Raw genomic sequence first — 138,325 nt, 5'->3', positions numbered from 1 at the left:
CTCCTTCCCCCATGCCTGTTTGGGCTCCCCCAACTCAGAGCCCCTAGTGGGCCCAGCACGTGGGCCAGGCCGGGCTGGTCCCAGGGGATGTTTGTGACCGAGCAGAGCTCCAGATGCTGCGCATTCCTGGTAGGGTCAGACCTGCCCCGCGGCACTCAGGGAATTAGCTTCTCTGAAGAGCCTCAGATCTTTCCGGAGCTGCCCTCTCTTCCTGCCCAGCCCAGGGGGCTGCCCGGTTCGGGAGCGCTCCGCAGCTCTCTGCTCTCCCGGGTGAGGCTGAAAAGCTGGGCGGATTCCCTGTTGGAGAGGTACTTCTGCTCCAGGAGGGGCTGCAGGGGGACGGGAAATCGCACCCCTACATCTAACAAGGTCTCCAAGTCCAGCACAGGGGGCATCTGGGAACAGGGTTTCTGCCGGCCCAACCTTGGGGCCGCATTTGGCGGGAACCGGACCTGCCTCCACCTGCAGCCCTGTGTGTGTGTGTGTGTGGGGGGGGGTGATGGAAAGAGCCGGCAGAGGGGCTTCCCGGGGTGGGGGCAGGGGGCGAGAGGCCGGGGGAGGGGGCTCCCGGGAGCGCCCTGACCCCGCCGGCTGTTGGGAGGCGGAGGGGATGGGGGTTGGGGGAGAAGAGGGGAGCCTGGCAGCCAATGGGAGGGAGGATCTCGTTTCAAAAGGGTTAACCCACAGCCAATGGGAGCCTGGGGGAGCGGATCCTGCTCACTCCATTCAAGAATCCCAAGTATTCAAGATGGACGGCAGGGAGTGTGGAAGGAGAAAGGGGGCGAGGGGGGAAGAGCGAGCTGGGCAGAGGCGAGGGCGCCGCGGCCGGCCGGCCTCGGGACTCGGCCCGGGCGGCGGGGCGGGCGCGGGGGCCCGGAGCCGGACCCGGGAAAGGGGCAGGCGGGGTGCGGGAGGGCGTGCGAGAGGGGGAGCGAGGCCAGGGAGGGAAGCCGGGAGGGAGGGAAGGGCAGAGAAAGAGCCCGGGAAGAAGGAGGTGGCAGGCAGAGGAACGTAACGAAGAGCAATGTGTAGGTATCGGGAGCTCCCAGAAGGGTAACGCCACCGATTTTCGGTTTTCTTCTCTCTCGGGCGGGGAGGGGGTGGTCTGGGCTCTTTCTCTCGTCTTCTCGTTCCCCCCTTCATTCTCCCCCACTCGTGGGCATCTCTTCTGGGGCTCCTTTCGAAACCACTGCAACTGGGAAGCACTGGGCATGTCTCGCCGGGGTGGCTTCACTGTCATTTTCCAGCGGGGGGTGTGGTGGGGAAGGGGCGGGGGGCCCGGCTGGGCAGGGCTGAGGCTGGGCCATCTGTCCGTGCCCGGGCGTGTGTGGGAGGGTGTGGGGGTGCGGGGCACGGGGGCCCTGGCGGGGTGTGCGGGGAGGGAGACGCAGAGGCTGGAGGGCTGGAGCCGGGCAGGGAGTTATGCATCCTGAGAAGTTGTGGGGTGAGCCAAGGGGCTGTGTGTGGGTGGGAGGCCCGCTCTTGAGCTCAGAGTGTGCGGTATTAAGGGGTGCAGGGTTGCGGGGGAGCTGTGTGCTCACACTCCAGAGCTTGCCGTTTGGGTAAGTGTGGAGTAAGGGCTGAGCTGTGTGGCAAGTATGGCTGGGAGTTTGTGTGCGCGCGTGTGTGGTCCAGCCTGGAGGTGTGTGTGTGCGGGGGGAGGGGGGCACAGTTGGGTGTTGAGGGAGAGAGCCCCTCACCCTCCACTTTCCCCCTGCCCCTCTCATCCCATTCACAGAACATGGCTTTCAGGACCCTCCTGGTCTCCTCCGCCTGTCGCCATGGCTGCGGGGAGGGGGTGGGAGGAGACAGTTGGGGCCAGCCCCTGCCCCTGCTGCTCCGGCTAACCCTCCACCTGCCCTTTCTCTCCCTTCCACAGGCTGGGCCCCATCCCCTGCTGCTCTGGGGGGCAGGGGCCGGAAGATGGTGGCCAATGAGGAGGGGGAGTGGAGAGAACTTGAGCCGGGGCCTCCCCTCCCCCATTTCCTCCTCGGTCTCTACACCCGCCTCTGGAAGGAGCTGGGGGATGGCTCCTGGGCCCGAGGTGGGGGAGGGGCCCTGCTGGCTGGTGAATCGCAGGGCCCGCTCTGGAAGGAGTTGGGTGTGAGAGCTGAGGGGATCTTGGCCCTAGCCCCCTCTCCCTGCTCTGCCCAAGGAGAGATCTGGGCACTCCTTGGTGAATAATCTTCCAGCAGCCTCCCTGAAGCAGGCTGGGCAGTCCTGTCTCTACTCCTCTGCTCCCTCTTGGCCTGATCCAGTTTGCCCAACACAGCGGCCTGGTGACTGACCCTAGCGGGGCCTTGGTTTCCGTCATTGCAACTGTGCAAACTGTGGGACGGGGCCCCGTGTCTGCAGATCACAGGAGCAAACTCTCCTGCTTCCTGGGGGGGTGGGAGGAAGCTGGAGGGGAAGCCCAGAGGAAGAGCTCCTAACTGGAATCCTGCCCTCCGGGCCTCCTGCTGGCTGTGGAGTGGGGAGGAGGGCATCTCCCAGAGACAGCTCCATCCCATGCAGGCCTTCACTGATTGGTATGCCTGAGGAATCAGCCCCCCAGCCTCTGCCCGATTGGGGGGGGGCACACTGTTTACCAGGTCAGAACTGGAGTTAGGCTTCTGAGACCAGCGCTTTAGCCAGGAACGGGCCCCGCTGGAGCTCTGAACCTTTGGCTTTGGGTTTTGATCAGTCTCGGGATTGTCTATCCAATGTTTAAGTCCCCTTGAATGGGATAGGATGGTGAAGTTGTGAGTGAGCTTGAAGACTCTAAGGGGAGTCCCTGGATAAAATCAGGAATGGCTCAGATTCTGATCTCACCGCCCATGAAAGCCCATCCCCAACCCTCACTGCAAGAGAGGGAATCGCCCTCACGATTTTGTTTGATGTTGAATCCATATGGTGGATTTGATGATCTCAGAGGGGAGAGGCAGGGGTGGGGATTCTCCTGCAGCTTCCACCCCTAGACTTGAAAGCTTCACTGTGTGGCTGGGACCTGTGACTCTACTCTTCCACACTCTGGTCCTGGAGGTCCATCTGAGGTTGTCCCCTTGAGGCCTAGAACTCCTGTTTATCTGAACTAAGAGGAGGGAGAGCCTTCAAGTAGGGAAGAACAGAGGGTGCTGTGCTCCTGCTCAGCAAGCTCCTCGGGAAGAGAAGCTGACAGATCAAGTGCAGTGGAACACAGTTCCACGTGAGTGTCCCCCAGACTTTTGTGGTTGCTATCAGTCCCTTCCAGTTGAGTACCAAGGTCTCCCCTTTAGCTGCCTCCATGGACCCTGTCTCCCTCCCCGACCACCCAAAACCTTAAGAAAAAGGCAGTCTCTGTTGGGAAGGGTGTGAGGAAGGAGGCCAAAGGAGGAGGGGAACAAGAAATAGAGGGTTAGCACTGAGACGGAGGAAAGGGGTCTCGAAGATGAGAAGGGGCAGAGGGAGGCCAAGAGAGCTGAGTGGGCCGGGGCCTGGGAGAAGGGGCGAGGAGGCAGCGCCGGCATGCCTCTGCTGCGGGCCGGAGCTCTTTTCACATTGTGCTACTGTCTGCACCTACCACTAGCAGTGCAATGTTAAAAGGGCATTGGCCGCGTAGTGCTACCCAGCGCCGGCTGCCTCCTCAGCATCAAGACTTCCTCTCCCCTCTGGGCGCCAATCAGCTATCCTCCTGGTAAGAATCTGGGAAGCCTCTTGGTAGTCATACTAACAGCTCACATGTACGGAAGCACTTCCACGTGCTAGACACTTCATCCTCGATGAAACCGAATAACTTCTTGGCAAGTAACACCCCCATTTTACAGATGAAAAAACTGAGAGCCAGACAGATCTAAGCACTGTGGCCACGGCTACACAGCTCTTGGATTGCAGAGCCTAGATATAACCCTGTCCTAAGTCTGCCAGCTCACCCATTTTTTTTGTAGACCTATCTGGAGAGGTTTGAGTAGGTTCTGTCCCCTGGGAGGTTGCCTGCGCGGAGGGTTGGAAGGTTTTGATGCCACCTGCTGGTTGTATGAGGGTATCTTCCAAAGCCTTTAAGGACCTTTAAGGACAAAAGTGGTGGCTTGTCTCAGAAGGAAGAGTTCCCAGGCTCAACCTGGGATTGGAGGGTGGGTGGAGAAGGCTGGGAGTATCACCGATAGGACCAGAGTAGACCTCCATGAGAAAAAGTGGATGCACAGCCACGGAGAGGGGCTAACCTGGAAGGACTGCTCACCAGGGACAAGGACCGTGTGCCCCTGGCATTCCGCACCTGCAGCCTTGAGGGCATAAAAGGGAGACCTTATTTCTGCCTGCAGTTCCCAGCACGACCCCGCTGGGAAATACACCGTATTTGATAATGTTGCTTCTCCAGGGTACACCTGTCTGGGCATCCCAGGTTTGGACAGCACTGCCCATGGCCTGACCTTAGAGATTAAATAGAGGCCACAGAACGGTTCCTTCCAGGGAGATTACAAAGAACTTGAGAGTAGTCACTACACCACTTACTTCTCTGTTTCCCACAGTGCCCAGTTAATGAACATTTGTGAAAATAAACAGAAGGGGGGGCAGATTTGGGGAGCTTTAAGGTAGCTAATTTGTGCCTGATTTTCAGGGTTAGTGCTTGGGGCTTGAGAAGGGAAGCCTTCCTGGGCTTTGGTGCAGTAAGTGGGACTGCGAGCATTTCTGGGTCCCTTGCGGGAGCCTGAGAGCAGCGTCTCTAGGTAACACCGGATGCGCAGAGACTGAACAATGGGACAGATTCCTCTGAGGCCTCTGAGACGGAGGGGCTGGACATCATTCCTCCGTGGCTTGAATTTGCCTTCTTGCATCTCTGGGTCTTCTACTTCTCTCCTGCCTTTTTGCCCAGACAGCCTCTCCGTGCTGACGTTGACCGTATCATTTGACAGTCCAGGTAGCTTATGTCCCTTCCTTTCTTCGGTGTATTAACATTTCTCTTTGAGCCTCTTTCTCTGGGCACAAATCAGCCATTTGATGAAGTCACTCCACTCTTGTTCAAAAAACAAGAATTTTTCAGTGTTTTCCCAATGCCCTTGGGATGAAATCTAGATCCCTAAATGGTCTGTCTTTCCTGTGTCCTCTCTCTCACCCACTGGCATTTCCACTCCAGTGCTGGGAAACTTCTATTCCCTCCTCAAATTGAGCTCAAACCACTTGACACACACAATTCTGTCTGCAACAGTCCCCCTCACCACTTCCCCCTGTGCCCACCCCAGGGCTGCTCCTCCACGGGCCATCAGTCATCACTTCTGTGACGTCTTCCCTGACTCCTCAAATCTAGGCTCAGCCTCTCCTAGGAGCTCCCGAGCCTGCTGCCCAGAGCCCTTGTCCCCTGTTCCTGGAATTGCCTGGTTATTGTCTGTCCTCCCTAGCAGGAAGGACTGAACGTCCCCCAAAGTCAGGCCGCGGCTGCCTTGCTCTCCATTGCATCCCCAGTGCTGAACACAATGCCTGCTGGGTCATGGGTGCTCTACAAAGATCTGCAGTATCAATGAATGAATCTGGATAACAAGCTAGCTTACCAAAAAAAAAAAAAAAAAAAGGTATTTTTATGATGTGTACAGTTCTCCCTGCAGTTGTCAGTCACCCAACAAACAACAATGGGGATTTCACATCACTGCCAAAAATTGCACATGGGTCACACGGTTGCACTGATGGGATTTTTGAGCCGTTTCGTTCCACTTCGTCTCCACTGTGCTGGGGCAGCACCTTGGTTGATCGATTTTCCTTTTAGCCTTAAGTGTGGCCATGAGCTGACCGAAACATTTCAAAACCAGGCTGAAAGGCCGTAGGACCCAAGAACACCCTTGTTCAGGGATGAGACCCTTCCAGGTGCCCAAGCCTGGATCTAGGCCAAAAACAGATTCATTGTCGAGGGCTCTGGAAGAGGAGCTGACTTGGATGAGCCTTCTGGAACACGGCTCACAAAAGCTCCCTCTTCACTAAGCAAACCTCACCTGAAGACCCAACCCCTGGTTAAAGCACAAGTGGGGTGTTTATCACAGACAAAGCAGCTGCTGCCCTCTAGTGGCGTGAAGGGACAGGCCCCTGAGGGGGGGTGGGGGGGTGGTGACAGGATAGTGTATGTGGTAGGTACCCGGGAAGGAGAGTCAAGAGGACAGAGTGCCTCACAGTTGCTTTTCCCCTTTTTATTAAAAATAGACCCAAACACTTTATGTATCATACAAAAGTTTCGTTCGCTGGTGGCAGCCACGAGGAAGCCTGACCCTGTGGCGCTGATGTCCCACCTCCCCTCCAAGGGACTGGGTCCCAGGGAGCAGTGGCTGGGCCTCAGAGAATGCCCGGAAAGCCTGCTTGCTCTGGAAACAGCCGGCTGGGGTGGGGGCTGTTCCAGAAGCAGCTTTCCCCACCCCACCCACTGGCGAAGGTTAGATACTCGAAAGTGCCTCTTTAGTGCCAAGATGAACTAACAAGTGGAGTGAAATGGAAACCCCTGTGATTTTATTTCCCAGGGCTTGGGATCTGGGATTTTTTTTTTTTCCTTCCACCCCCCGAATCCTTTCTCCTACAAATGGGGGCGGGAAACTTCACCCTCAGAGACTGGTACCTTGCGGTGTCTGAGGCCAAAATTTCACTCCAACTCAAGTCCCCTCTCATCTGCTGTCCTGTGGCCTGGGACCTACCAGCCCCATGCCTACGGCTTGTCCTCCATTCACTCAAAAAAGAGGTTAGGGCAGAAACGGATCCTTCCGTGGTCCTCTGCCTGACCTACACTTGGCTATCACCTCCATTTTCAGGACCTTAGGGCCAGAAGGACCCGCAACCATCCCCTTTTCTCAGTTCTGTCTCTCCCTGACTGCTGCCCATTCCTGAGCCTTGAACACCCCTGGGGTACCCCAGACCCCCATTCCAAAGGGGCCTGGGGTGATGAGGTGGAGGGGAGGGGTGGTGGGAGCCGGGTTCCCCCCAGGGGTGGGGCAGTACTCATGCTGGTATGGACTGCTTGGCAGGGCCAGGGGACAGGTGTGGGGAGGGTGGGCATGCGGAGGAAGGGCACAGCCTGCCTGAGCCCCTCAGTCCCAGCCGTTGTCCTTCACCATGTGTGACATTTCAATGATGTACTTCCCCTCCTTGTACTTCTGGCTCGTCTCAAAAGCCTGCTCCTGGTGGAGGGGAAGCAGTGAATGTAGGACAAAACAGATCCCCTCCTGGAGCTCCTCCTAAGCAGGGGTCATGTTCCCCTACTCCCTGCCCCCTGCCCTCTGCCCCCAATGGCCCCTGCCTGCCTAATCTGACCCAGTAACGGACTCCCTCTTGCCTCTTTGGACCATGCAAAAAACCTGCAGTGGTCACTGGGGCGCGGAGGGCCATGGCGACCGTCCACTTGAGAGGGTGGCCCCCTGTCCAGGTACTTACGTATTTCCAGCCCAGGGTGGTTTTGCAGCTCTCACAGAAAATGTCAGCTACCGAGTGGAGCCCCGTGAGCAGGAGGCGCTGTTCCGCTGGTCCGCAACCCACGTTGACCCTGTCTCAGGAAACACGAAGGAACCCAGCACCAGTGGAGTCGTTCTGCCAGTTCAGCCCCCAAACAGCCCGAAGGAACTTCCACCTGGAGAGTGCTGAGCCCGCCCCATTGGAAGCCCCTGCCGTCCACACTCCACCCCGGTGTGACTAGGGCCTGCGCCTTCTCTCTCCCGGGTGGTGGTCCCAGTTCTGCCCAGACTCTCCACAAGAGAACTGTGCACTGAGTTTCTGGACCACTTGGCAGAAGGAGAGGCCAAATCCAAAGGTGCAAGGCCACCTGCTGATGGCTCAACCCCTTTCTCCACACTGGACAATTACTCCGACACACACACATACACACAAAGAGAGAGGTAGACTCACACGGAGTTAAACAGGTAGGCTCGGCCATGGCTCCCTTGGAAAGACTGTGGAGACAGGACAGACAGTGACTGCTGGGTTGCCCTCGGCCCCTCTGCCTGAGCCCCCCCACCAAGGGGCGGGGAGGAGGAGGAGGAGGGCGGATGGGCTTTGTGGGACGAGCCTGGTAGGGGAGAAAAGAGAGAAGTGGTGGTCCCCCACCTGGCGTACCTTGGAGATAAGCTCATCATGTTTGGCCAGGTGTGCACGGCAGTGGACGCAGCTGTAAGTACGGTGGCAACGGGGCAGGTAGCTGCGGAACGTCTTGGTGGGGAGGCAGGCGGGGCCCGGGCCAGGGTCGCAGCTGGGCATGACGGGCTGCAGGACGATGCCCTGGCGGGCCGGAGGGGCTGGCGCTGTGCAGCCCCCGCACAGTCGGTCGCAGGTGAAGCAGCGGAGCAGGTTGGCTAGAGCCGTGTTTCAGGGCGGGAGAAATGTGGGGGGGCTGCCCGGCCAGGGCCCCCCCAGACGTGAACCAGATAGAAATGGAAGTCACCTGGGAAGAGGAGAGAGTGCATTCAGGACAGCCGTGACCTGGTGAAGAGCCCCTCCCCGGGGTTGGGGGTGGATGGGGAAGATGGGCTCCGCTCTCCCCTGCCTCAACTTCCCCCATCACCAGGGACCCTCAGCGCGCCAGTCGCACCGTCTCCCTGTGCCCCGGATTCCCGGCTGCACTGGCAGCGTTCCAGGCCCATGGTGCCACAGCCGGGGAGGTGGTGTCTCTCCCTCCTGGGGCGGGAGGAGCCCGCTGGTATCAACGCTGCCATGGGAGCAACGTCATCTGCAAGTGTCCTCTCCTGGGGTTCAGCCCTTTTGTGCGGGTCTGCATCCCACGTGTGCTGCTAGGCTCGGGTTCAGAGCCTTTTACAAGTTGGGGAAGCCTGGCAGCTTTTCTCTTCTGCGGCCTCCATTTGCAATGCAATTGGTCCTTCATACATTCTTGGGGTGGGGGGAGGCCGGCCGACAGGCACACACACCCTGCTCAGCCCTGTCCTGGGGCCGGGGTCCTGCACTCTGGGAACTAGAACTTCATGGATGTCTCCTTTGGTACCAAAGACCTCAGACGTGGCCGCTCGCCAGCCCTGCACTTGGGTCCACTCCCTCCAGCTCAGAAACAGCGACTGGCTCTTTTCTCAGCCTCTGAGCCCCCTTGGTCTCTACTGTTGCCTGAGGCTCAATTAAAGACTTGGCCATCCAGCTCTAGGAGAGAAAATATCTTTCCTTCAGGCAAATCTAACCGCTGGAAGCAACAGGAAATGGGGATCAAGTCAGGGAGGGCCGCCTTCCTGGGCTGTGTGGTGTGGTGTGGGAGCAACGTCCGCTGCAGAAGTGGGGGGACTCCTATTTTCAAAACCTATGCTTCGGGGGTACAAGGTGGAGAACGTTTCCACCTTCTCTCTGGGGTAGGGACAAACAGCAGTGACTCTGTGGGTGACATTAGATGAAATTGCTGGGTTCTGATTAGGAATGTTGGAGATTTCAGTATCTGCCAGGACTCAGCCCCAAAGTGGCTGACGGTGCTAGACGTAGCGGGTAAGAAGGGAGGGGTCCTCTGTTGGCTCTGATAAGTAGAGGATAAGAAGGGAGGGGTCCTCTGTTGGCTCTGATAAGCGGGTGAGGTTCTGTCTTCTCCTCCATGGGGCCTTCAGGCCTGCTGTGGGTGATTTAGCTCAAGTCCGGTTCCAAGGTACCAGCTGGGTTCTCTGGCAAGGCAAGGCCGCTAAGCAGAGCAGAGGTGGTGTGGCTGTGAGTAGCCAGGGCAAGCAGGCTCTCGACCTGTCCTCTGTGGTGGCCACTGGCGCCCCAGCCGTTGCAGTGTTTCCTGGGGCCGCCAGGCAGTCTCTCCACAGAAGCCCGGACAGAGCCCATCTTCAGTTTGAGGTCCTCTAGCCCTGGCTGGGCCCCGGAAAGACACCTTGAGCTGAGTTCAGGGTGACATTGGGTTCTGGCCGCAGGAGACCGGCCCTCCTCACCAGCGTCCACCGTTCAGCGCCCACTTCCCAGCTCTGCCTCCAACTTTGCCTGTGAGTTCCCTTCTGCTGAGCTCCCGGTGGTGCACCTGCCAGGGGCCCCGGCCAGCCGGGGGCGGGGGCGGGGGCGGGGGCTGGGGGGGGTGGGCAGGCTGGGTCCCTGCTCTCTGGCCCCTTCCCCGGCCTCCGGCACGCCTCCCTCCCTCCCTCTCCCCTGTTTCCCCGGCAGGCCAAGGAGAGGCTGCACAGAAGGCCAGAGAATCACTCACAGGAGGGGGAGCAGGGGTCATTGCTTCCCCGGCTCCGATCACAGGCAGAATCAAGTTGGGCAAATGACGGAAAAAACAAAGGCAAGCTGAGTGCCGGGGAGAGGATGTTCCCCCAAGTGAGACGGGGCTGGACCGTGGGAGGTGGGGGAGAGGGAGCGCTGGGGGTGGGGGGGCGTGCTGAGCAACCAGCGCTGACAGCAGAGGCGCCCAGGCGGAGGCTCGAGGAACCAGGTGCGAATCCTGTGCCTGGGGGGGGGGCACGACACCTGCTCACAATGGATTTTCTCATCTGCTCCGAGGTTTCGCGCCCCCCCACCCCGGGCTGGCGTTCTCGGCATGGTATGGTCCAAATAATTAGCAGCGCAGCCAGCTCCCCGGGCGGGCTTCGGGGGGTCTGCACCAGCAGCAAAACAATAAACAGTGAGGCCTGATGCAGCGCCAAAGTTGCCGGGAAATAAGTGCGGGAACCGTCAGAGCTCGGAGAGGGATGGAGGAGCTGAGAGAGGAGCAGAGGCAGCGGGGAGGGGGAAGGGAGGACAAAGGGTGGATGAATAATGCTTTTGCAATGGGGAGAAAGCAACACGCAGCAGGAGGGGGAAATTTGCAAAGGGGAAAAAAATTCATTTGGAGAAGGGCTGCCCCCTCACCTTGAGGTCTGCTCCAGAGATCTCCGTCTATCTCTCTCTCTCTCTCTCTCTCTCTCTCAATCTCTCTGCTCACTCTTCTCTCTTCTCTCTCCGCTCCTTCAATTGGGAAGGAGATGGGGGCGGGGGAGGGTAGTTAGGGGCTCGAGACTGGGGCTGCCAAGCTGGCCAGCTGCTGGGGGGCCAGAGGTTGTCTCTCGTCTGGACCTCGGTCTGTGGGTGAATGTAGCTGTGTGTTGTGGAACTGCATCATAACACTGTGAGTCATCCATCCCCCCACCCCCTCACCTCCCACGTCAGAGCAGGGCTGGGAGACACAGGAGGCGGGTTGGGAGGAAGGGAGGGGGCAGGCATCGAGGGATGGGTCTAGGGGAGGGAGGCGGGGTGGGAGTGGAGGGATGCTAGAGGAGAGGCTGGTGGCTGAGGAGGAAAGCAGTGTGGCCAAGGAGACAGAAGGAACCTGGGGGAAGGGCAGGGCTGGGCAAGGATGGAGTACGGCTGGCAGGCTGGAGGAAAGGAGGTGGCCAGGCAGTGACAGTGAGAGATGGATGCAGAGAATCAGGCGTGTGCACACACATTCAAGATGGTACAGTTCCCGTCTCAGCTCGGATGCCAGCCCTGACGCAGTTGGTTGAGCGACTGCCTTCGGCTCGGGTCATGATCCTGGAGTCCCGGAATCGAGTCCCACATCGGGCTCCCTGCTCGGCGGGGAGTCTGCTTCTCCCTCTGACCCTCCCCCCTCTCATGCTCTCTCTCTCCCTAATAAATAAAAAACAAAAAACAGAAAGACATATTAATTGCTACGCTGTGCCCCCCAAGCTTGAACCGGGCACTTCCAAGCCTCAAAGCGTCAGCTTAATGCCCCTGAAGGAGCCATAGATGGGCTATGACGTCTCACAAGCAGGAACCTCTTCTCAGCTACCTCCAAGTTACTTGTGCTTTGAGAACAGAGACACCCACATTACATAAGGTTCTCTACCGGGCTGTAAACTTTCTGAGAAAGGTCCTCTGGGAAACTCCTCTCTGCATCCCAGGACTGCAATGCCTAGCGCAGAACCTTGCCTATAGAAGAGGATCCCCAAACAGCAGTTGAGTTGCATCTTCAGACGTGGTCCAAGTGTCTGGCTTTGGTCTCAAAGAGACCTGAGTTTGAATGCCAGCTCTGTCAGTATACTCACCAGGAGCCCCTGGGGAAGTTACTGATCCTCTTTGCACTGCCAGCTTTCCTCCCCTGCTAAGTGAAGCTCATGATATTTACCTCATGGAGATGTGAAGTAAAGTGAGGTAACATGTAAACACCAGAAAAGTGCCTGGCACATGATCAGCACTTAGTAAATGGTAGTTATTTCAAAACAGTGTTCTCAACTTCATACGCTTAAACCCAGAGAGGATTTACTATTAAATTCTGACATCTCAAGAGACACATACCAAATTGATATCTTATGAAGAACTTCCATCTTTCGGTGCTATTTTTCTATCAGCTTCCAATTATATTTCTTTCTTTTTTTTTTTTAAAGGTTTTATTTATTTATTTGACAGAGAGATAACGAGAGAGGGAACACAAGCAGGGGGAGTGGGAGAGGGAGAAGCAGGCTTCCCGCGGAGCAGGGAGCCCGATGCGGGGCTTGATCCCAGGACCCTGGGATCATGACCCGAGCTGAAGGCAGACGCTTAACGACTGAGCCACCCGGGCGCCTCCAATTATATTTCATTTGACTCAGATTCTGTTTCTCATGGAGTGCCGTCCTGTGCATATCTCTGACGTATGTGGACGTGGAACCTGTCCTCTTAAGATAAAAGCCCCAATTTCTAACAGAGGCTACCATCTAGAAAATGAAGTGTGACAAAGATTGGTACTCAGGACAGCTCTGGGTCATTTTGTCTTTTCACATATAAGGCAGGGAAGAGTAGGGTAATGGGAGGCTTTGCTAGCTGGGTCTGAAAAAATACAAGGAGGGGCACCTGGGTGGCTCAGTCGGTTAAGCCTCTGCCTTTGGATCAGGTCATGATCCCAGGGTCCTTAGATCAAGCCCCGAATCCTGCTCTTTGCTAAGCAGGGAGCCTGCTTCTCCCTCTCCCACTGCCTGCTGCTCCCCGTGCTTGTGCTCTCTCTCTCAAATAAATAAATAAAATCTTAAAAAAAAATACCAGGAATTATGAATATTTAATCAGGAAGAGTCTGGGGTTTAAGATAAATTCTGAAAACAGTGCAAGTGCCTTGAGTGGTATCACCAGCAGTTTGGAAATGAGAGGGAGAATTGGGTAAAGAAAGAAGTGTTTCTGTCTGGGAAGTGGATGAGAGAGAAAAGGTAAGTTGGGGGGAGGAATTTGAGGAACCATTCTTGAGGAAAACAATGAGAAGTGGGAAAAAGGTACGTGAGTAGTTCTTAGGGCAAGGACTGAAACTTTAGAAGCAATAAGGGGATACCAATTAATTAACTCAGGAAGAAAATGATCAAGGGTTTAGCTGGAGAGGAGAATGAAAAAGACGTGAGGACAGGATTCTTTGGGGGTGGGGGTGGAGATGGCAGGAACGCTTGGTGAGAGATGACAAGGGAGAAAAGCGAGTGTAGGCAAGCGTGGATGCTGTAAATGTTGTGCCCTCACTCTGTTTAAGAAGTGAATTGGAGGGGCGCCTGGGTGACTCAGTCATTAAGCGTCTGCCTTGGGCTCAGGTCATGGTCCCCAGGTCCTGGGATCGAGCCCCACATCGGGCTCCCTGCTCAGCGGGAAGCCTGCTTCTCCCTCTCCCTCTACTGTTCCCCCTGCTTGTGTTCCCTCTCTCGCTGTCAAATAAATAAATAAAATCTTAAAAAAAAAAAAAAGTGAATTGGAGGGGGCGCCTGGCTGGCTCAGTAGGAGGAACATGCGACTCTTGATCTCAGGGTCGTGAGTCAGAGCCCCACACTGGGGTAGAGATTACTTAAAAAGAAGAAGAAGAAGGAGGAGGGAGGAGGAGGAGGAGGAGGAGGGGGAGGGGGAGGGGGAGAAGGAGAAGGAGGAGGAGGAGAAGAAGAAGAAGAAGAAGAAGAAGAAGAAGAAGAAGAAGAAGAAGAAGAAGAAGAAGAGGAAGAAGAAGAAGTGAAATGGAGATAGTCTAAAGGTGGGGAGAGGTTTCTTTTCCCTAAATTCAGCTTGAGATGGCTATACAAATAAGCCAAATAAAGATGACCTTCAGATAATCGGGAGAAATTGCCTCAAGGGAGAGAGTGTGGAGGTGAAGAAACAGATCTGGGAAACAGACTGTAGGGAAAGAGGGAAGGCTGAGCTCATTCAGGGAGAGAATTTGCAAATAGAAGCCTGGAACTGAATTTTTGAAGAATGGTGAAAGGTTACAGGATACCTGAAAGTTCACTGGAGAACTAATGCATGCGTGGTGAATGAATGAATTAAAGCAAACCATTAAGGAATAAACCGTGGAAAGTGAGGATGGCACTGTGGACGGAATGAGTGCTAAGGTAGGGCCGGTGTGAAAGAGGCAACCCAGAAAATAATAGTCCCAGGTTTCTTGATCCAGAGTAACCATGGGAGCTGGACTGAAGGAAGTTACTCATCTGAAAAGTGGGGGGTGACAATTCTGGTATGTGCTTCACAGGATTCCTGTGAGGATTAAATGAATTTACACCTGTAAAGCTCACAGAACAGTACCTGACATCTAACACTATGTGTTTGCTACTATAATAACTGGACTCAGACTCCCAAATCCTGGGTTTGAGTCCTAACTTGGGCAAGTCCCTTCACCTCCCTTAGTCTCCTTCCTCATCTGAAATTGGAGATAATAAAACTGACTTTACAGGTTGGCTGTGAAAGAAGACACTGGAAAGGGCTGTGAAAAATTTAAACTATTGTACAAATGGATGGCATTATTAGAGCTCCCCCTCCTCAACCTTCAATAAAAGCTTAAAAGCGAATATCAGATGCTATGTTACAGACATTGTGCTTAGTACTTTACAGTATCATCCCATTCAATCTTTAAAACTTTAAGAGGTTGGGTACTATTATTATCCCTGTTTACAGACAAGAAACTGGGTCTCAGAGTTTAAGCCTGATTTGCCCAAAGTCACAGAGCGCGAAAGTGGCAAAGCAGAGCGCAAGATTCCAAAGCCCAAGCTCCTGAGGATTATCGATGTGGCCCAAACTGTTGCCTGCAGGATAAATAATTGGCCTTGTAGAACTGTCAGGAATTCAGGGAAGGAAACCGAGTAACCAACAGAAATCCCCTCTCAGTAGGAGAGACATTGTTGGGTAATGACTGGAAGAAATTCTTGGATATTTATTCTTTTATTAAAACAAAAAGTTTAATGCCCTCTGGGTGCCAAGCGCTGTGTCAGGGAAGGGATGACAGCCCAGGTTGGCCTCTGACAGGCTGTTTTCCTCCACTTTCTTTACTCCCAGGTTTCCTCGTGTTCCACGTAGGGTTTTGCTAATTTCCCCACCTCCTGGCTTGTGATCCAGGCAAGCAGACGGTCGCGGGACCCAGATGGAGAGCCTAGCCGCCCCCTCCTCCCCTTCCCGCCGCCCTTCTCTTTCCCCCGCTACAGGTGAGCGGGAACTCTGGGGCGAGAGCCCGCAACAGCCGCGCCTCGGCAACCATAGGCTCCTCGGCGGATCCCCGCCTCGCGCGGGGCGTAACCGCCACTCCTACCTCTTGCTCTCCAGCTTCGCGAACAATGACCGCCGCCGCCCCGCCCACCTTTGGCGTCACGATCAAAACAGTCCTCTAACTACAACTCCCAGAAGGCCGAGCGGCTGCGCGAGCCCAGCAGCCGGAGGCCGTTCTGGCAAAACTACACATCCCGAGGGGCATCGCGCGCCCGCAGCTTCTCCAGTGCGCAAGTGCAGAACCGCCTTTGTTTCCGGCGTGGATCTGGGCGAGTGTGGCGTGCAGTTGGGTTTAGCTGGTGCCGGGGCTCCTCGGTTTACCGTTTTGGCTTTGTGGCTGCGCAGGTGTGATAATAAGCTCAGGAATGCAACCGTCGCCCCCTTAGGGCCAGGACAGATTTCGGCATCTGGGGGTCCCCGGACAGAAACCGGACTTAACAGCTGCGGTTCGCGATCGGAAATCATTCTTCACTTTTTCTCGACGTTTTCTAGTCTACGAAGTAATTTTTTTCCCTTCAGCAGTCCCCAGAACAACACTTTGTGAGAGGAAGCGTAAGTGCCTCCAGTTGAGAGCGGAGGAAAAGGTCCAGGGAGATAAGGTGATTTGTCTAATGACAGTACTAGCAGTTGCTGAGCGGGGCGTTAATGCTCTTTTCTAAGTCCAAACCCAGTATTCTCTGCTTTGCATCCAGGTTGCAGACGCCCTTTCTTGTTGACTAAGAGAGTTGGGGAGTGGGCATTTGTTGCCTTCTCTGGAGGTGATATAATCAAGTCTTAAGGTCAATGTGTAGATAAAATTTTCTTTTGTCTGAATCATTTATTCACTCGGTGTATTTTTGAGGTGCCTTCGGGTTGTCAAGCCCTATTCTCTTCTAGATTCTAGAGATACTGCAGCAAACCAAACTGCCCAACCCTTACATTCCAGTGGGGGTAGACAGACAATAAACAAATATTTAGCGAGACAGGTGGTGATCACAGTTAAGGAGAAAAATAAAGCAAGGTAAGGGGAAATATCCATGGGAGGATTTTGAACAGCGTCCTAACTTCCGTTTAGATCTGATAATTAATTTGTGTTCTAGGCACAGCAGCTACACAGAAAAGATGGGAGAGGAGGCCAATGATGACAAGAAGCCAACAACTAAATTTGAACTAGAGCGAGAAACAGAACTTCGCTTTGAGGTGGAGGCATCTCAGTCAGTTCAGTTGGAGCTGCTGGCTGGCATGGCAGAAATCTTTGGCACAGAGCTGACCCGAAACAAGAAATTCACCTTTGATGCTGGTGCCAAGGTGGCTGTTTTCACTTGGCATGGCTGTTCTTTACAGCTGAGTGGCCGCACCGAGGTGGCTTATGTCTCCAAGGACACACCTATGTTGCTTTATCTCAACACTCACACAGCCTTGGAACAGATGAGGAGGCAGGCGGAGAAGGAAGAAGAGCGAGGCCCCCGGGTGATGGTAGTGGGCCCCACTGATGTGGGCAAGTCCACAGTGTGCCGTCTACTGCTCAACTACGCAGTGCGTTTGGGCCGCCGTCCCACTTACGTGGAGCTGGATGTGGGCCAGGGCTCTGTTTCCATCCCTGGTACGATGGGGGCCCTCTACATTGAGCGGCCAGCGGATGTTGAAGAGGGATTCTCTATCCAAGCCCCTCTGGTATATCATTTTGGCTCCACCACTCCTGGCACCAACATCAAGCTTTATAATAAGGTCAGAGCCAGAGCCAAGGTGGGATGGAGGGAAGGGCTGCTATCAGGGTAGGAAGCTTTGCAAAAGTGTGCTAATTAAAACCGTCTATGACCATTTCTTTGCTCCCTCTGAGCTGGTATTACTGCCACGTGATTTCGGAAAAGACATTTTCAAATATAAGTCAACGTCAGATTGTTAAACGTTTGTGTGGCCCTGTTCTGAAGTAACTTACTAAATTTCTACTTAGGATATGAAACTGTAGAAGAAGCAACATAAAAATGGAAATCCATGTTACGAGTTAAAACCACAGTCATTAAGAATGTCATTTTTTTCTTGTACCTAATAGCCACTTACTCTATGTAGCTATGAGTTTGTTCTTTTTCTGTTTCTTTTCCTCACCTTGATGCTCTCTTCTGCAGATTACATCTCGTTTAGCGGACGTGTTCAATCAAAGGTGTGAAGTGAACCGAAGGGCCTCTGTGAGTGGCTGTGTCATTAATACCTGTGGCTGGGTCAAGGGCTCTGGGTACCAGGCCCTGGTGCACGCAGCCTCAGCCTTTGAGGTAGATGTGGTTGTGGTTCTGGATCAAGAACGACTGTACAATGAACTAAAACGGGACCTGCCTCACTTTGTCCGCACTGTGCTGCTCCCCAAATCGGGGGGTGTGGTTGAACGCTCCAAAGACTTCCGGCGGGAATGTAGGGATGAGCGTATCCGTGAGTATTTCTATGGATTCCGGGGCTGTTTCTATCCCCATGCCTTCAATGTCAAATTTTCAGATGTGAAAATCTACAAAGTTGGCGCACCCACCATTCCAGACTCCTGTTTGCCTTTGGGCATGTCTCAGGAGGACAATCAGCTTAAGCTAGTACCTGTCACACCTGGCCGAGATATGGTGCATCACCTCCTGAGTGTTAGCACTGCTGAGGGCACAGAGGAAAACCTTTCTGAGACCAGTGTGGCTGGCTTCATTGTGGTGACCAGTGTGGACCTGGAACATCAGGTGTTTACTGTTCTCTCTCCAGCCCCCCGCCCACTGCCTAAGAACTTCCTTCTCATCATGGATATCCGGTTCATGGATCTTAAGTAGGGATTGGCAAGAAGCCTTGCTGCCTGGGGCATTAGAGATCTTGTGGCCATCACCAAAGGCAGATAGGCTAAGGTATGAGACTCTGTTGAGGCCATGCAGATGAGTAAATAGTGAACTAGTAGATAGCGTATTTCTACCTCTTAAAACAGGTGGTGGAAACCCAACTCTTCTGATCTTGAACCATAAGGACAACCATGAGAACATAATTGGTTTTTTGGGATCACCAAAGGTACCACTTTGAATTCTCTGAGGTCCCAGAGAATCCCATTTCTTCCACTATGCTACTTGGTGGACTGATTTTTAGGAGGAATTTTTTTTATTATCACTGCTTTATATTCTGTATGTAGCACTTACTATCTCATTTATCCAGGATGAAAGATTGAATCAGAAGGCCTGTTTCTAATAAAATTCAAACTTGGAAAATTTTAATAAATATTTTTGCCATATCACAGAAGTTGGTATAATTTTTTTAAATTTTGTTTTTTCCCCCTAAGCAAGATGGAAACATTATTGGAATGAGTTATTGCTAAATGCTTAGAGGAGAGGAAAGCCAAGAGCCCACCTGTGAGCCAAGCAGGTGAATTTTTGTAATGGCTCTCCTCTCCTTTCCTCGTAGGTAAATAGATGCTAAATCTGTTATCAATGCCAGGTTTACTCTGAGGAGCTACAGGGGCTGGTGATAAGCTTGGATTGAGATTTCTGGTCTAATCATTTTCCAGACATAGCCCATTTGCTCTCAGTTGCAGCAATTTTTCTGTTGTCCGTCTGATTGGAACTGGGCCCTAGGTCAGTGTAAATCGAGCTTTCAGGTGGTAACAAACTGGGAAAGCCCCATTCTCTGATTTCTTGCAAATGATTTGTGTTCCTAGTTTAGACTGGCTTATTGAATACTATCTAAAGCCCTTCATCCATTCATTCTTTTCACAAATATTTATTGAGCGTCTATTTGCCAGGAACAATTCCAGATGGGGCACAAGTTAGACAAAGTCTTACAGAGCTTTCATAGAATAAACAAACAAAAAAGGCAAGTGCTATGCAGAGTTACAATTGGGTGGTCTGAGACAGAGTGACTAGGAAAATGCTTTAGATTGGGTGGTCAGGAAAGGCCTCCCCTGAACACATTTCACATTAAGACCTGAATGGCTGTGTGAAATTGGGACATCTTCCTGCTGGAGGGAACAGTGCAAAACCCTAAGAAGGGGGAAAAAAACCCCCAAAACGATGTATTTGATGAACGGAAAGGCTGGTGTGGTGCATCAAGGGGCGATTGGTAAAAATTGAGGCTGGAGGGGGCAGCAGAGACCAGATAATGTAGGGCTCTTGTAATCTATAAGAGCAGTGGCAGAGGATGGGAGAGGGGTGGTGGTGTCTTAGTTCCTTGATGCTGCTATATAACAAAATGCCACAGACTGCGTAACTTATAAACATCAGAGATTTCTCACAGTTCTGGAAGCAGGAAATTCCAACGTCAAGGCACCAGCACGGTCATGTTCTGATGATGGCTGTCTTTGGGGTTGCAGACTGCCTACCTCTAGCTATGTCCTCACACAGAAGGGCCAAGGATGCACTGTGGAGCCTCTTTTATAAAGGCACTAATCCCATTCATGAAGGTTTTACATTCATGATCTAATCTCAAAGGCCCCACCTCCTAACACCATCATCTTTGGGGCTTAGGATTTCAACATAATTAATTTGGGGGGACATATTCCAGACCAAAGCAGGTGGTTAAACAGCAGGTGGACTGATTTTTAGGAGGAATTTTTTTTTATTATCACTGCTTTATATTCTGTATGTAGCACTTACTATCTCATTTATCCAGGATGAAAGATTGAATCTTTGGGAAGGCAGAGGAATGGCTCTGATTTTGAAAAGATGCTGTGTGGAGAATGGATTATAGAGGGAGGAGTAGGAGCAAGGATATGTGAGGAGACTTGCGGTAGTTTCAATGTGAGAATTGATGGGGGGGTGGGATTAGACCAGCCGAGGTGCAGTAGGAGAGTAGATTGCCTTGGGATCTTTTGGAAGTAAGATGGGACTTGCTGATGGGAGTGGTGAGAAAAAGAAAATAGAATCAAAGTTGATTCCTGTATTTGTTACCTGAGCAACTAGATTGGATAGATTGGGGAAATCAGGGGATGAGGGAATATCAAGGGTTCTACTTTAGCAATATTAAGTTTCAGTCTACTAGTCATATGGAGATGCTGTGTGGACACATGGAAACAAGAAGCTAGAAGGTTTGGGGAAGTTAGGGCTGAAGGTTCATGGGAGCTGTTGGCTTACAGAAGGCTTTTTAAGGCAGTAGTACTGGATGAAGTCAGTTAGGGGCTCTGTAAATGGAAATCAGGAGACAGAGATGGACTTTCAGGGCACTCCAAACATAAGAGGTGAAGTGAAGTGTAATGGGAGTTAGCAAAGGAGACTGGACTATGGATCTGGAAGCATGGATGTCAGTATTGACCTTAGAGGTGTAGTTTTGGAATGGTAGGGATAAAAGTTCTATTGAAACACATATATTATTGAAGAAGCAGAGATAACCTCTACAGACAAGAAGCTTTGCTAAGAAAGGGAGGGGCTGGATGTAGGGTCAAGGGAGGGTTTGTTGTTATTTTTTTTTTAGATAGGATGCCTCAGCATATCAACAGACTAGAGAGAGAATTTAATGATGGGGAGGAGAATCTTCTTGACATCATTCTATTTTTTTCTGTATTTTTCCCAAACACAGCGTCCACAACGTTGGGTGTAGAGATTACTTAAAAATAAAATCTTAAGGGATGCCTGGGTGGCTCAGTCGGTTAAGCATCTGCCTTCAGCTCAGGTAATGATCCCAGGGTCCTGGGATCGAGCCCCTGCATCAGGATCTCTGCTCAGCAGGGAGCCTGCTTCTCCCTCTGCCTGCAACTCCCTCTGCTTGTGCTCTCTCTGACAAATAAATAAAATCTTTAAAAAAATTAAAAAAAAAACAACCTTGGGATAGTGATTATGCCATCCTTAGTGCTCATCTAGCTAAAAGGTTGGCATCCAGTAGTCCAGTGTCTTAGGAGAGCTTTAGTGTGTGTGGTTGGTTGGTGAAAGATCAAATTTTTATTTTCATTTGGCAGTGTCTAGTCAAAAGACAAGACAATTTACAGGTTCTTAGACGGCTGAAAGTAGGAAAAGAAAGATGCCTAACTTGTAAAGTTGGGGAAATGGAAGTCTTAAAATCCAAGAAAAATAAACAGTAGAAAAATGAAATTTGATTTCTTCCTAAGGAAACAAATTAACCGGATAGAAAAGTCTCTATAATACTGTATCTCCAATAATAACTTTACCTTTCATATGAGCTAAAGTGTTTTAAAGATTTTTTTTTAATACACACTGGTCATTAAAAGAGAACTCTCTAGTGTGTTGCAATAAATGGTGGCTTGAAGTCCTTAACAAGAATGAACGAGACCCTGATACATATGCCATGTCAGAGGAGGTAGACTAGACCCCAGAAAACTGAAGGTAGACCTTTTCCCCTTTACCTTGCTGCCTAGTACTAAAGTATTAGACCACAGTTAAACCAAGAACATTTGACACCAAACCCGAGGACAGACCGCAGGAATTAGAATCACACTTTACAGGTGAGCAACTTTGGCTTCAGAGAAGTGGCTGCTGGAACACTTTTTTGAAAGACTGTTATGTAATAGCCAGAGCTCCTTTCAAAAGAGAAATGGCCTTGAGCTAAATGAGGAGAGAACACCTGACCTTGCTCTTGGGTTCACAGCTGCGTAGGGCTAATTAGGGCAAAAGTATGGCTCTCGAATCTGTAGAGACAGCCAGCAGCTCGCCAGGGACGGCCAGATTCCAGCCTGAGTTCCCGGCCTGGGGCGAAGTTAGGAAAGCGGGCGCCCATCCCTTGTGCTGCTGTGAGAAACTAAGGGAACGAAGCCAAGAGCCCGCTCGCGCTCTGGGGGGCTGCCACCGCCTCAGGGGGCGCTCACTCCCTGCGCTTCCTTCCACCGACGGCACTAGCTGTGCGGACTGCAAGTCTCTCGCCGATGTCCTTCCTCTTCCTCCCGGGCCTTTGGCAGGAGCTTCGCCCCACACGACCCTACCAGTCCTGGCGCCCCCTCCATGCGGGAGCTACAGCCAGACCGTTCCATTAGCCCGCGATTCCGCCGCTAACACGTAGCTCGCTCCACCGAGGACGCCTCCATTAAGATCGCTTTAAATAAAGTTATCGCCATCGGAAAAATAAAAAAAGGCGGTGGGAGGGTGGGAGCTATTCAGTCGCCAAGCGGTTGGCCAATGCACGAAGGGGCTGATCCGGGAGGACGGCGGGGCCGACCGATGATTGGTTGTGCTGGAAGCCTGTCTGGACCGTACCACACTTAGTCGGAGGGGGTCTGGAGAATGAGGATGGCTCCTCGCTTTTGAGTATTTCCAGCACTCACATATAACTATTTTTACTTCCGAGGATTTCTTCTTGAATACTGTTGGAATTGAAAATAGGACGCAGGAAAACGAAAGACTCGCCCAGCCACTTCCCCATTTCTGACTCCTGCGCAGTACGCCAGTCCTCCTGTCCCAGTCGTCTGCGGAACCCGACGGCCGTGCGCGCGCGCGCTCGTTCTCTAGCGTGCGTACGGCGCTGTGCTTCTGCAGCCAATCAGGCCGCGAGGTCGCCGCGGTCGCCGGGTTCGCGCGCACGCCCTAGAGCGGAGTGGGGGTGGGGGCTATGGGTGAATGGGAGAGTGAGCGGAGGCGGGCGCGGCGTCGCGAGCCGCATGAATGAGAGAAACGGGCCCCGCGCGAGACGTCGCGCGCGCCCGGGACAGGGAGCCAATGGGAACGCTGGGAGGGCTCGAGACCCGGCGCTGAGGGCAACGGCCGCGCGCCGGCTCGAAGACGAGCGTCGCCGGGCGGGGGCGCGCGTAGCAGGGCGGGCGTGGAGCGTGCGGGGGCCGCGCGCGGCCTCTCAGAGGCCGGACGGCACTGCCAGGAGGCGGCGGCGACAGCGACGGCGGCGGTGACGGGAACCGCGCCGGGGGTGAGTACCGGGGACACCGGCCCCTGCGGAACCGGAAGTGCCGGGCCAGTGAGGTGGGAGGGGAGAGTGACCTCTAGGGAAGGGGGACCGAGGAGGGGGGGGGAGGTGGCTTGAGGCCCCATTCCTACCCCCGGGCCGGGTCATCCAACTGCGGCGGGACCCGTGGGCCCCGGAAACGGACGACGAGTAGAGGCCGGGGATCCGCGGCCGCCGGGGCACTGAACGGGTTAGTGCCCGGTCGCCCGGTCCTGGCTCGGGACCTCCGCGCCTGGCGCTCGGCCGCCGCCCCTTCCGCCCCCGGCCCTGCGCCCCGGGGCTCTGCCGTCTCCCGCAGCCTCAGTGGGCCCTACCGCCGCGTATTCCGTCTTCTCGGTCTCAGCCAGCTCTGCCCCAAATGGTGATTCTCCCTACCCCAGCTCCGGGGTGGGGACGGGGTGCTGTTCCCCTTCTACCTCCCCGCATTTCAGGTCCCTTGCTCCCTTCTGCTGATACTTACTTTGGCTCAAGCCTCATCCTGTTACCTGTTCTCTCCCATCCATCCGCTTCCTCCCTACCCCCACCAGTTGGGAGCTCCGTGCTTTTAGTACTTTGTACTTTTTGCCACTGGAGCTGGAATGCGTTTGCCAATATTTTACCTATATAGGGATCTCTTTGTGGGACAGGGAGGTGGAAAGTGTTTTACCCACTTAGCCGAATGAAAACACGCTAATGAGAAGTAAGAAAGTGACTTAAAAGTTATGGAAAGAGGTGTAGGATCGTTTATGTGTTATACCCTAGACCATTTTTTGCGTTGGATTTTTCACTTCCTGGTTAATGCCACCTTGTCTAAGTTGATCTTCTCTCACATCGCTACCCTTTTATCCCAGTATCCCTTGTACTCGATCAGATCTCTTCAGAATGCTCAGTATCACTCATTTTTAATAACCCACCTAATGGTTATAAGAATTGTATTGCCATGTACTTGGCTACTTCCGTATGTAATAACACCCTTATTAAACTTCTGCTTGATTCCAACCAACATCTTGACATGTGGGTTATTCCTGATACCTTGATTACTTTGTGTTCAAATTTACTATATTGCAGTGTTACACTACTTTATTTCAACAAATGATAACTTGTGTTATTGGTGGTACTGCTGATCTCCATTCACCCCTTTGAGGTACCTACTTGTATTAAATATTTATACAATATGATCTGTAGTTTATTTTCTATGTACATATTTCCATTCCATAGTTACTTTGTGCCTGAGTATGTCACACACATTCTTGTACACCTTTCTCATGCTGGTACAGATCCAGACTGCTGGTTGTGATGAACCACACTCACCCTGCAGTCTCATCCCTACTGCCCACAGCACATTCTTCTGCAAAGACTTGGTGCGTCTTTATTATACCCAATAAATTGTTCCGTTTTTGTCATCTCCCTTCTAATGTATGTTCCCTAAACATTTCAAAGGTTGATCACTTTTGTTTCCCTGTATCGTACTCCGCAAATTGTATTGCCTTTTATGACCCTGCATTACTATGGCAATATTATCCCATGTGACTTTTCTCCTGTCAGAAAATATAATCTGAAATAATACATGGTGTCTAAATGATATTACTTACTCTAGATAAAATTGTAGCAGTGTAGCTTTCCATCTTCTCTACTGTTTGGGGTTTTGAGGGGAAAGGTTTTTTTGATTTTTTTTTAATTTTTTATTTTTTTTAAGATTTTATTTGACAGAGAGAGACACAGCGAGAGAGGAAACACAAGCAGGGGGAGTGGAAGAGGGAGAAGCAGGCTTCCTGCTGAGCAGGGAGCCTGATGCGGGGCCCTATCCCAGGACCATGGGATCATGACCTAAGCCGAAGGCAGATGCCCAACGACTGAGCCACCCAGGCGCCCGGAAAGTTTACTTTAATAGTACTGCCCACAAACCAAGAATTTGCTTCTTGTTCACAAAGTTACTTAGGCCTAAATTGAGAAGGTTGGGCTTTGATTCCTATAGAAACTGTTAAATAATCATAAAATCAGGGGCTAGAGGGGGTTTATCTTTTTTTAGGTCTTTAACAATTTCTTGTACTCTCTGAATGTTCACTCTATTCTAATATTGCTCTTTGGCCCTCTAATACTCTGTTTTTTTAAGGAGAGAGACAGTGCATCTTGAAGGAAGGTGTCTTTGCCTTCCATGCCACAGGTAAGAGAGGAAGTGGTGAATTCCAGGGCACATTTGTATTTCACTGTCTGAATCTTCTGACGTATGAATTTCTGCCACCGGTATTAAGGGAAATACTGAACTGCTTGGGTCAAATAAACTTTTATTTTTAATTTTAACAAGTAAAATTTTTGGTCTGCAGATTCCAAGATGCAGTCACTGGGCAAGTAGTGTAGTGGATGAGAAAGTGGTAGAAAGGCTTTGTGTTGGCAAAGGGGCATGTGAACTCTGGTTCTTAACCTGACTGCTCAAGTGATTAAGTAGAATGGCCTCAGGCATTCTCTAGCCTTCAATTTTATTGAGTGGGGTAAGGGACTGTGTCACCAGATAATGTGAGTTAAGTGCTTTGAGATCACAGATGAAAAGCATCCTATAAAATCCAAAGTGTTACTTGGCTACTACTGTCAACAGAAATAATTGTTACTCTTAATCATATGGGGAATGTGGGGCTCAGTTGACTTCTGATAGGCCAATGTAGGAATAAACTGTTGAATTGGGAAGAAAAGGACCAGCCTCTGTGGTTGACTCAGTTTCTCAGAGCAGCTCACCTTTTAGTTCAAGGACAGTCTTCACCCAGGTCCTTTCATGGCTTATTCCAGAAGACCAAAAACTCAGCTTTTGCCTCTTCAGGGTTATAACTAAAAAGCGTAGAGAGATAAGAGACAGAGACATACATGGAAGGGAAATGAGACATACTGTCCTAATTTTGAGGTTACTTTTTTCTTTTTTCATTGTTGCAATAAATACTCACTTTGTCCAAAGAGAATCTCTTTTCTAGGACTGCCCTTCACTGCTGTGCCCTTGTTTGTTTTTAGATTTTGATATTCTTGATATTTGTAACTGCCCATTTGTGTCAGGTGAGATGCACCCCTTATAAGAGCTAATGCTTTGATGACTTCAGGCCAGGTGAAACCATGTTCTCTTTCCAGTATGAACAGCACTTAGAAGAGTGAAGGATTCTGAATCCTTTCCCACATGCACATAAGTGAAGTGTATGCCATAAAAAGGCACTTTTTAAACAGAGTAGCCTGTGGGGTGTCAGCCTTGATGTTCTTAAGAAATTTGCTGAAAGAATTTATCTGGTGAAGATATTTGTGTTTTTTTTTTTTTGTTTCCCAGGTGAGGCACTGTAACCCAGTTGAATTCTGCATCTAGAAAGCCCAAGACTGAAGAAGATCAAAGACATTGACTAACCTGGAAACAGGGACTTCTTTGGAACTTTGCTTTCATCCACAGTACTGTTTTAGAACTATCATTGAGTGGAATTGATTTCTTCATCTTATTTTGTTAATTGGGAAGAACATGGCTTCAGGGATTTTACGTTTCCCTTTAGTTTTGCATGAACTCGATAGGAAACGGAGCCCTTAAAGGGCTTGGGAATAACAAGAAGAGATTGAAGACAGACAAGCTTGCTCGTGCTCTCTCTCTCTGTTTTCCCTCCCCCTTGGAAGAAAAGGATTTACAACTCAACCTTGTAACAGCTGCGGCCCAGCTTTAGCCATCAAGAGAAAATAAATAAAATTAAACCACCATTGCCAGACTACAAGCCCTGAAGTCAAGGTGTGGGAGTGGTGGCATTGAGAAAACTGCCTAAAAGGGACCAGGACTGCAGTAAAAAAAGCTTCTCTTTAAAACTGGAAGGGGCCTCAGGTTCCCTTTTGGATTAAAATAGAAACACCGGGCACACCTCTTTTAGGTGCAGCTCACATCTGGTGGAGTGTGGTAGTCGTGGAGGTGCTAGAGTGTCTCCTCAGAAGAATTTTTCCTTGCCCGAAGTGGTCTTCCCTACCCTGATATTCTCCCCTGCTTGTCCTTTGAAGACTTGCCTCCATCCATGAGCTATTCCCTGACCTGTCTGACGGCCCATGTTCTCCACCTGCAACCATTTGTATGTGTACAGCCTGTTTGTCTCCAGTTTTTAAACTGTACAACCTGTGTTTCTTAATCTCTCCCTCTTGCCTTGTTCTGGGGAGTGGTTATTCATCATTTGGAATCACCTTTCCCCCTCCCATGTGTTTTCCTTCATTTGAGATCTTTTGACCTTTGGTTTTCTTTGGGAGGGGGAAGGGTGATAATTTTAGATTTCTGTTTCCCTGGTTTCCTTCTGTACTCTTTTTCTCCGTTGTTCCCCTCATCCCATTTTCTTGTCTGTTCTGCCGCTGTGTGGGCCTGGGCTATGCGGCAGGGCAGACCTCCCATCAGAGCTCCAACATGCCCGCAGAGTCTGGAAAGAGATTCAAGCCCAGCAAGTATGTTCCGGTCTCAGCAGCCGCCGTCTTCTTAGTGGGAGCTACGACCCTCTTCTTTGCCTTTACGTGAGTTTTCTCCCAGTGGTGGTTTTTGGGGGGCTCCATGGGAGGTGAGGGGGTTATTTGTCACATGAGTTTTGCTAGTTACTCGCCATGTGCCTGGGTGTCTTAATGTCTGATAGAGGCAACAACACATCTCAGAGACATGGTAAGCACAGAGAGAAAGGCCTGTCCTGTCAGCCTTGTTAGAAATTTTACTCTGTTGAATCATCTCCCTTCCCCTGCCTCCCTTCCTTGGGCATCACAGATGTCCTTGTGTTTTCTTACCCAGCTCTCCATCATTAGATGATCGTGAACTAGGAAGGAAGTAGGAGGAAACCACCAGAGAGGCTTGAAGCAGCTTAAGCAATTGGTTCTGCGAGAGAAAGAACTAGAGGTTTTTCAAACAGTAATGGTTTTTCCCCAGGATGTCGAGCTGAGTGTACTGGAGAATTGCAGAATTGATTTAGGGGATAGACCAAGGAGACAGCTGGGCTTTTCCTGTTGCTCAGATGGTTTTCTCTGCACATTAAGAGCCAAAGCCTGGACCAGTGAAGGCCACTGGGAAGGGGCAGGTTTTACTTAGGAAGAGTCCCGGCAGGCTGCCTTCACATCCCTTTCTGCTGGAGGGATGGCAGTCATTCCTGCATTCCCTGGTCCTGTTAGGAAAAGCGGTTGCCACCGAAGATTTCCTGCTTAAGATATTCAGACTTTGTTTATCTGCCGGTCACTGGAGGAGACTGATTTATCTTTCCTCTTCCCACAGTATTTTAGCTGTTGACCACCTGGCCGGCCTCTTCGCTGTTCCCTGTTTATGAATTAACGTGTAGCAGGCTTCTGAACCTTAAACTGTTGAGTCACTGAGTTAGTGTTCTAGTTGTAGCTCTTGGAACAATCAGAGCATGCTAGATTTTTCTGGGGAGTTCACTTTGCCATGATTTCAGGCTCAAACCTAATTGTGAGATGCTATTTAGAGCAATGGGAGGTTGCTGGGAAGAGGAAGGAAATGGACTGAAGTGGTAGGGAATAAAAGCAGTTTGGACTCATTGAAGGATGAATGAAGCAGGAATTGCTGGGGAGGGGGCAGTTACTATTGTGGGGAGAAACCTAAGAACTGATATTATCTGAGGAGGGGAGGAAACCCTCCCTTCCCCCCTAAATTGAGCTTCATATATCAAAAGGAATTCTAAAAGATTTGGATTGTTTGGCCTACAGAGTCAGTAAAGTAATGTTTTTCTGTTGAGTTTTTAAACAAGGAAAAAAATGAATCTCTTATCTAAGGTATGAGCATCATCCTGCTTTTTACCCGTTCTTCTGGAGGGTAGAGGTCATGGATTCTTTGGCCCCCAGCTCTCTAGCCTGAGCATGCCTTTTGATTCCCTCAAGGATCTAAAGCAGCCCTACTCTTCTCTATACTCTTCTTTATCTGACTTCTCTCATAATTTTTTTCTCTTGCTTAAATTCAGCGTGTTTAGTGTTCTATCCTTCATGTATTGACTGTCAATAAGGAGATGTGAGTCTTCAGTTTTAGACTTGTTTTTGTAAAGATTTTTTTTTTATTTGAGACAGAATGAGAGAGAGAGCACGTGAGAGGGGGGGAGGGTCAGAGGGAGAGGCAGACTCCCCACCGAGCAGGGAGCCTGATGTGGGACTCGATCCCGGGACTCCTGGATCATGACCTGAGCCGAAGGCAGTCGCTCAACCAGCTGAGCCACCCAGGGGCCCTAGACTTGTTTCTGTTTCTGCTATTATGGCCAGCAAATAGAATCAGCCTTTTTTTAAAAGATTTTTTATTTTTTTATTTTTAAGATTTTATTTATTTATTTGACAGAGAGAGACACAGCGGGAGAGGGAACACAAGCAGCGGGAGTGGGAGAGGGAGAAGCGGGCTTCCCGTGGAGCAGGGAGCCCGATGCGGGGCTCGATCCCAGGACTTTGGGATCATGACCTGAGCCGAAGGCAGACGCTTAACAACTGAGCCACCCAGGTGCCCCTTAAAAGATTTTTTAATGTTTAAGTAATCTCTATACCCAGTGTGGGGCTCGAACTCACGACCCTTAGATCAAGAATCACATGATCTACCGACTGAGCCAGCCAGGCGCCCCTAGAATCAGTATTTTATTTTATTTTTTTTAAGATTTTATTTATTTATTTGACAGAGACACAGCGAGAGAGGGAACACAAGCCGGGGGAGTGGGAGAGGGAGAAGCAGGCTTCCTGCTGAGCAGGGAGCCTGATGCGCGGGGCTCGATCCCAGGACCCTGGGATCATGACTTGAGCCGAAGGCAGACGCTTAATGACTGAGCCAGCCAGGGGCCCCTAGAATCAGTATTTTTATTTTATTTTATTTTTTTAAAGATTTTATTTATTTGAGATACAAGGGGAGAGAGAGAGCACATGAGAGGGAGGAGGGTCAGAGGGAGAAGCAGACGCCCTGCTGAGCAGGGAGCCTGATGCGGGACTCGATCCAGGGACTCCAGGATCATGACCTGAGCTGAAGGCAGTCTCGTAACCAACTGAGCCACCCGGTGCCCTAGAATCAGTATTTTAACCAAGGGTTGGTCATATGAGATCTTTGTATCCTTGTAGCCGTTGTGGTTCTGTGTCAGGGGGGTGTGTTACAAGACCAGGTTGATACCCTTAGGCCTGCTTGATTGAGGAGGGTCTGTTTTCCTTCAAAAGGCAAGGCCTTGGGGCTCCTGGGTGGCTCAGTTGTTAAGCATCTGCCTTCGGCTCAGGTCATGATCCCAGGGTCCTGGGATCGAGCCCCGCATAGGGCTCCCTGCTTGGCAGGAAGCCTGCTTCTCCCTCTCCCACTCCCCCTGCTTGTGTTCCCTCTCTCACTGTCTCTTTCTCGTCAGATAAATAAATAAAATCTTAAAAAAAAAAAAAAAGGCAAGGCCTTTGGGAAGCTAGGAAATTCAGGGGCCTGAGTGGTCTCTCTTTCAACCCATCTGTTCTTGAGATAGAGCAAGCAGAATCCTCATTCTTATTTTGTTAATCTGAAGCCATTGAAGTGCTTGGCTGGTTATACCAGTTTCGCCACAAAGAGTTGTCCTGACATAGGCATTTTCTGGACTGATAGTTGAAGCTATTTAACCTACTTTCTCATTCCCTGGTGCCAGAGAAATAGGGGCCCTCCTTATTCCATGGTCTCAGCCCCAGGAGAAAGAATTTTGGAGGACAGTAATGGACTTTGGAATTACTGCCTCTAATCCAGAGTTAGAAGAGACTTAAGTCATAGCTAGAGTTTCCCCTCGCAGTTTCCTCTGGGCTCTTTTCTTCCTCCAGTCTCCCCTACCCACTTCATGGAGACAAACACCCTGTTTATTTTTTATCACCTAGCTCTTGGTAACTTGTGAAGTTCTCATCTCTTCCTTTACATCTGACCGTAGCAGTTCCTCTACAAGCATATATCTGGGCTGAGCTGCCTCTGTTGTCAAAAACTGTTCCCCCACAGATTATATCCTTTTTGAAGTTCAGTTCCTTGGAGGAAGCCCCCTCCCCTGGTTTAAAACTATATGCAACCTAAAAAACAATTTCTGGTTCCAAGTAGACAAGAGGAAGCCTTTCTTTTGTTTGTTTGGTTTTGTGTTTTTGACTTTAAAAAATTTTTTTAGATTTTTATTTATTTATTTAATTTATTTGTCGGAGAGAGGGAGAGAGCACAAGCAGGGGGAGCAGCAGGCAGAGGGGGAAAGCAGGCTCCCTGCTGAGCAAGAAGCCTGCCGCGGAACTCCATCCCAGGACCCTGGGATCGTGACCTGAGCCGAAGGCAGACGCTTAACCGGCTGAGCCACCCAGGTGTCCCTTAAGATTTTATTTTTAAGTAATCTCTACTCCCAACGCGGGGCTCGAACTTAAAACCCCGAGATCTCTTGAGTCACTTGCTCTACCGACTGAGCCAGCCAAGTGCCCCAGAGGAAGGCTGTCTTTGAACCAACTCCTCTTTGGGGCCCTGAATCTGTAACTGTTCTGTCATCCTCCTCTTCTCTCCACCAGGCTGTAACTGTCTGTTCTTAGATCAGTCTAAGTCCCAAGTGGGAATGACTTCGGGACCTAGAGGACTGGGAGTAGGAGGGAGAGTCCCTTTCAGTTGGCAGACATAATTAGTGGAGGCATGTAGGTTTCAACTCATTAGGAACAATTTACCCTTGGTGTTTCTCTGGCAGGTAGAGAAAGCTGTGAGCAGAATTTATCAGCTGGGTTTGGTCGCCAAAAGGTGATCTGCCCTGGAGAAGCTTGAATAGAACAGTTGAGGCCTTCCCTCCAGAACCCTGATCCCTCCCATTCACTGAATTTGTCCTGTACCAAAAGTAAGTGGGAGAGTTATTGGGGATTCTGTTTTAATTCTTTTCCTCTGTTGGGGAAGGAGAGTGTCTGCTAAATTAACCCTCCTCCTCCCCCCAATTAAATCCTAGACCCTGTGTTTAAGATAATGGGCCTGGATCCTCATCTGTCTTAGTTTAATCCCCTTTTGTGATTGGCAAGGGTAGGGGGCAGTGCTAAGTAAGAGGAATCAGCTCTGTTGGGGGGTCAGGAAACTAATTTTGGTAAAGTCTGTTAACCTTTGTGAATCTGTTCTTTGTAAAATGAGGAGGTTGACCGAGAGTAGTTTATTTAAGCACAGTGCCCCTTTTTCCAGTGAGATCTTACGTAGAACCCCAGTGTGTCAAACACAAGAGGAGGGCTGCTCTGGGTCAAGCGAGGCTGGTATGTGGAGGCCCAGCCACTTGGTGTCTCCTCTTTGCCTCTCTGGGGACCCCTGAGTCTTAGAGCTCCCGGCAGTGCCATTTGAAATAAATCACTGAACTGCCTCCCTAAAATCTCCTTGAGCTCTGAGTTAAGTCAGCCAGTGTCTCATTGTCGAGTTCTAAAGTTGGTAGGGAGGGCGTAGTGGTAAAATCTTCTGCTGCAAGCTGTCCCCTGTGGGAAGGATACATGTCAGGGTTGTCCAGAAATCCAGGATGGTCTTTTCCAGTGACCCATCCGTGAGAGCGCTTTCTTCTTTTCAGTTTCTGCCTCTGGCCCCTCCCAACCCTTTACCCACAGAGTTGGGTAACCCTAGTGCCTCTCCCTCTGGTCCTTTTTTTTCTTGACTGCAGAGGTGCTAGCACCTGATTTGAGTGGGAGCAGCCTCGTGATTTAGGGCATTAATTGAGCAGTGGATGTTCCTTTTACTTCCCACGTTGTTTTTTCATCCAGGAATAAGTGCCCAAGTCCTACATCTTGCACTCAGCTGCTTAAAAGTGTGCGTAAGACACGACATATCAGGTATCTTAGGAGAAACTTCCCCACCTAAGAGAGGAAAAATTGTTTTCCCATGGAATCTTGAGGATCCCCAGGGGCAGGAAGTGGGCTATTCATTCCAGCCTTGCTTCATCAACAAGGAACACTAGCCGTAGAGTCAAACAAACTATGTGCTAGGCATGGGCGGAATGCTTAGACCTGTTCTTTAGGAGCTTAGTGCCTCTGTTTTAAGTGTTCTTGAATTTCTAGTACCTCACATAGGGGAAGTGGAATTAGGGATGAAGGTGGAGCTGGAATGATAATTGATGATGATGGTGATAGTTAATAATGGGGGGGGCGTGTCTTCTATCCAGTGAATGCTCAGTAGTAAGCTAGCTGGTTTAAAAAGAATTCCAGGATCTTTTCAGATATTGTCTCCTTCATTCTAACATCTGTATTATGTAGCTGAAGTAATAAGATTGGAGAGTTTTCTGTAGATTACCTAAAGCTACATAGCAAAGCATCGATTGAGACGGGATTAAGATCCAAAGCTTCTTGACTCCTACTTTTTCTTACCAGCAACTTAACCATTTTTTTATGATAGGAAGTATTAGGGCTAGGAAACAGATTTTTCGGGAGTGTGGGTATTTTTTATTTTTTTTTAAAGATTTTAATTATTTGACAGTGACACAGCGAGAGCAGGAACACAAGCAGGGGGAGTGGGAGAGGGAGAAGCAGGCTTCCTGCTGAGCAGGGAGCCCTGTGCAGGGCTCGATCCCAGGACCCTGAGACCATGACCTGAGCCGAAGGCAGGATGCTTAACGACTGAGCCACCCAGGCGCCCCCAGTTTTATTTATTTATTTATTTAAAAGATTTTATTTATTGACAGTTAGCGAGAGCAGGAACACAAGCAGGGAGAGTGGGAGAGGGAGAAGCAGGCTTCCCACCGAGCAGGGAGCCCAGTGCGGGGCTCGATCCCAGGACCCTGGGACATGACCTGAGCCAAAGGCAGACGCTTAACGACTGAGCCACCGAGGCACCCCAGTTTATTTTTTTTTAAGTCATCTCCATGCCCAACATGGGGCTTGAACTCACAGCCCTGAGATCAAGAGTCACGTGCTTTTCTCACTGAACCAACCAGGTGCCCCAGAAGTGTGGGTATTGAAACCCACTCTCTCTGAAAACAGAAGTGCTGGATGGGTGGGAAGAAGAACCTGTTCTTCCTGGGTTGGTATAGGTCTGGGAGTCTCATCAGTGAGTCAGCCAGCCTTCTGGGCTCCAGCCACTCCCTCTGCTTTGGAACTCTGGGATTATTGCCGGAGGCTGAGGACCAGCCCTGACGGCTCCTCCTCAGTCGAGGCCTCGTTGTCTTTCTTCAGAGGCCGCAGATCCAGACAGGCCACTTGGAGTGGTCGCCTAGGAATTTGGCAAAGTACTGTAGCAACAGCAAGCCCCTCCTTGAGCCAAGTAGAATATGGGATGTGGCAGGAACAGGCTCTGCTTCACGCCTCTCCTTGGTGGGGTGTTCCATCAGCTGGAGTGTGAAGGTTGGAAGCAGTGGGTCCTTGATTTCAGTCAAGGGGCAGATGCTGCCTGGGAAGTGGAGTTATTTGCATCATTTCTAGATGCTGCCACTGTGGGGGTAGGCTTATTTTGGCAACAGATACTGAAACTGGATTGTAGGATTACACGATTCAGCTGGGATGAGTCGGTATCAGGAATGTCACAGGAGTGGGGCGCCTGGCTTGCTCAGTTGTGGAACGTGCAACTCTTGATCTCAGGGTCTGCATTTGAGCCCCACGTTGGGTGTAGAGATTACTTTAAAATCTTTGCGGGGGGGGGAGAAAGAGTGCAGGGGTGACATTCATTATCCAGGGATGGGTGGGTGGCAGCATACCCAAGAAGTTGGGCGATTTTCTTCATTTGGAAATGCAGAAACTGAAGAAAAAAATGGGGTCAGAAAGAGTGCCATTTGGGCCTGCAAGGGGCTGACATCTCATTCTCTCACCTTAGCTCCCCTCAGGGATCGAGGAACCTTTAGTCTGTCAGAAGCTCAAGGGGCCACTGTAACTATAGTCATCAGTTCTAGGAATGAGACTTTTAAATCATGGGCACCTCAGTGTTATAAGGATTTAATTTCTTTTTCCCTTCTAATTATCTTCCCAGGCTGTAGGAGTCAAGTGAGTCACCCCTTCCCCTCTTCCCCTGGCGGAAATTGAAGCGACAGCGAAGTGCTAGGGAGGGGCTCTGACCTGGATGACTGGTGTTCAGTTTCTGTCCCTCCCTCCTAAGGAGCCTAGGAGGCCAGCCTTTGGGTGGGGCTGTGTAAGGACTCTTCTTGCTTGTATTCTACCCCAAACCCTGCCGGAGTTTGGGGACCTCCTTTCTGAACCAGAGAACCCCCCAGAGGAAGAGGCTTCTGTGGGAGACGTGGCTAGAGGAAAACGAGAGCTGTGACTGAGGGTCTGTTTCCCCCTGAAATTCGTGCCTGCACCTCACTTCATTATTTTGTTTCCCAGTTACGTACTCACCTCCCCAGAGAAGCAAAGAGTTCATTGATATTTACTATCTGGAAAGCCTACCACACTATAAATATTTACTTGATTTTTTTTTTTAACGAATGGTGAATTTGAATAAATAGATGGGAGGTGGTAAAGGCTTGTGAGATGCTTTGCGACAATCAATTTTGTCTCTTATTAGTTTATATCTGAATAAGGAGCTCAGTAGCTATGAATTGTCTTGAATCACTGTTCAGGGCTGTGCTTTTTGTTTTGATGGAGACAGACCTCTCTCAACAGAATCCAGGACTACAGCGGATTCATTCTCCAGACTCATTTGCTGTCTTGTTCTCTAGGCTCCTTCTTCCTCTCAGTGAACTCTTCCTTTACTTCTGGCTGGTCTAGATAAAGGGGACAAGGTCAGATGCTGTCCTCATTCTGGAGATTAAGTTCTCAGCCACAAAGCAGATTAGGGTATTTAGCCACTCTCTCGTAAAGGGAAGTTCTTTGGGAACTGAGATAGGAGAGAGAGGGCATTTGATAGTACTGACAAAGCAGCCAGCACTCAGATGTTTTTCGGAAACTTCCAGCTCCCAGGAAATCTGCAGAAAGGAAGAGTTCTTACAGCATTCCTACTTAGACTCATATCCTGAGAGAAACTGAGTTTAATCCTGGACTAGGGCATTCCCCTCTATTTTTTTGCGGGGGGGGGGGTCAAAGAAAAGTTACCTAAAGCATATCTCTTGATTTGGACCCTGTGGAATATTGGATATGTTTGGCCACTTTCTTTTTCCTATAGGATTTAGGGCTGATTTGGTCTGCTCCCTTTTTTTCTCTCCCCTACTCTTCTACTTGATTTACTAGTTCTAGATCTTGATAGCCATATTTATCTGTGTGGTCCTGTCTCCCTTGAGAACTAGCTTTTAGTTGAATGGATCTCTCAGGACTATCTGATGCAGTGAAGAAATTTTAGGCATTTAAGAGTGGTTGGAAGCCAGCTGGGAAGAGGCAAGGGGAGCCAGAGAGGCAGGTGGTATCCCATGCTTTGTGCCAACGTGCAGGTCAGTGGGGCATGGCTGAGATCCAGCAGCCTCGGCCTGCGCAAGAGAAGGGAATGTAGCTGGCACCAGTTACATACTTCGTCCCTAGCTCTTCTGCCTGGTTAAAAGGAGATAAGGATAGATTCTAAAATGTGAAAAGATCCACAGGGGAAGAAGGAATCTGAAGAACACAGACCTTTAGTACAAGGGGTTATGGTAGGAGAGATTCTGAGTCTTGTACCTTGATCTAAAAGAAGCATTTCTGTGGGGAAACTAGACCCACTTGTTGTGAAGGATGAAGATAATTTGAGACAGCAGAGGTGAAGCACACACGATTTATAGGTATGGGGGCTGAACCTTTCAGATTTTTATATGGTTGGTGTCCCAAGCGTTAGGGGCAGCCCCTCATTTTCTTTATTATCTGTGCAGCTGTCCAGGACTAAGCCTCTATGTGTCACCTGCAGTGCCCATCTACAATGCGATTGTTTTTCTCTTTGTGCTGGCCAACTTCAGCATGGCCACCTTCATGGACCCAGGGATTTTCCCTCGAGGTAAGATCTCCTTCTCTCTCGGAAACTCCTCAACTACCTTTGAAAAATAATGGGTTATGGACATACGCATTTGGTCCTGGGCCTTAGGATTCTGAGGGTTTGGGGATACTTCAATAGTCTAATGATGAAAAGTGGGTCAGAGTCTTCCAGAGTAGGTGTCATAACTTCTAGTTGTGTTCATTCACATTGGGTCAACTTTTTGATTTTCAGTTACTCATTCAGCAGAGATTCATTTTGAGCATATGGGTCAGGTGTTATCCCTAGGCACAATAATAATTTAGTATGATTTAGACAGTTATAATAGGGTGGCGTGAACTGTAGTGGAGGCATGAACAAGATTCTTTGAGGCCATAGAAAAGGGTGCACTTTATCTGCCCCAGTAAATTGGGGAAATGCTGCGAGGAGGAGGCAGGAACAACTTTCAGTGGAGGAAGGCCGGGAAGCACATTTTGGGTCCAGGAAGCAGCATGTGCCACGATGCCGAACTCTGTGGGGTGGAAGATAAAGCACATGGTAGGGCCAGAAGGGGTAGTAGGAGGTAAATGAGAGCCAAATTGTCAAAGACTATGTGCTAAATTAAATAGATTATATTTCTTCCTTTGGACAGTGGGAGGTCTTTAATTGGAGGAATCTCAGGATCAGATTTCCTTTTACAAAAAATTCTTGAAAGAATGTACAGTTACCTTTTGGGAGGCTATTGCCATAATGTAAACCAGATGAGAACTTGAAGTTCTCAACCAGTAGACTCAACAGATTTCTTCATGACCATTTGCTTATTGGGGGAGAGTGAGAGAGTGAAGGAATTGTCTAGGGTAGTCCCAAGGCTCCTAACTTGGGAGATAAGTTGGATGCTGATTTTTATAAACCAAGATGGGCGTTACAGGAATGTTGAACATGTTTGGAGGGAAGATAGCTTCTTAGGACATGTTGAACTCGAGATAGTATGGTCATTCAGATATAGTTGCCCAGTGGCCAATTGAGTAGTCAGACTAAGAGACCTTGGTCTCAGAGGCTTCAGCCATGTGGTGTTTGAAGCAACAGGAGTAAGAGTGTCTACAGAGAAAGTAGAACGAGATTAGGAAAGAATCAAGGTCAGATCTGACCAGCATTGGCATTTTAATAATGAGCAGAGGAGGAGGAGCCATTGGAGAGTGATTGGGCAAGAAAAGTTAGTAGGCGAAGAAACTGGACAAAGTGGGAACTAAGGAAGGTTCATGAAGTTCATGATGGTTGGCAGCATCAGAAATTAGATCCAATAGTATGAAAACTCAAAATTGCCCATCGTCTTGGTAACTAAGGAATTTATGATCTTGACAGGAATAGTTCTAATAGTGTGTTTAGGTATGTACGTGGGAAAAATACAGTTAAATTAGCGAAACTGTGGTGGTTTGGAAGGCAGTGAATGGGCAATGAGGAAGCAGAGCCCGTGAGTATTCAGATTACTCTTTCAAGAAGTTAAGCAGAGAAGGCAGAAGATGCAGTGTCTTAAGAGAGAGAGAGGGCTTTGTTTTTTCTTTTTTTGTGATAGGGAAGATTAAAGCACTCTGGTAGCCTGAGGAGATAGAAGTGGAGAAGAGAGAGAAGCTGGAACTGGAAAAGGGGGATAATAGAATTACCTCCTAGAGGGAGGATGTGCTTTCCCGTGCATTTTGGAAGGGTTAAGCTTACAGAAGCAGCAGGCTGTTCTGGCAGAGGAGGTGAGAGTCAGGAACTGTCAGTAGAGGTAGAGAGAAGTTGATAAGAGTTGGTGCTGATAACCAGTATTTCTCTCACCTGTGAAGTTAACTTGTAAGGGTGAGGCATAAATCTGGAAGACAACTTTGGAGACATTGAGGTTTTCCTGAGATCATTGTGCTCACAAAGCCGGTATCACTGTGCTTTATTTGTGACTTCTGTCTCAAAGATTAGTTGAACCTAAGGAACTTGGGAGTCCCTAGCACCAAGGAGGGCTATTTTTTTTTTTTTAAAGATTTTATTTATTTATTTGACAGAGAGGGAAAGAGAGCACAAGCAAGGTGGGGCAGCAAGCAGAGGGAGAGGGAAAAGCAGACTCCTCGCTGAGCAAGGAGCCCAATGCAGGGCTCGATCCCAGGACCCTGAGATCGTGACCTGAGCCAAAGGCAGACGCTCAACCGACTGAGCCACCCAGATGCCCCAAGGAGGGCTATTTTAGTGAGCCTTTATTGTTCATAATTTAAATATTTATTGATCTGTATGAAAGGCATTATCCTGGTCATTTGGGATTAGTTTTTTTTTTTTTTTTAAAGGTTCTTGCTTTCAAATAGCTCAGTCTATAAAGAAAGATAGGGAAGATGTTTCTATGAATAAATATCCTGTACTGTGCTAAGTTATAAGCGTAACCTAAGAACCACATAGTACTTTAAGAAGAGAAGGTGCTCACTTCTGGTGTGGAAAGATCAGAAATTTCAAAATAAGTAGCATTTTAGTTTTTTTTCCTTTAAAAGAAAACTTTTTTTTAATAGTTTTTTTTTTAAAGATTTTATTTATTTGAGAGAGAGAATGAGAGAGAGCAGGAGAGGGGGGAAGGTCAGAGGGAGAAGCGGACTCCCCACTGAGCATGGAGCCCGATGTGGGACTTGATCCCAGGACTCCAGGATCATGACCTGAGCCGAAGGCAGTCAGTCGCTTAACCAACTGAGCCACCCAGGTGCCCGAAAACTTTTTTTTTTTTAAGTAAAGATTTTAATAAGTAGTAAATATTCATTATGTAGAAAGCATAAAAAAGACAAATACCACCTGTAATTTCACAGCCAAAGGTAACTACTATGGGGGTGCCTGGGTGGCTCAGTTGGTTGAGCCAACTGATTCTTGGTTTTGGCTTGGGTCATGATCTCAGGGTCCTGGGATTGAGCCCCCCATCTCCCTCTCCCCCTACAACCCCCCTTGCGCTTGCTCGCTCTCAAATAAATAAATAAAATAAAAAGATAACTGTTCCTATTTCTTTCCAGTGGTTTGAAAATTTAGATATATAACATTTACATATAGCACTTATCTATAGCAAATGTATGTGCGTTTTTTTTTTTTTTTAAGATTTATTTTAGAGTGCACACATGCAGGGGAGGAGGGGCAGAGGGAGAAAGAATCTCAAGCAGACCCCTGCTGAGCAAGGAGCCCTACACAAGACTTGATCTTATGATGTCATGACTTGAGATCATGACCTGAGCCGAAATCAAAAGAGTTGATGCTTAACTGACTGAGCCACCCAGGCGTCCCTACGTGTGTGTATTTTTGTTTTCTATTTTCCAAATGGGATCTTTTTGTTTGTACAGTTCTTTACCTTGCATTTTTTTCACCTATTTATATTTTAAAGCATTTCCCCAGTCAGTGAAAGTTGGAAACTTAATTTTTAATCCCTGTTCCTTCATTTATTTAAACTTTCCTTCCCATGTGTATTTTTTCTAGATTAATAATAAAAAATAAAAATTGTATACTGTAGATGAGAAGGCAAATAGTGCCCTTTAAGTTTTGAAGTAGGATCGTGAGTTTCTGATAATTGAAATGGAAAGGGCATTCAGGTAAGGAGAATGGCTTGAGCCAGCAAACGATACTGAAATGTATAGGGAATTAATAGAGTTGGGGACGATCTTTTGGGGAAGGGGTTTGTGCATGGAAAAAAAGAGTTGCTGTTAGTTCCTCTCTTGGATTGCTGTAGTTTTCGTGCACTTGTAGACATTGTACTGTTATGCAAACTCATTACATATGTGCTTTGATATGTAAATTATTTCTTTACAAATATATTCGTAGTATGTAAACCAAGTGTCAGCATACCCATATCAGAGCTACCTCTGAGTCATATTCTCTTGAACCTCATTTTCAGTGTGTTCCAGTAGTGTCGTATACAGGGCTGATCTCACAGTATTAGTTATTAGTTCCTGTTCTCTCTTCCCCAGAAGACTGAATTCCTCGAAGGCAGAGGCCATATTTTAAATACCACTGCATCCCTTATGCCTAGTACAGTTCTGGCATGGTTGTTTTTTAATTGATTTTTTCCCCTGCAGCTGAGGAGGATGAAGACAAGGAAGATGACTTCCGAGCTCCCCTTTACAAAACAGTGGAGATTAAGGGCATCCAGGTGCGCATGAAGTGGTGTGCCACCTGCCGTTTCTACCGTCCTCCTCGATGTTCCCACTGCAGTGTCTGTGACAATTGTGTGGAGGTAAGAACCCTGACGGGGGTAGGCCTAGATGCCTAATCTAAGTTCTCTTCTTCCTACCCATTGAATAAGAATTGAATCCTCTGCATTCTGGGTCTTGGGTGCAGTATAGCCCTGGCTGACTATCTGGGCTGTATTCTAGCTCTTTCAAAAAGTGTTACCAATTACATGAATGGGTAAAGAAGTGGTATATAGACACAATGGAATGTTATTCAGCTATAACAAGGAAGGAAATCTTGCCGTTTGCAACGACCTGGATGGAGCTAGAGAGTATAATGTAAGTGAAATAAGTCAGTCAGAGAAACAGATACCATATGATTTCACTCCTGTGTGGAATTTAAGAAACAAAACAAATGAGCAAAGGGAAAAAGGAGAGAAACAAACCAAGAAACAGACTCTTAACTCCAGAGCACAAACTGCTGGTGACCAGAGGGGCGGAGGGTACGGGCGGGTGAACTAGGTGATGGGGATGAAGGAGGGCACTTATCCTGATGGGCACAGAGTAATGGAGAGAACTGCTAAATCACTAGACTGTACACCTGAAACTAACAGAACACTGTATGTTAGCTATACTGGAATTAAAATTTAAAACTTGATTTAAAAATTTTATCTTGGTCTTAGATTATATAACAGCTATAAATAGCAAACACTCTTATGTGTATATATGGATGTATATGTACATTTAATGTCTATCTATAACTTAGATGAAATTGGAAATAAAGTATTATCAGTGATGAACGCATGAGAGGTAGAGCATAAATATTCTTCTGTTATAGGAGGGACCCCAAGTGGGCATAGGCTTTCCCAACTCTGTAGCTTTCCTGACTCATCTTTTTGGTTATTTGTCCTGGCTTTGTGTTACCTCTTGCATCCACTACATCGTGCTGTCTGTTGCCTTCAGATCTTACAGCTATATTTCTCTTCCTGCTTATCCTTCTGCATCCCCTGTCTTTTATTTTTAACCTTTTTTTCCCCCAATTTTTTTTTTTTAAAGATTTTAATTTATTTATTTGACAGAGGGAGACAGCGAGAGAGGGATCACAGCAGTGGGAGTGGGAGAGGGAGAAGCAGGCTTCCCGCGGAGCAGGGAGCCCGACGCGGGGCTCGATCCCAGGACCTTATCCCAGGAGCCTGGGATCATGACCTGAGCCGAAGGCAGATGCTTAACGACTGAGCCACCCAGTTGCCCCTCCCCCGATCAGTTTTTACTTCACTCTAAGCAGTTGTCTGCCAGATTTTCCTTCCAGGCCTCTCTTTCTCATGAATCTTGATATTTTTGCAAAGCCTCTGATATTTGTCCCTTTCAGAGTTCCTTGGTCACATTGGATAAACTCTTGAGAGAGGGCCTTGGCCTTCAATCAGCCTCTGGAAGGTCTTCCCCCTTACTGATCGATAGAGCAAGATAAAGTGCCTGAGCTTATTGTTAATTTGGCAACTAAATGGCGAACACGATGGCCTGTTACTGAAAGCAGCGCTTCAGTTCTGACATTTGGTCCCTTTCTTGACCGAAGTGATCTAGGGCTGTGGTCCAAGGATGCTTCTCAGTGTTTCTCTTTTTGCCCTTAGGAGTTTGACCATCACTGCCCCTGGGTGAACAACTGTATCGGTCGCCGGAACTACCGCTATTTCTTCCTTTTCCTCCTCTCCCTGACAGCACACATCATGGGTGTGTTTGGCTTTGGCCTCCTCTATGTTCTCTACCACATGGAGGAACTCTCAGGGGTCCGCACGGCTGTCACGTATCCTTCTGTGGGTTGCGGGCTCGGGAGCGGGGAGGAGGAGGAAAGTCGAGCATTGTGGTAGCGAGGGTCAAAGGGAAGGTGGTTCTTGTAGGGGCTGGGGATGGTGAGATCATGCTGCTCTGTTCTCCTTGATTCTTTGGGTTTAGAATGGCAGTGATGTGTGTGGCTGGCTTATTCTTCATCCCCGTAGCTGGCCTCACGGGATTTCATGTGGTGCTGGTGGCTAGGGGACGCACAACCAATGAACAGGTACGGGGAGAAGTGATGGGAGACCCCCTGTAGAGCTGGGCGTGAGAATCTTCGCCCTCTAATGAGTTGTGGAGTGCTTCCGTAGATGGATGCCCAATGAATATTTGTTATGATATAGTGTCCATGCTCCTCATGAAAGCACAAGAACGGGACCATTTCTTTCTTTCTTTTCTTTTTAAGATTTGATTTATTTATGTGACAGCGAGAGAGAGGAGAGAGGCAGGCAGAGGGAGAGGTATAAGCAGGCTCCCCACTGAGCAGGGAGCCCGACACAGGGCTCAGTCCCAGGACCCCAGGACCATGACCTGAGCCAAAGGCAGACAGACACTTAACTGACAGAGCCACCCAGGCACCCCAGAACCATTTATTAGTTAACAGACATTTGCAGAATGCTCACCGTATACTGGACAATTTGAGCTCCGAGCTTACAGAAACAATAGTAGACTTAGGCCAGCCCTCAGGAAGCTCATAGTGCCGCTTAAAGAGAAACGCTTATTCTTGTGCTTATAATAAAGCTGACCTTATCTGCTTCCTTTTATGTATATTATCTTAGTTTTCAGTAGTGAGCTGTACATCCCCATTTCACGTAACACTGATATGTGGGGTCAGGTAGCTACTATGAGGCAGCCTTAGGATTCAAACTGAAGGCCTTGACTCTGGAGCTCCCATTCTTAACCATTATGACTATAAGTTTCTTGATGGTGGGGTTGTGTTTTACTCATTTTTCTATCTCCCAAATAGTGGGTGCACAATAATTGGTTATCGATTTGTGTTTTGGCCTTTGGAGGTCAAGGTCCATCATCTGACTGATAGGGCCTGTTTTTCCTTCTTCTAGGTTACGGGTAAATTCCGAGGAGGTGTGAACCCCTTCACCAATGGCTGCTGTAACAATGTCAGCCGTGTGCTCTGCAGTTCCCCAGCACCCAGGTACACCCACCCCTTTGGTCTAGTGTTCACTCTTGGTCAAAACGTTTGTCTTTGGGCTTGTTCCCAGGGAGGGTTGGGTGGGAGACTGCCGTTCAGGGAGGGTTCTCTTAGCCTGGGAAGTGCCTGCAAGGGAGAGCCGTGGCATCCTTTAGTGGACCCCCTGAATTCAGTTGCTGTTCTTCAGGTATTATGGCTACTCTCCTTTGAGAGTGTCTTGAACTAGGTATCTGCCCAGAAGCCTAGTCTTGGTGCTGTTCTTCATGGAATCTAAGAAATCAGTTCAGTGCTGAGCTTTTCGCTGTCTTGGTCAGACTGTTCTTGTATTTGTAAGAATGTTTTATATAAGATAGGCATCCACTAGCTATCTTAGAATGAATGAATGAAAGTCCTCTCATTTTTTGACACTCAGGTATTTGGGGAGACCAAAGAAAGAGAAGACGATTGTCATCAGACCTCCCTTCCTTCGACCAGAAGTGTCAGATGGGCAGATAACTGTGAAGATCATGGACAATGGCATCCAGGGAGAGCTGAGGAGAAGCAAGGTGAGGAATTTAGGGAAGTAAAGTAGGTAACTTGGGGGCTTTCATGGCAAAGAGATGGAAACTTGCTTTCAGTTGACATTGCCTTTACAGGATTTCTCAATTTCAATTAACTTGTGTTAAAAATTACTTAAGTACGCGGGTGCGTGGCTGTCTGAGTTGGTAGAGCATGCGACTCTTGACCTTAGGGTCATGAGCTGGAGCCCCATGTTGAGTGTAGAGTTACTTAAAAAGAAAAAAAATTTTTTTAATTACTTAAGTACATATCTTCTTTTTTCCATTAGATTGTAAGTCCACTGACAGTAGAAGTGGAGTCCCTTCATTTCCATGTTTTCATAGGACCTAATGTAGCAGCTTCAGATGGTAGGAGCTCAACAAATAGTTGGTGGACATGAACACATAAGTGACGGAATTAAACCCTTGTTGAAAATTTTTCTTTATCCATTGTCATCCCCAAAATGGCTCTCATCCCTTGTCTTCTAGTCCCAGTTTAGAAATATATAATTGGCGCCCCAGCACCCCTCTAATACCAGTTTAATACTTTGAGTTGTCCTTATACCCAGTTCTCCAAATTGATTTTCCCTCATTTATCCAGTCTAAGGGAAGCTTGGAGATCACAGAGAGCCAGTCTGCAGATGCTGAACCCCCACCTCCTCCTAAGCCGGACCTGAGCCGTTACACGGGGCTCCGAACACACCTCAGCCTGGCTACTAATGAGGGTAAGAGCAGTGGCAGGAGCGAGAAGGTTACTGTGTGCTGTGGAGAAGACAGGCAGGCAAGGCCTGGGAGGTGATACTCGCATCGTGGCTGAGAAAACCCAACAGATGGGCGTTGAGCCACTTAGGACAGCTAGGGGAGGAGGAAGGCGATTCCATGTAGCTAGTGGCAGTGAACTGGGCTTTGGTGGGGCGGGGACGGTCAGCATCCAGAGAGACCAGAGAACATCCTAGACATGTTTGTGCATTCTCTCACTCTGCGTTCTGGGCCGGTATGCGTCTGTCGTCTTGACTGCAGCTAAATCATGTTCCTGGGACTTTTCTGTTGCTGGTATATCCATTCCTACCTTGTTCTCCCTCTGTAATTTAAGGAACTCTGGCCAGGAGAACGGCTTGTAAAGTGGTGTCTCCCTGGGCCTTTCTTCCTGCAGATAGCAGCCTCCTGGGCAAGGACAGCCCTCCCACACCTACCATGTACAAGTACCGGCCGGGTTACAGTAGCAGCAGTACGTCAGCCGCCATGCCTCATTCCTCCAGCGCCAAGGTACTGAGTACTCTGGAAGGAGGAGGGTTGTGATGTATGTCAGCTGTTCTGGGAAAAAGAATAGTGGGGGAGGGAAGGAAGAGAGGCAGAGGGAAGGGAAAAAACCAGACATTTTACTGATTGTTGACATTACTGGGATTTAAGCTCCTTGACAGTGTGTCCTTCATCAGAGAGGGGCAATGTAGCATACTAGGTAAAAGCACTGATTGCAGCATCGTAGCTGAGTTCAAAACCCATCATGGGCAAGTTACTTAACCTCTTTAAGCCTCATCTTTTGCATCTTAAAATGAGATATTATTTGTTCCAGCTCGCTGGTTTGCTTTAGGTGTGGAACAAGAGAAAGTGTGTAAAAAGTTCTAAGCATACTGGTGGGACATGACTGCTTGGGCTCTGGGGCCTAGCATCTGTCCCAGGAGGAGGAGCACTAAGAGCATGCTGTCGTTTCTCCCTCAGTTGAGTCGTGGGGACAGCTTGAAGGAGCCGACCTCAATTGCAGAGAGCAGCCGCCATCCCAGCTACCGCTCGGAGCCCAGCTTGGAGCCAGAGAGCTTCCGTTCTCCCACCTTTGGCAAAAGCTTTCACTTCGAGCCCCTATCCAGTGGCTCACGCTCCTCCAGCCTCAAGTCAGCCCAGGGCACTGGCTTTGAGCTGGGCCAGTTGCAGTCCATTCGTTCAGAGGGCACAACCTCCACCTCCTATAAGAGCCTGGCCAACCAGACACGCAATGGAAGCCTATCTTACGACAGCTTGCTCACTCCTTCGGACAGCCCTGATTTCGAGTCCGTGCAGGCAGGGCCTGAGCCTGACCCACCTTTAGGCTACACCTCTCCCTTCCTGTCAGCCCGGCTGGCCCAGCAGCGGGAAGCCGAGAGGCACCCACGTCTGGTGCCAACCGGCCCAACACACCGAGAGCCCTCCCCAGTCCGGTACGACAATCTGTCGCGCCATATTGTGGCCTCCCTCCAGGAACGAGAGAAGCTGCTACGCCAGTCACCCCCACTCCCAGGCCGCGAGGAAGAACCAGGCTTGGGGGACTCAGGCATTCAGTCAACGCCGGGCTCAGGCCATGCCCCTCGCACTAGTTCCTCCTCAGATGATTCAAAGAGATCACCCTTGGTCAAGACTCCACTGGGACGCCCAGCCGCCCCCCGTTTTGGCAAGCCAGATGGGCTAAGGGGCCGGGGACTGGGGTCCCCTGAACCAGGCCCAGCCGCCCCATACCTGGGCCGATCTGTGTCTTACAGCAGCCAAAAAGCCGGTGTCACCCCAGCTGGTGTCTCTGAGGCAGAGGAAGTAGCCCTGCAGCCGTTATTGACACCCAAGTAAGTATAAGTCCATCCTGACCATCCGTGGACTCAAAATTAGCATAGCGTCCTACAGAAGGTATCATGACTTCACTTGTGTGCAAGTGGACTCAGAGGGGCCTGCTTGTAGATCGCTCGTTTCACTCACTCTAGCTGCTGATTAATACTTTTTTCTTAATCCTGTCTTCCCAAAACGTATGTATTTGCCTGAGAGTAAGAAAGATAGCTGCTGTTGGAGAGAAGGAATAAAGAGAGGAGACAGGGCACCAGGTTTGTTTTAAGCAGGGCAATAAAACAGGTGGGAATGTTTGGGTAAGAAAGTACGTATATAGAAAAGTATGTCAGTTTGTTCTCGTAACTTATAAAACGGTCTCCCTTTTCTGTGTTTTGTGTCCCACTTCCTGACACCTACCTCTTTTTCTCTTCCTAGAGATGAAGTACAGCTCAAGACCGCCTACAGCAAATCCAATGGGCAGCCCAAGAGTATAGGCTCTGCCTCCCCTGGCCCAGGCCAGCCGCCTCTCAGCAGCCCCACAAGGGGCGGAGTCAAGAAGGTGTCAGGGGTGGGTGGTACCACCTATGAGATTTCCGTGTGAGCCTTCGGCACCTCCCTTCCCCCCACGCCTCTGCGCCTACACCAAAGGGCCCCAGGTGGCCACCTTCCTTTCCTCAAGGGGTTCCCCTCCCCTGCATGGACATTTTTTTAAACCACCGATTCCAAGAGGATGAGGAGCGTTTTATAAAATGCAATGGGGATGGGGAGTCGGAGAGTTGGGGCCCTGAGACTGGGGTAGCAACGCCCTTCACCTTTTAAGACCTTCCCTTCGTTAACCCCTGGACCAGACTCAGTGGACATTTGTGCAATTGCTCGCCCTGGAGGGAACCAGATCATTTTTAAACCAGAAATAATTTTTTTTATTATTGTTACGGATTCTATTTTTTTCCTCTCTGCGTTACCAGGTGTGTGTGTACATATATATATATCTATATCTCTATATATATATATATATTATAAATATCAAAGAAATTATATATCTATCCTGGGATGGGAAAATGAGGGAGGGGTACGTAGGAGGGCTGTCTTACTCTTCCCGTTCCTCAGACCAGCAGGAAAGCAGCGGGGACATCCATCGAAGTCTTCCTCTTCCCAGTGGTTCCCTCTCTTTTGTCCCAGTTACCAACTAAGGAAACCGCACCCCCCTGCCGTTGGGGCGTAGTGATCAGGAAAGAAACCTTGGGAGAGGCGAGTCTGGGGTCTTGGTCAGAGGAAGGAAGGATTCGGGAGGAGAGTTCGTTTTCTAGGTTCATTGGCACTTAGTTTCCCCAGGAAAGGGGTCACAGCCCCATGACCCTGGTGGTGGTGCGGTCAGGACAAGAGCTTGACTGAGCTCCAGAAACAATACTGGACAACGCCCCCCCTTCCTGGGGGAGAGGGATTAGGGTGGGCTTCTTCAGTCCCCTCAGAGCCTTCCCCCAACTCACACGGTTAACATTATTTTTAAATCCAAGGCCGGGAGAGATGAATCCAAAAAGCAATATTTTTCATCACATGCCAAAAACGGGATAGAGAGAAGGAGTGGCAGGCCTAGGCCCCTCCGATTGTCCCTTGGGGGTTACCCCTCAGCCCACCTCAGTATGGTGCTGGGTAGTGGGGGTACCTGGGTTCTAACCTCTAAAAAGGGGAGACCCCAGCCTCTAGACAGAGGCCCTCTTATTTTTTATTCTGATTAGCCATTTTAAACCAACAAGGAATAAAAAGAAATCCTGATCTAACCAGCTCCCCCTGACTTGTGTTATTTTGTCTGGTTAAGGCAAGGTGAATGATCTCTGGCGGGAGGTCACAAAGAAAACCTCGTAAGCTTCTCTGGTCCTGGCCCACCCTTAGGCAGCACTGTAGTGGGAATAACCACTTAAAACAACAGGTCCTGTTTTTATTTTGGTGATTTAATTCAAAAATTCCTAGAAGAAACCCTCTGTGACCACCTAAGCTCCTTGTTGTTTTAAGGCTTAGAGAACTCTCGACTGCCACAGTTCTTTAATACAGAATTTTGTCTCTGGAAAGTAAAAATCTCTGGATGTGGCCAGAGGTGAGACAGTGGATGATTGAGGGATGAAAGCCTGTTAGAGGCTGATTGCCTGGATATGGCTGGCACTTCAATATGATAGCTCACGGTGTCTCTTCTGTTTGTCCAAAGCAAAAAGGCTATGCCCTAATTTTAAATAGGCTGCCTCAGACACTAAATCTCCAGAAACTGGCCAGAACCCATTATTTTCACTGTCCATGACTTAAGCGTATACAGTCTTGCTCTGAAATCCCAGATTAAAACTGTAGCTCAATGAATGGTTTTCCACCTACTAATCTAGTAACAACCTTGGCTCATAGCAACAGATTTTAACTGTTCTGTGTCAAATTTATTTAAAGTCAGATTACAATAGCTTGGGTTTTCTCATGGACATTTCCAGTTACCTGGCCTGCTATAAAGACTGAAGGAATTTCTTTCACATTCTGCTAGTTTAGGCTGCCTTTCTGTGGCTTAGAAGCTTAGAAATGTTTTCGCATCAGCCTAATAGCTTCATGCTCTTTAAGGAATGAGGCAGGGCAAAGATTCCTATAAAGACAGGAGAAGCATGTACTTTTGCTTGCCAGAGATTTAAAAAAAAAAAAAAAAAAAAAACAACAGGCTTCACCAGGAATCAACCTTGAAATACACTGGTGATTGTGGGTGCTTTTTCAGGTGGCTGTTCTGTTTTAACACAAAACTGACCTAGAAGACAGATGAGCCTTAACTGGATCAGCTCCTCCCGTGGAGCCTCACCCAGGTGCTTGGTCCTCAACATGATGGGCAGACTGTTAAGTGTCTGTTGTGGACACGTATTAGCAAGCTCTGCCTCACTTCTGCACCATGTTCCCCCATCTCATTTTGGTGGTCTCCCTGCCTACTAATAATGTAATGGTAAGACCCAAATTCCCCTCAGATCTTTGAACGCCCTGGCTTAAACCCTGACTCTCACATGGAAAGGCACTTACCTCTTTAACAGGCAGCCACAGTTCAGCCAGTTTGATAAATGCAGATTTTTTTTTTTTTTTTTTTTTTAAAGAAAAACCCTAACAGATCAGACAATGTCCTAAATCAGACCAACTGCACAAAAGAGATGAAAAGAAACCTTCCTGGGAGAGGAAGAGATGTCCGTGAGAAAGCCAACTGGGCTAAGCCTTACAAAAGCATGGCCCTTCTCTCCTCTAATGCACTGATCTTAGCCCAGCGCAGTCAGAGCTGGCTCCTGGCCCGGTTGCACGGGACGCCCCCACGGCAGTGTCCGAGCTGGAAGGCGGCTTTAATCAGCAGGCTCCTTACAGCAGGGAAAGCCATCCCGGCAGAGCCCGGCTAGCGGAGGCTGCTGCTGCTGCTGGCCTGAGAGCTGCCCACGCCTGGGTGGTCTGGACTGTGTCGGTTCTGGGGAAGACAAGGAAGAAGGGGTAAGAGAACGACTAGGACCTGGCCGTGGCCGTGGCAGCCGTGGCCGTGGCCTTGGTCAGTGCTGTACAGGAAAAAACTGCAACATGCCCTGGATTTTCAGTCGTGGGTCCCACCTGAGGCAAAGGACCATCGAGGACAGGGGGAGACGCGGAGACTCAGGGGGCTGCAGGAGCAGGTCCCTACCCTACCTTCTTTTTCTTCTTCTCTTTCTTCTTCCTTTTCCGTTCAGGATCCTCCTCTTTCTTCTTTTTCTTCTTCTTGTGATCAGAATCAGATGGTGTTTCTGTAGGAGACAGTATGTGCTCTCAAAATTCCCTACTGTAGAGCTCAAAGGTCCCTACTGCTAGGATCCCTGTGAAGACCACAGGAAAACCTAGTCAAGGGCAATTGCTCTTCTAAAGGCCAGAGAGGACAGGGAGGCACTGCTAAAGCACCATTCCAGCTTTCTACTTGCCCAGGAGACCTACTTGCAGGAAATACTAATTACCTTTATACCAGTTTCAAGAGAACTGGGAGTCTGGGGCTCTGTAAGGAACCTGAGTTTTTAACTGGGGACGGTCTGACCAGATCCAGGTTTTCTGGCTTTGAACCGAACTGTTTCTTACCTGGGGGGACAGGGTCCTGGGTACGGCTCTGTTTGTGCTTGTGCTTATTCTTCTTCTTGGGAGGCTGAATATGCATCAGACGACACTGCTCTGGTAACTGAAGGAACCAAAGGAAGGTCCAGGTGAGTGGAGGGAGGAAACGCCCTGCTCCCATCGTCTGTTCTGCTCAGTAAGTTATGAAGGAACAGACTTGGACAGAAAAACCACCTCCACGCCTTTCAGGCCTCCCCGTTTGCCTTCTTCCGCCCCAAGAGGGGACTCACCGGGCCAGTGTGGAGGCGGAAGCCAGCCAGCATAGTCCCTGTGATAGGATTAAAAGAGCCACCAAGAATAGGGGGTTTCTCAATGAGAGAGCGGAGGCTGCTGTTATCATGGGAACCAGGCAGATCAATCATCCCTGGCAGGTCAGGCAGGAAGTTACTTAGCTTCTCCTTCACCTTCTTCCCACAGAATTTATTATAGGAATGTTCTAGGTTGTAGTGTGTGATCAGATTGGTGCTGCCTGTCAGCTCGGTGCTACCTAGAGGACACAGAAGAACAAAAAAATTATTAGTCCCAAGAGTAGAGAATTTTAAGTCACCCAGAGGGAAAGTGAAGGACTATGTTTTAGCCTAAATAGGGAATCTTTTATGTGAGAATTAGAAAGATTTGAACTTACTTTTTTAAGTAAGAAACAGCAAAACTAAATAACAACATATAATAAACACTAAAAATATATACCATAGAATGGTAAGTTGGAACGAGGAGAAAAATCCGCAAATGTCCAATGAGGGCACAGATGGAAACTACTCTACCCCAAAGCAAGAGACACTCTCCCCAACTTGGACTCACCACACTTAACATGATGCTTACTCTGTGGTAAACACTGTTCTGAGTGCTTCTCATATAATATACTAGAGAGAAATTATACTCTCTGACACAGCAGGATATTACCTCAGAGCTCAGCCACCATCAAGGTAAGAGCCAAATATGACCCAATGGCTTCAGTGTCTGGTCAAGGACTTTTCCGTTTTTTTTTTTTTACTAGCAAGAAACATTAATTACCTTTACACAGGAAACGGGATTTTTTAGCTACTGCTGACTAACTTGTTACCACCATCTCCATTAGTCATAATGCCAAGTATAATACTCTGCCTCAAAGAAAGAAATGTTCCCTTAGCATCTGGACAACTAGAAGTCTAATCCTAGCAGTGCTCTATGCCTCAGTTTCCTCTCTTATCTCTGCAGTGGGGTAACAGCTATCTTAAGCACACTTAATTTTTTTTTTTCAAGGTGCAAATGAAAACATTGAGAAGTATAAAGTATTCTACAGATGCAAGGCACTATCGGTATAAATATTGCATGGCTGACTTTTTTCAAAAAACGGAAGCTTGTTAGTAATCTAGTAAGGATCTAGTGGCAAAGGGTGGAGCTAGCTAGCCTACAATTTCATCTACAGTTATGATGAACACGAAGAATGCAAATGATGATGAAAGTGGCTTGTTCAGAACCATTCACTTGGAAAAACCCAGGTTCTGATCTGAGGCCCCTGGGGGCCGAGACAGTGTCGTTCTTGTTCGTACATGTATCACCGGTGCCAAACACAGTACACATCTTTGGTGCTCAGTAACTTTAAGTGAGCAAGGTATTTTCCCTCCATACCCCAAGGCCTTACCCTATCCTTCCCTTTTTCCCTTCTCGTGCCAAACGTTTCAGAAATACGGTCTACTGTAACGGCAGAACATGCAGCGCCAGAGTACTGCTCCTCATAACTAGGCGCTGCCTCCTGCCATGCTAGCATCCTTCTGTTTCCCACCTCTGTCAGCTCTCCTCTTCCAGGGGCGTCATCCTCAAGGCCCGGGTGAGAAGGCACTCCTGCCTTTCCTAAACACTTTATGAGTCCATCCAACTTCCTGTTTTGACTATCAGTTCCATGAAGATGATTTATAAACCTCTCTCCCCAGCCTCCTAAAAACTAATCTTACACTTCCAACTTCCTCTTAGTCAATTCCATGGAGATTCATTTTTTTTAAACTTCCAAATCTTCCCCACCTCACTCAGGGCTTCTCTATTTCAATACAGGGCACCCATATTCTCCGGATATTTTTAGAAGCAATACTCCTCGGTCTGTAAATCTCAATGGTTTCCTATTATCCTCAGGAAAAAGCTCAAATTCCTTTGGCACTCACGGTAAAATACATCCTACTGTAACTTAGTTTTGGGGCCTGATCAACCACTACTCACCTATGCTATGTTTCTAATCCATCCAAATGAGTCTCCATTATCTCCTAAGAAACCCACTTCTCATTTCCTTTTAGGAAGTTTGTTTTAGGAAAACTGATGTAATTATAAGATAATTCTTCCAAATTTTCTTCACCAATATGAAATTTTCAATGTCTGGCTCAAGTGGACAACTCTTTCTGTCATTTTTTTTTTTTTTTAAGATTTTACTTATTGGGGCTCCTGGGTGGCTAAGTCGTTGAGCGTCTGCCTTCAGCTCGGGTCATGGTCCCAGGGTCCTGGGATCGAGCCCCGCCATCGGGCTCCCTGCTCGGCCGGAAGCCTGCTTCTCCCTCTCCCACTCCCCCTGCTTGTGTTCCTGCTCTCGCTGTCTCTCTCTGTCAAGTAAATAAATAAAATCTTAAAAAAAAAAAAAAGCAAGGACTAGACATATTCTCTCCCCTTCTCACCACATGCTGCCCTTCCTACATAAACCAGCATTTGCCCAAAACAAATACTATCTGTCGACTGCTTGATAAAAACAGGTACAATCATCAAGTTAGAGAAACTGCTGGTAGACATCAACCACTAACTGACCAAAGGAAAGTCAACCTTTCTATGCTTCAGTTTTATTCAACTGTAACATGCCTACCTCAACGGGCTATTCTCAGTATCAAATTCTATTACATATATAACTGCACTGTGACCTTCAAAGCACTGTCCCAATATGCGTTATTATTTCCCTCAATTCCTGATGTAGCAGTAGGACTTGGGAGGAACTGAAAGGCCATCCGGAGAATTAACATGTCCCAAAAGACTCTTGATTTCCATCTCCTCAAACTTGTTCCTTCTTGGTCTCAGCACTACCATCCACCCGACTATTCAACCCAAGAATTTACAAGTATTTTCAGTTCCTCTCTACTTCTAGATTCAATCCTTCTTTCCCGTAAGCTCTATCCCTAACATTTATCCTGCATCAGTTCACTTCTCTTCTCCACCACTACTGCCTAGTCCAAACCATCATCTCTTTCCTGGGTTACTAAGCAGTAACTTCTGACTGATTTCCTCACTTTCCATTCTTAATGTAGCTGTTTGGATGATTAAAAATAAGTAAATCAGATCATGTCACTTTCCTTTGTTAAAACGGCTCCCCCTGAGGGGTGCCTGGCTGGCTCAGTCAGTAGAGAATGCGACTCTTGATCTCGGGTGGTGCGTTTGAGCCTCACTTTCGGTACAGAGATTACTAAAAACAAATAAATAAAATGGTTCCCCCTGAACTTAAAATCTAAATACTTTTACAAAGGCCTCTACCTATTCCTCCCCGCTTCATCTCCTATCACTCTTTCCCTTGAAACTTCACTGGAGTCCAACTGGTCTTCTGACCCTCAGATATTCCAAGCTTTTCCCTCACACCACGGCTTCTGACCTCATTTCTTGCATCTTATCTCTCCCATTCACACATGACTGGCTCTTTACATTTACGCTCAAATATTATCTACTCAGAGATGGCTTCTTTGATCACTCTAGCTAAAGCAGTTCTGCCTCAATTCTTTATCACATTTTCTCCTTGTAGCACTAACCGCTATCTGATGTTATCTAGTGTACTACTCTGTGCCGCCTCTTCTGAAATGTAATCTCCAAAACAGGCGAAGATCTTGTCAGTCCTACTCACAGCTGTATCTTAAGCATTTAGAACAGTGCTTGGTACATAGTAGGTGCTCAACAAAACAAATTTTTGGTTCGATTCTAATCCCTCCTTCCGAATGGTGAAGACAGGCAGAGGCCCTCAGAAGGAGGGCAACATGCGGGTGCCTGGGTGGCTCAGTCGGTTAAGCGACTGCCTTCGGCTCAGGTCATGATCCTGGAGTCCCGGGATCGAGTCCCGCATCGGGCTCCCTGCTCAGCGGGGAGTCTGCTTCTCCCTCTGACCTTCCTCCATCTCATGCTCTCTCTCTACCATTCTCTCTCTCTCTCAATAAATAAAAAAAAATCTTTAAAAAAAAAAAAAAGGAGGGCAACATGCCTCTAACTAACAGCATGCTTGTGACAGATTTGGAAAACCTTAGGTCTGCAGGAATGTTAAATCAGGCCTCTCGAGTTCCAAACTCAAACTCTAGATAATTTCTAGGGAACCATAAACCAGTATCAGGGACAGAGCCAAATATGGTGTGAAACATGGTCACGGAAATGCATTCTTTCCCCCTTCCCAACGCAGGCCAAAAATTCATGTCATCCCTTTGGTGGTGAATCCTCCGACCCCTTCCAACTTTGAGCTCCAAGGTCCCGACACGCGTTGCCTAGGCTACCTCACACCTACCCGGGCGGGCTGGGAGCCACGCCCATCACCTCCTTGCTATGATCTGATTGGCCACCTTCGGCCAGGCCTAATACTCACCTGGAAGTTCCCGCATAAGATAGAAGGGACCACAACCAGCCACCGACTTGTCGGCGCCGGGAGGGGCCGTGGCCGCAGTGGGCGGCGGGGCCGTGCCGGGGCCCCCGCCCGGAGGAGGGGGAGGCGGAGGGGGAGGCTTTCCTGGTCCGAAGCCGAGTGCGGTTGGGGGTGGTGGTGGGTCAGCCTGAGCTCCGAACAGTGCCGAGAAATTCTCCATCGTCTTCTCCGCCCCGGCGCGGTCCCGGGGTCTGGCGTCGGTCGTTTTCATTGGACAATCCCTTCACGATGTCCCGCCCTCTTCCTCTAGGAGCCGCTTATCATTGGGTACCCCGCCTACCTTTTTCTGGTAACTACTTCCGTCGCTTTAGGAGAACGTTCAGGAAGTGCTATCTAAACTTATTAAATTCTTTTCCGTAGTCTCCGAGCGCCACGGTTGCATATCCAATAAAATGACTTAACTAGAGAAAGCGACAGCTAGATCGACCAATAAAGTGTCAAATCCGCCTACCTTCCGCAGCGTCCAATCAGAGATATACTTCCGGGCGCAGAGGCAGTGCATCCGAGACTAGACCCAAAGGAAGTCTCAATGGTGGGAGAGGCGGGATCAGACCTCCAGACGCCGAAGCTGGGCGGGCGCTGCAAAGGCCGGAAAGATGGCGGTCCTGGCACCTTTAATTGCTCTGGTGTATTCGGTGCCACGGCTTTCACGATGGCTGGCCCGACCTTACTATCTTTTGTCAGCCCTGCTTTCTGTTGCATTCCTACTCGTGAGGAAGCTACCCCCTCTCTGCAACAGTCTCCCCACGCAACGCGAAGACGGCAACCCGTGTGACTTTGACTGGGTGAGCGGACCCCGCGACCTTCACTGTCCCTGCTCCCCGAGGTTGCATGCGGGAGCCCCGAGGTTCCCCTTTTTGAGGATACCTGAGGTTCCGAGCCTGTAGCGGACTTACAGACTGTTCGAATGTTAGGGCCTGGACCATCATCGAGCCTAAACCTCTTCATGCTTAATTAAGATGGGAAAACAGCCGGTGAGCTTGCTTAGCAGCCTGGCTCTTCGGATTCTTGAGTCCAGGGTTCTTTCCATCTCACCATTCATGCTGTTCAACAGTTGTACCCAAACTCTACACATGTTCAGTATTTTACAAGGCTACCCATTATATAAAGCCTCTTGAGCCAGTGAGGTAAACAAGGAGGGTAGTAGTACTCCCGTTTTATTCATGGAGAAATTGATCTCGGCGTGGTTAGGCGAGTTGCCAAACTAGTCACTAATGAGTCAACCAGTGAGTGAATGCGACCTGAAACCACTCTTTTGGCCATAGTTCCTGCACACTCCATCAGCCGTCTCTTAATTCAGTTAACATTTCCAGAGCATGCACTATCTGCTAGGCACTCTGCTGCATCCTGAGGGTGCAAAAATGAACACAAGTGTTAGACCCGTTGAAAGAAATTGTAAAAAAAAAATCTCTCGAGAGAGTCTTGCTGTACTTGAGTAAGAGAGGAGAAAAACGAGTTGAAGCTCTGTGCTCTCAGCTGTACAGCCGCAGCAGTGTTCTGAGGGAGGAGGGTCAACCCGAGGTTTTGTCTTTTTTCCCAGCCCCCAAAGTGAGTCTTGACCTGTACCAGAACCCACTCCCTTATTTTTATTCTCCATTCCTTGTTAACGCTTTCATACTTCCTCTGTCCTTTCCCAGACAGTATTACTGATAAGCTCAAGTGTAGTCATGCTACTTCCGAAGATCCTATTTTTATAGTGGTCCCCTCTTATCTGGGGCAGCTGGATATTCATTGCAAGACCCCCTGTGGTTGCCTGAAACCCTGGATAGTACCAAACCTTATATATATGATGTCTTGCCCTATACATACATACCTGAGATAAATTAATTTGCAATTTAGGGACAGTAAGAGATTAACAACAATAACTAATAATAAAATAGAACGATTATAACAAAGTAACCTAATGAAAATGATGTCAATGGGATCTCTTTGTCTCCCTCCCTTAAAATATCCTATCGTACTGTACTCATCCTTCTGATGATGATGATATCAGATGATAAAGTGAGGTGACATGAAGTGAGGTGAATGACATAGACATTGTAACATAGCATTAGGCTACTGTTGACCTTCTGTTGATAAGTCAGGAGGATGATCTGTGTCCAGACTGTGGTTGGCTGAAGGTAACTAAAACCACAGATAAGGGAGGACTACTGTATTCCATACTGATTTAACCAAAATGGGACTCAAAGATGTAAGTGGGTAGTAGTAAAGATTTTTTTAAAAAATATTTTATTTATTTATTTATTTGAGAGAGAGAGAGAATGAGAGATAGAGAGCACGAGAGGGAAGAAGGTCAGAGGGAGAAGCAGACTCCCTGCCGAGCAGGGAGCCCAATGTGGGACTCGATCCCAGGACTCCAGGATTATGACCTGAGCCGAAGGCAGTCGCTTAACCAACTGAGCCACCTAGGCGCCCCAGTAGTAAAGATTTTAATAAGTATAGGGATCTTTTATATAACCTATTTCTCTGTATACTCTCATTTAATAATATGCAAAACATTGGAATTTTTTGTATTTTACTATTTCTCTGATGGAATTTTTTTAAAATTAATTACATAGAGTTCATAACCAGTGTTTGTTTTCCTGGAAAATCCATGTTTTACTGATTTACCTTGGTGACTGGGAAGTTAGGATATTAAGGTAAATAATGTTAGCAATAACAGATAAATAAAAATAAAATAAGCCTCAAATTTTCAGGGATGTAACACAAGTTTATTTACTTATTTTTAAAGATTTTATTTATTTGTCAGAGACAGCGAGCACAAGCAGGGGGAGCCGCAGGCAGAGGGAGAAGCAGGCTCCCTGCTCAGGGAGGGGTGTGGGGCTCGATCCCGGGACCCTGGGGTCATGACCTGAGCCAAAGGCAGATACTTAACTGACTGAACCACCCAGGCATCCCAAGGATTGATAAAATTTAAAAATCATTTAGCAGAGGTACCTGGCTAGCTCAGTCAGTGGAGCATACAACCCTGATCTCAGAGTCATGTGTTCAAGCCCCACGTTGGGCATAGAGCTTACTAAAAAAACAAAACAAAACAAAAAAATAAAAAATCCAACCAAACAACAACAAAAGCATTTCTCAACCCCCGGTGAAATAATAAACCTAAGCAATGATCATCTGTGGATGCTAAAACCATCAGATGAAAGGTTGATGCATCCTCTGAAGGGATGCAATAGGGAGTCTCTAGCACCACCTGTGATGTATTTCTGGCAAAAGATTTGTGTTTCATTGTATTCAAGTCTCTAGATTTCATTGCCACTTTACAAGAAATATGGGAGATAGAAAATCATCATCAGAAGAACACATACCATAAGTTTGCAAGCAGCCAAATCCAGAAAGTGGGAAAGTTGAGAGTACAGATGACTCAATGTCTTTAAAAGATGAGTAGCCTGGGGTAAAAAGGAAGAATAGATAGTCTTTAGAGATAAAAGAAGACCCAAAGAAATGCATAAGCCAAATGCATTGTGTGGATCTGGCTTGCTTGTTCCTGATTTGAACAAACAACTGCACAAAGACAATTTGAAATTATTGGGATCATTTGAAGAAGGACCAAATATTAAATGACAGTAAGGAATTATTAATTGTGTTAAGTGTGATAATGGTATTTTGGTTTGTTAAAAAAAAAAAAAAAAAGTCCCAGGGCGCCTGGCTGGCTCAGTTGGAAGAGCATGTAGTTCCTTATCTTGGGATTGTGAGTTTGAGTCCCTCATTGGAAGTAGAGATTACTAAAACAAATAAATAAACTTTAAAAAGGGGGGCTTCTTTAAAAAAAAAAGTCCTTGGGGCGCCTGGGTGGCTTAGCTGGTTAAGCATCCAACTCTTGATTTTGCTCGGGTCAGCCTGGGTGTGGAGCTTGCTTAAGATTCTCTCTCTCTCCCTCTGCCCCTCCCCACCTTAAAAAAAAAGTCCTTATCTGTAAGAGATACACACTGAAGTATTTGCAGGTGAAATGATATAGTTAGAATTTGCTTTAAGTTTTTCCAAAAAAAAATGGGTAGCATAGATGAAATGGAACTGTTTTGGCAAAAGGTTACTGTTAAATCTGAGTAGTAAGGATTAAAGTATTGTAGGGGAGGAAAATTAATTTTTCCTCTACCTTTTAAAAATATTTTAAAGATTTTATTTATTTATTTGACAAAGAGACACAGCAAGAGAAGGAACACAAGCAGGGGGCGTGGGAGAGGGAGAAGCAGGCTTCCTGCTGAGCAGGGAGCCCGATGCGGGGCTTGATCCCAGGACCCTGGGACCATGACCTGAGCTGAAGGCAGACGCTTAACAACTGAGCCACCCAGGCGCCCCCATTCCTCTACCTTTCTGAGGTCTTGGCTGAGACCCCTGTAATAAAAGATTAAAAACAAAAGATAAACAAGTTTATTAACATGTATACCTCATGTATGTATGGGAGATATCCAGGGAAAATGAATAAACTCAGAGGTGGATTAGAACTCTGGCTTATATCACATCCTCAACAGAGAGCAATACATTTTTGGAGAAATGACTGAACAAAGGCTTCCAAGGACAGCAAACTGTGGGAAGGTAAACTAATGGTAGATAAAGACTCTCGTTTGTCTTTTTAGTTTCCTCTGGTGCTGTCTCCAGGCTGATAGGGTCTAAAGTCGTCTCCCTTGATTAACTTTTGTCGTGGTAGAGAGGGTTGGAGGAATACTTTCAAAAATTTATGTCCTGCTTTGGGGCAACTTGGGTAGCTCAGTCAGTTAATCTTGTGACTCTTGGTTTTGGCTCAGGTTGTGATCTCAGGGTTGTGAGATCGAGCTGGGTGTGGGGCTCCGAGCCCAGTGCACAGTCTGCTTGAGATTCTCTTCCCCTCCCTCTTCATCTGCCCCTCCCCACACTTGTGCGCGTGCTCTCTCTCTCTCTCTCTAATAAATAAATAAAATTTAAAAATAAAATATGTCTTGCTTTTAGACGGAGGGAGAGCAAGGAACTTTTTTGGTATCTATTTCTTAATTGCTTTTAGGCTGAAAATTTTAATGCAGAATAATCCAAAGTAGCATATTTTGGGGGGCACATTCTGCTACCTTTTAGTATCCTCTCTATTTTTATGTATGTTTGAAATTTTCCATAATAAATGGTTTAAAAACAAGGAACAAACAGAACAACCAAAGGGGCTCTGCTTCATGCCGTTTGTCTGGAACCCAGGTTCATTCGCCTCCCCCTATGGCATTAGGGTCATGTCATCATCAGCCATCCAGCAGATGACGACAGGAAGCTGGAACGCGAGGACACGTGCTTGCTTCCTGCCCCGCACAGACGTGGCACGTCGCTTCCACTCACATTCCACGCAGGAATGTTAGTCACACAGTGCTACTTGGATGCAAGTAGACTGAGTGTCCAGCCGCAGTATGCACAGGAGGAAACAAACTGGGTTTGGAGCATACATAGCCAGTCTTTGCCATTGACCCACTGTCTTTAGACACTCTTCCTTTCATTCCTACATTTGGTCTCCTGCTTGACCACAGGTCCTTTTTTTTTTTTTCCCCTTTTAAGTTCATCTTTCCACGTTTGTTAAATGCCAATTGTAACCCAATTTCATTTGTGAAAATGTGCTGCTTTCTGCTCAGGTGTATTTAGTAAGGTCTGTCATATTCCCTAACCCGCTCTTTACGTGTCTATTGGTAAAGCCAGTGGGTTACTTTTTGTTGGAGACTGATGCTAAAAACCCAGGACCTAAGGTCCATGACTTCTAGCTGTAAATTGTAGTTGATTGGTTCTGTGTGAAATAGTGATTTGGGTTCCTGTATTGTAAACAAAAAGGTCTGGAAGGCCTCAGACCATCTAGACTCTAGTTGCCCCCCCCCCCCTTACCATGCTTTCTTTCACAGGGTCCTTGTTATGCATTACAGTCTGTACTGTTTGAAATTACCTTGTTTGTTTCTTTGTCATGATTATTGTTTGTCTCACAGACCTTAGAGCCTAGAAAGTGAGAAAGAACTGGAAGCCCGAGGTACTGAAAACGGCCTTCTAAAGCTCTGAGAGGCCCCCTTCAGCTCTCAAATCCTACTAAAAGTGCATGGATTGGGGCGCCTGGGTGGCTCAGTCGTTAAGCGTCTGCCTTCGGCTCAGGTCATGATCCCAGTGTTCTGGGATCGAGCCCCACATCGGGCTCCCTGCTCTGCGGGAAGCCTGCTTCTCCCTCTCCCACTCCCACTGCTGTGTTCCCTCTCTCGCTGTGTCTCTCTCTCTCTGTCAAATAAATAAATAAATCTTTTAAAAAAGTGCATGGATTATCACTATAAATATTGGATGGCGAGGAATGATTTAATGTAAACAAAGCCCAAAAAATGGAATAGCCAGATATTGTATTAATGGAATATTACAGAAGGTTCCCTGGAAAACTTTTATTTGTTTTGTTTTGAGTTGGTAATATTGTCTTACAGTATTATACGGTACTAGGCTTTACACAGTTCTTTCATACCCATTATCTCATTTACGGCTCACAGTAATATTTTGAGACAGATACTGTTCCACTGAGGAAAGCAAAGCTCAGAGGTGAAGTGATCTGCCAAAGGGCACCAGCCAGTTTGTAGCAGGGTAGAACCTGACTGGTGTTTTTCCCACCACATCTTTGCCAACTCCAGTTGTTTCTTTACTGGTACCGTTCCCACTTTGGATCTCTGTTGGTTTTTACTCCATATCGGGCTCCCTTACCCACCCAAAGCATCGGTGTTTATGGCATTCCTGTCACTTTGATTCTGTTCCAGAGAGAAGTAGAGATCCTGATGTTCCTCAGTGCCATTGTGATGATGAAGAACCGCAGATCCAGTAAGTGTAGCCTGTTCCTCAGTTACTTGAGCTTAGGCCACATGCCCTCCGGAGCTGCTTTCATTCTTGTTATGAGAGGGGCACTATTTGGCGAATGAGTCCCTTATTCCATGCCAGGGCTGAATTTGATCTTGGACTTCTATCCTCTTACCCCTCTCCCATTTCAAAGTACCACAAGAAGAGTGACAAAACAGGATATGGGAGTATGCCGCCCAGCCTGACCTGTGACATCTTTGTGTTTCAGTCACTGTGGAGCAACATATAGGCAACATCTTCATGTTTAGTAAAGTGGCCAATGCAATTCTTTTCTTCCGTCTGGATGTTCGCATGGGCCTGCTTTACATCACACTCTGCATAGGTAAGGAGACTGGTTGTGGGAACCAAATTCCAACCCCACACAGGTCTCTCCATACCCTTCGTCCATCTCTTGTACTTCATTAATTATGTATGTGGCTCAGGTGATAAGAATCTACAGAAACTTTAAGAAGAAGAGAATGCATCAGTGGTCTGCATATGTCCACAAAGTGTATTCTTTGGTGCCTAAAATCTTTGACTCAGTTTGAAAGTAAATCCCCTGCTGCAGGCCTTATATGTTTCCTCTGACATCTTTTTTCCGTGTTTAGTGTTCCTGATGACGTGCAAACCTCCCCTGTATATGGGCCCTGAGTACATCAAGTACTTCAACGATAAAACCATTGATGTGAGTTCTCTTCCTCTCTTCTGTTTCTTGGGTCCCTTGTGGGTGATTCTGTAGTTGTGCTTTTTACTCACTAGGAGGAGTAACTGCTTCAGAATGGAAGTCAAGAGCACTGTGGTTCCTTACTGGAGCTAGGGAGACTGGGGAGGGAAAGCCGGGGCGAGGAATTAGATGCTCCAAGTCTGAACCTTTCTGGGAGCCTGTGTGATCCAGCTCACTGTTTCTTCCCTGTGTGTGGCAGGAAGAGCTAGAGCGGGACAAGAGGGTCACTTGGATTGTGGAGTTCTTTGCCAATTGGTCTAATGACTGCCAGTCGTTTGCTCCTATCTATGCTGACCTCTCCCTCAAGTGAGTACTGTATAGGGAGGGATGATGGAAGCAGAGGTGCTGTACTTTCCCTCTCATGGTTTTTGGCTCTGATTTCTGCACCTTGTAACCAAAGGTGTTTCTCCCCCGCTCCGCAAATATCTGTATTTCCACTTCCCTTGACCCGTTCTCTTTCATTATGTTAAATAATATATTTTTCTTAGGTACAACTGTACAGGGCTAAATTTTGGGAAGGTGGATGTTGGACGCTACACTGATGTTAGTACACGGTATGTAAGGGCCTGGACAGAGGGTCTGAGCCGTAAATCACTTGGAGTGATGTAGACAGATGCATTTATGGAGTACTTTCTGGGCCCTGTAGGTACAAAGTGAGCACGTCGCCCCTCACCAAGCAGCTCCCTACCCTGATCCTATTCCAAGGTGGCAAGGAGGTCATGCGGCGGCCACAGATTGACAAGAAAGGACGCGCTGTCTCTTGGACCTTCTCTGAGGTATCTGAAAGAGTGAGCGAGTGGTTTGGAGAAGGGTGTAGAACAGTAATGGGCTTTGGAGCCCAGCCTGGGTTTGATTCCTGGCTCTGCCACTTGGCCCACTAGTTTTGAGAGTGTGGACTAGTTACCAGATTTCATTCACGAATTCACTTAGCAAATTTGTTGTGTTTCTACCGTGTGCCAGAACTCCTAGTACAGGGGAACAGTTATTAAGATTCAGTCTCAAAGGCCCTTGTCAGTATAGTCTGTAGGCCTGAGGTTCCTTAGCAGTAAATTGAAGAGAGTAACACTTGGATTGCAGGGTGGTTTTGTAGAGGACATTAAATAATGTAGCTGTAATTTCTTGGCACAGTGATTGTCACATAATGGGTACTCAACTGTACAGGGTTGACTCTTCCAGGTACCCAAAAAAGGAGAGTTAGGTTAGAGTAGATTTCTGTCCTTTCCTTCCTTCTTTCCTAGACTGTGTCTAAATACTTCTTACTTCCCAGTAAGGACTCTCCAACCAGAACCCTGATGTGCGTATGTACCTCTTTTGTGCAGGAGAATGTGATCCGAGAATTCAATTTGAATGAACTATATCAACGGGCCAAGAAGCTATCAAAGGCTGGAGATAATACCCCTGAGGAGCAGCCTGTGGCCTCGACCCCCACGGAAGTGCCAGATGGGGAAAGCAAGAAGGACAAATAGAATCCCTGCCTTGTCAGTACTTCCTCACCTTTGAGGCGCTGCCCCTCCTGTAACCACAAGCCTTGCCTGAGGCCTGGGCCTTTTATTTATGTTTTGTCCTTCGGCTATCCCTGAGTGGGGCAGGGGACTGGCTGCTTCTGATTTTAAAGAGGCTTTGGGGAATTGACAGGCATCCTCCAGGACGACCTCCACTGCTGTGGCCAACTTTCACTGGAAGAAGGGAGAAATCTACCATGGATGAGGAAATGCTTTCCCTCCAAGCTTGGGTCAGTTATCAGTTACTGTCCACCGCTCACATGTCTCCACCATGCTGTTTTCATCCCTCCTCTTAGTGGACCTACACAGTCTGCTTAGATTATATTCAACCTAACAGAAGATGCCTCTGTATGGAGTCTGCGCTAGGATTTTTCCCTCAAGGACCCTTGCTTATTTAGGCACTTCTGGCTTGGTCTGTGGCCTTCTTTAAAAAGTATAAGGCTAATTTTGCCACTGGTCCCAAGGAGACACCTTTAACCACTGAGTGTACTCATTGAAGATAATATTGAATAATCCCCCTATGTTTTGGAGTTTGGGAGGAAGGGGAATAGGTTTGAGACATTCCTTTGTGTGGTGGGGCCTCCCGGAGAAAGCCCTTGGGCAGGAATGGGGTTTCCACTTACTCTCCTACCTACTCCCAACACCCAGTTGATGGTTTTCCGTAATAAAGGAACTGGGATTGCCTTTTGTTTGCGCCTTTGTGTGTTCCTCGCCCATTAGAAAAAGCCTGGCCATTGCGGAGGAAGTGCTATCTCCTCCTCAACTTCAAAGGCCATCCTGATGAGTTTCTCCAGCTGCCCGGCATTGGTCCCCAGGATCAGGGAGAGTCAGGGAATGCTAGTTACCGTAATCCCGGACGGAGTACTGACCTCGCCGAGTTAGGTTGCGGGTTTGCTTTGGGATTGGCCCGAGGTTTCCAGGGAGCAGGTGTGTCGGCGGGGGTGGGGTTTGTGTGTCGTGGTCCACGCTATTTGGCCCGACGGAGGCTTACAGAAACGCCTGTGTGAAGCCAGGCTTGTTTCGGAGCTGCCTAGTCCGCGCCCCTCCACAAGCGCGGGTGGTTCGGTCTGGGGCTCCCTGTCGCTCACCCCCCCGCCGCGGGCAGAATGGTTGTGCCCAGGGAGCCCGCCTCCAGACCACGTGTGCTCTCGGCCACGCTTTGCGCAGCTAGGGAGAAGCTTTGTCCCGGCGGCGGGCTTCCTGGCCTGTGGTTTGGAGCTCGGAGCGGCGTTGGCCGGACCTCTATTCGCGCCCAGCTCGGCTCGGCTCGGCTCCCTGCCGGGCTCCAGGCCCATGGCTTCTCGCGGGAGAAAGCGGAAGGCCGAGGTGGCGGTGGTCGCGGCGGCGGCGAAACAGGAGAAGCCGGCGGGCGGCCGGAAGGCAGTGGAGGCCGCGACCGTCGTAATCGAGCATTGGTGAGGGGTCTAGAGAAACCCGGGGAGGCGGGCCAGGGCCTCGCAGGCCAAGACCCCAGCCTCTGACCTTCCCCATCTCTCTCTAGCACGAGCTGACGCGTCTACGGGCGCAACGCCGCGGCCCTGAGCCAGGCGTTGCGCCTGGAGACCCCGGAGCTACCGGTGGAGGTGAATCCTGCCAAGCCCCGGAGGGGCAGCTTCGAGGTGACGCTGCTGCGCCCAGACGGCAGCAGTGAGTGGCGGCCCGGGAGCAGGCGGGAGGCGCTGGTCTCAGCCCGCGGGCACCTCGTCATTTGGGGGACCTGCTGGTGTATTCCAAAGTGACTAAGCTTCCTCGGTCATTTTCCAGGTGTGGAGCTCTGGACTGGGATTAAGAAGGGGCCCCCACGCAAACTCAAGTTCCCTGAGCCTCAAGAGGTGGTGAAGGAGCTGAAGAAGCACCTTTGCTAGGGTGTGTTGGGCAGAAGTCCTCACGCTGAGGTATGAAGGGGGGGTAGGGGTGGATTTGGGGTATTTGCGAAGCAGCCCTCACAGTCCTCTCATTTTACACATGGTCTACAACTTGTAACTCTTCTTGCTCAGGATTTCCCCTTTCTGCTGGTAGGAAAAATAGAAATCGGCAGTAAAATTGTGTCCTCTTACAGTGCCCTTTGCTAACTGCATGTTTCACTGTCTTTGGGCTAAGTTGTAGGCTGCTGATGGTAATGTGAATGGCTTTTTACAGAAATGCAAGTTGTGCCCTTTGAAGATGCGGTTATTGCCCTGGCGCGGGGCGCCGGGGGGGGGGGTACGGACCCTTTTTGTATTTGTTAGAAATTTATTTTGCACACCTGATGGCACTTGTTTCTTAAAGCTGGTGGTGTAAACCCCCCCGTTTCCTCTTTTGTGAGTTAAAATCGTTGACACTTGTTTTTATTTTTCTCCCTATTAATGGCACAATTTTTGTGTAATCTCACGTGTGCTTACCCCTACCCTACCTTTTTGTGTTTGTTTTTGCTCCTAGTATGTTTTTGTTAATCCCATGTGAAAACTACAGTGGTGTCGCTCGTGGCCCCAAGGATTTGACTGGTCTTTATCCCTAGCACTTGGACATGTTGTCAGGCACTTGATATGCTGAGTAAAATGTGGGGGAGGATGCAATCCTTGAACTCCCCCTGGGTTTGTGGGTTCTGGGGCGGGGGACACAGCTTCCTCAGGCTTTAGGATTGCCTGGGCCCCTTCTCTAACCTTTTTTTCACCTGTCATGTTTACAGCCTCCTGTCCCTGGTGATGTTGGAGCATTTATGATGGAACATGGCCAAACTTCAGTCATGTACCTGAAGCCATGGTTTCTTCCCCTCCAGAGAGGATGGTTCAGTTGTGAGGCGACCCTCTCGTAAGGCATTGAAAAGTTCTTGGATTTGGTTTAATAAAAGTTGAAATAAAGTATTTGAATAATAAAGTAAAACAATCTTATGGCAAGAAATGGACAAAACCAGCCTTTTGTGGGATTGGCTCCCCTTGTATTTTTCATATTGAGGTCACAAATTAACCTGGAGCTCCTAGGTTCTCTGGTAGATCATGTGAAATACTTGCAAAAACTGTGGGGGGAAAAAAAGTAAATTATTTTTTTTTTAAAAAGCATCTATCTTTTTCAACTCACTTCTTGGAAGTGATGATGGAAGTTATGTCTTTTTGGTCTCTGCAGAGGTTTGGCTAGACCCACCATGCTGGATTGAATAAGCCACACACATACCCACTTGTTCCACCCCAGCACTGTTTCACACCTTCTGGAACATTTTCTGTTTCACAGAGGGTATTCTTTCTCATTTATCATTGAATTAGCAGTGACTAGATGCCTCATAACTTAGGAGACCTGGTGTTCGTTGTTATTTATGACCCAGTAGAGTTGGGGACCACACAGTTTATAGTTTCACTTGTTTATCACTAACTGGAAAATATACTACAAAGAAATAAGATGGTTCAAGTGCATAATTCTGTACCCATGGTACTACTTTTGCCTGGCTCCCAAAGCCTAGGGAGGAGAGGAAGGGACCTAAAGAGAACTAGGAGTACACCTGCCTTTTGTGCTAAGAGGACAGGGCACGTGCTAGCCTCTGCCAGTAAACCTTTTGCTAGCCAACATTTCCCACCCTCCCGCTGCCCCTAACCTGTACTTCCTGTTCTACGTCATTATGTCCACCTCTGTGTCTGACTCTGAGGAAGGGTCGGGCCACACAGAGGGGATACCTGTGGGCACCAGCCTCCCCTCTGATGTCCAGTCCACCACATCAATCTCTTCCTCTTCAGAGCTGGCAGGAAGTGGGTCCGACAACTCAGAGTTGCCAAGTACCTCCTTGCCTGCCTCTGGAGCAGAATACAATACCTCATCCATACTTAGGGACACTTCTGGCCTAGTCTCCATACAGTTTGAACAGGGAGGTGAGAGGTCCTCATAGGACCTGTGGGGAAGGTCAAGAGAGTCAGTATGAAGCTTATCTCTCTGACCATCCAGTGGTTGGGAACTGGTAATTTCTAGATCTGGAGTCCAAGAGCGTCCTACTGAAAGTACCTCCCCTTCACTCACCTCAGAGGGTATGACAAGGGGGCTAAGGGACTCAGTTGGCTCTTTGTTCTCAGAGGGCATAACAAGGGGGCTAAAGGGCTCAATTGGTTCTTTGTCCTCACCAACAGGTTCCTTTTCCAGTCCTGTGAGCTCCCTGGGCCAGAGTTCCATGTCTGGCAAACACCATTCCTCCCCTTCGATCCAGTTCTTTCCTGTTTCTGTCAGGTGATAGCTAGGGGTCCTGCAGCCCTGGGCTCCAGGACTTTCCAGAGACCCCATGGGGGGCTCAGTGTCTGAGCCACACAGCATGAAGTCCAGGATCTCCTCCAGCTCACTGGTGGCAGCAGCACTTGTGATGCGGTACTCCTCGGCTTCGCAGGGCTGCCCCAGCAGGGCTGTGTCAAATGCATAGGGCTCTCTGCAGTCAATATCCAACCCAGATTCCTTCCCTACCAGTTCTGGACTGGACCCGAACTCAGACTTCACCACTGGGTGGTCTGGGGAGTGGCTAGCAGAGAGCAGAATGTCTTGTAGCCTAGAACACACTGGGGAGTCCTGACACAGGTCTACTGGAGCAGATGACTGTTCCTGCTCATTAAGTGAGGATGGCTGAGTACTCGCAGGCTCTTCTGAGTATTGAGGTTCTGGGATCTGAGGGCTATCTTGAGAGTTTTTGAGGGGAGGCTCTTGTACCACCTCCCAGCACGTCCCATTGACAATCTTCCGAAGTTTCACTCTTCCAACCTGCCCCTCTTCTGCAGAGTCTGAGTTCGGTGCCCTGACTTCAGGGCTCCGCTTCTTGCTCCCACCTGTCTTTCCAAGGCCAGATGGGCTTGGGATGCTCTGTAGAGGACTAGCTCCCCCCGGTTTCTCCTTGTCCTCTGGTACTTTATTGATATTCTTCTGCCGCCAAAGGCGCCGGCCAGGGGCTGTGGGTACTGAGCTAGGTCCGCTTACCATGCTGGAAGGCTTCGAGGTACAGGTATCAGGGGACGGCTTCGAGCGACTCAGTCTGATCTTTCTGGGCAACAGCCGCTCATCCACAGAGGGGTACATACCGGGTGGGGAAAGTGCTGTAGGAGCAAGGGCAGGGTCACTCTTGTCCTCTCTTGGTCCCTGACTGTGGCTTGATGGTGAAGAGCTTTTTTCTTGTGGAGTTGGGCAAGCTCTGGCCTTCTTCTTGAGCAGATGGCCAGACAAATTCTCTGCATTCTGTCGGTTGCTTTTTTCCAAGGGCCCCTCCTCCTTCCCCAAGGACTTCAATCTTACTGGCCGAAGAGGACAAGGAGTCTGGGTTGCAGGCAGTGGAGTCCGAGGGCGGCGGCTAGACGCCACCACCCTGGCAGAGATTGGTGCAGCACTTGGAGGCTGTAAGCACTCCCGGTTCAGTCTCCGGCTCTGGGGGGCCTTCACCAACTTCCCACCCTCTAGCTGAAGGGATTCTAGCTCAGATACACGGAGCTGACGGGCAGCAGAAAGCACATCCTGGGCTTCTTCTCGAGATACTTCCATCTCTGAGGTATACAAGAAGTCCACCAGCTTCCTGAGTGTCCTGATCTTCAAGCCCCCCAGCTCCAGCACCACTTTCCGACCCTGAGCTGGCCTCTCCTGCTCCAGGCGCTCCGTGAAGAAGGGGCTGCAGGCTGACAGGATGCAGCAATGAGCTGGGACTGCCTCACCTGGAAGGAAATCCACTTTGTTATCTCATGCAAACTGGCATGTTCATGGGCTAAATAAGCAGGGTCTTTACTACCCAAATGTGCTGCCCTTTCTCTGTTTTCCTCCACGGGAGTTCAAATAGAAATTTGTTCCTTCTGTCTGCCTGGAACCTTCTGTCATTACCCAGCTAACTCCATTTTATCCTTCAAAACCTAGTTTAGGGGCCCTGGATGGCTCAGTTGGTTGACTGTCTGCCTTCGGCTCAGGTCATGATCTCAGAGTTCTGGGATCAAGCAACGCATCAGGCTCCCTACTCAGAGGGGAGTCTGCTCCCTCTCTGCCCCTCCCCCCACCGCTCCTGCTCTTTCTCTCTCTCAAATAAATAAATAAAATCTTAAAAACAAACCCTGAAAATCTAGTTTGGACGTTACTTCTTTCAGAAAGCTTTTCCCCAAACCACCTCAAGTCTAGGTTAGGTGCTTCTGGGCACAGAGAGGTACTCTAGCTCTCAGAGCACTTAGCTATCCATATTGTAAGTGTCACCTCCTTCACTGAAGTGAAGCTCTATGAGGACAAAGAGTATTATCTGTCTTGCTCTCTGAGGTAAACCCACTGCTTGACACACAGGAGGGGATCAAATTTTTTTTTGGACTCACATGAGAGTTTAAAAAATTTTATAGAAGCTGTTTATAATAGAATGTGAGCTTTGGATATAGACAATCAGGGTTCAATTCTCCCCTGACCCTCTTAGGCACTGCCTGCCAGGCAGTCGTCTGTTCTCAAGCCACCTTCTTTATGGGCACTTCCTTGGCAATCTCAGTCTGGCTTCAACTTCCAAAGGCTTGCTGCTGACTCCCAGGTCCTACTTCTGCCCAGATAGCTTTTTCCTGAGACACTAAACATGCCAGAGCCTGCATCAACCTTTCTAGAAAGTGAACTCCATTCCCTAACCCCAAAACCTCCCATTTCTTACTAAAAAATAAGTATCCACTTTATCCAGCTGCCCAAGCCTGGAAACTACAAGTCATCTTTGATTGTTCTCCTTTACCCACTGTGTCTAATCAAACATTAATTTTTATTTATTTTTAATCTTACTTTAAAGTAACCTCTACACCCAACATGGGGATCAAACTCAAAACCCTGAGATCAACAGTCGCAAGCTCCACTGAATGAGCCAGCTAGGCGCCCCTCAAACATTAATCTTTAAAAAAAACAAACAATTTCTTGAGTCCTTACTGCATGCCATGTAATATACTAAGTAAGGGTTTTACCAGTATTCATTCATTTCCTCTTAACTGCAATTCTGTGAAGTAGCTGTTATTACGGATGAGTAAACCGTGGCATAGCTAAGTAACATACCCATCACAATTACACAGTTAGCAAGTCACAGGGAGGGGATGTGAACCCAGGGAGTTTGGTTACAGAGCCTATGCCCTTAACTGCCCCAAGTTTTGTAAATGCTTTTTGTTTATAAACCATACATTTTTCTCTGTTCTCAATGCCTTAGTTTTAGGCCACCACTCCCTCTCTGGATTCCAAAATGGCCTCCTATCTGGACTGAACAACAATCCAATAATTCTTCTCATGCAGCCCAAGTGCTATTTCTAAAGTAGACATCTGATCATGACCACCTTCTTAATACCTTTAAATACATTTCCCAGGGCGCCTGGGTGGCTCAGTCGGTTGAGTGTCTGTGAGTCTTGGTTTCATTTTGGGTCATGATCTCAGGGTAATGGAACTGAGCCCTGCATCAGGCTCCACACTCAGCAGGGAGTCTGCTTAAGATTCTCTCTCTCCCTCTTCCTCAGCCCCTCCCTGCTTGCACGCACACTCTCTAAAATAAATAAATTTTTCAAAAAAATACATTTCCCAACGTTCCCAGGATACGACCTACTTCCTTTGCATAACACTTCAGAACTTACACACTGCTGCTAATTTCGCTAGCCGTATCTCTCATCAATACACTTCTTGGAGTCTGCCCTCTAGCCATAGTGAGCCACTCACAGATCCTTCGTCGTATCTAAGTCTCTGTACACGCTGTTCTCTCTGCCTGGGAAAATCTTTCCCTGCTTCCTCTGACTCCTGTTTGTCCTCCAGATCTCCACTAAGAGGTTATTTTCTCCAAGAAAATCACCCTAACCCCTGTCCCCCAACCTCCTCACGTCTGGGAAGGTGCCCCTCTCTTGTGCTCCTGTATCAGCCTTTACTTACTCCAATGTTGTTAGATTGCACAGTCACTCGGATCCACTGGTTACCTCAGGGTTTCTCTCCCCTTTTCATGATGTCTGTACAAGGAGGGATTTTATCTTCATACATACTGTATGCCCATGCTAGAGTACACGGTTCTAACAAACAACAGGCAATGGATTTTTTTTTTTTATTTTGAATTAATGAATGAATCCCAACTCTACTTACTAAGAGCACGAACAGGCAAGTCACTCAACTCCCAAAGCCTCAATTAACTCATCTGTAGAACTGGAATCATATAACATTATCTCACAAGGCTGTTGTAAGAATCAAATGAGACACTGGATGATACTGTACGTACTCTTCAAAGTATGGAGTGCTACACGACAATGGTTGTCATAATCCTTTTTTATAAATGAAGAAACTGAGCTCCAGAGAGATGAAGTGGGACTTGCCCATTTGTCACTCAGCTTCTAAGTAACAAAGCTAAGACTCTGACTCCTAGTTTTGGGCTTTTTATAGGAGACCAGGCTCAGGTGGTTAGGGGTCCGACTCTTGATCTCAGCTTGATCTCGGTCATGAGTTCAAGTCCTTCACTGGGCTCCACACTGGGCATGGAGCCTACTTAAAAAAACCAACAAAAATACATGATACCAGGCTCTACTTCATACTGACTGAACATTCCAAGTGTAAAGGAAAGGGGTGGAAATAAACTATATATTTTTAGGTCTAACAACAAACAACAAAAACCATCAATTTGAAGATGAGAAAAATTAATCAAAAGCTTGGCAAGAAAATGGGAAAATATGTAATAGTATTGTCTAACACTTATATTGTGCTTAGTATATTAAAAGCGTTGTGCTAAGTGCCGTGTGTATGTTAACTCCATCTTCACAATCATTACATTATCCACCTTTACAGAATTTCTATGCCTACTAAACTTTACATTACTTTTTTTTTTTTTTAAAGATTTTATTTATTTGACTTTGACAGAGAAAGACACAGCAAGAGAGGGAACATAAGCAGGGGGAGTGGGAGAGGGAGAAGCAGGCTCCTGGCTGAGCAGGGAACCCGATGCGGGGCTCGATCCCAGGACCTTGGGATCATGACCCGAGCTGAAGGCAGACGCTTAATGACTGAGCCACCCAGGCGCCCCCATTACTTTCAATTTTTAAGAAGATTTTATTTATACACTTGAGAGAGAGAAAGAACCAACCAGCGGGGGCGGGGGGGTGGAGGGTGGAGGGTGGGGATGGAATGAGAAACAGACTCCCCACTGAGCAGGGAGCCAGACATAGGGATCCTTCCCAGGACCAGGAGATCATGACCTGAGCCATAGACAGATGCCTGGCCAACTGAGCCACCCAGGTACCCCCCTACTTATATTTATTTTTAAAGATTTTATTTATTTATTTGACAGAGACACAGCAAGAAAGGGAACACAAGCAGGGGGAGTGGGCAAGGGAGAAGCAGGCTTCCACGGAGCAGGGAGCCGGATGCAAGGCTCGATCCTAGGGCCCTGAGATCATGACCTGAGCTGAAGGCAGAAGCTTAACGACTGAGCCACCCAAGCACCCCCCCCCCACTTACATTTTTTAAGAGAAAAAGAGCACAGTCTCATTTTCACTCTTGGAAACAGTAACTGTCCTAGAAACAAACAACTCTTTACCAAATAACTTATAGTGCTCAAGGGCAATAATACATTTTCTTGGTTTTGTGCTCTACTCCCTGGCCCTGAACTCATTTTATCTTATTCTACAGTGAGTATTCTATAGTGACTTTTCAATTAAGACCCCACTAGTGTCTTACCTTCTGCCTGCAGAAGGACATCACAGAACACACCAGTCTGTTGCTGGTGATGAAGCTGCAGAAAAGCTAACCGGAGAAACCGGGGATTCCTGTATAGGATTTTGGAACTGGCGGGAGAACACATGTTGGTCTCTTAACAAACCTTCTAGGTTTTCACAGATCAGATTCCTGTGGATGAGAAAGTATATTTCAGAAGAATCGCTGTACCTAATTTGTTTTTTGTCTTTGAAATGGTAGGGAAATCTTGAAAATGGGAAATAGCCATGAGCTGAGTTATCATAAGCCCAGAAATTGTGCCAAGGGTCTCTCAAGAAATATCATAGTGGTTGCATGTGGGAGCTTAGAAGCAAGTGTAGATTTGAATCTCAGTTCTGTTATTTATTAGCTTAGCTGTATAATTTCAGGCAAATGACCTAACTTTTCTCATCTATGAAATGGTAATGATAACAGTACTTACCTGGTAGGGCTGTTTTAAAGATTAAATGAGTCAATGCAGGTAAAATTGCTTAGCACTGTGAGTGCCTGACGCATAATAACTATCACTTCTAAAATGGTAGCTGTTGTTGTTATCCTTAAACCTTCTTCATTCACATTGCCAGAGACTCAGTGCCTACAGTGCTGACAACTCATATTCTTCCTGAGCAACACACTTCTGAGTTCCATAGGTATAATCCTCAATTTAACTTTTAAAGAAACAACACCGAATGGAAAATTCTCTAGGAAGTTGTACACACCTCTTCTTTGAGCTCACTCTATCACACTAACCAGCAGAGGGTGCACAGTAAAGAAAAGCAGGTGCTGGACTTGGTGGGAAAATCTCTCACAGAAATAAGGACGCTGCCACCCTTGCTTCAGATGTTCTTGACCAAAGCGAGCCTAATGCAGCCTGGAAATGGGCAAAGAATCTGGCCTTTAGGTTTGTCAGTCTGGTTAATCGCCTGGCTAACAACGGAGCAGGGATAATTAGGCATTCTACCCTTCCTGATACAAGCTGGATATTCTGAATTCAGGCTTACTCCATTTCCAGCTTTTTGCACTGAAACCCCCACACTCACTGCACAGCTGGTGTTCCTTTCCTGGCATGCAGTTTTCCGTCAGGCGGCACTGAGGATCTGAACAGTTCCCGTCAAACTATCAGCAAAGAAAAGAGTGGAAAGGTTAATTAAGAAGGGGGTAGGCTCAATTCCAATTTCAGCCAGAGAGATGGGGGCGGAGGATGGCTGCTCTTGCAAGGTCCCAAACAGAGGCTCTGGGGAAGCTTCCCAACCCACCAGGACCCGGCCCTGTCCCCAGACCCAACCTGGAAGAGCTCTGCAGTCGGAGTTGCGCTTGCCGACCTCTTTGTGCTTGGGTCCTCTGTCCAGCCTGCCTCGCTTCCTCCACAAGTCCAGCCTCAGGCGGGAAGGTTTAGCAAAGCAGCGCAGGTGGGCCAATGGCCTGAGGGTTCCTCTCCCCGTCCAGAACCGAGGAATCGGGGTGGGCGGAGAAAGCTGGGCGTCAGGGAAGGCCCTGCAATGCTGGGCGTCCCGCACGCTCTGGGAGCCCCGGCCCAACTCCTTTGAAGAGAAACCTCTCGACGCGAAGGTTTCTGGGAATGGAGCGTGGGGTTCCCGGAGGCCCGAATTCAGGGCTCACCGTCAGCACCGCGCCCGGCCGCACGGGGCTTTGCAGCCACCCCCTGTTACCCTCTTACCTCCGCGGGCCCCGCCACCCTCCTGCACGGGGACGTGGTGACAGCGAGGGCCTGAGGCCACGCGACCCGCGCCACACACTCACGCCACCGTCCTCGCGCACGGCGCGTCGCGGGGCCCGACGTCCTTCCTCCTCCCCCAGCCCTCGGCCTGACGTCTGCCTGAATACGTCATCCCCATTGGCCGAAGGCCCCTCGGACGGCCAATCACAGGGACAGGAGCACTTTGGGCGGGAGGCTAAGTCTCGAGGGACTTGAGGGCTAAGCCAAGATGGTCGGGCTGTGAGAGGTAGGCAGGGGAGCCTGCTCGGGCGGGATCCTGATGGAGGCCGTCTTTTTCGTCGGCAGGGGACGAAATCACAGTGACAAGAGAGTCAGGATGCCCCAGTAGGGCAGGCTCCAAGGCGGTTGCAGGACACCTCTGTCTTCCCGTTGAAGGGGCTGTCAGTAAATGGCCCTGGGCCTGTGAGAGCGCCGCAGGCTTCCTGGAGGAGAAAGCCCGTGGTTGGCTCTCCTCACACCTTCACCAGGTCTGTCTACGCTCGTTAGATCCTTAGTCCAGGGATGTTCGGGAAGAGGTCTTTAGGCTAGGGTCTGAATTCAGGCTTTTCACAGATTCCACTCCACCCTGAATCTCGGAGCACTGGTGCGACCAAGGGGGTTGCAGAGCTTCCCGCGTGGGGTGGCCTCGGGTGTCCTTCCAGAGGTGATTTATTTAGCGCACCTGACTGGAAACAGCTGTTTTCAGGGGTGATATAAAAAAGTTAAATGATTTCACGATTAAACGTTTAGAGAGAATGCCAACCCACGTTATAAATATGGACAGCGGTTCTTACGTGTGTGTGTGTGTGTGTGTGTGTGTGTGTGTGTGAGGCCAGCTGGAGGCAGAACGGGAAGATGCCTGAGAGAAGGGGACCCTGCAAAGGAACAGACGAGAGTGTCGAGAGGTGAGTAGTACGTGCGCTCAAATACGCCTTTGTTGATAGCTAACACCTTTTCAAAAAGAATTTGAGGAGTATGTCAATTATACTATAATTAAATATTTTTAAAGGATTTGGGAAGGTTGAGTGAAATATAGGGGGTAGGGTGCATTTCCAAGTCAGGTAATATTTTCCTAGTTTGGGGCCTGCTCTCAAGGTGGAAAAAAGATCATGGAACAGAACACATTTTTGGTTGCAGTTGTGTTTTGAAGATGAAGCAACTCGCGAAGGGACATAAAACTTAGCAGAAAGAGGACACACACAAGCAAGTAAGAAAGAAAAAAAAAAGGATGAGACAGAACAATGTTTGTTTATGGCATCTTACTGTGGAATCAAGACTTGAGTGGGCAGGTGAAATACCAGTAGAGGTGATTCTGTGGACTTGTAAGAAAAATAGAATTATTATATCCTCTCATGAATTTATTGTTACTACGATTAATTTTCAGGAAATAGGACTCACATCTTGGTTTCTTTCTTTCTTTTTTTAATCCAACACCATTTAGATAAATCTTATGATAGTGGAGTTTCTAAAGGGAATGATAAACGGCCATCCTACCCAGGGCTTTAAAAGTGCCAAACATTCGATGGTTATGTGTAGCCACCAGAGGGTAGAAACGAGTAAAAATATTTTGTCTTCCTTTGTATGGATAGCCAGTGCTTTTTGTTGATTTTTTTTTTCGTTTCTTCTCCTTGGCATTTATGGTTTTAGCTATTTTAGAAGTAGAGATAGCACAGCACTCAGCCCTACATAATAATTTTAATATTTAAAATTTTTTTAAATTTATTTTATTTATTTTTAATATTTCTATTTTGAATACAAAATTATTTCCCAGCTCTTTCCTAATCTTTTACCATTTTATGGAATCTTGTTTTTCTTTGTGTGTTAAGTGGTGATGGCTGTGGTGGGCTGGGGGGGTGGATTACACTTGAGAGTTGTAAAACCGAACACTGAATGTAATATTCCATGCGTTAAAAACAAAACAAAATGAAAGAAAGAAAACAAAGGAAAGAAAAAAAACCCCGAAATAAAAAACAACCATCTCTGAACATATCCTCAACTCATTGACTCCTCTCCATTTTTACTGCTACCATTGTGGTCAACTCCGTATATACTGCAGCTTGACCTTCAAATTAATTTCCTTGCTTTCACCCTTGCCCCTCTTTACTCCATTTGTCACATAAGCAGGCAGATCTTTTCAAAATCTGAGTTAGATCATGTTATTCTGCTGTTGAAAATGCTCACAGGCTTCCCTCTATCTGAGAATAAATTAATCAAAACTTTCTCTAACCTGTAGAATCCTTCATATTTCTATCACTCCCTCCTCATTTCGACACTCTGCTGGATCCAGCAGGTTTCAGCCTCATGCTTGGGGGCTTTGGCATTAGTAGTTACCATTGCTCATATGTTCTCATGGTTGGCTGCTTCTTCCCATTCAGATTTCAGCTTAAATGTGAAACTCTCTGGAGAGTTTGTCCTTGACATCCAGTGTAGCACAAGTCACAAGTCATTCTCATCAGTCTGTTTTAAATTTCTGCTTAGTGTTCCATCTGACATTTATTAATCTTCTCTCCCTCCACTAGAATGTAAGCTTTCTGAGAGCAGGGAACCTGTCTACTCATTATCTGAAGAGTACCTGGCTCATAGTAGGTGCTCAAAATAACCCAAGTGGAACTTGTCTTTTTACTTTGGGTCACCTGAGTCCACTCAGGTGTAAAAAACAGTTTTTCCCACTGAGTATTAATCCTTGTGATGCTTTATTTGAAGACAGCTGTTTCAGATAGGTTTAACAAGTTTTTCACCACTGAGTTATCTTTTTTTTTTTTTAAATAGGCTCTACACCCAATGTGGGGCTTGAACTCACAACCCCGAGATTAAGAGTCACATGCTTTACCAACTGAGCCATCCAGGCGCCCCCTGAGTTATCTTTTTTGATTTGTATATAACTTTATTTCAAATGTTATCTACAAATTCATTAATATAAAATGACTTACCCAGGATTACATAACTGGTAAGCCAAGAGACTTCATTTACTCATCCATCTGTTGCTGAATGTGAAACATTAGGCTGAGCTCTGGGGATACACCATGAACTAGAAAGACACCATTCATGTCTTCATAGAGCTTATCTTCTGGTGAGGGAGACAGGAAAGCAAACACAAAAGGAAGGCAAAATACTTGCAAGTTTTTAGTGGTAATGTGAAGGAAACAAGACCAATCTATCGCTAGACGATCATAGAATATTCTAGAATATGGTTCTGATCTAGGAATCAATGAAGCAACAAATGTTTCTTCCCCCCCCCCCCCGCCAAACATTTCTTGTGCTGGTTGTTTTCCTTTGGCAATCATCTTTGGCTTTTGAACTTGCTATGGAGGATCAGGAATACTAGATGGAAAGTAGAGGTAGAAGATGTGATAAGAGGGATGCCTGGCTGGGTGATAGACATTGGGGAGGGTATGTGCTACGGTGAGCGCTGTGAATTGTGCAAGACTGTTGAATCACAGATCTGTACTTCTGAAACAAATAACGCAACATATTTTAAGAAAAAAGGAAAAGAAGAAGATAACAGGAGAGGAAGAAAAGGGGAGTATGTCAGAGGGGGAGACGAACCATGAGAGATGATGGACTCTGAAAAACTGAGGGTTCTAGAGGGTAGGGGGGTGGGGGGATGGGTTAGCCTGGTGATGGGTATTGAGGAGGGCATGTTTTGCATGGTGCACTGGGTGTTATGAACAAACAATGAATCATGGAACACTGCATCAAAAACTAATGATGTAATATATGGTGATTAACATAACAATAAAAAAAATTAAAAAAAAAAAAAGAGGGATGCCTGGGTGGCTCAGTCGGTTAAGTGTCTGCCTTCAGCTCAGGTCATGACCTCAGGGTCCTGGGATTGAGCCTGAGTCGGGCTCCCTGCTCAGCAGGGAGTCTGATTCACCCTCTCCCTCTCTCTCTGCTCCTTACCCCACACATGCATGCACGCGTACGCGTGCTCTCTCTCTCTCAAATAAATCTTTTTTTTTTTTTTTAAAGATTTTATTTATTTACTTGACAGAGAGAAACACAGTGAGAGAGGGAACACAAGCAGGGGGAGTGGGAGAGGGAGAAGCAGGCTTCCCGCCGAGCAAGGAGCCCGATGCGGGGCTCGATCCCAGGACTCTGGGATCATGACCTGAGCCGAAGGCAGATGCTTAACGACTGAGCCACCCAGGTGCCCCAAATCTTTTTTTTTTTTTAAGATTTTATTTATTTGTTAACAGAGAAAGAGACAGGAAGAGAGGGAACACAAGCAGGGAGAGTGGGAGAGGGAGAAGCAGGCTTCCTGCCGAGCAGGGAGCCGGATGTGGGACTCGATCCCAGAATCCTGGGATCATGACCTGAGCCGAAGGTAGACGCTTAACGACTGAGCCACCCAGGCACCCTCAAATAAATAAAATCTTAAAAAAAAAGAAAGATGTGATAAGATAGTAGAAGTTTCCTAGATAATGAGAGTTAAAGGTTGTTCATTTCTCTGTTAAATGTATTCATTTCCCAGTCTGGTTTGTTTAAAGCCCACCAAACAAGTGCTGGGATGCCTGTTTGAGAGAAGTCCTTTTCTTGGCCACTTGGGATCAAATATGAGGGTCTGTGAAACTGTAGACAGAATATGAGGGGGTGGATAATGACTGGATCAGCTTAATTAGAAGGGCACATACTGAGGAGAAGTAGAATTCCAGTTTAGATAGATAAGGAAAGGTCAGATTATGGTTAATAAATGTGACTTTAGTGTATTGAATGAATACACTTGAAAGCAGATGAGGAACTTGGCCTTTACCCTGACCACAGTGTAAAGTGATGGAAAGAACATGGGCTTTGGAGTCAGATGGATGAGGGGTTCACTTCTTAGCCAGATGATCTCAGGCAAGTTTCCTCACCTTGTTGAACCTTGATTTCCTCATTTGTGAAATGGTGGTAGTACTATCTCCATGGTGTTGTTTTAGAAGTTAGAGAGAGTGAGTGCAAAGTGCCTTTCACATGATAGATGCTCCGTTATTGTTTGCTCTTATGGGGCATTGGTGAGCCACTGAAGGTTTGGGGGCAGGGTTGGTACTGGTAATAATAACTCATTCTTAGTGAGTTTATAACCAAATGCTGTACGTTTTAAGAACTTTATGTGTATTTTAATTCTCACAGCAGTCCTGTGAGAGAGATATAGTTATTATCCCCATTTTATAGTTAAGGAAACAGAGGCTCAGAGAGGTTATATAATTTGTCCAAGGTCGCGTAGTAATACATTTACTGAAGTGTTCTTGCAGAGGAAGGTTTGCAGCCAGGCAGTCTGAGTGCAGAACCTATGCTCTTAACCATTATTTTAGATTATGAAAACTTTATGAAGATCCATTTGGCAACAGTCTACAGGATAGAATTTAGATTTTTCAGTAAGAAAGAAAAAGGAAATTTTGAATTCATCATTATCAATCTTTGTTTAGTAACCACCAAGTGACCATAAAATACTAGTCTTTGTCAAGCCTGTTAAAAAAAAAAAATCCAGTCTCTGTCCTTCGTGGTGTAACAGTGTAAGAACATATTAAGTATTAATTCTTAACTCAAGAAAAGAATACTCGTATAATCCTTTACTTGGGTTAAATGTAAAAAGAGAATGTACGAACTAGAGCATCTTGAGCTTGAAGTGCACAGAGAAATTGAATTTTCTTAACAGGAGACTTGTTTTTTCTTACATATGCTGTTATCCCCTCTAAATAAATGGCTTGCTTATTGAATTCCATTTATTCTCCCCCTCAAACCCACATTATTTTGATTTGGAGACAAATGGGAAGACAGTGATTTTCCTCAACAGCCCAGTGGATTCAGCCTCTTTCTAGTTGAAAGTATAGACACTAAAAACTGTTAACAAGTCCAGGCATTTATTTTTTTCTCATTAGCTCTAATGCAGTTAAATTAAGACAATGAAATTGAGAGTTTACCTCAGATATTCCCTACCATCCCGATCAATACATAATAGTCCTATTTCTAGGATTTTTCTCTCCTTCCCTTCCTGTCTTCTTTTGGGAAAATGCCTTGGGGTTGAAAACAACAAACCAAATAGCAGGCAAATAAAATCAGCTCTTCTATTTCCCTACCCGGAAAGGAAGGGAAAGAGAGCAAGAACCCGACCATCAAAGAGAACTGAAGCTTAGGCGTGCCATCCTAAAAAGCCCTTGTTCCTTCGGCATCCCCCCCTCCCGCCCGGAGCTCTGCAGCAATTCCTCAGAGATTGTGTAGCCTCCACTTTAAATATAAATATATATAAAACTTCCCCTGTCTCTTTCTCTCCTCCTCCCTCTCTCCTTTTTATTTTTTTAATTTCCTATAATGAAGTTTCCTATTGGATAAAATCAGCTCCCTGATTTATGCCTGGTTCCTATTGGAAGTTCTCAGGGGCTGACATCACTTAGGAAAGCGAGGGGGTAGGGCTGCCAGATCAGTTTGTCACCACCCAGGCTCCCTAGCCTTTGGCTGGGTGCAACTTCCATTTTAGGTGTTGGATCTGAGAGGAAAAAAAAAAAAGAGAGACTGAGGGAGAGGGAGAGAGAGAGAAAGAAGAGCAGGAAAGATCCTGAAAGGAGGAAGAGGTGGCGAAAAATCAAGTACCTTGCTGGATTTGTCTTTCTCAGCACATTGACGAAGCCTTGGGTTTCTTTCTTAAAGGAGTGGTTTTTAGAAGTCAACATTTGAGGTGTGTGCCTTTTTAAAAAATGTGTGTACAGACGGGTAAAGGAGGAGAAGCCAAGTCGAATTTTTGTCTTACGGTAACCAGAGGGAAGTTAAAAAGGAGAGAATCTGCTCTGCTGACGGGTGACTTTTAAGCAATTATTAGTTTTTCGTTCTACTTTGGGGAATTTGGGTATTATATTAAAAAGTAAAATATTCAAGACCCAGAAACAAACTTCTAGGTCTAATATAGAGATGAATAGATTCAGAGGGGTGAGAGCAAATTTACATTTACATGTAAATTTACATTTTGGTGTGTTCTCTGATTTTATATTTTTCTGGTTTAAGCTAACAAACTTCTGTTTTCAGAGCCCAAACCAAAAGTTCGGTTTTTCGGTATGTTGCGTGTGGGTTGGGAAAGGAATTTGTCCTGGTCGGAAGCTAGTTATAAGATGGTTCTTCGTATGTTTCAAAACTTTTTTCCCCGTTATCATTAGATTTATGGAAGTGGAAAGTTGTAGGGAGCTTTGCAGCTTTAAATGGTGTTTTTTTTTTCCCCCCATAGAGTTTGAACAGCCCAGATCAGTTTCAGCCCTGCTGTTCCTGGGTGGATCCCTCTTTTACTTTTCCAGGTGCGGTGGGTGGGAGCCTCATTCTCCTGCTAGACATAGCCTCCCTGCTTTGCTTTATAAAAGAAAACAAATGGATCCATGTTAAACTGCCATTCCTTTTCTTCCTAAGACTATCTTTGATGGCAGAGATTTGTGGAGGTGTCGTAGGTTCAGTTTGCAAGTATCATAACGTTTGGTTTATGTGTTTCAAGGGATAAGGAAATTCTAATCATGCCTTTTCAGTTCACCTGAATAAAGTGGCAACACACCTGGAAATATTTTCAGCTTTGTGCTCTCTGAAAGGGCCGTGGATTAAATAAGTTGGGGCTAAGAGAAAACAATGCAAACTTTAGGGTTTAGAATGCATTTAAGAAAGCACAACAGGAATTCTTATTTTTAAGCCATCTGAAAGTTGTTTTTCAGAGGTGAGTTTTTTGGTTTGGTTAATTTGCTGTGAAATCAGAAATCTGTAAGAGCTGAAGGCCCATGACTGCTTTTATATATTTAATCTTAAGATTTGTTTTGATTTTGTTTTTGCAGATACATTCTTGCAAAAATACTGTTTGTAGATAATTATATAGCCAACTCATCAGTAGCTGAAAACTGAGTGTTCCCTTCTTTCTGTCTTTGAAAATGCAAATCGGTCTGAAAATTATAGCTGGAATAGATAAACTGCCCTGATTGTAACAAGATGGGCCTTAATAGATAAGCTGCTCTTTAGCTTTAAACTGGTATGTATCTTTAGTAATCCTCTGGTTTTGTGCCCTCCCCCCATTCTTTTTAGACCACAACACTTCCTTGAATTTCTTTGCCAGAATGAGAGTGTTTCTTGAAAGATGATTTCATCCTTGTGAGGTTGTGGCTTCAGAGGAAACAACTTTGTTCCTTCTTTTAATATAAGCTATTCGAGGGCTACAGTAAAATCTTGATATCTGGATCTCATAATTATAGCAAGTGCAGTTAAAAAGAAAGGAAAAAGACAATGTGTACAGTCTGTTGGGCTGTAGTTCTCATTTAATATTTTCCAAATTTTCTTTCAAACATTTCTCTGCCTTGACTCCAGCCTAAGGGAGGTTTCTTGGTGGATCTTCGGAGGGTTGGTCATGTTGCTGCCAGTGTCGGTTTTCCACTCAACCTTTAGGGGGAGGGATAAGGGAATCTGAAGGAGGAGTACAAAGGCAGTTTGAAAATAGGTTCTGGATGACTGAGTGGTGGTGATTTGGTTCCAGCTTTAAGTACTGGGCTTTGTGTAGCTGCAGTGAGCATCCTAGTAACTAGCGTACAGGACTATTTCCACGACTGAGGCTTTGTTTTGACTGGTGTGTACTATAGAGCCTTTTGGTTGATAAGATGGAAGATTTGTCTTTTACCTCACCTCTACTAGTTCTTTCAGGAAATATAAGGGGTGCAAATAAGTAAATCTTTTGTGTTTTGTTTTGCTCCTCAGTTTGGTTTTTGGGTAAAAAATGACAAGTAAGTATGAGTTGTGCAGATTTTTGTTTTATTTTTTTGTTTGACTCCTATATACTGTTGGTTTCTTTGTTATATGACTAAGGTACGGTCTGTGTATTCCAGGTGGGTGTCTCTCTTGGGTGGTTAGAGTTCTAGTGTCTTTCTTAGGGTTCCAAATTATGGAGAGTCACAGGGGCAAGGATATGTTCTCTGAGTATAAAAATTGGGACTGTTGGAGATGTTAAAAAAAAAAACTCCGAGTAATTGCAATTTAGCCTTAGGTTTATGAGGTAGTTGCTCTCTAGGGATGGGTGAGACAGGAGGGATGCAAATAAATTAAGCATAGATCACTATACAGTTGGAATAACAAAATGATTAGCTCTGTATAATTTATTGTTTTCTATTTTAGAACCTGATGGTCCCCTGTTACTTCCAGCCCTCTCCCCCCACCCCCTTGTTGTTTTTTTACTGCATGCTAAGCATTTTGCATAAACTATTTACTTAATTTCCCACAACTGTTTTTTAAGGAATGTGAGCCTCAGAGAAGCTGAGGTTTGCTGAAAATCTCACTGCCTGTAAGTGGCCAAGGCCAGGATTAAATCCTCGTCTGACTAACTACAAAGTCCATGGACTTAGCCACTAATGTACTACTGTTCTCTGGAGAGAACAGAAACAAGAACCAGAACTAAAATGAGCCCTTGATAGAGGCAGAAGTGTTTAACTTTGCAGAAGGCCAGCCCCCACTTAGATTTCCAACCCCCTGCATGTTGGGATAATATATGTAAAAAATCCATTTTCCATAAATCCCATAGGGAGCCGAATATATTAGAATGGGTATTATCTCAGTCTTTAAAACAGGGATCTTCCCATATGCTCATCGTTGCTGTCCTGATTTCTTAAACTTACCGGAAATGCCTCCAACTTTTGATTATCAGTGAAATTTCTTCTTCCAGACAGTTTTCAGGGATGTGGTTTGGAATGATCTTGCCAACTTGCAGGGAGAGGCTTCTAACAGTAGCTCAAAAATGTTTATCACACTGTGTTAAAATTGTCTACTTATTTTTGTCTTTCCCTCTAGACTGTGAGCTGCTTGAGTGTAGATGCTGTGTTACTTCTGTGTCCTCTTAGCACCCAGCTCAGTGTCTGGTATATACCGAGGTGTCAGTAAGCCTTGGTTAAATAAGGCACTTGATGGGAATCACTGAGGGACTTTTGTGGGGAAGGCTAAAAGGAAGTTGAGATAGGAAGCAATACAACCTAGATTAATGAAATCACATTGTGATTTAGAAACTTCTGCTGTGGTTTGTAGTTTCGACCTTTTACACATTTACTGCCTCTCATTTTTAAGGTTTCTGGAGATAATTGAAGATTTAAAATTTTAATTAAAAACAAAATTCTGTTTCTTTTCAGGGAAAGCTGTCCAAAGAATAGTATAAAAAGTAAGGGTCCTAATATTTTATAATCTAGGCAGCTGTTAACTTCAACCACTGAAACCTTAAATACTGCCATTGTCTAGGGGAGAGGCAACTGCTTACCTGGAACTTCACTAGGGCAGCAGCAGGGACGTATTGCTTTCAGACATGTTGGAAGTGAGTGGTTTTAAATATACTAGTTAATAAAAACAGAAAAAGCTTGGGATGATAGTTTTGAACATCAGTGTTCTAAAGAAGGTATGTTCGGATATCATTGTATTTTTTTTTATCAGTGCTTCCGCCATGAAACTTCAGGAGATTTTGTTCACGAAGTGTATTGGGAAGTTTATGAATTTAAGAACCCAAATTGGTTTTCATGGGTAATTTAGAACGGTAGTAACAAGAAACTTGCCTAAAAGAATGATGCGTGGGTTATCAGTATGTGATTTCATGTTCTCTTCCATTACACAATGATTTAAATGCCTTGATCATAAAGCTGAAACATGGATCGCTCTGCCTAAATGCAGCTGCCTGCAAGGTTTCCAATAGAGAGCATTGATACAGCCTGGCAGGGACAGAGGAAGGAGGGAAGAACTGATATTCTGGTTAGAACTAGCAAGGGGGAAATAAGTGTATGGATAGATTTGTATTTGGTTATATTGTATAATGTATTTTTGGGAGTAAATGCACCCCCCCCGTATTTGGGATTACATGTCATTGGTTATTAAATATTAAATATTGAGAATGGAGCCCACATTTACTGTTGTGGTTCAGGGACAGTGTTACCCATTTTTAGGCCTATTTCTTCAGTTGAGTCCTTCAGTCTGGAGTGATGTGGGCAGTTTCGATCAGGCATTTCGTGGGGACATTATAAGGATCGTTTTCTTTTAAAGCCTTCTTTGCTGGCCAACAGGTAGTTTGGTCATCACTTTTACAAAAGATATCCCATTATATGATGATAAAAGCAACTTCAAACTTTTAATTTTGAAAAAAATTTCAAACTTAGAGGAAAGTTCCAGGAATAGCGCAAGAACTCCTGTGTATCCTTCAGTCATCTAGACACCCATGGTTAACCTTTTGACTCAAATGCTTCATTATTCTGTATTTTTTTATCAATATGCTGACCGAACAGAATTTCCAGTCTAGGAGTTCCACACATCTGGAGAGGCAAGGCAGTGTAGCATAGTGGTTAAGAGCATGGATCCCTGAGCTAGTCTACCCGGGATCAACTCTTGCTCTGCCACCTACTAGCGTTTGCCTTGGGCAAATTGTTTAACCGCCCTAAGCTTTGGTCTCTTGGTAAAATGAGGACAATATTATCCATCTCATAGAATTGTTGTGATGCTTAAGTGATTTAATAAATGTAAAAATGGTGCTCATGGTAATGCCTTGTAAGTTTTTGCTATTAGAATGGATGCTTTAAATGAATTCAGATATCTTTTGTCTGTTGGACTAAATAAATACCCTTTAAGGTCTCTTAAAACCTGATATTCTAGGGTATAGATGTTTGTATTAGGGAATAAATAGGCTTCCTGGATGAGTAAGCTAAGTTTTCAAAAAAAAAATTTATTTATATTTAAAGATTAATTTATTTACTTGGGAGAGCACGCATGAAGCAGGGAGGGGCAGTAGGAGAGGGTGTCTTAAGCAGACTCTACCTTGAGTGGGGAGCCCGATGTAGGGCTCCATCTCAGGACCCTGAGATCACAACCTGAGCCAAAGCCAAGAGTCTGGCGCTTAACTGCACCACCCAGGCGCCTCTAAGATTTTATTTTATTATTATTTTTAAAGATTTATTTATTTATTTATGGGGGGGGGGACAGCGACAGCGACAGAGGGAATACAAGTAGGGGGAGTGGGAGAGGGAGAAGCAGGCTTCCCGCAGAGCAGGGAGCCCGATGTGGGGCTCGATCCTAGAACCCTGGGATCATGACCTGAGCCGAAGGCAGACGTTTAAGGAATGTGCCACCCAGGTGCCCCTAAGATTTTATTTTTAAGTAATTTATACCTAACGTGGGACTTGAACTTACAGCCCCAAGATCTTGCATGCTATACAGACTGAGCCAGCCAGGCACCCCAAGCTAACTTTTTTTTTAATGGGGAAAAAAAAGTGTGTAATAATAGGCAAGTCTGGGGAGTTATTTGGGCAGGGTTGTCCAAACTATAGAGATGGATAGCTTTTAATAAAGTAAAGTGAGGCATTACTGGGAGAAAAGAAACAGATTGCAGAGCTTGAATATCTTACAGTAATTTCTTCAGAGACTTGGAGACTTTAGGGAAAAGCAGCCATACAGGTTTCTCCCATTTTTTAAAATTTATTTTAGAGAGTGCGCACCGGTGTGCATGTGCCCACCGGCTAGGGGGAGGAGGAGCAGAGGCAGAGGGAGAAGCAGGCTCCCCGCTGAACAAGGAGCCTGAGGTGGGGCTTGGTCCCAGGACCCTGAGATCATGACCTGAGCCGAAAGCAGACGCTTACCTGACTGAGCCACTCAGGTGCCCCTCTTCCATCTTTTCCATCTACAAGAGACAGCACTGTAGCATCCAAGGGTAAACTTTCTTTAATTTTGCAGAGAACGGACTGGAAGAGCTTTGTTTGGGCTTATTATTCTTGACTTTGGACCAGATTCTCTCTTTTTTTTTAATTTTTATTTTTTTAAAAGATTTTATTTATTTGACAGAGAGAGACACAGTGAGAGAGGGAACACAAGCTGGGGCAGAGGGAGAGGGAGAAGCAGGCCTCCTGCTGAGCAGGGAGCCCAATGCAGGGCTTGATCCTAGGACCCTGAGATCATGACCTGAGCTGAAGGCAGAGGCATGGCTGAGCCACCCAGGCGCCCCTCTTTTTTTTTTTTTTTTTAAGATTTTATTTATTTATTTGACAGCGAGAGAGGGAGAGGGAGAAGCAGGCTCCCCGCAGAGCAGGGAGCCCGACACAGGGCGATCTCAGGACCTCAGGATCATGACCCGAGCTGAAGGCAAGACGCCCAACGACTGAGCCACCCAGGCGCCCCTGAACCAGATTCTTTATCCCACTAGGATTTTGTAAAATAATATTCAGCTATGAATGGTTGTACAGGAAACTACATAGAATGAAGGCAGGCTTTTTTACCATCCCTTTTCTTGAAATAAACTTGCCTCTTTTATGTTCAGGAAACATCATTCTCTATTTTTTTTTTTTTAAAGATTTTATTTATTTGACAGAGACACAGTGAGAGGGAACGCAAGCAAGGGGAGTGGGAGAGGGAGAAGCAGGCTTCCTGCTGAGCAGGGGGAACGCGATGCGGGGCTCCATCCCAGGACTCTGGGATCATGACCTGAGCCAAAGGCAGACGCTTAACGACTGAGCCACCCAGGCGCCCCTCCCCACCCAACTCTTTACATTTTTTTAACCCACATTTCCATCTACTGATTCTTCTACATTTTCTCCTTTTTGTTTGCTTTCCTGATCTCTGGTGTCCCCTATCTTTTCTCTTGAGGTTGGTAGTCTTCATGGGCATTGTTTTGCCTTGCTAACACTTAATATGGAAGAAGTTTCTGATTCTTATCATAGAATAAATTGTACTTATGTACTAAAGGTACAAGTATTAGGATACTGCTTCTGGTTTATTCAGTTAGATCTAGATTAAGATAAATTGTGATTCAAGAAGATCTCTTCTAGTAATTCAGATTAGTTTTTATCTTTTTTATTTTCAAATCTCATCCATATTTACTAATTAATTACTCATTTTGGGTCACTTGACAGTGGAGCAAAAGAAATGTACTTTTCCAAGAGTAAATTACCAGTTTTGTGTGTGTGCTTCCTGTGTTTTTCTCTATTGGAATGCAGTAGCACATTGACAGACTGCTTTGTGGTGTGAAAAGATTTTTGTTTTAGGGAGCTTATATTTTAAGAAACCAAAATATATTCTGATGGTTGAGGACATAAGACACTTTATAGAAACTAGGTCAACTTTTCAGTACTTTTATCAAAGCACCTACAGTTTCCATTTCTTTGCAGGTGAAGTGAATCTCATTGAAACAGTATAGCTGGTGTATATTCAGCACACCTTTAAAATAGAGTAGCCTGTTTTAAAGGAGAAATTAGTGCCAATCTGATTTGTTTCCACTGTTTCTGTGTTGGAATGGGGGAAGTTCTGTAACCTCTCTGCTGTTCTGTTCTCCATTGACTACTTTGTAAACCAGGGCAGAGTTGGTCATTTGAATGTGTACCCTGCTGAAGGTCAGCCAAATCTGCAGGTCAGGCTACAAGAGACCCCAGCTGATGGGCCAAAGATCACAATTAGAAAAAAAGTAAAGTTACATTAAATGGAAATCAAAGATGTCATTAAGTGCATTTCTGAAATTAAGTATCATCACAGATCTTTCAGAAAGAGGGCTCCCAACAGTAAGCAAGAAACTTTTTACTCTTTCCTATTTTTATTTTTAAAAAAAATTGCCTTCTTAGGCTATTTTAAGAAAACGTGACAGCATTCTTTCTTTGTCCCATCCTGTTATCTTACTACCTTACAGGAGCTCTTATATACATGTGAAAATACCTGTTTTGCAACCATTCATAAGACTCAGAAGACAATATATGGCCCAACATATTAATTGAAAGAGTGCCTGCCTGGCTCAGTCGGTGGAGCACGCAACTCTTGATCTTGGGGTTGTAGATTTGAGCCCCCTGTTGGGTGTGGAGATTACTTAAAAATAAAAAAATCTTTAAAAAAAATTAAGGACTGAATTGTTTTGCACATGTATATGTCACTCTCTTTGTATAGAACTTTTTTTTTAAAGATTTTTTTTTATTGAGAGCGAGAGAGAGTGAGAGAAAGAGAGCCCAAGAGGGGGTAGGGTCAGAGGGAGAAGCAGACTCCCTGTTGAGCAGGGAGCCCGATGTGGGACTCGATCCCGGGACTCCAGGATCATGACCTGAGCCGAAGGCAGTCTCTTAACCAACTGAACCACCCAGGCGCCCTTGGTATAGAACTTTATTGCTAGAAACTTTTTTGGCAGGAGAGGGCAGGATTTCTTTACTCCAGATACTTAGTTTTAACAATACAGTAATTATCTTTTAAATCTCCTAACGAGATGTAGTGAATAAACCTTTGTGTGCAAAAGTATAGAAAGAAAAATGAACAGAGTTGATTTTTCTAAAATTTAACTTTTTGTTTTCATAGGAAAAGTGAAACATCTTCATTCATTTAAGAGAGATTTGAGGGACACCTTAGTGGCTCAGTCAGTTAAGCATCTGCCTTCAGCTCAGGTCATGATCCCAGGGTTCTGGGATCGAGCCGCGCGTTGGGCTCCTTCCTCCGCGGGGAGCCTGCTTCTCCCTCTGCCTGCTGCTCCCCCTGCTTGTGAGCACGCTCTCTCTCTCTCTCTCTGACAAATAAATAAATAAAATCTTTAAAAGAAAAAATTTGAGAGCCTGTGGTATGCTATGCACTAGAATATAACAGTACACCAGATAGACCTCACAGAGTTTATATTCTAGTTGGAAGAGATAGATAATAAGTAAATGTATAGTATTCCCCAGTGTGGTGATATTACTGAGAAAAAATAAAGCAGAATATGTAGAATGGTGAATAAGAAGTGCAAGGGTAGGAGTGAAGTTTTTAAATATATAGAGAGTGGTTGGGGAAGGCCTCGCTTAATAAGGTATGTTTGAGAGAGACCTAAAAGATACTAGGGTGAAGTCATGTATATATGAGTAGAAAGTGCAAAGGTCCTGAGGCTCGTTGTTACCAGTGAGGAAGAGAGATGGGAGAAGTAGACCTACTCAGAGAGGTTCAATGGATATGTGTTGGGGGGAAGAGGGGATAATTTAGGACCTTGTCATGCACTGTACAATGCAAAAAAGTATCTCCTTCCCACTTTAGACCCCAGAGACAACAGCTGGTAACGACTTTGTGTGTTCTCTGTAAAGAGTTGAGGCAATACCTGACCCAGCCTCCATCTTTTTTTTTTTTTAAGATATTATTTATTTATTTGACAGTGAGTGAGGGAACACAAGCAGGGGGAGTGGGAGAGGGAGAAGCAGGCTTTCTACCGAGCAGGGAGCCCAATGCGGGGCTCCATCCCAGGACCCTGGGATCATGACCTGAGCGGAAGGCAGTCGCTTAATGACTGAGCCACCCAGGCGCCCCCCCCCAGCCTCCATCTTTGTCCCATTGTAGAAGTTTCATGTGAGTACAGTCAGCACATGATTTGCAGAGTAGCAGATCTTGCATAGGTTGATGACCCTTGTCTTGGAGAATATAATAGCTTAAAATAAGCTTATATGTGTTTGGGAAGTAAGATAAAAATTTCTTTCCTAGAGAAATATATTTCTCTACCTTCTTATCTACATAGTCAATTTTCTATGAACAGGAGAACTGACAACCTAGATCTGGTATAGTTTCCTTTTGAGTACATTTGTTGCTTTGGTTTATGACCAAATATGCCTACCCCACTTAATCTGTTGCTTTTCCTTTTGTTCCTTTGACCAAAAAGCTCCTGCTTCCCCCAAGTCCTAATCATTGGTATTTAATGGCTTCAGGGACCACGTTATAGGTCATCATATTCATATTTCTGTTTTGCACTGGTTTCCCTTTCCATATGTATGTTTAAGGTTTAAGGGTTATTAAAGCATATACTGAGCTGGTTGGCTTTGGTGGGATTGAGGAATAAGCACCAACTGTTTAGTGATTGATGTTCTATGGCAGCCACATATGGGAAAGTAAATGGATATTTGATTTCTAGAGTACTTGTGTCTTGAATCACCCAATCTTACTTTCCCTCTCAAGATAATCTGGTTTAGCTACTCTTGTCTTTCAGTGAAAGAATCCCTCTGTTGCCCTTTCTCCAAGTTTGGAGTTTAGCCCTGCACTTGACCTGGTTACCCTCTGTCCTTCTCTTTAATTATACCTATCTAGTTGTCATCCTGTTACTTAATATCATCCTTGGGAGATGACCTCAATCAGGAAACATTTATTTCCTTACCATCCCCTTCTCCTTTGGTCAAGTAACTGTGTCATCTTGCATAGGAAATACTCTAGGCAATCACAGATTCCCCTAATTTTGAAGTTGCTTTAAATAACTTCTTGATGCGTATTACTTCAACATTTATAGATGTTTGTAGTTGTCTTTTTAAAAAATATTTTCGAGAGCGGTGTGCACACGTGAATGGGGAGGGGCAGAGGGGGAGGTAGAGAGAATCTCAAGCAGACTCCCCACTGAGTGCAGAGCCCCATGTGGGGCTCAGTCCCACGACCCTGAAATCATGACCTGAGCCGAAACCAAGAGTCGGATGCTCAATCAACTGAGCCACCCAGGCGCCCCGTGTTTGTAGTTGTCTTGAAAGTATGTTTTTCAATGGCATTCTTCTTTCCTAAATCTTTAGTGACACATGTTTCCTGTGGAAATATTTCTCTTTATGGTCCTTCTAAAAACATTTTGCTACTCACTTGCTCTTACTCAAACCAGAAGTTAAAGTGACTTTTGCTTGAAAAAGTGTCAGAGGTAACCCTTGAATCAGTATTTTCAACTGGACTAGAATTATCTAGGGTTGTGAATTCTAGATTTGGGACTTTGGACTTCTTTTGGGATGGGATATGGAACCAGTCTTTCAAAATGTTGGCACAGCTCTTCGTTTCTTGGAGGGCAGTTGAACTAAGTTGTTTTAAAAATAATCAGGGTTGTCCAGTCTGCAACTGGACATACTCTCCAGTGTACAGCTTAGGATTCCAAAAAATGAGAATTCTTTTCTAGGTTCTGAGTCTAGAGTACAGGATTTAGGACTGTGTCATTCTAGCCATCCTTATATTTAAACCCATGCTTTCCAGCAGCCTCTAATCCAGCCTGGAATAATGATCTGAGCTGTCTGGTGGACAATAATAGGCCCAATACAGTATTTAACATACTTTTCAGGGATCATTTCTATAGTTTGTTAATAACAAGTGCCCTTCTTGCTAGAGGAGTGTGTGGTGGTCAGAGGGTTGTGTCAGGGGTAGGCTAGTACAGTGATTCTCAACAGCTGACTATCAATCATTTTGAGAGCTTTTTAAATAGCATGAATTCCCAGGCATTCCCTCTAGAAATTGAGGTATGGGGGATGAGGAGGTAGATTTGGGAGATTGTATTTTTAATTTTTTTTATTCTTTTAAAGTTTATTTAATCTCTGCACTGGATGTGGAACTTGAACTCATGACCCTGAGATCAACAGTCACATACTCCTAAGACGGAACCAGCCAGGTGCCCCAAGATTGTATTTTCTTAAAAACCTTTCCAGGCGATTCTGATCACTTAGGTTTGAGGACCATAAAACCTGAACATTTGAGTTAAGCTACATATCTATGTGATTTCTCAGTTGGGTGGTTATTTAAATTAGTATTAGAAGTAGAAAAGAATAGTTCATGGTAGTGGACATTGTGAGAAGGTGACTGATTTGAAGTTTTCTACCTCTATGCTGTATTGTATAGGAATTACAGATGTCACTGCCTGATTTGGGGGTTATGCCAGTACTTAGCATGGTATGGAGAACTCGCCTGTTGTGAGGGAGGGAAACTTTTAGACCATATCTCCACTTCCCCTCTCCATTTTGAAATTGTGGAACAGATTCAGGAGAGGATGTTCTCATTGAAACTCAGCTGGACAATTTGTTTAAAACTCGACAGGAAGGGCCAATGTTACTTCCTGTCTGAAAAGGAAGTGCTGGCTTCCTTCCCTTCCTCCTTGGCTAGCTTTGGCCAACTTCTAATATGGGTGGGGGAGGGGCTGATCATGTTAATACTTTTCACTGGCTACCCATGCCTTGGGAAATCAGGTTATCATCATTGTTCAAGTGTGGAAACATCATGTTCGTTCCTTTCTTTCTTCATTTGAAATGTGGAGATGGATGCTGTGTGGTCTCTTGTGTCCTTGCCCTTGTGTAAGAGCCCTGTGTTGTGTTGGCTCTTGCAGTCCAGGAAGCTTCCTAGTCTCCCAGACATTAATTTACATTCAACCTTATACCTCCCCTGTATTCCCTGACATTTGAAAATAGATCAAGGAGCTGTAGGGAAGAAACTGAAATCCATTTGACACTGAGGGGTAAGTTGCGGAAAAGAGAACATAATTGGGCAGAAGGGAGTGGGTGACAAAGGTTTCTTATTTTTAAATTGAGCCAGGAAAACATTCCTTCTAAGTGGGGCCAGTTGGCACTCTTCCTGCTATTTTAGTCCAGGCTTCTCCTTCCTACTGGCCAGTCAATTGTATTAAGTGTTTGATGTGAGTTTGAACTGTGGTCTCTGGGGTTGGGGGGAGGGAGAGTGGTGGAAACAGCTGGTGCCTTCATCAAGCTATCTCAATTACGCTTCTTTTCAGAGTGTTTAGGGGTGGGGGGGTGGAGGATTGGAGGAATTGGATGTATGTTAGCAGAGCCCCAGCAACTCCCATGTAGTGGGATTGGATTCTCAGGCACTCTTAATACCATGTGGGATGCTGGCTAGTTGGAATGTAGCTAAACCTTCTTCAGTCACATTCTTTTCTCTGCCTCCCCCCCCACCCCAATTCTTTCAGCTTTGGGCTTCATTTGGAAAGAGGGGTATTGGGAAATTAGATAGCAAAACAGATTCATGCTCTTCCAACCACTGAGTATTCAGCTTGAGTCTTGGGCCCCCTCCATTGACTCTCTCCTTACCCATTCATTACTCCTTTGGTTGGGTTTTCTAAATATGTCTGCAAACAGCCAGAGATACAATTAGAACCAGGACCTTTGGTGAAGTCATGCTGAATTGTAATCGGTTGGCTATACTGTTCCCTTTCCTTCCCTCACACCCTGGGGTGACTGTATTTCTGAGTCAGCACTGCTTTTCTGTCTCACCTGTTCAGTTTGAGGCAGAGAACCCACTAAGCATCCTTTTGGAGCAGCAGCTTTGATAAGGGTCAGTCCTCTGGGGTGAGTCTTTTACAGCCCTCTTTTTTTTTTTTTTTTTTTAATATCTGTGAAAACCCTCCTAGATTTTTTGGTCTCCTTTTGTGTAATTACCTCACATGATACTAACTTAATTGACTGATTTATTTGGCCTGGGCTATGATGAGGGAGAATGGGATAAAAATAGTAACAGTTGGGGGCATCTAGGTGGCTCCATCGGTTAAGCAATCCACTCTTGGTTTTCGCTCAGGTCATGATCTCAGGGTTGTGAGATCGAGCCCAGCCATCAGGCTCTGCACTAGGGGCGGAGTCAGCCTGAGATTCTCTCTCCCTCTGCCCCTCCCACTCATGCTCTCTCTCTCTCAAATAAATAAAATCTAAAAAAAAAAGGATACTAACAATTGGAACTTTTTCATTTTTTTTTAAAGATTTATTTTATCTGAGAGAAGAGAGAGTGGGAGAGAAAGCGCGAGAGAGCCCTCGTGCGGGGGAGGGGCAGAGGGCGAGGATCTCAAGTGAACTCAGGTGTCTCCACCCTGAGATCATGATCTGAGCTGAAATCAAGAGTCAGATCCTTAACCACCTGAGTCACCCAGGCACCCCTCGGTTATTTTTGAGAGAAGGGAGTTAGTCTGATTCAGTGCTAGGTAAGAGATCTTAAGCTTTTGTGTGTGTGCTTCAGTGATAGTTTGCAGTGGCTAGGCTCTGCCATTGAAGTTCTGTTCTAAAGCCTAGCGTTGCTAAATACCCATTTTTCTACCCAACCCTAGAATGGCTGACTGTTGTGTGTATTCCTGCCCCACCTCCTTCCACCTGGTTATGTCAGATCCAGATATGAGTTAATTCCTTCTAAGTTGTGCTGTTTCAGACTTAGGGTCCTTTTACATCATATACTATCTAAATGAGGGTCCAGCCCAGACTACTTCTAGCAGATCCAAGAAGAAGGGGGAAGGAGTTTTTAGGAGAAAGGAAAGGAGAATAAATGATGAGAAATGATAGCATACTAGTCCCCTTTTCGGAGAACTCTGTGCTGAGCCTGTGCAATGCTTTATGCAAAGGGAATGGAGCCCTGTGGGCAAAGGGTGTTCCTTCCTTGGATTTCAAGAATCTCAGTCTAATAGATTAGCTTGACTTCTATCTGAATCTTTGCTTCTGGGGTTTAGGGCTAACATCCAATGGGCTTGTACAAGATAAGAGAAGAATGCGTCATTTATCCCATTCTTGGAATTAGCTGAGGACCCTTATTAGAAAGGAAGGCCCCACCCCCACAAGAAAGTCCAAATCTACAGCCCCTGACCCACTCCAGGGGGAGTAGTGAGCAGGGAAAGCCAAGGTTGCTGTCTTGACCTCTTTGCCTCCAGGACTACTGTGTAATTCTAGTCCTCCCCTCATTCCCTAGGGAGGTAGAGAACTTTGCTCCCAGCACCTGCTGGTGCTTATCCTGCCTCTTGGTAGGGTGGAGCCTGCTGCCTTTGTTTGTTCTCTGTGGGGCCTCTAAGAATCAACTTTATGCTTGTGGGGAAAAGGGTTTGAAAGACTTTGAAAGCAGTGGGAATGGGTGACAGGATGTTTTAAAGTCATTCTCCAGGTGGGAATGTTCCGTTGACTGAAGCCAGAGTGGCAATCCGATCGCCATCCTGAAGTTTCCTTTGGGATGTATTGCATGTATCAGAACTGAGTATCAGCGCCGCAGCAGCTTTCAAATCCCCAATGCTGTGCCTCCCAAGTGAAGAGACTTGCCAAGTAGGAATCTTACAAATCCCCTCACCCGCTTCAAACCCTTAAATCCACACACAGTATCTTTCTGCAGATTCTCAAAGGCCTTAGCTTTGTCCTATGTAGTGTTGGCTTGGGGCAGGGAGGAGGGTTGTTTTCCCGAACATGATAAGGAACTGAGCAGGGCAAAGTGGGAGCTCCGACTGGTGATTGGTAGACAGGATGCCCTGGAATGCGGTTGGCCTGCAGCCCAGAATCCAGCACTTTGTATTTGTTTGTTTCTGGGAGACTGTGGTCTGGTGCTACTGTGACAGGAAGTGAGAAAGCTGGGAGTGGGGGAACGGAGAGGGGCCATGTCTTTGTGGTTCTCCTGTGAAATCTCTTTGTCCCTGGAGAGCAGCTCTGCTCCAGGGCTCTACTGAGAAGAGAGCAGCCTTTGTGTGTCTAATGGGTCTCGGAGCATCTAGCTACTCCGAGGGATTAGGGAGTGTGAATTCTGACTGTGGCCTTTTGCGTCTCAGCACTTGAGTTATATAAATGGCCTCCATCTCCTAGCATTGGGGAATTTCACTGAGTTTTATGTGTGCTACTGTTATTTATAGATCTCTAGGATTTAATTAAGAAAGGAATTTTAGAAAGAGATAGATGTTTGTTTATATAATGTTTATTCACTCTCTATATTGCAGATACTTTGTTGGGCCTGAAAGGGACAGAGAGAAACAGGCGATGCTGGGGCCAGCATTTTACGGTATACCCTTCCAATTGGCACCCTACTACACAGCTAGAGAAACCTACCCATTCTTTGATTTCAGTATTGGGAGGTACTGGCAGTTCATTGTTTGCACATAACTAGGGAATGGTTGGTAGTTTCCTGGGATTTCCACCCTCCCCCCAAGACTGAAATAGCACCTGTAGCATTCTCTGTGCCCCTCCTTCTTCCTTTCCTCCCTTGTTTTGTGTTTTCCCTGCCCTCCATTCCAGCTGTGAAACAGGCATCTCTTCTAACTTTGTGGATTGGGTGGCTGAGTCCTCAGCTCTTGCCAAGCTGGCTAGTCCCTGAGCATACACACACAGACCGGCCTTTGATTGCCCAGGAGGACAGCTGCCCCAGAGGCAGATTGCTAACATACCGCTAGAACAATCCCTCCCCTCTGTTCTGATGCTGGCCAGCACAATCTTCCCTGCTTCTAGTTCCTTCTGTTTCCTACCCAGCTCTGATCTCTGCTTTTGGTTTAGTGAGATGCCACATTAAAAATGAGAGTAGGGAGGGCGCCTGGGTGGCTCAGTTGGTTAAGCGACTGCCTTCGGCTCAGGTCATGATCCTGGAGTCCCGGGATCGAGTCCCACATCGGGCTCCCTGCTCGGCGGGGAGTCTGCTTCTCCCTCTGACCCTCTTCCCTCTCATGCTCTCTGGCTCTCATTCTCTCTCTCTCAAATAAATAAATAAAATCTTTTAAAAAAAATAAATAAAAAAAAATGAGAGTAGGGATATTTGGGATTAGGTTTTCTACTTTGAGGTGGGTATGATTTGAGAATGTGGCATGTAGCCAGATTTCCAGAGCAGGCCCTCCAGAGGAAGGATAGGCGATTATGTAAAAAGTTGTATTACTTTTGCCCCTAGCACCTTCCCTCCTGAATTCTTATTCCTTTATAAAATGGAAAGTCTGAGGTAGATTGCAAGCTATTCTTCCTCAGAATCGAGTAAATTCTTGCTCACTAAAGTGAAGGTAAGACCCAGGGACGCCTTTGTGGCTCAGTCAGTTAAGCACCCCACTCTTGATTTCAGCTCAGGTCATGATCTCAGGGTCAGTCAGATCGAGCCATGTCAGACTCCGAGCTCAGCACACGAAATCTGCTTGAGATTCTCTCCCTTTCCCTCTGCCCCTCCCCAAGCTCACGTGTGCACACACACACACACACACACACACACACACACACACACACACACACACTCTCTCTCTCTCTCTCTCTCTCTCTCTCTCTCTCTCAAATAATCAATCTTTAAAAAAAAAAATAAAGTGAAGGTAAGACCCAAAAATCTGTCTGCTTCCACACCATCCTCTCTCTGACAAATAAATAATCTCAAAAAAATAAAAAAGAACAGGATGAACAAGGAAATGTTGCAATGCCATAGAAAGTAAGGGGGTTTGGTGAGGAGCTGCCTCTTTAAAAAAGGAATGTGAGCTCAAACAGTTGGGTGACCTCTAGAAAACCCTAAGGTTAAGCTTTTCCTCCATGAAATTTTTTTTTCTAGCCTAGAGTAGGGAAGGGTATAAGGTATCCTAGTTAATTTTAATTTTAGGATTTCTGTTTTATGACACAGGAGTTACACAATACCTTCCTAGTCTGATTAGACTTTTTCTCATTTCCCATTGTGTACTTGACCTCCCTCTCTTTTTCTCCCTTCTCCTGTAGGAAGGAGAAAGGCATTTGGCCTCTCCCCTTCCTCCAGTCTGACACCTCCTTCTTTTTGCCCCTCCCTCTTATCTTTGTTTCCTTATCGGCCTCTCCCTAAAGCTCTGCTTTCTCCTTATAAGGCTAGGTGAGGCTCCTTTGGCCGGGTTGCATCAGGGATCCAGGTAAGGAACTCGTGTCTCAGACTTTCAGGATTGAGAGAAAATTCAGCGTTGTCTGTCCCAGTGGAGGGCCTTGGAGAAGCACGTGGGTAATGGGGGTGGAGAAGGAGGCGGCCTGGCCTGAGAGATCAGAAGGACTTGTTAGACCAGTCCTGTGTATGTGTCATACGTGCCCAAGAGAGAAGCAGGTTTTGTTTCTTTCCATACCCTTTCAGTCCTGGGCCCCTCACTAGCTGAGAGCCACACCCTTCCTTTGCTTCAAAAGCCAGTTCAGCATTCAGCCATTTAGTATGTTATGGTTTGGGGGGTTCCCAGAATACTCGGTAGGGGAAAAGAGAACAAGGAGAATGTTCCATCTGGTTTCTGAATTTAGGGTCAAAGTGATGGAGTTGATTTTTTTTTTTCTTTTAAAGTCACAGTCACGGTAAAAACTAAATTCTGATATGTAAGTTTGGGTCAGGATAATAAGACAAGTGAGTTTAAGGTGTCCTGTTGATCTGTGGAGATTGCCAACTCAACCTCCTTTTAACAAGTAACTTTTATATATTCATTTTCCTTCTTTTCTCTGAAACTTCAATCAGAAGTATCACTCTTTCCTAAGAGGACAGTGATTTGTCAAAGACTTAATTCATCAGAGAGGTTCATGGTGGACACATTAAGATCTAGTCTTTCCCTGTGAAAATGAAAGTCCCCACTCTGCCTTTTGGGTGCTCTTAAGTGGAGAAGCTGGGCCTTGCATCAGGCAGATCCACAGGGAAGCTCAGAAACTGCTAACATCTAAGACAAGACCATTTCCGGAATACCAGTTTGTAACTCTGAGAAGTGGTCAGTTGAGATCGTGAAGTGAGCAGAGTACTCTCTAGGTCTTACTACAGATTACGTCCAAGGAGTTGGGCTTAGTGTGAGAGTTGTCTTCCCAACAAAGGCGAGGGAATACTGGAATTGTTCTCACTGAGCTTGGGATGGTGGAACATCAGGTGGTGTGTGAGGTGCTTAGACCTTGGACTCTGGTACTAGCACTCTTGGTGATAAAAAGCCAAAGAAAAACTATTGACAAAATATATTCCTTTAATTTAAAAATAAGATGGCGGTTTTCTGTGTGTATGGTTGAACAGGAATAATTGCTTTGAATTTTAGAGCACATGCCATTTTAGGCAAACATGCCTTTTAGGGATGAAGAAGACCTACCTTTGTTGGCTTGAGCATTATGTAGTACAGCTCTGTGGTGTTACAGGTGCTATATTTTATTGATTGGTATTCTTCAGTGTGAGGCTCAGTGTGCCCTTTTTTTTTTTTTAAGATTTTATTTATTTATTTGTCAGAGAAGAGAGAGAGCACAAGCAGGGGGAGCAGTAGAGGGAGAGGGAGAAACAGGCTCCTCACTGAGCAAGGAGCCCAATGTGGGACTCGATCCCAGGACCCTGGGATCATGACCTGAACCGAAGGCAGACACTTAACGACTGCGCCACCCAGGCATCCCTTAGTGTGCTTTTTTAAAACAGCCATTTGAGGGGCATCTGGGTGGCTCAGTCATTAAGCGTTTGCCTTTGGCTCAGGCCATGGTCCCAGGGTCCTGGGATCGGGCTCCCTGCTCCTCGGGAAGTCTGTTTCTCCCTCTCCCACTCCCCCTGCTTGTGTTCCCTCTCTCGCTGTGTCTTTCTCTGTCAAATAAATAAATAAATAAAATCTAAACAAAACAAAAAAACCCCAGCCTTTTGAAATCCCTAGGATGACATAGGAGTTTTGCTAATTTTTGCTTTTGAAGGTAAGCATCACTTTGTGACATTGGTTTTGATTTCATAATAAAAAGGAAGGAAGGAGGAGAGCTGGCTTTGGGATTGGCTGCAGAAGATAAAATTTCTTTCCTAAGAAACCCAAAGACTATTTTGTGGGGCTTACGGTTCTCCCTGAGGACAAATACTTTTTCCTCTTTCCACAAGGGTTAGCTTGCCTAATTCTGTTCATGTCTTTGGATACACTTATCAGAATAGCATGGATATAGGAGAGAAGTTCAGTCACCTAGCCTATAGTTTTACATATATTAGCCCATTAAAGCTAAACCCTGACAAATAATAAAAGTGAAGATTATAGGGTTTATAACTTCCCCTGCGAGCTAGTTCTCACAGCTAATTTTGGGCAGAGCCAGGACTTGAACCCCAGGTCTTTTGACCCCTAGTCTGGAATTTTATTTTGTTTTTCCCTTTGAGAGTATGAAGAATTCCTGTAGTTTACTGGGCTACTTGTAAAGCAGGGATGGGAGCATGTGGTGACATGCGTGGTTTATGCAAAGGTCCTATTAACACCACCAAACTCTAATCCCTTGTGTTAGCTATTTGTGGTAGTGTTTCTATCAGTAACCATATTTATAGCTTGCTATATGTCAAGACATTTTCCTAAGCACTTTTTGTAGATTGTCTCATGTACTTCTCACAACTACCCTTAGCTGTATTTTATTTCCCCCATTTTATAGAAAAGGAACCTGAGGTTTAGAGATTAAGCGGTATTTTGCCCAAAGTTCTACAGCTAAGAAGCAGTGGAGCTGGGAATTGAACCTAGTCTGATTCCAAAGCCTGTATTCTTAACTTCTAAGAATCATATTTCCAAATTACATTCCTATGGCCAGGTTACAGTAGAATAGGCCATTCCAGGGACTGTGTTATTGCTGATATTTTTTTACCCAGCTACCTGGTTGGCATTGTCTCTTTGGTCCTTCTGGGTATTTGATCCAGTTTAACTTTTGGTTTGGGTTTCTTACAGAAGAGACTGAATTTTTACCATTGTCATTGCTTGAATGCTGGAGCCTTGCTGTAGACTCACAGGTCTATAGGACCTACAGCTTGTTACGAGTAAAACCAGTTACTTAGGGGAGTGGCAGGGCTCACTTTATGTGTGGCCTTTCTCTCCTCCTCACTTTGAGAATTCCTTGACGGCCTTTTTGTAGTGATAGCCAGTGTAATTCATTTGAAAATATTAAGAAAGGTGTTGGCCTGGACTCCCATGACTTTCTTGACTCTAATTGCCAAAGTCCATTAATGGTTTGCAGATTCTGGTCTAAAGCATAATTTGTTTCTGTGTATGGCACGGATGCACGGACGAAGACTCTTTCCTCAAGTCTGAGTTGTGAGGAGGCCATGCGCTAGAGCTCGCCAGCAGCTTCATTCTCTTCCCCCGCTTCCGCTTTCTTTTTCCTTCCATTTGTTTCTGTTGTCCCACTTAAGTCTTATATGTAGACATTATGAATAACCCTTTAACATAAGGAAAAATGGAAGCCCCCAAGCACCCCTCCCCCACTTTTTTCCTGTGATGTTTGGGCAGAAAGTACAAGGACTATGGGGGAGAAGGACTGGACTGTCCATCTTATCCTGGGCTTGTACTTTCTGGACTTGACAGCATGTAGTAGAACGAGAACACAGGCTTTGGAATGGAATAGATATATGAGTTTAAATTCAGAATTTGCTATTAACCAAGACCTTGGGTAGTTTCTTCACCTAGAGCCCATTTTCTCATTTGCAGTAAAACTTCCTTAAGGTTGTAAGTATTACCATGATAATAAATGTAAAACACTCAGTAATTGTTAGTTCTTTTCACCTTCCCTTTCTCTGTGGTCATAAACTGCAAAGGCCTCAAATAAGGGGTCAAGAACTTACTATAGCAGATGTGTAATGCTGCACTCTATGTCCCAGAAACACTGGTCTAGGTGGGACCTCCTAGTAAATAGAGTTGGAGCAGGAGAACCAGCTCATCCACTCCTTAGAACCCAGTTATGCTTTTGATCTGGTTAGTCTCATCTACTAGTTCACAAAATAGTTTTGGGCTGAGGCATTACCATTAAGTAATATAATTGGGAGATAGAAACTAGCTCTTGAAACAACTTAATACCTCACACTTGTATGACATACATTATCTCACCTGATCCTCTTAGCAACTCTCAGTTAAACTGGGCTGGTGGTGTTGGCATCTCTCAGATGAGAACATGGCAGTGACCTTCTGCCATTGTTGGCTAGTGGCAGAGCCAGGACTGGGACCAGTCTTCTGCATCCTATCCTACACAGCCTCTGCTTCTGCCCTCTTTCAGGCAGAAAATCTCCCCGTGCTATTAGGCCTAGGAATCTGATCCTCTCTTTCTGGTTAAGTGTGCTGTCCTCTTCTCCAAATTAGAGCCTGGTGGTCAGCCTTTAAAGCCATGAAGGATGGGAAAAGATCCTGCATCCTGATCTAGAGCCCTGGGTAGTTTTCCTAGTATCCTTCCTTAACTCCCTTTATTGAAGGGGTAAAAAGTAGCTGTTTACGGCACGATGACAATTTCTCTGCAGCAGGGAGTGTTGTCACTGTATGCCCCATAATAGTGGTAGTTTGGGCTTTTATTAGCAAAGAAGATTACAGGGTGGAGCCTGCCAGAGTGGTAACTGCAATTCAGGCCCTGTTGAAATCTAGAACTGAAGAATCTCTCCTGAGCTTAAGAGTCCTCTTGGTGTGGAAGGTTCATAGGTCATGGTACATAGCGGTTAAGGACAATGCTTAAAATGAAGCAATAGAGATGAGGATGGAGCAGCATTTTTTTTTTTTTTTAAATGAGGATACTTTTTAAAGACCTTTGAGTGGCCTTTTGGGGTGTAGGGTGGGAATAGGAAAACTCGGCAACAGACTGGAAAGAAGAACAGGAGTTGATAAGTGACTGTGGGAGCCCAGAGTCAGGGTCGGAGGAATTTAGAGAAGGGCTGCCATATTCTTGGATTTCGGTGCTTGATCCACTGGAAGGAGTCTTAGTGATGGAGGATTAATTAGGGAGTTTATTGGACACCTGTCTATCTGTTCCTCTAAGTGCTCTTGCTTGCAGAATGCTGCATATACTCTAAAGCAAGCAGACCCAAGTGTTTGTTTGGTAGAGGCCTGGAGAGCGTGGGAAAGGGAACTGAAGCAAAAGGCTCAGCCTAGGCTAGTCCCCACATGTCTTCCCCACTACGACTATTGCACTGGTTTCTCAATGTCTTTGTGGGCATGCTGGGACTGGGCTTTGAGGTTTCTGCCTTAGAGGTGGGAAGGGGGGTGAAGGGCATTCCAACAACAGAAATTTTTCCCCCCAATTTGATTGCTGGGAATAGGGGGTAAGTGACTTTTTATCCATATTATAACCTACTCCTGGTTCTGTGCAGAAGTACTCCATGACAGTAGAATCCCAGTTTTAATAAAAACTACATCCAAGGTCCAGGTATCTGAAGACAGAGCAAAGTCCAAAGGACATTTGTCACATTAAGCAATTCCAAGTCATATTTTACATGACTCCCTTCCATTCCCAGATTTTCTTTCTCCCAATACCTGCCCCATTCCTCTTATTTTTTAATGTTTTGTGTATATTTTATTTTCCTCTCAATCTCATTTTTCCTCCAAATATTTCTGCAGCTCTCTCCTTCCTGCTTCCTCCTTGCTGTGGTGGCTGGGATGCTTCTCCCATGATTTTTTGAATCTAGACTGGGCTGTTCTCTGTGTTAAAACCAATCAGTTACGACCTTCTCTTAACAGGTGTGTATGGAAATACGTTTATTAAGAATAAATTTTTTAAGTGCCTTTTTTTTTTTCTTTAGGGGGTTGAGAAGAGGGTGGGGAATAGGGGAAGAGTTTATTTTAAAACCTCTTGACATGGTATATGTTGGACTGGCCATAAAGTCTCCTATAGCCTGTTTGTAAGCGGGAAACCCTGTTGAGTCCAATGGTGTGACTACAGTGCCCCTCCATTTACTGGCCGGTTTGTAGTTAATACAGTAGGGTATGGGGACCTCTTCATTTTTATATAACAATCGTTTATTGTATAAATAGCACACAAATCCTCTACATACTTGGATACTTACCCTGAGCTGGAATAAAGATGTAAAAATATAGTTGGTTTTTTAGAGCTTTCTGCAGGATAACAGGGATGTAGGAAGTTCCCAGCCATTGACTGGAGGTTAGAATGTGAAGTGAACTACTTTGAGGGGCAATTTCAGATTTTGAGCCTAATATTCATTTTCCTACTCCCCAAAGAGGTGAAGTTCACTGCAAGTGGAGCCTCTTTACACACAGAATTTTTTGTGGTTTTACTGCTCTCTTGTCTCCTTTAGCCAAGGCCCACGGTTTGCCTTCAGTATGATAGTATGGTCTTGAAAAGTAGAAAGACTACTCCATAAGTGTATTCAATATGAGGGCCTTCATTTTGTTACCTGCGTTTGATGGTAGGAAGTTTTTTACTATTTTTATTTCTGATTGGCATTTTAATTTAGCATATTCATTTAGTAAATTTTGCCACCACTGAGGCAATTTCAGTGTTAAGGTTTGGGGAGGTAAGTAAGATCTGTAGGTCTCTACTGCTCCCTTAATTCTAGAAATGGCTTGCCGCTGCAGGACAGTGAATGCTGGGCTGTACTGTGGAGTTAACAACTTTCATTGAGTTAATGCCGGCAAATTTTTCCAGGGAAAAATAATCTAATATTAATCTCCTGTCATGACTACAGCCCTTAGCCATATTCTCCCTCTCCTGCCAACAGTGTAGACTTGGATCTAGTTGCACCTTTCCATTAAGTGGTTATTTCTGGTCAGGTGTTAAAGGGTAGTGGGCAAAGGAGCCTGCTTGAGCGGACACTGGTGATGGGCTTCTAGGCTTGGTGGTGGCTGGCTTTCTGCATTGCAGTAAAACCACAAGAGGGCATCTTTGGCTCTGGGATTAATGATTCATCTGTCTTCTCTGACCTGTGACCTTTTCTCTCCTCTCCCTTACCTTCTCTCGGTAGTGTGAAGTGAGGGGGGCCTTCTCCCTCCTCGCTCCTCCCTCTGTGATCCACACCTTCCTTTTTACCCTGCCCTGCGGCGGCTCCGCCCCTTACCTTCATGGACGACTCAGAGGTGGAGTCGACCGCCAGCATCTTGGCCTCTGTGAAGGAACAAGAGGCCCAGTTTGAGAAGCTGACCCGGGCGCTGGAGGAGGAACGGCGCCACGTCTCGGCGCAGCTGGAACGCGTCCGGGTCTCACCACAAGATGCCAACCCACTCATGGCCAACGGCACCCTCACCCGCCGGCATCAGGTAACCCCTCTCTCCATCAGACCTGCAGGTAGGACTTTGGCATGGTTATAGAGAGGCTCTGATCCTACTTGGGAAACTACTTTCCTCATGGTGATGGGCTGTCCAGTGCCCGTGTATCATGGCGAACCTTTCCAGTACTGATGTAAGAGACGGGGGATATTGTTGCTCTGCTGAGTGAATGGCGTATTACTAGAAGCATCTCTCTGACTTCCTGTTTTGCTGGAGTGGGGTTTCTGGTTTGGGATGTAATTCTAGTCATGGTAGATCATACATCTTGGAGCTGTACTCAGGGTCCTTGGTTTTCTCTGATTTTTTTCCCTCAGCTTGGTATCAGACATAAAGGAAGGTAAATGCCTGCTTGGTGGTTGGCGAGGTTGGGCGTCTTGTGCTCTCAGCTGCAGTTCAGGCTCCCTTAGGGAACAGTCCGCTCAGAAGGTGTGGCAGTATTCATAAATTGTGTATTCCTGCTCCATATAGTCCTTGTATGTTTTGTTAACTTTGCAAATCATGTCTTGGAGGGAGGAGGTCATTGTTAATTCTGTTGGTTAGAGCTGGAGGAGCATCGTGCTGTTATTTAACCCAGATAGCCACAGGAGCCAGTGGTCTCTGGGTCGGCTGACTCTTGAGTGACTTGGGGGAGTTGGTGTTAGAAATGGGAAGTATCTTGTGTTTCCTATGGTTTCTCTGGTCTGACTTCACTGTGATGTAATCTGTCTGAGGTATGAGTGTGATGTAATCTGTCTGAGGTGTGTGTGTGTGTGTGTGTGTGTGTGTGTGTGTGTGTGTGTGTGTGTGTGTAGCGTAGACCTTGCTTGGTAGACTCCATCTTAAGAGATCTCCGGTGGGAACTAACAACAGTGCTTATGCTCCAATAGTCCTTTCCATTGATTACTTATTTATTTTTTAAGACAGAGAAGGTCCCTCATGCTGAGGAGCGTATTGCGTGAGAGGACAAAAGCCCATTTAGGGGACTTGGAGGCAGTGTTTGCAACGTTCTAGGATTTTTATGGGAACCAGAATAGAGGGTTAGGAATGAGAAGTATATATTGAAAGGGGAGAGCAGGACTGCTCGGGCTTGGAGGTGGTGGGGAATTCCAGGATTTAGTACTAGGTTTCTCTCTTTCTCTCTTTTATTTTTAACTTCTGTTCAGTAGTGAAGCCACACCCTTCCTTCTTCCTGAAAGTAATGTTTAACTTCCTCTCCCTGCAGCATTACACTCCCTATGTAATGGGAGTAGGGTGGGGGAAGTCTCCCAAGGTGGATCTCGCTGTTTCCTATTGGAAGAGGAGCAGTCAAATGTATTTTTACATAGTATAATGTTGTTAGATTATTTCCTGCTGCTCAAAAGAGAGCAGCTTACGTTCTGTGGCTCTAAAAATTGGTGGTGATGATGTTGAGACAACTGTTTTTGCTTGAGGGGAATTGGGGTACTCATTTTCCTACTTGGAAGGGGAGATTCCTGTCTCTTGCATCTCTCTCTCTCTCTTTTTTTTAAGATTTTATTTATTTATTTGACAGAGAGAGACACAGTGAGAGAGGGAACACAAGCAGGGGGATTGGGAGAGGGAGAAGCAGGCCTCCCGCAAAGCAGGGAGCCCGATGTGGGGCTCGATCCCAGGACCCTGGGGATCATGACCCAAGCTGAAGGCAGATGCTTAATGACTGAGCCACCCAGGTGCCCCTCTTGCATCTCTTTCTAAAAAGCTGGCTGATGTGGGAGTTTCCGTTGGTAGTAGAGCATGAAGATGCATGGAGCAATAAAGAAGGATTTGGAAACTCCCCAACCTAGCCTTTCTAACTTTCCTTGTATTTTTAAGGACTTAACCTGAGTTTCAGCTATTTACTCAGCAAATAGTTTTTGAGTGCCTATTATGTGCCAAGCATTGTTTCAAGGTACTGGAAATATACCATTGAACAAAACTGACCAAAAAATAAAAATACAAAAAATTGTCTGCCCTCATAGAGCTTACCTTCTTATGTCCCAGAGACCCAGTCTGCCAGTGCCAGGCCCAGTTCCACTTTTGAGGAAAGTGCTAAAACTAGGGAGTGATGTGGTTCTTTTATAAGTACTTGACAGAGGGACGCCAGGCCACAAATACCTTTTTGAAAGCTCTTTTCCTGTTTGGAAAAAAGATTACTTGTATTTGATAGAGCAAAGGAAGGCCACAAAATGAATTGTCTTCTTGTGGGCTATGTTTCAGAACGGCCGGTTTGTGGGCGATGCTGACCTTGAGCGACAGAAATTTTCAGATCTGAAACTCAACGGACCCCAGGTAATGTCTTTGGCTCAAGGTCTGGGTTGCTTCATTTTTCTCTTAACTTCCCTGCCCTATGAGAGCATATTGGTGTCTTGCAAAGTGCCTGGTACATTGTAAGTACCCACCCATTAATTAGCTGCTTTCATTTAGGAAAATAAAATAGTGGAGCTTAAATGTATACATGTAGTTGTATTTTGGAATAAGTTTTAATGGCCGCTGATCCTGTATTTGACCCCTCAATTTACTGCATCCCTTTTCTGGAATGGGCATGCTTCTGTTTCTAACTGAAATTTGGCTGGTCTTGAGCCGTAGGCAGTTTCTAAAGAGTAACAGAGCAGGTCAGAAGATGGTTTTTTGGGGGATTTTCTGGTTCATCTTAAAAGTTCTTTGCTGGTGAACTTCTTTTTTGAAGGATCACCCAGATATAGATGTAGCCACAGTTAAAACACAGTTCATATTCACTTCGATGACCAGAACTGGGAAGTTAAATCTGCTGTCTCTGTCACTTGGGTGTTGATGTGGCTATAGTTAACTCAGTTCATAGTTGTTGTTGTTTTTTCTTTTTAAAAATTTTATTTATTCATTTGACAGAGAGAGACACAGGGAGAGAGGGAACACAAGCAGGGGGAGTGGGAGAGGGAGAAGCAGGCCTCCCGTGGAGCAGGGAGCCCGATGCGGGGCTCGATCCCAGGACCCCGGGACCCTGACCTGAGCCGAAGGCAGGCAGGCGCCCAACGACTGAGCCACCCAGGCGCCCCTCAGTTCGTATTTGTTAAATGATTAGAACTGGGGACTTATATCTTCTGCTCTTTTGTACAAGTTCAAAAGGTGGGGTCAGCTACCCCACTGAAAATCCTGGGGCCCATGGAAGATGCGTGAGGAGTCTCTCACTAGGGAGACTACTTCTCATTGGGTTGGACTGTTGATATATATGGCTTCATAGTCGTTCCTTCCTTTTCCTCTTTTTCATACAGGATCACAGTCACCTTGTGTATAGCACCATTCCCAGGATGCAGGAGCCAGGGCAGATTGTGGGGACCTACACAGAGGAGGACCCTGAGGGAGCCATGTCTGTTGTCTCTGTGGAGACCTCTGATGATGGAACTACTCGGCGCACAGAGACCACAGTAAGCAAAGACTTGTATAAGGTCTGGGGTGATAGAGGAGGTCTTCCTATGGTCTTTATTGGTGGGGGGTAGAGATTAAGCACTTAGGGTGGATGAGAAGTATTAATCTGTAGTGAAGGCATAAAGAAAGTGATCTCTGGCCAGATGGGGAAGATAGAAGAGATATGGGAAAACTGAATGGAATGGGGAAGGGAGAAGTCTGCAAGGTCTACAGGAGCTTCCCTTACGGGCATAGTTAACTGCCAGCACAGATTTCCTGCCTGGGCACTTCCTGTAAGGTAGAGAGAAGGGTAGTTGGTAAAATGCAAGGCATTTCAAGTTAAAGTGAGCTGGGTGGGGGTTTGTTTCATTTCTTAGAGAGGTCTAGAATGTAGGCTTACATTATTTACTCTTTTCTCTTTTCTTACGTGAAGGTCAAGAAAGTGGTGAAGACTGTGACAACACGGACAGTGCAGCCAGTCCCTGTGGGACCAGATGGGCTGCCTGTGGATGCCTCATCAGTTTCTAACAACTATATCCAGACTCTGGGGCGTGACTTCCGCAAGAATGGCAATGGGGGACCTGGTCCCTATGTGGGGCAAGCAGGCACTGCTACCCTTCCCAGGAACTTCCACTACCCTCCCGATGGATATAGCCGCCACTATGAAGATGGTTATCCAAGTAGCAGTGACAACTATGGCAGTCTGTCCCGGGTGACCCGCATTGAGGAGCGGTACAGGCCCACCATGGAAGGTTATCGGGCACCTAGTAGACAGGATGTGTATGGGCCCCAGCCCCAGGTTCGGGTAGGTGGGAGCAGTGTGGATCTGCATCGTTTTCACCCAGAGCCTTATGGGCTAGAGGATGACCAGCGTAGCATGGGCTATGATGATCTGGATTACGGCATGATGTCCGATTATGGCACTGCTCGTCGGACTGGGACACCCTCTGACCCTCGCCGACGACTCAGGTAGGGAAGAAAAGGGTCTTTTTTTTTTTTTTTAAATTTTTTATTGTTATGTTAATCACCATATATTACATCATTAGTTTTTGATGCAGTGTTCCATGATTCATTGTTTGTTCATAACACCCAGTGCACCATGCAAAACGTGCCCTCCTCAATACCCATCACCAGGCTAACCCATCCCCCCACCCCCCTACCCTCTAGAACCCTCAGTTTGTTTTTCAGAGTCCATTATCTCTCATGGTTCGTCTCCCCCTCTGACATACTCCCCTTTTGGGAAGAAAAGGGTCTTAAACCAAGACAGTGAAAAGGGGTAGCTCTTCCTTCTCTAAGTGTTTTTTTGAATCAGAGACACTTGCATCTTCCCTTCTGTGACTACCAAATACTGTTTTTTTTGTCTTTTTCATGATGAAAGTCCTATATTCTAATTATCTATAGATAATGACTTGTTATTGGGCTACATCCTGAAGAGTGGTCTTTGCTTCCATGCCAAGAGTTGCTGCAACTTCTGCCCCAGATCTGGCTCCCTTTTGGTGATAGCTTCACAAAGGAGCTTGGTGCTTGAGGGCTATGGGGGTACTCCTTTGCTCCTGTTAATTTCTTCAGCATCTGGTTTGGTAGTAAGAATTGAGGGTTTTAGGTTTTCAGGGCCAGAATAGACAGTTAAGGGTGTACGTGAGAACCCTCTCTGTGGTGATTTTAGTCTCAAGTTAAAAACAAACCTTGATCTCACCAAACCCCTGCCACTTTGTGTTTTGGTTCTTACATTTGATTATAAAGTGAAATGGGGGTGGCATCCTTTGAGGGTGGTATGTTAGTGACATTCTGAAAGGTCACTAAGCAGCTGCCTATTCTAACTACACATCCCTGGGGATTCTTTGGTGATGTGAAAAAAAGGAGTGATTGATGTTTGGGCTGGTAGAAGGTTTGCCTTGGAAGAGTGCTTTGGAATTGGGGTTGGCAAACCTCTTCTGTAAAGGACCAGATAGAACTATTTTAATAGGCTTGCAGGCCATATATCGTTTTTGTTGAATGTTGTTGTTCTCCTTTTAAAACTTTTAAAAATATAAAAACCCCTTTTTAGCTTTGGGACTGGACAAAAACAGGTTTGGCCCATGGGCTGCCAATCCTGCTTTAGAATAAATCAGAGACATAGTGTTTTCTAGGCAAGGAAAAATAATCAATAAAAGAGAAGATTTACATATGTCTTGGTAGTAAGGCTATCCTAGCAGCTGTTGTTGAACTTCTGTAAGGGGTCATAGTCTAAAGCAAATGCCTTGGTGCTAGTTTTCCTCATATTAGGTAGCTTTGGTTAATAGTGAACTGGGCTGGGCCCAGGGTAGAGGCCCCATTATCTAAGCCTGAGTCATTCACCTTTTAGGTATTGTATCATTTGGACAGCTAGTCCAACTCCCATGTGACTCACCTTTCATTGGGACAGGGGGCAGCGGGGTGGGCACCAGACTTCAGCTGGTGCTACTTGAAGCAGTGGTAGATAACAGCTATCACCAAAGGAGTCTGCCCAGGGCGTTGGCCGTCTGCTTGTTAGCAAGTCTGCTTTTCTGACTTCCTCATTAGTAGAGTGATTGGGACCTAGGTGGGTGTGGGTGGCCAGGTCATTCTCTGCTATGGCAGTTGACATAAAGAGAATGTTTTGGGCCTGGTTCTGGGTCCGTTCCAGGGTGGCACTGGACTTGGAAACCTGCTTGACTAGCAAGAACATTAGCTTCTTCCTGTTCCAGGCCTAGGAGAGTAATACAAGGTCAAACGGAAACAGTAAGGCAGAATGTTTAGTGGAAAAAGCACTGAACCAGAAGACTTCTAGTTCTAGTTGTGCCTTTGCCACTAGCTATATAGCCTCAAGCAAGTCATTTAATCTTTCTGGGCACAGCTTTGTTATTTGTAAGACAAAGGAAAGAATGTCTGATCCACTGCTTACAAGAGAAGGAAATACAACTGAGTGACCAAAATCTTGGTTGTGGCAGTTGTTTTTGTAATTGCTTATACTAAAATAATAAAGTAAAACATGCTCACTACAAAACTAGAAAAGAAATGCACACCGGCCATCGAGAAAGAACTATGGTTAACATTTTGGTGCACTTGCTTTGAGTTCTTTTTTCTAATGCAGTAGACCTACTCGACATATTCTGACCTTATTTTTACCCTACTAAAATGGAATCTTCCTTAACATTACTGTTCAGTAGCCTCCTTTTAAAACTTAGCTATATAACCTGTTCATTTTTTTTCGATGATATTAAAAAATAGGGATTTTTACTAAGTGCTTTGTCCATCCGAGTTGCTGTTGAGTGGTTGATGTTGACAGCTAAGAGGCAGGGCCTCTGCTGCAGCCAACCTTGAGGGTTTGGTGACAGTGGGAGCGGTTTTGTGGAACAAACAACAGGCTTATTTGGAGAGTTCCACACAATAGATTCTCCTTTCTCCTATGGGAGCCAGAGGGAGAGATGAGCTCGCAGATAATGGGTCTCTTCCTTCCCGGTGGTTATGAATAAATAATAGTGTGACAGATTCACCCTCTAGTGGTTGCTGGTAGTACTGAAATTAGGAAGAATTCTCTCTGGTGAGACTTCTCTCTAAACCTTCCGTTGCTTCGTCTCTGTTCTTTTTCTTACTCGTTGGGTATCCCAAATGCTGTGTTGTTCAGTAGCCTCTGTTTTGACAGAATTCAAGGTATTGTCTTTAGAAATCAGAGGCTAGCAATCATATCTGGAACACATTTGTTGAGTAGCAGAGGTGACGTTGGGATGAACTGTGAAAATTAATGTTCAAGCTTCTACCAAAGCCAGGTCCCCCTACGATGTAGCATGAAGGCCTGAACTGTTTTACTCTTACCACCTCCTCTTTTCTAATTTCCAAAGTAAGCTAAGGAGAAGCTTAAATAAGTGTGTTTAAGGGTCTAATCGCAGCAGCTGTTTCCTGTGTGTAAATGCCTCATTTCCTGTTTAGCTGAAGGCTTGTAAGAGTTGTTCTCAGACATTGTTTGCTGACTTCTTCGGTTTAACTCTGTCGTCTGAGGGTTTATTTCAGTCTCTATCCAGAGAGCTTAGCTGTCAGGTGTCAAGCGCTAAGCAGTCAGGATTTGGTTCTGTTTTTGTGATTAATGTCTCTGAATGCTTGTTACTATCCTCCGAGCTAGTAAACTTGACAGGAAAAAGGTAGCTTTAATCTAACTGCAGATGCCTTTAAAATTGTTCCCTTATCTCCTTAAGAAAAATTGATCAGTCTATCATTTATGCAAAGGAAAGGTAAGATCTAGTGTACTAGAGTTGAAGTTACTCCTGCCTCCAGCCTTGGAGGTGAGGGGTCATGGGAGCTCACCAGGAAACCAGACTCAGCAACTTGATGTATTCTTTTCCTCTTGGTTCTTCCAACACTGCAGGAGCTACGAAGACATGATTGGTGAGGAAGTGCCGTCGGACCAGTACTATTGGGCTCCTCTGGCCCAGCATGAACGGGGAAGTTTAGCGAGCTTGGATAGCCTGCGTAAAGGGGGGCCCCCGCCCCCCAACTGGAGACAGCCAGAGCTGCCGGAGGTGATAGCCATGTTAGGATTCCGCTTGGATGCCGTCAAGTCTAATGCAGCTGCATACCTGCAGCACTTGTGCTATCGCAATGACAAGGTGAAGACTGATGTTCGGAAGCTCAAGGGGATCCCAGTACTCGTGGGATTGTTAGATCACCCCAAAAAGGAAGTACACCTTGGAGCCTGTGGAGCTCTCAAGAATATCTCTTTTGGACGTGACCAGGATAACAAGATTGCCATAAAAAACTGTGATGGTGTTCCTGCCCTTGTGCGATTGCTCCGAAAGGCTCGGGATATGGACCTCACCGAAGTCATTACTGGTGAGTTACGGGCACAAAGGCAACTGCTCGGTTGGGGTTACTATGACCCCTAGAGATGTTGAGAGCTAGAGGGCCTTTTTTTCTTAAAGATTTTATTTATTTATTTATTTGATAGGGAGGGAGAGACAGCGAGAGAGGGAACACAAGCAGGGGGAGTGGGGGAGGGAGAAGCAGGCTTCCCGCGGAGCAGGGAGCCCGATGCGGGGCTCCATCCCAGGACCCTGGGATCATGACCTGAGCCGAAGGCAGATGCTTAACGACTGAGCCACCCAGGTGCCCCGAGAGCTAGAGGGACTTTCATTCCTTTAATTTGGACTCAAGGTTGTGAACTGGTAGTCTTTGGGGCAGATCCATCTCACTGATTTGTTTGGATCACACAAGGTTTTCAAAATTTTAAAGAATTTGTTGCTGATATTTAAAATTCCAAGTTCTTGGCTTCTATTAAAAATGTGTGAGAACTGGCAACAATAGATCTGTTTTGCTACCTGACAGTAGTTGGTCTGAACTGACTGGTAGGCGTGTTCTCCCATTTGCAATAATCCTGAACATATGCCGTTATCTTTAGCCAACTACTGCCATATAGCATGTTGTCTCCCCAACACTGAAGTTGAGTGTCTTTTGCTATTTTTCTACTCTCTTGTAATTTCTTTTAAATATCTGCTTGTCCTGACTCACCTGCCTGGCATGTGTAGACATTTGAGCTTGTGATCCTTGCTTTAGAAGAGTTGTTTTTCATATTGTGGGTTATGATCCATTCGTGTGTATTGAACACGGTTTTGTGGATCCCAGTGAGTATTTCAAGAGAAAGAAAGAACAAGAAGTGGGGTAGACTGTTCGTTCTCCACTAGGGCTGATCTTGCCACCAGCAGACATTTGCAATGTCTGGAGACAGTTTCGGTTGTCATAACTTGGCTTGGGCGGGAGGGAGTGCTGCCGGCACCTAAGGAGTAAAGGCCATAGGTACTGCTCAGCATCTAACAACGGACAGGTCCCACAACAAAGAAATATCTGGCCCAAGAGGTCAGTGGTACTGAGGTTGAGAAACTCTGGTGTAGATAACCCAGAGAGCATTGCTTATATATAGTAAATATTGTTCTATGAAACTTTATTTCGTGATCTACATGTATGTATGAATATGTTGAGCCATAATGTATATTTCTTATCATGGGTCACAAACAAAAGCTTGAATATCGTTACAAGGTATTTGGTCATTGGGGAAGACTGAGAAGTGATGGAGTAAGGGATTCTCTTTGGCATTCCTTAAACATACTGTCTTGGGTGTTGGAGAGGTGTCTGATGAGTTGTCTCTGCCAGGAACCCTGTGGAATCTCTCATCCCATGACTCAATCAAAATGGAGATTGTGGACCATGCACTGCATGCATTGACAGATGAAGTGATCATCCCACATTCTGGTTGGGAGCGGGAACCTAATGAAGATTGCAAGCCGCGCCATATTGAGTGGGAGTCAGTGCTCACCAACACAGCTGGCTGTCTTAGGTAACATAAGGGCTTCGAGAGTATGAAGATTGAATTTTTTAGGACTAACTTAAGTTTAAAAAAGAAATTCTTTTTTAATTCTTTGGCCCATCATTCCACTTCCATTCCTATCCATATTGCATACTGTGACTCCAGCCTGTTCTACCTTTGTCACTGCTTGCTTGTGTGCCCATACTTTTGCTATGTCAGTTTACTTGTTCCCCTGCACATCCTCGCTTCTGTGCCTCTTTGAGTTTGTTCATTTAATTTTGTGAACATTTGTTCAGTATCTACCACGTGTAAGGCAGTTGTCTAGTCCTGAGTTTGAGTGTGTCTGTGGCCCTGTCCTCAGTGACCTATATTTTAAGTAAAGCTGCAACAAATGCAACATAAGGAGTACAAAGTACGAGAAGGGTAATAGTGTTGGGGGAGATGTGTTCTTCGTTCAGACCACAGTGCCCTTGTCTCTCTCTCTCTCTCTCTTTTTTTTAAAGATTTTAAGTAATCTCTACACCCAAATTGGGGCTCAAACTTAAAACCCCAAGATCAAGAGTTGCATGCCCTACTGAATGAGCCAGCTAGGCACCCCCTCCTTATTTATCTTTTGAGGCTAAACTCAAAAGTGCCTTTATTTCATGAAAGTTTTCCTGATTTCTTCTTATATCCTATAAATGCTATAATATATTTTTTCTCTCTTTGGGATATACCCCTGTGTGCTCTGCCCCATTCTTCATTTGTACTTCCATGCAAGAAGTATCTATTTGATCTTAAAGTATTGATGTTGGTATACCTTATTTAGCCCCTCCCTAGTCATGTGTGTGTGTCTCCCCCACCCCGGCCTTGTTATAAATGTCCTAAAAGCAGGAATTGTCTTACTCAGCTTTCTCTCAACTGCAGTGCCTTGCTTATAACAAGTACTCACTAATTGTTATAGTAAAAAGAAAAGGTATGGAGGCGGCTTGTAGATGTTGAAGATATTAAGGGAGGATTTCTAGATCTGAGTCATCTTGAAGCCTCTCCCTTCCCCCTCAGGAATGTCAGCTCAGAGAGGAGTGAAGCTCGCCGGAAACTTCGGGAATGTGATGGTTTAGTGGATGCCCTAATTTTCATTGTTCAGGCTGAGATTGGGCAGAAGGATTCGGACAGCAAGGTGAGTTAATGGCTGAGTGAATTCCATTCACAGCAACCATGAAGGTACCTGTAGTGCAGACCTCACCATCTTAGGCTTTCAAGTGACATTAGGTATCTGTACCAGCCCCGGCTCCCTAAAGTAGATGTTCACCTTAGAAGAAAACAGTTTTCTTTAGAATTTCCTTCACCTATATCATTTATTTTAAAGCTGTTTAGCTGTATTTCCAAGGTTATATATTTTCCTAAGTAGGAAAAAGTCAGGGTGATCTGTTTTGTGCACATACCAAATGGTGGCAGAAACCTTCCATCAGCCTGAGGCTGCAAGGATTTTGAGAAGCTTGGTGCATTTAAGAGGCTTTGTGAGTGATGATGGATGGGGCTATCTATACTTCTGGGGATCAGTATTTTAATACTTGAATCATGGAAACCTGGACTTGTTGGGAAATCACGATAGGCATTCTCCTCGTTCACTGAGCCCTTTATCTTGTGTTCCCAAGCTTGTGGAGAACTGTGTTTGCCTTCTTCGGAATTTGTCATATCAAGTTCACCGGGAGATCCCACAGGCAGAGCGTTACCAAGAGGCACCTCCCAATGTTGCCAACAATACTGGGCCGCATGCTGCCAGTTGCTTTGGGGCCAAGAAGGGCAAAGGTGAGTCTGGTTCTTTGTTCCTTGCTCTTTAACGTAGGACGGGAAAGGGAAGGAACACTTTTAACTTTAGGTACAAAATACTTGCTGAGCAGTATGTGAGTCTGCCTAGTCAAGGATGTCTCCTTGCTCTGCAGCTGCTTCCCTTGTCGTGTGCTTCATTCAAGGTGGTGATAATGGTGGTGGTGGTGGTACTGGTTATCAGTTTGGGGGCAGCGAAGGACAAGAACTCAACTAATCTGGGGCCTTCTCCCCCATTCCTCCTTTGTGTTTCCTGTATTTTTCTTTTCCTCTCTGCTTTCCTACTTACTTGCCCGTGGTCCTGTTGACATCGCTCTCCTGCATTTTTCTTCCTTCCTTTCTCTCTGCTTTCCACCTTGGGTGACGCCCTGGAAGATGAGTGGTTCTCCAGAGGTGAGTGGAATCTTTTAAGGCGCTTCCCTACTTCTAATTTGCATGCTTCGGTTTTAGCTTCCCTAGTATTTCCTAACCCTTCCCTATGGATGCATGTAGGAGAATTCAGTTGAGGAAGACCATTGAAACAAGCTCAGCTCTTTGGAGCCAGTGGCTCATGGCATGCTCTTCCTGGGCAGCAGTTCCAGTGGCCAGCTCTCGGGACAACAGAAACCACGGTGCTCATGCTCATCTTACCCGTCCACTGCCTGTGTTCTGTCCTTGTTTCTGCGCAGCCCCCGCCGGGACGGGGGAGGGGAGCTTGGTTTTTTGGTTTTTTCTTTTTGGTGTTTTTCCCCCCGCTCCTCTTGATGCATCTCTGATCCGAAAAGATTTTGACTGAAGAATAAAAAGTGCACCAAGTGGACTCTTTCCTTTCTCAAACTTTTTCCCCTTTCTCCTTTTTTTAATTTCCAAAGGGAAAAAACCCACAGAGGATCCGGCAAACGATACAGTGGATTTCCCTAAAAGAACTAGTCCAGCTCGAGGTAAGTTATCTTTTTCCTTTTAGTCTCCAGGACTCTCATACACATAGTCCACAGATGAGTGTCAGATAGCGTTAGTGCAGTATGATCACCGTTCTCTTTCCTCCCACTCTGGATGTGGAGTGATGGTGAAGCACTGGGAAACTGGTATAGCAGGATGGCTTGTTTTGGCAACTTTTTAGATTACTGGAGGACGGGTAAGGTCCTGATGACAGGCTAGGCCAGAGATGTAGGTGCCCTAAGTAACTGCTACAGTTCTTAGGACTCAATTGTTACCTGTTATAAGAAGTCTCTTTCTCACAGTTTGGGTGTTTATCAGTACAGTGGGTTTAAAATTCATAGCTCTTCATGGGTGTGAAAACTTTACATGTTGTTAAATCTAGGATAGGCCCTTTTACTTAGTCGTAGTAAAGGTGGGCAGAATGACTCAGTTAAGTTAGGAAACCATTCATTTGAGATGAGGAATCTGTAACCCTGAGTGCTGTGAGTGGGCAGATGAATCCCTCTGAGTGCCAAGGCGAAAGTAAACTGCAAGAGAAGAGGCAAGGTAGAAGGAGAGAGGTAGAGTTGCATATGATGAGTTGATGTCTGTTCTTCTCTTACCGTGGATGAATTATTCTTAAGAAGGCATGGACTCAAGCCTCTGAGTTGGCTGTTGGGTGGGTGGGAGAGTATAGGGAGCCTAATGATATAGGAGCATAAATCCGTCAATCCAGAGTACTGAGTCTGGACTTCAACCAGCCAGAGCCTGGCGTGTTGTAGGTACTAACTAGCCTCCTCTGTTTTCCTGCCCTTTCTTGTGTAGGCTATGAGCTTTTATTTCAGCCAGAGGTGGTTCGGATATACATCTCACTCCTCAAGGAGAGCAAGACTCCTGCCATCCTAGAAGCCTCAGCTGGAGCTATCCAAAACTTGTGTGCTGGGCGCTGGACGGTGAGTACCTTTTAGAAAATGGATTCAGAGTGGGAGAACTCAGCTAACTAGTTTGCTGCCATTTGTAATCTGTTCCACCTCTTTCCATGTGTTACTTCTAGTATGGTCGATACATTCGCTCTGCTCTGCGTCAAGAGAAGGCTCTTTCTGCCATCGCCGACCTCCTGACCAATGAACATGAGCGGGTAGTGAAAGCTGCATCTGGAGCACTGAGAAATCTGGCCGTGGATGCTCGCAACAAAGAACTCATTGGTAAGGAGTTGGATGTGAACCATTAGTTCAGCATCTAGTACAGAGCCTTCCATCTGGCTGATGCTATTTAGTTTATTATTGAAATGACAGAGGAGGGATCCCAGCTAGCCCTCTGTAGTTTGCAACTCGGAGGGTTCTAGTTTAATTGTTCTTTGAAAGACAAGAAGTGATGACTCTTCAAAAACAGAACACAACAGCTTTATTTATTAAGCATGTCCTTTGTTAGTAGGCGTTGTTAATACTTCCTCATGTTCTCATTGATCATGACCACTTTACAGAGGTCCAGTTTTTTATAGAATAAGGAAACCCCAGGGGTCAGGGAGGTTACGTAATTTGCCCAGAGTTAACATAGGTGGGCTGTGGCAGAGCCCAGTTTTTTGTTAAATTCATAACGACTATTTTATTGAACTATTACAATTTAAATATGTATGCTGTTTTCATTAGGCTATCTGAAAAGACTAGCATATTTGATACAAAGTATTAACGTTGTTTCAGTGTGACTAGAGGAGAGAATAAAGAAAGGAATAAGAAGAACCATAAATTCATGGCTATTCCAGGTCCTTTGCTTTTCTGGTATGATAATCCTGTAGCAGAATGAAGTTGATTCCTGTGGACAGTACCTGCATTTTCTATGATCAGTGTAGTTAAGTCTTATTTTAGGCTCCTCATAGCCAGACTTGGCTTGTTCTCCCTGCACACATTCCTTTCGTCTTAATGCTATAGGTAAACATGCTATTCCCAACTTGGTAAAGAATCTGCCAGGAGGGCAGCAGAACTCTTCCCAGAATTTCTCTGAGGACACCGTGGTCTCTCTCTTGAACACCATCAACGAGGTTATTGCTGAGAACTTGGAGGCTGCCAAAAAGCTTCGAGAGACACAGGGCATTGAGAAGCTGGTGTTGATCAATAAATCAGGGTGAGTTTAATTCTTAAAATGACAACTGGAAGAGTTTGAGTGTGAGAGGGAGCTGCTAGGAAGGAGCACTCCCCTTTTGCTCTCTAAGGTTATTTTCCCTTATTTACATGTGAAGTGTAAAGAGATGTTGCTCTGTTTTTTTGTCTTAACGTTGAGCTATCCAATGATAACCTGCTTGTCCATCAAACTTCTTTGTGTGTCACTGTTGTGGACAGAATACAGAACTTGGTGAATACTTGATCTTGCCCATTTTGGCATTTCTGTAGTTACACTGTATTAGAGAGTACAGGTTCTCAGCTTCTTCCCTGGTCTTAATGTCCAAATTCCATCTGGTATTACTTTCCTCCAAAGGAACCGATCAGAAAAAGAAGTCCGAGCAGCAGCACTTGTATTACAGACAATCTGGGGCTATAAGGAACTACGGAAGCCACTGGAAAAAGAAGGATGGAAGAAATCAGACTTCCAGGTAGAGCAGCTCTGGGGCCTGAGGCGTGTACCTTTTTGTCCTGGGTCTCATGTACCACTCTGTCTTTGGTTTCTTCTGCTTCACTGTCACATCGAGTCCTACTTTATCCTAAGTCTCTGTTAGTGAGGAAATCATTTGGCTTACTCCTCCTCCCCAAAAGAGTGGTGCCTATGCTTCGTTTGCTGCCCGAACAGTTGTGGTCTTCCTCTGCGTCACAGCATGCTGTTAGTGCTGGTCGTGACGAAGGAAGGTGGCCTTTTTGACTTTCCCCCAAATCTGCCATAGCCCTTTGAAGGAATTTGCTGGAGACTGTGTCACCTTCTGATAGCATGAGTGTTTGGTACCTCTGTTGTCTCCTGAACACCATTGGGAACATAAATAGAAGCTGTAACATCCTTGTTTGTTTCACTCTATAGGTATTTATTTAACCTATATGAGTCATCTTTCGGTAAGAGTTGTATTTGAGAATAGGGACCTCAGTCTGTGCCCACTGGGGAATAAGATGTGGGTGAATTCAGTATTCTGAGACATTGTTGCATTTTATGTTTGCCTCCAGGTGAATCTAAACAATGCTTCTCGAAGCCAGAGCAGTCATTCATACGATGACAGCACTCTCCCTCTGATTGACCGGAACCAGAAAACAGGTGCAGTATCCAGGGGCATACCCCTCTGCTTTTATTCCACCACTGCTGTTCTCTAGTGGACGGACTACCTAAGAAATAGAATATATATGTATTACTGAATGAGCTAGTCTTTTGGTAGAAGGTAATAATACTTCACCTGGGGATTGTACCACAGAAGCTGGTAGTCCTGAGCGTTAGAAAATGAAACAGAAGAGGCAGGAGCCTGGGTGGGATCCTCTATCCTTACTTGCAGACTTACAGTGACAGGACAGTGAACCCTAGTCTTGCCGTATTCTGTCTTTGAGAGAGAACGGACATCTGTCATTGTACAAATGTAAGGTGTACAACACAATGGTTTGATATATGTATATATCACCTAATGATGATTTTTTGCTTTTTAAATTCCCATAAGTAATATATGGGCTGTTGAAAAATTGGAAACTACAGACAACCAGAAAAATAACAACAACGAAACCACTTACTTCCATTACCCAGTGCTAACTGCTGCTCTTTGTGGTTTTTATCTTTTACACATTTTTGCTATGTGAGCAAATACACTTTTTCCCTAAAGACGAATTACATATTTTGTTTTATGAAATGTTTTCTTTTTCATGGAAGTGGATATTGTAACCCTTATTATCTTGATGACACTTGGCTTTTGCCTTAGGGCTCTTGACATGTGTGGGGATCCCCGTGTCTGTTGGCATTTGTGCTGATTGTGCAAAAGCCCAGGTGGTGCACACTGGTGGTGCACACTGGCGGCGACGCCAGGCCAAACCAGTCCTCGCTGTCTTTATTACCATGGACTCACAACTTGAAAAACGAGCCAGTTTCACTTAAGAATGTAGTTGATGGGGCTGTAAAAATTAATTTTACTGTTTCTAACCTCGAGTATGCATCTTCTCGAAAGATCCTGTGCCGCATACATAGTGTGATGGTTGACATGACGAAAAGCACTGGTGCTATAGTTGGAGTTTCTAAGTGGACTGGCCACTCTTTTTATGGAATGCCATTTTTCCTTGAAAAAAAAGAAAGAGTCAACTACAGCTATTTAGACTTGGATATTTGCAAGATATTTTCTCAAAAATAAATGCAGTGAGCTTCTCACTTGGAGGAAAAATAAGTGACTGTACTTGTTGCCTGAATTTTCAAGTGAAAATAACTTTGGCAAACTTGTACCTGCCATTATGAGCCTGGGAACACCCCAATACTGAAAAGACTTTTTAAAGAAATCAGTGATGATAGTAATGAATGTGTTTTTTATTTTATTTTTTGATGTTGTATAATGAAATGTCTTAACATTTAGAAGATCTGCATTACTCTATGAACCAGTATTTTCCAAGTGACCAATGCATGATGTTTCAGAATGCTGCATGGGTAATTGACCCATTCAAAGTGCAAGAGACATTTTCATTTCGTGAAGTATGAAGAGATCATTCGGATTCAGATACTATATTGTTGCTACCCTTAGAGGAACTGTACTTGTTGAATGTTAGTGTACTATCAAAGAATATCCAGTTATCTGAAAAGATTGTTAAAATTCTCCTTTTTCCAGTGTTTTATCTGTGGGAGGCTGGATTTTCTTCATATACTTCAACTAAAATTACATTACCACAGATTGAATGCAGAAGCTGATATGAGAATCCAGCTATCTTCTTTTAAGTCACACTTTAAAGAGATGTGCAAAAATGTAAAAAACAAAACCAAACCACCCTGCTTTTTAAAAACATTAAGTTTTATGTTAACATGGAATAAGTTTCTTGTTACGTTTAAGTGAAATAAATATTTAAAATTTCTCAGTTCAGTAAAATAGTAAAACGTATGACCTACACCAGTGAATACTTTTTGGATCTTCATAATTTTTAAGACTGTAAAGGTGTCTGGAGGCCAAATAATATGACAGTTGCTGGCTTAGCATGAAAGGTTTCTCATGTTAGGAGTCCTTTGGAAAGGGATCTCTTTAAGTCCCACGAGGGCTTTGTCTGCTGTCTGGCACATAGTGGGTGCTCAGTAAAAATTTGATGAGAGGGAGGGAGGACCGACCAGAGAGTAATTTTTATGATGAGTATAGAATTTGAAGAGTTGGTTTTTGACCTGGATAACTTTCTGACTCCGTATAGATAAGAAACCTGATCGGGAAGAAATTCAGATGAGCAGTATGGGATCAAACACAAAATCATTAGGTAGGTGATGAATTCCTGCCTGAAGACATACAGTAATATTTCACTGGGATGAGAACTGTCTGGCCTTGCAGTTTTTTTCTAGCACCTTCACCATTTACCATCCTGGGAGAGCATTCATTGGCTGGACATTTCCATTTGTAAGGATATGAGGAGATTAGTGAAACTTGATCCATCAACTTTCTTCCACATTCCCACATACTCAAAGGTTTAAAAACAAACAAACAAACAAACAAACTAACTTCATTCCCCACCCGTACCCCCACCTACTACAGAATCAAGTGTGGGTCCTTAAACTGTTAAAGCCTTTCACCTGCTGGCCTCAGGCTCCCTCTCCATCTTCCTTCCGTGTACTCTGTTTCAGCCCCCCTGGTCTAATTTGCTGTTTTGTCTCTTTATACTTTTTTGATTTTGCTCAGGTAATACCTCCTACTGGAATGCCCTTCCCCTTTGCTTTGCTAGATTTTCTTCATCCCCAAAGGCTTAACTAAGTCCTGTCTCCTTTGTTAGGTCCTTCCTGACTGTTGACAGCGCACCTCACTCTCTCTCTCCTTAATTCCACTACCATTTATAGACAGCTTGCTTCTGTTTAGCTTTATTATTCTATGTCCTACAAGTTCTTTCTAAGTCTGGGACCCTAAGTCAAGGACCAGACCTTAATGCCTTTCTGGAACATTTGACAAAGTTTACTTCCCAACAGGGGTGCCTAATTCACACTTCCCTACTTAATATATATTGTATATATACACCAGAGGGAATATCCTGTTGTACTTTTTTCACTAGATAACAACTATTCCACACTGAACGAGAGAGGGGATCACAACAGAACACTGGATCGATCCGGGGATCTAGGTGAAATGGAGCCATTGAAGGGAACACCTCTGATGGTAAATTCTCTTTTATATACTGTTGTCCTTCTAAGGCTAGTTCTGTTTTGAAACCTCCATGTTTTGTGAAATAGGAAAAAAAGTACGTAGTGAAAGACAGTATTCTTTCCTGGTAGGGATTTTCAGGTAAAGTAGGAGTTTTGACTCACATTGGGATTTCTTGGGTCATAATTCTGCAATGGTCAGGTGAAGGGAAGGAAGACGATAAATGTATTGGTGATGTGACTAATGCTAATTGATCTGTCCTCTTCCTGTCCCTGCCTTTTCTCGAATATCTTGTCCTTTTCTTACTAGTTTCTTGTTTTGTTTGAGTTGACCAATTGTGGGATTTTTCCCTAGATCTGGCACATACTCACGAGGTTTCTATTTCCTTACTCTCATACTAACAAATTGCATGTGTTCACAGCAGGACGAGGGGCAGGAATCTCTGGAGGAAGAGTTGGATGTGTTGGTTTTGGATGATGAGGGGGACCAAGTGTCTAACCCCTCCATGGTATGTCCTTCAGCCACCCCCAAGATCGTCTTGAGGAAGGAGGCCCCTGTGTGCCAGCATTTTGCCAATCATGCTGATCTGATCAGGCCAGAGACCCTAGTCTCAGCCACTTGGAGCTTGGGGGGTGCTGCTTCTGTGATTGTTGCCTCCTATGAGGCTGGGACATGCCTCTGGTGATCTGATTCTTCATTATGTGCTACTTTCCTCCCTCCAGATTTGCTCAACTGTCGTTTGGTTCTTTGCATTCCCAACCCTATTAACATCTTTCTCTCTTTTTTCCCTACAGCAGAAGATTTAGCACCACTATCTCCGCTACATCTGAGCTTATAATATATGTACTTTTATTTTTTGGTGGTGAAATGGACTGATGATTTTTCCTTTTCTTCGCTGGACTATTGTGCCAACTGCCAGGCTGCCTCCTGCCCTTATTAGCCCCAAGTGGCCACCTTCTTTCCACCAACTCCTAACTTCTTCCAGTGAAACTTAATTGTCCCTCCTCCCCCCTCCAGATCCCCTACAGTTGCTCCCAAGAAGCCTGACTCAGTTATATGCATATCTCGAGAAACTGCTGCAGATTAGCTCTTTTTACCAGTTCTCCCTGGAACTCTTGGCCTTGTATGGAGGGGGGAGCGAGTGGGAGTCCTCACTGGAAGCCATGGGAAGAATTGGAAGTTACAGGCTGTATATGCAGTATCCAGCACTCTGATAAACTGATGATTCTTAATCAAGATTTTTTTTTCCTGGTGGGGAAGGGACTTTTATTTTTTTGGAGAATGGGAAGTGAGAGCTCTTCCCTTATCCCTGATGACTATTTTTGAATCGAAGAAGGCTGGCAACATTGGCACATTCCACCTGGCAAGGGCTCTTGAGTAAGTGAAGGTCTCCTAGAACTGAGATTAAGAAACCTTGCTCTCCTCATCTCCAGGGCAGGGACCATCATGGACCTACAGACTCCATCTCTTCTCCAAGCCTCATGCCAACCCTGGGCTGCTGCCGTTGCCCCTTACCGAGGCTGTCCTCAATCTTCCTCTCCCATCCTGTGATAATGTCTGCTGACTTGGCCTGGCCATTTGCAAGAGGCTGTAGAAAGAGGAGAATGTATCAAGGAAGACTTTCTGGGTGAGAAGGAGCAGAAAGATGTCTTCTGGGGAGGAGAAGAACCTCTAGGAGGAGCTAGTAGGAATGTACGTGAATCAGTTAGTCTGAAACTGGCAGGAAGCTTTGAAGCTGGCTTCCCCCCCCCCCCCCCCATGTCTCCTTTCCTCCCCTCATAGCCCTGCCCTGCCCTGCCTCTTCCCTGGATTGGTTGGCTGACAAAAGGACTTGATGTACATACTCCCACCCCCTTTACCCTTAAAAGGTGGGGATTGCCCCTGGTTTTGCCTCTTCTTTGTGCCTTTGGCCTGGGGTGCATCTCCTCCTTCCCTTCCATGTGCCTTTCTTTGCCTCTGCGGTCTCATTTTCATGATTTTGCAAATTATATTTTGTTGCTTTCTTACCCACTATTGGCCCTAAATAGCAGAAAGGAGAGGTGACCTGGAGAACATCAGGTTCTCCTTTGGGAATTGGTAGAGCCTCTGATTTCAGCCATTCAGCTTTTGCTCAATGGTATATGGTTGGGATTTTGCAAAGATCCTGTTCTGATGAATCTCAAAATGTGGGAGGAGTGAGTGGTGCGACTCTTTCTCCTTAGTTGCCCAGAATTGACTGTCATCTCTGAAGTGGCTGGAGGGAAGTCAGCCCTCCCTCCCTGCCCCCCCCACCTTCCCACCCCAATACCGCCTCCTCCTCTCAGTTTACTGTTTGTTAGTGGGTTGGACTAGAGGAATCAGCTGCTATGCTGGTTGGGTTTTGTTTTTGTTTTTGTTTTTTTTAACCCTTCTCCTTTTTTGCCGTTTACTCCTCCCCTTAATCTAAAGGCTCTGTTCAATGCAACTGGAAATCTTTATCCTTCTCTCCCCACCTCCCCTTATATATCGAGGCTATGGGGTAGGAGAAAAGTGCACAACCCACCCCTCTTCCCTTCCTCTATGCATTAGAATCCCTTATTTACCCTTTTCCCCCCTCCGATTTCTTCCCACTCCTTTTCTGGCAAAAAGGAGCCTTTTCCCCTCTTTGACCCTAAGAACATACTGCACAGGGGAAATTGCCCCCATCTGGACCTGGCTCCACTCTTGGTTTCTCTGGTCCTCTTCTGCTCTTTTCCTGGTGCTCTTTTTCTTGGTGGGGTGTGGGTAATAGAACAGCCATGGGCTTTTGGGGACCTTTAACTAGTTTTTTTTTCTTTTTTGTTTATAAAAACACTAAACATTCAATTCCAGAGAACCAAAAATCCCACCTCCCCACCGAACACTACTAAGGGGCATGTCTTCTGCTCCATACCTTTCCTGTTTTTCTTTCTCTCTTGTTAATGCTTTTAAAAACAAATGAGTTTTTTATATAAATAAAGTTTTTAAAGTGTGTATGTGGGGGGTCTGTGTCATTTCTTCACTTTAAGCTGTATCTCATCTCTCCTTTTCATCTTGGTTACTTCCTTATGTGTATCCGTGTCCTTCTCTCCAGAGCAGCCAGAAGGGGGTTGTACCAGGATGGATTTATTGTGAGCTCAGTCCCAACTCTTACCAAGCAACGCTCTTTTTAATTACATGTGAAACATTTTTCCTCTTAAGATTCTTAAAAATGAAATATGGCTAAGTAGAGCACAGGAAACTTACTGCTCACTTAGAGATAGGAAACTGAAGTATATGGAATTAATGACTTTCTTAGTCAACTGGAATTCTTTTGCAACATTTGATAAAATGAATGTTGAACAAAGCCCATTGCAATACATGACCCTCTTGAACATTCAACATTTATGACTAGAACCAACTCCAGCTGCCCTCCTATAATAAGAAAATGTGTAATTAAAAGGCTCATGTATATAAGTACTGAATACTGGGCCACAGTGTTGCTTTTCAGGCTATCCGTAATCCTTTAGTAAGAAGACAAGGGACAGACCTAGACCTGCTGTTGTGTCCTACCAGTAATATGGATGGGTAGCCAACACTTGTTGGGTTGCTAGAGATTGTCTTTACTGCAGAGGCCAAGGATTAAGACCTGTGGAAAGAGACTTATTTTTCTGGGGCCCCTATTTCCTGTTATATAATTAAAAAACTCAAGAATTTATGTAAAATGTTTGCTGTATGCCCAGTCTTTAGATTAAAAATCTATAGCTTCTGATGATGGTCATGTCTCAATTTTGTTTGAACTAGGTCTTGGGTATGAAAACTTTCTCGGGCTAGTGAGGAAATCTAAGCATTGTAGCTGGTCCCTTTTAAAGCTTGTGTCTAAACAGTTGTAGTTTTAGACTAGAAGGATGAATCAACAGCGCCAAAAAGCTATGAGAGTTTGCTTTCCAAAGAGGTTTGGTAGCTTCACTTGAGATGGTTTTCTAGCTCTGTGGAAGAACCAGGCTACTGGTGAATAGTCTTTATTTCTGTTAAATTTATTATCCACTGATAATGAGCTATAAACAAATCTTACTCTTCTCCCCCCTCCCTGGGTTGGTCCATTTGTTTCATTAAATAAATATTTACTGAGCATCTTCTATGTGCTAGGCGTTGTGGATGTTAGGGTTAGAGAATGAAACATGGACACTTTCTCTTTACAATCCATGAGAATCCTATGTGGTTAAGATCTGTGGTTTTTTATTTTTTTAAGCTCTAACCCAACATGGGGCTTAAACTTATGACTCCAAGATCAAGAGTTGCTTGCTCCACCAACTGAGCCAGCCAGGTGCCCTGATTTGTGGGCTTTTAAAAACATTTCTCCTCTCTGCCCCTACCTAAAATAAGGTGTTAAACAGAATGATCTGTAAATCCCCTATATCTCTTAAGTGTCCTGACACTAATTTAGAAATGCTTTTGAAGCCTATTGGTACCTCCTGCTAAGACCAACTTTAGGAATCCTGTGGATTTTGTCAAGATTTGCTGATGTACTCCTTGATCCTTTAGAGCCTGAGTTGTTTTCTGGGAGTGGTTATAGATGATGCTCCACCAACTCTTCTATCTTAGTGAGGCTTTTCTTTTTTTTTTTTTAAACATGTTTGTGAAATAGCTCTATTGGGTCCTTCTGTGACATACTTTCTGGCAGCTCAAAGCTATGACCTCACTTGGACACTTGTTCTTTCTTGCTGAACTTAAAGTACTTCGTTACAAAGTGGAAATATCTCCCCCAGGAAGAACTAAGGACCAGCCAGCCTTTCTAGATCATTATTTCTCAATTTTGTCTTTTTATCTGAGGTATAGGATGGCAGAGATTCATCTTGGTATTTCCATGGATAAACTTAACAGACCAACTAGACCTCACCTTTTGGATCTGAACAAGTGCACAAGAATTACCTGGGAAGCTTGAAAAATGCAGATCCCTATGTTCGATTTCCAAAAACTGAATAAAAGCGACTCAGGAATCTGAAATCCTGATAAGTCATCTAGGTTATTCTGATGCCTGTGGTCAGTTATTTGCAACTTGAGACCCCAATCTGGTTAATGACTCGCTTAAGGTTCTAGCCTCAAACTGGAATCTGGGGTGACTGTCTCCCACTCCACTGGCACTATTACTAGTTCCGTGGTGGGTGTGATGATAATCATAGTAAGGGAGAATTCATAGAGAAAACTTCATTTCAAAGGAATGAATTGCTTACAGTCGAATTGGAGGTAATTGTGATAGGCTGGTGTGAAGGTAGGAAAGACTTCTTATCTTAACAAGTCGTGTCCTACAGATAACGTCTAGGCTGCTGAGAGGTGAGGCTAGTCCTTGATAGGGGGCCCGGTAGTGCAGAGAGAACCTTCTGGAGCTGCTGACTTTGACGAGTGTGTCACTTTTGGCTACAAAGGGTACCTGGACTGGGGAGCATGTGGCCCCATTGGCTAAAGCCAAGGAGGTGTGTCTGGAAACTAAAATCACTCCCCAAAGACAGGCTACCTCAAGAAAGCAGAAAAAAAGTAAGAAAAGACATTGTAGGAGGGGATTTCTTTTACACATCACCTATGACTTCCGACTTTCCTGTTGTCTGACCGTCACTTAAAGCATTAGTTATTCAGCTGACCCACCTGGAAGTTAGAGGCAGACATGGATGAGAGAAAGCTGGAGAAAGTGAGGTAGGGAAAGCATGAAAATAATCATTTTGGGGGCGCCTGGGTGGCTCAGTTGGTTAGGCGACTGCCTTCGGCTCAGGTCATGATCCTGGAGTCCCGGGATCGAGTCCCGCATCGGGCTCCCTGCTCAGCGGGGAGTCTGCTCCTCCCTCTGACCCTCTTCCCTCTCGTGCTTTCTCCCATTCTCTCTCTCTCAAGTAAATAAAAACAAAATCTTTAAAAAAAGAAAAAAAGAATCATTTTGGTCTGTCTGCATTATCATAATCCTGACTTAGTTTTTCTCCTCTTCATGTGGTCTGAAGTGACCAGGGCCAGCTATCCACAAGTGGACTGAGTCAAGAGCTTTAAACTTGTTAGTATACATTGTAAGAGCCATAAACATTATTGTAAGCATGGTGTTTTATTTTTAGCTGAGGAAAAAGTGCTGCATTTCTCTCTGTATACATCTCTGTTGTTGAAAAGGACAAGTTCTTCCAGTGAGGATGTAGAAGGGAATACTCTCTTGCTGTCTTTCCTCAGATACTCTAATGTTAATGGGCACAGTCTGAATGCCCTAAGGTGGTTGTGCCTGAGGAAAAGTATGGGTTATCTGTGGTGAAGTTGTGTGAGGCACTTAACTCTGCTCTTGTCTTCCCGCCTTTTTTCCCCTCACATTTAAGGCAAGGCAAGGCAAGGGAAGGTTAGCACTGGTCTTTGTGAACTTTGGACTCTGGGGCTTTTTATAACCTCTTGTCAGAAGCAAGGGTGGGCGGAGTGTAGTGCGTATAGCTGGGACTAGCTCAGGCTTCTGTTGGCATTTGGTGGATTAGATAATCTGAAATGTCATTTCAGCAGAAACAAGCAAGATGCTGGGTAAATGTATTTATAAATAATACTTAAGAACACATTGATGAACAAGCATAAAAATAAGGAATCTATGAATCTTCAAAATGAAATGAAAACTGGAATCCTAAGAAGTAAGCAATTGCTAAAAGCTAGCTTTTACCCAGAGTTTTTGCGAAACTCAGCAGACTTTAAGCATCTATTTTAGTGACTATACAGGGTATGGGAAACAGGAAATGAGTTTTGCAGGTGACTCCAGGTAAAGCTGGAATACCCTTAGTGTCACGGTAAACAAGAACTGTATAGAAGGGAGCAAGGAATGTACTTGTCTCAACCATGGTGCTAGGTGGGAGGAAAAAGACGTACAGTACCTTCCCTGAGAATTCATAACCACAAGATGGCTCTCTGTGGGTTTTCAGTACAAATTTCTGTGCACTGCCTGTGTGGTCCAAAAAAATTGTAAGTGGGGAATTTAAAGTGGCACTTAGTTGGTCATGCCTCCAGGTGATTTCCAGAAGCAAATCCAATCCCTGTAATGCTTCAGTTCCATAGAGATACTCCTAAGGCAAATGAGCAGTCCTGCTCCGAAATGATGATGCACAAAGAAATAAGGCCCCATGAGTGAAAAGGATGGACAGAAAGAAACAGAGGCTGATCCTTAAATACTTGAGATGTTGGCATTGTCACACAGATTGTAATGAAATAACGTTTGATTATAAACGAAAGTTTGAAAATAAGAGAGGACAACAATCCGGATTTGAAAAAAGTCGTTTTCAATTAGGAAAAAGACAAAGTTGAACTAAAAACTTAGATGAAATAGGTTGGAGAAGTTGAAGGGCTACTAGTGAAATGGAATATAGTTCTCAACAAATTATCCAGCATGAATACACACAAGAAAGAAGAAGGAAGAAGGGAGAATAGCAATGATGTTGAGGTTGGGACGAGAGAGTAAGATGTAATGCACATTATCTGAAGCTCCAGGAGGAAATTACAGGAAGAGGCAATATCCAAAGACAGGATGGCTGATTATTCAGATTTGGTGAAAGGCACCAGACCTCAGATTTAGGAATCCCAGTGAATTCCAGTCAAGACAAAAAAAGCAATTCATTTCTAGAGACAGGGTGAAATGCAGAAGACTTAAAATCTTGAGCAGCTAGAGGGAAAACTGTAGAAAACAGCCCAATGGGTAACTTCTCAGCGTCAACAATGAAAGCCAGAAACCTGGAATTCTTACCATTCATCCTGTTGAGAACAAAACTGTTATCATGGAAAATGACACTTGGGGGCTAAACTTAACATTTTCAGACAAAGGCAGGGTTTGCCTCTCAGAAAAGGTAAAAATCTACAGGATGTTCTTGAGGCAGAAGGAAAATGATCTCAAATGGCAAACCAGATTCAAGAAAGGACACTAAAAGACTGGTAAATGTTGGTAAAAGTAAGAAAGCATTAACTTAGAGCAGTATGTAATTTGTGAGGGGGGATATGGACCGGAATGAAAATACTGGACAATAGCATGTCAGTTGGGGGTGATTACAGCACTAATTTTCATGTTCTTACATTTAGGGGGAAAGATAAGACTTGTGTGGAACTGTGCATATTAGCTAAATAGCTGAAGAATAGAACATCTAAGTTCCAAACCATTAGGAGGTAAAGAGCCTACCTCTATTTCAAAGCCCTGGGGCATATAGTGTGTGGTCAACAAAGTAGATATGTGTAGGGAAAGAGTAGTGAGTGAAGTGTAAGAAGGGGAAAAGAGAATAGATTCAAGCAATTTCCATTAAATTGAAGTTAAAATTTAAATGAAGATTATTTGCTGGCTGGTATGTGAGTTGGTCAGTCTGACCTAAAGACAGAAGGTCAAGACAGTATTTTCATATTTTGTTGTCTTAGTTGCTGATCCCTTGAGTACAAAGTCTTTGCCTGAGTGGCCTCACCCTATCCTAATAGGGCTCGACTCAGAGTAGGGCTGGGCTAAGGCTGGAGGCTCCCTCTCTGACATGAGAGAGATGTACCTTTTGGTGGGTACTGCCGGTTCTAGGTCAAGGGGGAGCACTGGACTCTCCCCCCCAATCTTTTTCATTAGCACGAATGGGTTGGGAGGATCAGAGGGAGAGGGAGAAGCAGACTCCCCACTAAGGAGGGAGCCTGATGCGGGACTCGATCCCAGGATCCTGAGAGCATGACCTGAACCCAAGTCAGATGCTTAACCGACTGTGCCACCCAAGTGCCCTGCACTGGACTCTTCTAGCCTCATCTCTGGGTCTTAGATCATTTCCCGGGCTCTAAGGGGTGTAGGACTCAGGGATGTTGGTTCAAATTTTGGGTTGTTGATAAATCTCTGTAACATACTTGTTTTGCTTTGTTTTTTTTAAAGATTTTATTTATTTATTTGACAGAGACACAGCCAGAGAGGAAACACAAGCAGGGGTAGTGGGAGAGGGAGAAGCAGAGGGAGCCCAATGCGGGGCTCAATCCCAGGACCCTGGGATCATGACCTGAGCCAAAGGCAGACACTTAATGACTGAGCCACCCAGGCACCCCTGTGACACATATTTGTAATATACATTTCTTTCTCTTTGATCCACTTAAAGCATGTGCACCTGCAATGGAATGCAAAGATTTTCTATGAGACCAAGATGTGCTAATGTCTTGTCAAGTGCCTATTGCTTTAATCATTTATTTTCTCTTTGTTGGGGTTAATACCTCTGAAATTTGGCTTACAGGTTTTTGAGATGATTCAGAATGATAATATATATAAAAGAACTGAGCACCTAAACTGAGGCTCTGGAACCAGACTGCCTGAGTCCAAAGTCCTTATTCTGCTACTTAACTGTGAGACCTTGGGCAAATTTCTTAAGCCTTTGGTGTCTTTCATCATATGTAAAATGGGGATAATAATACCTACCAGTAGGGTCATTATGAAGATTAAATGAGATGATGTAATTGCACTTAGAACAGTGTGGGCACATAGACTATTTCTGTATTGTTATTCTATCAATCACCAGGTACCTGTCTTCTACATATATGTATATATAATCTATGTTTAGCTGTGTGACTGCTCTGCTCAGATATTTTGTCCAACTACTTCAGGGATGATTTCAAGGGCAACCCAAATAACAAGCAAATGGTACACATGTCCAGTCTCTGGTTGAGGAAAAGCCAGCGGTAGTCACTCACTGGGTACTTAGGACTCTTTGGTCCCAGCCCTATTCTAGATGTGAGGACCTTAAGGAATGAACCTTACAGAATTCACAGTAAGCGCTTAGAGACTACTCTGCCACAGGCCCAGGTGGACGTGTCCCTTAAAGCTGGTGGTGCTTGTGACACATAGACTTCTCTGAACCAGAGGTACCACAGTATTTCTGTATGTCTGAAACCTCGAGACGTACTTTTCCTACAGAATCCGTGAGAGATACGAAGGGATTCAAGGGAAAGAATGAGTAAAAATACCTGTGTGGGGGGCTGTAGGGGGGAGGGGTGAAATAGGTGATGGGGATTAAGGAGTGGGCTTGTGATGAGCACTGGGTGTTGTATGGAAGTGTGGAATCAGTATGTTGTACACCTGAAACCAATAAGACACTGTAAACTAATTGGAATTAAAATAAAGAATTTAAGCAGTGTAGGAATTCAACAGAAAAATGAGTATGGTAACTAGATGGAAGTCAGTGCTTTTGTCTAGGTATCTTGGTATATTTTTTACTGTTACTTTTCAAGGCAAAGATTTTATGAAATTAAAATGAATAAAGAACCTTAATCAGAAAAGAGAAGCTACACGTATTTGCTGTATGCTAGGTCCTAGGCTGGTGATAGAGATGTTGCAGTGACCACACACACTTGTCCTCAAGGCACTTGTGGTAAACTATCCTGAGAGCATAGAGTTTTCAGCAGTGAAGTGACCAGGTCACTAGCTATGGAGAATGGTGTGGAAGGTAAAGACAAGATGACCAGTTAGAAGGAGCTGCAAGACTCAAGGCAAGAGATGGTGGCTTAGACTAGACCATAGTGTAGAGACAAAAGTTTATCAATTTTAGGTCTGTTTGGTAATGGTGGTAAGAATAGCTAATATTTAGTGCTTTCTATTTCTGAGATGTTGAATTCTTTGAGTATATTATCATTTAATCTTCATATCAATCCTGTAAGATGGGGAATGACATGAACATAGATAGTAATAGCAAATATTTGGGACCAACCTTTGTGCTAAAGGCTTCATGTGCATTATTCTTTAATATTTACTACACCTCTGATCATCCCCATCTTACAGATGAAGAAATGAAATCTTAGAGCAGTTAAATAACTTGCCTTTGGTTACACAGTGACAAAAGTCAGACTTTGACCGGATTTGTTGGATTCTAAATCTCATAGTTTTTTGTCCATTTTTTTATTGAGGTATAATTGACACTTAACATTAGTTTCAGGTGTACAATATCATTATTTGATATTTGTATACATTGTGAAATGATCATCACAATAAATAGTTAATATCCATCACCATGCATAGTTGCAAAATTTTTTTTTCTTGTGATGAGGACTTGTAAGATCCCTTAGCAACTTTCAAATATGCAATACAGAATTATTGATTATCAATATATAGGTTAACCTGTAAGTCAGACTTTAAGCCATGGGGGTATCTAAGCTATGGGTCAAGGAGTGTTCATTTGAGAAGAGCAGAGGGTTTAGATTCCAACTCTGGAGTCACATCAATATTTAGGAAGGGAAGGGAGATCCTGAAAAAGACTAAAATAAGGTGTGGAAAATCTGTTTCCTAGAATGATGTCACTAGGGGCTTGAAACTAGAGAACTGTTTGGATTAGGAACACTTTTCTCTTTTAAAGGCACCTGGGTGGCTCAGTCTGTTGAGCATCTGACTCTTGACTTCGGCTCAGGTCAAGATCTCCGGGTTGTGAGGTGGAGCGCCATCAGGCTCTGCACTCACCGGGTAGTCTGCTTGAGGATTCTCCCTCTGCCCCTTCCCCTGCATTTTCTCTCTCAAATAAATAAATCATAAAAAAAAAAAAAAAAGCCTGCATGGCTTCCAATGAGGAGAAGTAACTTGCAGCAAACAGTAGGGTTTGCTTTGATCTTTCATCTTTGGATGATATATTTGTTTTTCTTCTGATCTTCCTTTAGTGTTTGTTCGGATCTTGGTCTGAGGTTTGGGGTCTGGAGTCTTGGAACCCTAGAGGGCATGGATCCAATCTTTTAACTCTTCCTCCCTCTGGTGTAAAACTAAGGTTCAGTATCCTGAAGGACCACTGTATCAGTTGGACAAAATGGGCAATAACTCAGATTCTTCATACTTCTATCCATGTACATGATTGCCCTATCTTATCTCTCTACTCCTCTCTTGCTTGCCCCTTGATCCCTCTCTTTCTTTGCTTTCCCTCTTCATTTCTCTTCCACTATATCTCTGGTTGCTGCTACTCCAGACCTGCACTACCTGGTAGCCTATTAAGAATCACAAATCTCTAGTTCTATGTCTCCCTGCTCAGAATTTTGTCATTTTAAGAGTGGTGAGCATAGCCCATAGAGTGAAGCCATCTTCCATCCTGTGACTAATAGAAGGAAGCTACTTCACGGGAGGTTGCCCTTGTAGCAAGTCTTCCCTGCAAAGCCGAGATTCCCAGCTCACTCCAGATAGGGATCTCCGAGGACCAGCAGGACTGACCTGGGAA

At 45.9% G+C, this 138,325-nt stretch overlaps 8 protein-coding genes across 21 annotated transcripts; 5 read left to right on the top strand and 3 right to left on the bottom strand.

The window, feature by feature from the left end:
* Positions 1–5,956: 5,956 nt before the first annotated feature.
* Positions 5,957–10,969, bottom strand: YPEL4 (yippee like 4). Its single transcript, XM_025879009.2, has 5 exons — positions 10,747–10,969; positions 8,032–8,356; positions 7,825–7,868; positions 7,357–7,465; positions 5,957–7,103 (listed from the first exon to the last, which is right to left on the bottom strand). Exons 2-5 carry the CDS (start codon positions 8,170–8,172, stop codon positions 7,014–7,016), a joined length of 384 nt encoding a protein of 127 aa, XP_025734794.2. The 5' UTR covers positions 8,173–8,356; positions 10,747–10,969; the 3' UTR covers positions 5,957–7,013.
* A 4,082-nt stretch (positions 10,970–15,051) lies between these two features.
* CLP1 (cleavage factor polyribonucleotide kinase subunit 1) lies at positions 15,052–18,576 on the top strand. 3 transcript variants are annotated; one of them, XM_025879127.2, is made up of 3 exons: positions 15,052–15,690; positions 16,425–17,052; positions 17,451–18,576. In XM_025879127.2, the coding sequence occupies exons 1-3, from the start codon at positions 15,224–15,226 to the stop codon at positions 18,120–18,122; spliced, it is 1,767 nt and encodes a 588-aa protein (XP_025734912.2). In that variant the 5' UTR covers positions 15,052–15,223; the 3' UTR covers positions 18,123–18,576. The 3 variants fall into 3 exon arrangements, with proteins under 3 accessions (XP_025734912.2, XP_025734914.1, XP_025734913.1); XM_025879129.2 differs by lacking the exon at positions 15,052–15,690 and adding an exon at positions 15,702–15,897; XM_025879128.2 differs by lacking the exon at positions 15,052–15,690 and adding an exon at positions 15,702–15,944.
* Positions 18,577–22,808: 4,232 nt separating this feature from the next.
* ZDHHC5 (zDHHC palmitoyltransferase 5) lies at positions 22,809–48,905 on the top strand. Of its 4 annotated transcripts, XM_025878270.2 has the most exons (13): positions 22,809–23,133; positions 25,262–25,312; positions 26,450–27,645; positions 36,816–36,937; positions 40,957–41,114; positions 42,678–42,850; positions 43,000–43,102; positions 43,938–44,029; positions 44,439–44,571; positions 45,164–45,287; positions 45,716–45,828; positions 46,282–47,150; positions 47,563–48,905. In XM_025878270.2, the coding sequence occupies exons 3-13, from the start codon at positions 27,542–27,544 to the stop codon at positions 47,726–47,728; spliced, it is 2,157 nt and encodes a 718-aa protein (XP_025734055.1). In that variant the 5' UTR covers positions 22,809–23,133; positions 25,262–25,312; positions 26,450–27,541; the 3' UTR covers positions 47,729–48,905. The 4 variants fall into 4 exon arrangements, with proteins under 4 accessions (XP_025734055.1, XP_025734054.1, XP_073760683.1 ...); XM_025878269.2 differs by lacking the exon at positions 25,262–25,312; XM_073904581.1 differs by lacking the exons at positions 22,809–23,133; positions 25,262–25,312; positions 26,450–27,645 and adding an exon at positions 36,081–36,728.
* A 137-nt stretch (positions 48,906–49,042) lies between these two features.
* Positions 49,043–56,148, bottom strand: MED19 (mediator complex subunit 19). Its single transcript, XM_025878271.2, has 5 exons — positions 55,811–56,148; positions 51,480–51,736; positions 51,217–51,313; positions 50,800–50,894; positions 49,043–50,587 (listed from the first exon to the last, which is right to left on the bottom strand). Exons 1-5 carry the CDS (start codon positions 56,076–56,078, stop codon positions 50,519–50,521), a joined length of 786 nt encoding a protein of 261 aa, XP_025734056.1. The 5' UTR covers positions 56,079–56,148; the 3' UTR covers positions 49,043–50,518.
* A 217-nt stretch (positions 56,149–56,365) lies between these two features.
* On the top strand, positions 56,366–65,580 carry TMX2 (thioredoxin related transmembrane protein 2). Of its 2 annotated transcripts, XM_025878855.2 has the most exons (8): positions 56,371–56,652; positions 62,590–62,650; positions 62,895–63,008; positions 63,274–63,350; positions 63,589–63,695; positions 63,878–63,943; positions 64,036–64,165; positions 64,709–65,580. In XM_025878855.2, the coding sequence occupies exons 1-8, from the start codon at positions 56,464–56,466 to the stop codon at positions 64,853–64,855; spliced, it is 891 nt and encodes a 296-aa protein (XP_025734640.1). In that variant the 5' UTR covers positions 56,371–56,463; the 3' UTR covers positions 64,856–65,580. The 2 variants fall into 2 exon arrangements, with proteins under 2 accessions (XP_025734641.1, XP_025734640.1); XM_025878856.2 differs by lacking the exon at positions 64,709–65,580 and having other exon boundaries at positions 56,366–56,652; positions 63,878–63,932; positions 64,036–64,160.
* Positions 65,581–66,021: 441 nt separating this feature from the next.
* On the top strand, positions 66,022–67,771 carry SELENOH (selenoprotein H). Its single transcript, XM_025878857.2, has 4 exons — positions 66,022–66,306; positions 66,393–66,538; positions 66,656–66,786; positions 67,560–67,771. Exons 1-3 carry the CDS (start codon positions 66,185–66,187, stop codon positions 66,754–66,756), a joined length of 369 nt encoding a protein of 122 aa, XP_025734642.1. The 5' UTR covers positions 66,022–66,184; the 3' UTR covers positions 66,757–66,786; positions 67,560–67,771.
* Positions 67,772–68,461: 690 nt separating this feature from the next.
* BTBD18 (BTB domain containing 18) lies at positions 68,462–76,081 on the bottom strand. The gene is made up of 4 exons (XM_025878858.2): positions 75,807–76,081; positions 75,562–75,637; positions 74,507–74,674; positions 68,462–70,530 (listed from the first exon to the last, which is right to left on the bottom strand). The coding sequence occupies exons 3-4, from the start codon at positions 74,628–74,630 to the stop codon at positions 68,471–68,473; spliced, it is 2,184 nt and encodes a 727-aa protein (XP_025734643.2). The 5' UTR covers positions 74,631–74,674; positions 75,562–75,637; positions 75,807–76,081; the 3' UTR covers positions 68,462–68,470.
* Positions 76,082–82,640: 6,559 nt separating this feature from the next.
* CTNND1 (catenin delta 1) lies at positions 82,641–129,915 on the top strand. 8 transcript variants are annotated; one of them, XM_073904575.1, is made up of 22 exons: positions 82,641–82,893; positions 98,620–98,681; positions 105,910–106,029; positions 107,271–107,562; positions 109,765–109,836; positions 110,796–110,948; positions 111,362–111,897; positions 115,289–115,752; positions 117,067–117,250; positions 118,262–118,379; positions 118,858–119,011; positions 119,405–119,422; positions 119,881–119,949; positions 120,752–120,879; positions 120,981–121,131; positions 121,855–122,047; positions 122,399–122,513; positions 123,070–123,157; positions 125,257–125,319; positions 126,100–126,203; positions 126,610–126,696; positions 126,983–129,915. In XM_073904575.1, exons 4-22 carry the CDS (start codon positions 107,368–107,370, stop codon positions 126,992–126,994), a joined length of 2,904 nt encoding a protein of 967 aa, XP_073760676.1. In that variant the 5' UTR covers positions 82,641–82,893; positions 98,620–98,681; positions 105,910–106,029; positions 107,271–107,367; the 3' UTR covers positions 126,995–129,915. The 8 variants fall into 8 exon arrangements, with proteins under 8 accessions (XP_073760676.1, XP_073760675.1, XP_073760680.1 ...); XM_073904574.1 differs by lacking the exon at positions 98,620–98,681; XM_073904576.1 differs by lacking the exons at positions 82,641–82,893; positions 98,620–98,681 and adding an exon at positions 98,728–98,754.
* Positions 129,916–138,325: the final 8,410 nt, after the last annotated feature.

The sequence above is a fragment of the Callorhinus ursinus genome, unplaced genomic scaffold, assembly GCF_003265705.2.
Source record: "Callorhinus ursinus isolate GAN/ISIS: 27379988/994484 unplaced genomic scaffold, GSC_fseal_2.0 scaffold21, whole genome shotgun sequence".
In the NCBI taxonomy this organism is placed as follows: domain Eukaryota; kingdom Metazoa; phylum Chordata; class Mammalia; order Carnivora; family Otariidae; genus Callorhinus; species Callorhinus ursinus.
The sequence above is the reverse complement of the archived record's forward strand: the minus strand, read 5'-3'. Positions and strand labels throughout refer to the sequence as shown.

Excerpts from the sequence above, each read along its gene's own strand:
- YPEL4 (XM_025879009.2), bottom strand. The coding sequence starts at position 8,172 with ATGCCCAGCTGCGACCCTGGCCCGGGCCCCGCCTGCCTCCCCACCAAG. Across the intron at positions 7,869-8,031 it reads ATGATGAGCTTATCTCCAAG|TCTTTCCAAGGGAGCCATGG; the intron begins GTACGCCAGGTG and ends CTGTCTCCACAG. Across the intron at positions 7,466-7,824 it reads GCCTACCTGTTTAACTCCGT|GGTCAACGTGGGTTGCGGAC; the intron begins GTGAGTCTACCT and ends TTCCTGAGACAG.
- CLP1 (XM_025879127.2), top strand. The coding sequence starts at position 15,224 with ATGGAGAGCCTAGCCGCCCCCTCCTCCCCTTCCCGCCGCCCTTCTCTT. Across the intron at positions 15,691-16,424 it reads TTGGCTTTGTGGCTGCGCAG|GCACAGCAGCTACACAGAAA; the intron begins GTGTGATAATAA and ends TTTGTGTTCTAG. Across the intron at positions 17,053-17,450 it reads ACATCAAGCTTTATAATAAG|ATTACATCTCGTTTAGCGGA; the intron begins GTCAGAGCCAGA and ends TCTCTTCTGCAG.
- ZDHHC5 (XM_025878269.2), top strand. The coding sequence starts at position 27,542 with ATGCCCGCAGAGTCTGGAAAGAGATTCAAGCCCAGCAAGTATGTTCCG. Across the intron at positions 43,103-43,937 it reads GACGCACAACCAATGAACAG|GTTACGGGTAAATTCCGAGG; the intron begins GTACGGGGAGAA and ends TCCTTCTTCTAG. Across the intron at positions 44,030-44,438 it reads TGCAGTTCCCCAGCACCCAG|GTATTTGGGGAGACCAAAGA; the intron begins GTACACCCACCC and ends TTTGACACTCAG.
- MED19 (XM_025878271.2), bottom strand. The coding sequence starts at position 56,078 with ATGAAAACGACCGACGCCAGACCCCGGGACCGCGCCGGGGCGGAGAAG. Across the intron at positions 51,737-55,810 it reads TCTTATGCGGGAACTTCCAG|GTAGCACCGAGCTGACAGGC; the intron begins GTGAGTATTAGG and ends TGTGTCCTCTAG. Across the intron at positions 50,588-50,799 it reads AAGAGAAGAAGAAAAAGAAG|AACCGACACAGTCCAGACCA; the intron begins GTAGGGTAGGGA and ends TGTCTTCCCCAG.
- TMX2 (XM_025878855.2), top strand. The coding sequence starts at position 56,464 with ATGGCGGTCCTGGCACCTTTAATTGCTCTGGTGTATTCGGTGCCACGG. Across the intron at positions 56,653-62,589 it reads ACCCGTGTGACTTTGACTGG|AGAGAAGTAGAGATCCTGAT; the intron begins GTGAGCGGACCC and ends ATTCTGTTCCAG. Across the intron at positions 63,944-64,035 it reads TACACTGATGTTAGTACACG|GTACAAAGTGAGCACGTCGC; the intron begins GTATGTAAGGGC and ends TGGGCCCTGTAG.
- BTBD18 (XM_025878858.2), bottom strand. The coding sequence starts at position 74,630 with ATGTGTTCTCCCGCCAGTTCCAAAATCCTATACAGGAATCCCCGGTTT. Across the intron at positions 70,531-74,506 it reads TGTCCTTCTGCAGGCAGAAG|GTGAGGCAGTCCCAGCTCAT; the intron begins GTAAGACACTAG and ends ATTTCCTTCCAG.
- CTNND1 (XM_073904577.1), top strand. The coding sequence starts at position 107,368 with ATGGACGACTCAGAGGTGGAGTCGACCGCCAGCATCTTGGCCTCTGTG. Across the intron at positions 111,898-115,288 it reads GACCCTCGCCGACGACTCAG|GAGCTACGAAGACATGATTG; the intron begins GTAGGGAAGAAA and ends CCAACACTGCAG. Across the intron at positions 122,514-123,069 it reads GGAAGAAATCAGACTTCCAG|GTGAATCTAAACAATGCTTC; the intron begins GTAGAGCAGCTC and ends GTTTGCCTCCAG.